General features: G+C 42.2%; 2 protein-coding genes across 5 annotated transcripts; both read left to right on the top strand.

The window, feature by feature from the left end:
- The first annotated feature begins 41,396 nt into the window (after nucleotides 1-41,396).
- zeb2a (zinc finger E-box binding homeobox 2a) lies at nucleotides 41,397-90,928 on the top strand. Of its 3 annotated transcripts, XM_030124188.1 has the most exons (11): nucleotides 41,397-41,616; nucleotides 43,093-43,211; nucleotides 77,124-77,390; nucleotides 78,351-78,407; nucleotides 78,573-78,767; nucleotides 78,912-79,129; nucleotides 80,847-80,955; nucleotides 81,441-81,901; nucleotides 82,705-84,015; nucleotides 84,677-84,857; nucleotides 88,168-90,928. In XM_030124188.1, exons 2-11 carry the CDS (start codon nucleotides 43,139-43,141, stop codon nucleotides 88,740-88,742), a joined length of 3,447 nt encoding a protein of 1,148 aa, XP_029980048.1. In that variant the 5' UTR covers nucleotides 41,397-41,616; nucleotides 43,093-43,138; the 3' UTR covers nucleotides 88,743-90,928. The 3 variants fall into 3 exon arrangements, with proteins under 3 accessions (XP_029980048.1, XP_029980047.1, XP_029980046.1); XM_030124187.1 differs by lacking the exon at nucleotides 41,397-41,616 and having other exon boundaries at nucleotides 42,883-43,211; nucleotides 84,677-84,779; XM_030124186.1 differs by lacking the exon at nucleotides 41,397-41,616 and having other exon boundaries at nucleotides 42,884-43,211; nucleotides 78,351-78,401.
- A 2,323-nt stretch (nucleotides 90,929-93,251) lies between these two features.
- Nucleotides 93,252-119,139, top strand: gtdc1 (glycosyltransferase-like domain containing 1). 2 transcript variants are annotated; one of them, XM_030124189.1, is made up of 11 exons: nucleotides 93,252-93,340; nucleotides 100,345-100,535; nucleotides 102,173-102,340; nucleotides 105,009-105,182; nucleotides 108,530-108,649; nucleotides 108,906-109,010; nucleotides 111,463-111,572; nucleotides 113,362-113,506; nucleotides 114,505-114,575; nucleotides 115,026-115,117; nucleotides 118,294-119,139. In XM_030124189.1, the coding sequence occupies exons 1-11, from the start codon at nucleotides 93,329-93,331 to the stop codon at nucleotides 118,366-118,368; spliced, it is 1,263 nt and encodes a 420-aa protein (XP_029980049.1). In that variant the 5' UTR covers nucleotides 93,252-93,328; the 3' UTR covers nucleotides 118,369-119,139. The 2 variants fall into 2 exon arrangements, with proteins under 2 accessions (XP_029980049.1, XP_029980050.1); XM_030124190.1 differs by lacking the exon at nucleotides 93,252-93,340 and adding an exon at nucleotides 97,668-97,945.
- The last annotated feature ends 25,040 nt before the right edge of the window (nucleotides 119,140-144,179 follow it).

A 144,179-nucleotide genomic window follows, 5' to 3' on the forward strand; every position in this document is an offset into this window, starting at 1 on the left:
TGGATGTTGTGGGGTCTTTTGTGACCTCTTGGATGAGTTGTTGCTGCACTCTTGGGGTAATTTTGGTCGGCCGGCCAGCCACTCCTGGGAAGGTTCACCACTCTTCCATGTTTTCTCCATTTGTGGATAATGGCTCTCACTGTGGTTCGCTTGAGTCCCAAAACTTTAGAAATGGATTTATAACCATGATGTCTTGCTTTTGAGGATCTTTCGGTCTGCTTCACTTTGTCAGGCAGGTCCTATTTAAGTATTTCTCAATTGAGAACAGGTGTGACAGTACTCAGGCCTGGGTATGGACAGAGAAACTGAACTCAGCTTTTCAAAGATGTGATAAACCAGTTAATTTATGTTATAACGGGTAGCAATCACTTTTTCACACCACTGTGTATACAGTCATGTATACAGATAGACATACATACAGTCATGTATACGCATATACATATATACAGTCATGTATACGCATATACATATATACAGTCACATATACATATATACAGTCACATACACACATATACATACATACAGTCACATATACACATATACACACAATACAGTCATGTATGCACATATACACATATACACTCACATATACACATATACAGTCATGTATACACATATACATATACACAGTCACATGTATACATATACATATATACAGTCACGTATACAGATATACGCATACACAGTCATGTATACAGATATACATATATACAGTCACATATATACATATACATATATACAGTCACGTATACAGATATACATATATACAGTCACATATATACAGTCACATACATAGAGTCACATAAATACATATACATATATGGAGTCACATATACACAGATACACATATACAGTCACATATATACATATACATATATACAGTCACATATACACGTATAAACGTATACAGTCTCGTATACAGATATACATATATACAGTCACATATATACATATACATATACACAGTCACGTATACAGAGATACATATATGCAGTCACATATATGCATATACATATATACAGTCACGTATACACGAATACACACATTCAATCACGTATACAGATATACATATATACAGTCACATATATACATATACATATATACAGTCATGTATACACAGATACACATATACAGTCACGTATACAGATATACATATATACATATACATATATACAGTCACATATATACATATACATATATACAGTCACGTATACATGAATACACACATAGTCACGTATACAGATATACATATATACAGTCACGTATACAGATATACATATATGCAGTCACATATATACATATACACATATACAGTCACGTATACACATATACTACACACATACAGTCACCTGTATAGATATACATTTATACAGTCATGTAAATCATGGTGCATCTGACTAAAGCAATAATTTTACTAGTGTTTCTCTGATCTATCATCTGTTTAACCTGTTTTATCTGTAAAACTCTCAACTGTTCATACAACCTGTTTTTGTTTCTGTCATTTTAACACAAAATCATTGGTGTTTTGTGTTAAACTTTGTTCTGAAGGTCAAACCCGTCCAAAGTCATGTTTAATTAAACGTCATAAATCATCAAACGGAGTTACTTTTTTATCAGAAAATGTGTTTGAAATGATGTGGTTATAAATGAACAATGTCCGATAAGAGCACGACTCTGATAACGACGTTTCATTCACAGGCTGAGCTCTCATTGGTCCGTCCACAGCTGATCTGGGAGCAGTTGATTGGCATAAAAGGAAAACATGAGCACAGAGATCAGAGGTCAGAGGTCACAGCAAGTGTGTGCTCGTCACATTAACAGGTAAGACATAGATGTGATGGATCATCATGTCTGTAGATGTTTCTTCCTCCGGGACAGATGGTCATCATGGGTTAAACGGGTTAATTGTGTTAATTAGTTTTAATTAGTTAAGTGATCGCTGTGGATGATGAAGTAAAGACCTGAATCTACAGGTTGGGAAGGTCCATGTCTCGACAAATGAACACAAACATTCATATAATATCCAGTCTATTCATGGACCATCTTATCCGTCAAACTGATGGAAAATATTTTCCACAACGGGACACAGATATGGAACTGGATGGATGGATGGATGGATGGATGGATGGATGGATGGATGGATGGATGGATAGATAGATAGATAGATAGATAGATAGATAGATAGATAGATAGATAGATAGATAGATAGATAGATAGATAGATAGATAGATAGATAGATAGATAGATAGATAGATAGATAGATAGATAGATAGACAGACAGATAGATAGACTTTATTGATCCCAAACTGGGTAATTGTAGTAATGGATGTGGACACAGACATAGATGAGGAAGTGGATGTGAGCGTGGATGTGGACAAGGACTTGGATATGGACGTGGATGAGGATGCCATTCCCTACTGCGGTGGTGCCTTTTGTCAGTGGACGCTGTTCTCTACAGCAGCAGTGTCTTTTGTCCGTGGACGTGGATGCCGTTCCTTATGATGTCTGATAACCTCCTGACCCCAGCCTCATTATTGCAGGTAATTATGTTGTCATTGTGCTTTGAACCAATCAGAGCAGGTCTGCGCTGATATGAGTCACATGATCAAACATCCTCATGCAAACGGTTTCTCCCCCTCCTGGTTTTTATTCTCTATGATTTAGACCACGTCCAACAGGTGTCAGGAATAAGCCAGGTTGAGGAGTAAATGTCTTCATATTTTCTAATGAAGTGACTGAAACTGGGCTGAACCGCAGACGCTGTTAGTGTTGTCATGGTTACCTAATCAGTTGTTTATCCCAGAGAAAGATGAACTGTAACCAGAAGTAAAAAACAACATCAATAAGTAAACTGATGATGTGACATTGAAAAAAATCAAACACTGAAGGTGGCGGAGGGATATGGGCTGTGACACGATCAGATCTCTGATTGGTCAGACAGCTGATAAACATCCCATGATGCATTGTTAGTGTGAGCAGGACGTCTACAGAGGAATTAACGAAGCCTAGATGTTGTGGAGACAACGAAGGCAGACTGATGTTCACGTGTCTCATTATAAGCCGTCGCCCTTAAACGACAGAGAAACCAACAGTAGGTTAGTTCATCAGAACGTCAGCACTGACAAAATAAACAGAACCCCCAAAAAACCAAAAACAAACTGAAAACACAACCAAAAAACAGAAAACAACCAAAAAACACAGAAAACAAAAAACCTCCCACAGAAAACACAACCAAAAAAACAGAAAACACAACCAAAAAGCAGAAAACAACCAAAAAATACAGAAAACATAACTAAAAAAACCCCCTCAGAAAACACAACCAAAAAACAGAAAACAAAACTAAAAAAAAAAACAAAACACAACCAAAAGACACAGAAAACACAATAAAAAAAACAAAACCAAAAACAGAAAACACAACCAAAAAACACAGAAAACTACTGAAAAACCCCACAGAAAACACAACAAAAAACACAAAACACAACTAAAAAACACAGAAAACATAATAAAAAAAACTGAAAACACAACCAAAAAACACAAATCAGAACCAAAAAACAAAGAAAACACAACCAAAAAACAAAACAAAACACAAAAAACACAACCAAAAAAAGAGAAAACAACCCAAAAACACAGAAAACAACAACAAAAAAAACCCCCAGAAAACACAACCAAAAAAACAGAAAACAAAACTAAAAAAAAACCTAAACACAACCAAAAGACACAGAAAACACAATAAAAAAAAAACCAAAAACAGAAAACACAACCAAAAAACACAGAAAACTACTGAAAAACCCCACAGAAAACACAACAAAAAACACAAAACACAACTAAAAAACACAGAATACATAATAAAAAAAACTGAAAACACAACCAAAAAACACAAATCAGAACCAAAAAACAAAGAAAACACAACCAAAAAACAAAACAAAACACAGAAAACACAACCAAAAAAAGAGAAAACAACCCAAAAACACAGAAAACAACAACAAACCCCCCCCCCCAGAAAACACAACCAAAAAAACAGAAAACACAATCAAAAACACAAAACAACCAAAAAACACAGAAAACACAACTAAAAAAACCCCTCATAAAACACAACCAAAAAAACAGGAAACAAAACCAAAAAAACCAAAACAAAACACAACCAAAAAAACCACAGAAAACACAATAAAAAAAAAACAAAACAGAAAACACAACCAAAAAACACAGAAAACTACTAAAAAAAAAAAAAAAAACCCACAGAAAACACAACCAAAGAACACAAATCAGAACCAAAAAACAAAGAAAACACAACCAAAAAAACCCAAAACAAAACACAGAAAACAGGACCAAAAAAAGAGAAAACAACCAAAAAACCCAGAAAACACCCAAAAAGCAAAACAAAACAGAAAACACAATCAAACAACACAGAAAAAAAAAAAAAAAAAAAAAAAAGCAGAAAACGCAATCACAAAACACGGAAAACACAACCAAAAACACAGAAGTGAAAACACAGCTGATGTCTCTGATGCTCTGATACCTATTCAACTAAAATAAAAAAAGCAAACAAAATGACTTAGAACTGTTCAGTTTTTTTGATGCTCATGTGTTTGTTTCTCTGAAAAGGACAAATAATTCACAACAAAAACTAAATAAACAAGTTCAGCATTAGTGTCGGTGCCCAAGTTGGCCCAACGGGTCCATCAGAACCACCCACTGGTTCAACCATAGCTGTTTCCTTTTGTTGGGTTCTGGTAGGAGTCGGGTCATCAGGTCTCAGATCAGCTGATCCTCAGGGACCTGATACCAGAACCCGTCCATCACAGACTCTGCACCAGGGTTTATTAACTGGAGGCTCCGGTTCAGTGTTCAGACCAGTAGGGTTCATCTGCCTCCATCTGTGGGACTGGACCCAGTTGGGCCCAGCTGGTACTGTACTGGACAGGGTCCTGGTCCTGGCCGTGGTCCAGCGGGCTGAATGGACAGCAGGTGGGCTCTGTGGGTCTGTCAGGTCTAACAAGGATAGGAAGTGGACCTGAATGAGGACCGTGTCCTACTGTTGCAGTGTTTGAAGGACCCTCGGGTGCGTTTGTTTTCCATTTGGTGACGATCCAGAGGCCGACGGGGAGGAGAAAGTTCAGAGCCCGACGACAGTCGCTTAGCAACAGGAAATATCCACGGCATGAAAGGACCGGACGGTGGAGACTCAGACCGGCAGGAAAGTGGTCACATTTAATAACACCCCCCAGACTGAGACAGTCCAGCAGTCGGACACTTTCATGGACACATCGTCTCAGTCATTCAATAATGTTAACAATAAAGTTGGGATCAAATATTTGTACCTGTTTTCATGAAGTGACTGTTATCATGTGATTGACTGTTGATAAAGTGTAAGTGGTCTCGGTGTATCATGTTCAGTATCATGTTTGCAGAGTACAGTCTTGTGAACTCGGTGAGTACAGTCTTAGTAAGAACAGTCCCAGAGAATGGACTTCCTCAGAACATTAGTCTCTCTATCATCGGAATGGCTGCGTACTTGTGAACGTTCCTCTCTGCTTCTGCTGTATTTCTGTCATCAGCTCCCTAATGTATTTTCATCAATCAAAACAATGTCACTCGATTTGATTTCAGTACATGTGTACTAGTATGTAAACATCATTTATATATTTTTTTATTTTATTTATTATACACTTTGTATATTTTTCAAAACTGGAACAAAGTTCATTGAATCCCACATGACAATACAGATGTAATGCTCACCATTCTGCCTGTGGCGCATGTTCCAACATTGTATCACATCGTGTCATTACAGTCATTTAGTTCAGTGGTTCCTGACCTTTTTCTCTTGGAGCCCCCCCTGCTTGTGTCCATGCCAGCCCCCCGCGCCCCCCCCCCAGTCGAAATTGTCCTGTCCTTCACTAAAACCAAAGTTAAGGTAACTCAACTTTCTTTTTTGATACTGATGAGTCATCTGCATTTTTCAGACACAGTGTTTTACACATATGATGATACACTGACAACAGGACAAAAAGATGAGTTCAGATGAGTTCGATATCTGACCTGACCAGACTGTTGCTCTGGCTGTGGGGGTCACAAAGTTTCAGAAGGCTTAGAGGGTCTGGCTACTATATAGCTTGATATTTTTAAATGCAGACAAAATGTGTTTTGAGTGGGTTCATACAGATTTTGATTATCTTATTGGGTCGATAAGTATTTTTTCTTTGACATCCAACAGAATTTTCTCAACTCGTAACCTCAATGCAGACACAGGCTTGTGACCCTCCTGGGATCTTCGGCGCCCCCCAGGTTAAGAACCACTGATCTAGTTGGTAAAACATTTCTGAGTTAAGTTATCACAGAAGCTGCCGTTGCACTTGAAAGTAGCACAAAGTGCATCTTGGGATATTTGCGAGCCAAGTCCACATGAGTCACCAACCAGTGCATCCTTGGTTTAAGGTAGTGGACAAGAACAACATCAGGGTGTTCCATGTGTTCTTGGTTTGTGCAAACTTTCAGTTGGAACAGTACTTGGGCTCCGACTGATGACGTTTCACAAGATGGCGAGAACGGAAGAACAGACAACACGTTGAGAAAGGGCCAGTGTGTGATTATTAAAGGTCAAAGGTCATTCAGCAGCAATAAAAGACAATTGTGTGTGAAAACACACTGAATGGTCATCATCAGCTTTAACACGCAGAACCAGATGCTTTCTTTTATCATAGTTCTGTTCATTCTTCACTGTTGTTACTATTGTGAGTCTGTGTTATTTTAATGCATTTTCATGTTGAATGTTTGTAATGTTTTATTGTTGCTTGTTTACTTATAGTGCATTTCCATGTTGTTTGGTTATTGTATGTAGTGCATTTGTTGTGTTAAGTTCAGTTGTTTGTTTGTTGTTTGTTACCTCCGCCAGGAGGTACTGTGATCACTTTGCTTTGTGTGCGTGCGTGCTTGTTTGTTAGCAAGATAACTCAAAAAGTTACGGAGGGATTTTCATGAAATTTTCAGGAAATGTGGATACTGGCACAAGGAAGAAATGATTAAATTTTGGTGGTGGGGAGGTCGGGGGGGCAGATCTGTCTTGGCGGAGGTCTGCGCTCTCCAAGTGCTTTTCTTGTTTGTGTGTGTGTTTGTTTGTTGTATGTTTGTTTATTATGTGTCAGTTGTTGTTTCAGTGTAAATGTTGTGTTAAAGTTCAGTTGTTTGTTTGTTGCATATTTGTTGTTTCAGTGTAATTGTAATAACGTTCAGTTGTTTGTTAGTTGTTTCTTTGTTGTGTGTTTGTTATGTGTAAATTGTTGTTTCAGTGTAATTGTTTTAAAGTTCTGTTGTTTTTTTTTTGTTTTGATGAATTTGTTGTGTCAAAGTTCAGTTGTTTGTTTGTTGTGTGTTTGTTGTTTCAGTGTATTTGTTGTGTTAAACTCCCATTGTTTGTTTGTTGTGTGTTTGTTGTATTAAAGTTCAGTTGCTCCTCTGTGAGCTGCTGCTTTTCTGTTTTTTGGCGCCGTCTGCGTCTGTACTTTAGGGACCGCCTCTAAATATCTAGACTCTGAAAGCATTTGAAGGACGCAGTGTGTGATTGGCTGCTGCCTCAGCTCAGGGTGTTGGGTTTCATCTCCTCTGCGATAACTGTTTCTGAGCATGCTCAGTTGTACGCAAGGCTTTCCCTGTAGATCAGACTAAATAATCTGCTCTACTGTGAGTAAAAGTACAGCCACTCTGAAATAATAATAATAATAATAATAATAATAATAATAATAATAATAATAATAATAATAAGTTTTATTTATGAGCGCCTTTCAGGACACCCAAGGACACTGTACAGCAGAGGATAAAACAGACAATGCATAAAATACAAAGAGGTAAACAAATACATTAAAAAGCAATTACAATACATAGAAATGAAAATGTAAAATAGAGAGTAAAACTTATGCTGAGTAAACTATTCTGAAGAGGTGAGTTTTGAGTCTGGATTTGAATATGGGGAGAGAGTCACTGTTTTGGAGGGATGGTGGGAGGGAGTTCCAGAGCTGGGGAGCAGAGCGACTGAGGGCTGGGCCTCCCATGGTGCTGAGGCGGACAGAGGGCACAGTGAGATGGATGGAGGAGGACGACCTGAGGGACCGGGCTGGAGGAGGAAATACAAATACTGTACTTTGAGTAAAAGTACAAATACAACCAAATGTAAATACTCTACTTTGAATAAAAGTACTGACACAACCAAATACCCTCTATGTCCTGTATGTCCTGTATGTCCCATGTGTCCTGTTCAATCCATCTTCTGACCACCTGCAGTGTTAACCCACATCCCCATGTCCACTGCATCCTCTCAGATAACAATAATAATCCTGACATCTGAATAATCTGTGCCTTTTATCAGATTAACACAGATTTGATGTCACTTTGCTTTTACACCACACTGAGTCTTAAACCTTCAGCAGCAGGTTGACTTTAGTTTAATGGACGAATAAAAACACTCGGCTTTTAAGGTTTTAATGTTCAGTCTGTTAAATCTGCTCCACACGCAGGTACTACACAACACAGGTCACATGATCACCCTGTAAAACGCTGGCAGTCCCATGTTATTGACCATGTCTTGGAGGTCTGGACATAGTCCATGTCCTGGTCCGTCTCATGATCCCCGTCCTGGTCTGTCTCATGGACCCGTCCTGGTACATTAAAATAAATGGTACTTTACAGTGTTTATGTTTAAATAAACTGTACTTTACTGTGTTTTTGTTTAAACCATACTTTTTCTGTCTTTTTGTTTAAATAAACGATACTATTTTAGAACGATACGATACTATTTGTGTTTAAATAAATGATACTGTACTGTGTTTTTGTTAAAATAAAGGGTACTTTACTATGTTTATTTTAAAATAAACGGTTCTGTCTTTATGCAGTACTTTACCATCTTTTTACTTCTCCAGGGTCAGTCAGTTTGCTGTTGGGCTGAGGTTGTTTCCATCAGGTTTTTACTGGATCAGACTTTTCACATAATTTCACTCACTTCAGACTCTTTCCCAGCTCATCCATTGGTGTTGTCGTGGTGATGATGCTGATGTTCCAGTTCTTGTCCAGACTGAACCTGTCTGATGTGTGGGTGTTTACATCTGATCTGATCTGATCTGATCTGATCTGATCTGATCTGTGTGTGGGTTTGATCTGTGAATCCTCCACATTGTGTGTTTTTGTGTTCATGCTTTTATTGTGGAGGTTTTTGGCTGCAGAGTACTGCGCTGCTGTTTTGTGATGCCCCCGTTCTTCTTTGTTGGTGTTTATTGTGTCTGTGGTTTTGGTTTTGTGATGCTCCTGTTTCATCAGCTGCTGTTGGTCTGTTCTTCTTTGTTGGTGTTTATTGGTGTAACCTCCACCCTCCTCCTCCTCGTCGTTTCTTCATCACCTCAGGCGTAAACAGTCGCAGACAAAGCTCTGCTCATATTGTCTGTCAGGTTTAGACTAAACCACACCAGGGGTCTCCTTTAGAATCAGGACTCACTTCCATCAGCACCTTCAAAACACAAAAGCAGCTCAAATCCCAGCCTTCAGTAACATATTCTATCACTGCTCTGTTAAAACACTGCATTATCTCTGTAGTTGTTCATGGAAGTAGGTCCATCCCCTCTGGTCTGGAAACGTAGAAATGGGATAGAAAAGGTCGACAATAGTGAGGTTTACATCCAAAACACTGAACAGTAATCTCAAATACCCAGTGTGTTTCCATCCACTGCTGTTGTGTGAACATCACTTCACTGGTTCACGGAGGTCAGCGGATCCAGGGTTAGATCAGAACTAGCTTCACAACCAGTTGGCAGATTTCATCCAAGATGGCCACGCACACACCTCAGCGTTTGTCCACTCTGTCATTAACTACTTCCTCATATCCGTTTTATTCGTTTTTAGTTGTTGTTTTTCATAACAGGCACTACATTTACATGTGTTTTTAGATTAGTCTTTTAAACAGCTCTTCCAATACTTTTAAACAGTTTTTCAAACTGGCATGAGCCATAACTCCCTGTGAATCATTCTTGATCCAAGTAAGGGGTTTTTACAACTTCACCCCGGACACACTCATAATTTTGACTTCGATTAAATTAAACTTGTAAATGAAAATGTATCTTTATTTGCCACAGGTTTCATTAAAGAGCATTTCTATTCTATCTTATAAAAGGGAAGTGGACTCTGTGTGTCTTGGGCATCACACAAAATTGGAAAGAGCTGACTGCTGCAGTTTGGCATACTTATATATTTTTGGCCAAGGAGGAGACTAGTGAAAACAGCGAGTTGATAGGACCAATATTTTGGAAGATATTAGTAATATTGAATACAATGGCCTTCCAATGGCCAATCACATTGCTATGCCCAGAATCATAGAATCATCATTAAAGTGGGTTACCTAGCAAGACATAAACAATAGGGCCACGTTTCCATGGAGTCAAATTTCATGTGCAGAAACAGACATGCCAGCTGAGAGGTTATTCAACTCAAAATGCCAGTGGAATTTACCAGGAAAGTAAAGGAATGAAATGTATCAGAGTATCTAGATCCCATAGTTCTCCACAAGTCAGCACGCTAGTTATAATAGAAAAACAATGAGAAGTAGAGTCCTACTTTTTTGAACTTGGTATCAAGTTAAATGGCATATAATTGAAAATACATTTCTAAGCCTTTACAACAGCAGTAAATACCACTGAATAATACTGGTAGTGACAGCGCAACATAGTTTACAATGCATCTTTTTGGTCTCAGTATCAAAAGTAAAATGTTCCCATATATCTGCTGTTCTCTTTCTACCAGCGACAACATTTTTTGGTTTCCATGTGCAGCTTTACTGTTGACTTGACACACTCTGCCAGCGATTGGATCAAAACAAATGTAAGCGCCTTCCACATCACTCATAAAGTTGAGTTTTGATTGGTGCTCTTCTCAACTCGTGCAGCCTCCTCTGCCTTCCAGTTGGGTGATGATGATGATGATGATGATGACATGTCTGTCTGTATACGATGCAGGTGTACAACGGCGTCCGACACCCTACCTGACCAATGACAAGCCTCCTCAGTCTGCCCCCCCATCCAGCCCCACCCCCTGCTGTCTGACCATCACAAACAAGGCATTGTGGGAAAGCAGAGAGGCCGACAGTGTTGAGCGGCCGCTGGTCACAGCTGCAGAAACACAAATAGAGCCACGCTGTGAAGAGGAAAGTCCAACAAAAAGAAAGTCAGTGTGTGATTGGACCAGCAGCAGCACGTTTACATGTGACATGGATGAACATGCATGTATGTATGTATGTATGTATGTATGTATGTATGAACATACATGTATGTATGTATGTTCATTCATTCATACATAAGTGTTCTTAATTTCATAATTATGACTTTTCATATCATAATTATGACTTTTTATTTTAATTATGACTTACCATGGGGATATCTTTTCACTGGTGGAAACGGGCTTCCATACATAGGAAAAAAAAATATTCCCAAGTCCTGAGTGTGGTGGCTATTTTGAAGAGCTGGGTGCAGGTTTTGGGGGGTGCTGATGATGGGTGGAGGAATCAGATGGGTTCCAGACAAACCAGCACAGGACAGACTCTGGAGACCGGTCCTGGGTGGGACTGAAGACCACATAGAAACCCAGGTAGGTATTCAGGTGGACTTCAACACAGGAAGGTTCATCTGGATTTCCTGAATCTCTGAAGGGGTCTGATCAGTGGATGCACCTGGTCAGGCCCGGGTCACCTGACAGAGTGGGCCAATCAGAGAGAGGCTGCAGGGAGAGGAGGGCATGGCCTGCAATCCCCAACTGAATGTCTTTATGAGTGGGCGTGGCTGATGAGCTACACCTGTGTGTGAGTGGGCGTGGCTGATGAGCTACACCTGTCTCCAGTCCTCGTCCTCCACTTCAGTGTTTCAGGTCAGTCAGTCTCTGCTCTGACAGAATGTTGACAGGTGTTCCTCACCCTTGTGAACACCACCTGCTGTTCTCTCTGCTCTTTGGGTTTTCTGGGTTCTTTGGGTCTCCACCACCTGTAGTTTTGGTTTTTTGTGTAAATCCTCTGTTGAACTCTGCTTCAAACTTTGCTTTTGGGTCCCTTTGTATTAAACACAGGCTCAGGCCATAACAGAACCATGGTTCAGTTGGACCTGGGCTGGACCCTGGCTGAGCCTGAGGACTCTGTGTCATCCATCTGTAGATCATCTGTTGGACATGTTCACGTCTTTACCTGAGAGTCTTTTTCAGATTTGATGATGAGGATTCTACCACAGTGTACAGTGGCTCAATCCTGGCCCAAGTTCAGGTCCTAGTCCTGGTTCAGGTCCTGGTTCAGGTTCAGGTCCTAGGTCAGATCCTGGTCCTAGTTCAGGTCCTGGTCCTAGTTCAAGACCAGGTTCTAGTTCAGGTACTGGTCCTGGTTCTAGTTCAGATCGTGGTCCTGGTTCTGGTTCAGGTCCTGGTCCTGGCCCTAACACAGGTCCTGGTCCTGGTTCTGGTTCAGGTCCTGGTCCTAGTTCAGGTACTGGTCCTGGTCCTAGCACAGGTCCTGGTCCTGGTTCTGGTTCATATCCTGGTCCTTCAGGTCCTGGTCCAGGCTCTGGGGTCTTTCCCTCCCTCAGGGCTGTGGATCAGGGCCCTTCAGTGTCCATCAGTGAACAGGGTCTCATTGAGGCTGCGTCACATCTGGACGACGCTCAACAAACAGCTCCCTGTGGTCCTTGTGGTCCTGATGCCCCCACCCCCCTCGTTTTATGAAATCAAATGCACATTCATAATGGCCGCTCTGCCGCTCTGTCCCCGAGGACGAGACCAGTCCTCAGGCCGCTGGCATCAGAGAGTTATCTGTTAGAGCTGAAAACACAGAGGGTCGACTCATCTGGACAAAAGTCAGAGTAAAAGGACAAGGAGGCTGTTGAAGACCACAGTGGCCTGGGGGATACGTGGGGGGGGGACTGATGTTGATGTATATATATGTTTATAAACACACCAACATACAGTATAATACAGTATAAACACATATAAACATTTGTTAACTCATTTTCCTAACCATTTAATCCCTGGACGTGTTGCCAGAACAATGTATAGAGATGGACAACCAATCACACCTATGGGTGATTAGACCAGTTAAGCCGGAGAACCTGGAGAACCTGGAAAACCCACACAGACATGGGGATGTCATTTCACAAAAAAAGCATCCATTGCCCAGAGGCAGGTGACAAAAATACAACACAATTACAAGAAATACAATAAAAGAATAACAAAAATAGACAAGAAAAAAGTTAAAGGTTAAATGTATTTCTTTCTCAGGTTTTTATTACTTCCACCAGGAGGTACTGTGATCACTTCGCTTTGTGTGTTTGTGTGTTTGCGTGTTTGTTTGTTAGCAAGATAATTCAAAAAGTTATGGATGGATTTTCATGAAATTTTCAGGAAATGTTGATACTGGCACAGGGAAGAAATGATTAAATTTTGGTGGTGATCCGTTTTGGGGGGGGGGGGGGGGGGGGGGGGTGCAGATCTGTCTTGGTGGAGGTCTGTGCTCTCCGAGCGCTTTTCTTGTTTATTTTTGTATTCAAATTCCAAAACTATGAAGGTTTCCTGAGTGTCATCCATTAAAACTGATGCAGATTTATTGTTGTGTTTGTGTGTCATCAGCGCTCTTTTATTGTCTTATGATGCTGGAATAGATCAGTTTATTTTCAGTTTGGATCATGAATCTGAGGAAATGTACATGAAAGCACAATCAGTCACCTTCTCTCAAAGTTTATTCACATAGAAAACACGTCTGATCTGAGAAATCTTAAGGAAAAAAAAATGTAATGTTGAAAATGTCTCAAAAAGTTGTAATGGGAAGAAAAAAAGATCTGAAAAATTTGTGGACCTAAAAAGAAACAAATGGACGAACATTTTACAATCAGTGAGGTTCGTGATAAACAGATGAGTACATATGGGCAGAGGTTCACCGATCTGAGGACCAAAAGAAGAAGAATGTTCCTTTAATAAACACCTCTTCATCTACAGAACACAATAGAACCAACAGATTCAGTGAATGTGTGTAAAACTCTGTCACATGGACGAGGCTGGTCTTCAGGTCCTCAGGCTGCACTGCATTAAAACAGACATGAGTCTATGGTTAAACCAGTGCACGAGCTGAGGAAGACTTCCACAAACCACCATCTGAACATAGCCCACCCTAACCCGAGCCACGCCCACTCACACATATAGTTCATCAGCCACGCCCACTCACACGCGTAGCTCATCAGCCACGCCCACTCACACACAGGTGTAGCTCATCAGCCACGCCCACTCACACATGTAGTTCATCAGCCACGCCCACTCACACACAAGTGTAGCTCATCAGCCACGCCCACTCACACATGTAGTTCATCAGCCACGCCCACTCACACACAGGTGTAGCTCATCAGCCACGCCCACTCATATACCTGCAGGGAGAGAAACACAAAAGGACAGCAAACAGCAACACATTACAGCCTTTCAGAACACCACATGTGCTGTATATTGTTGTGTGTTGTATCTTGTTTTGTGTTGTATGTTGTTGTGTGTTGTTGTGTGTTGTGCCATTGTGTGTTGTTGTATCATGTATGTTATGTATTGTTGTATCTTGTATGTTGTTGTATCATGTATGTTGTGTGTTGTTGTATCATGTATGTTGTGTCTTGTTGTACCATGTATGTTGTGTGTTGCTGTGTGTTGTTGTGTCATGCATGTTTTGTGTTGTTGTACCATGTATGTTGTGTGTTGTTGTATCATATATGTTGTGTATTGTTGTGTCTTGTATGTTGTTGTATCATGTATGTTGTGTGTTGTTGTATCATGTATGTTGTGTATTGTTGTGTCTTGTATGTTGTTGTATCATGTATGTTGTGTGTTGTTGTATCATGTATGTTGTGTGTTGCTGTGTGTTGTTGTGTCATGTATGTTGTGTGTTGCTGTGTGTTGTTCTGTCATGTATGTAGTGTGTTGTTGTGTGTTGTATCTTGTATGTTGTGTGTTGTTGTGTGTTGCTGTATCTTGTATGTTGTTGCGTGTTGTTTTGTGTTGTATCATGTATGTTCTGTGTTGTATCTTGTATGTTGTGTGTTGTCATTTTGTTGTATCTTGTATGTTGTGTGTTGTTATGTTGTTGTATCTTGTATGTTGTGTGTTGTTATGTTGTTGTATCATGTATGTTGTGTGTTGTGTGTGTGACATGTGCATTAATGTCCTGTCTGATAATCTTAGTTCTAATACACAAACACCTGTCACACAAACGGAGCAGAGTGCACTCGGTCCATAATGTCACATAAGAAGATTACATCTGGATGTGGACGCACAAACAGGTACAGACACACTTTATTACACACAGTGATACACACACATGCGCGCGCACACACACACACACACACACACACACACACACACACACACACACACACATTAATACACACATTAACACACATATTCATTCAGGTCAGATTATATAACACTTCAGCCTTTATGTTCAGTCTTCATCCTCTGAGGAGACACAACACGATAGACACAATAAGACGCAACACGACACAATACAATACGACACAATACGACATGACACAATCAAACACAATGCGATACGATACAACACAATACAACAAGAGACGATACGACATGACACAGTGCAGCACAATACAATATGACACGACACAAAACAAGACACGATACACAGTAGTGCAAATGTTTTTATTGTGAAGAAACATTTTATCATCAAATATCACATGGAAACACTGGATCTGTGTTTCATTTATCATCCTGAACCCGGTCCACGTACCTGAACCCCGTCCATGTACCTGAACCTGCTCCATCTACCTGAACCCTGTCCACATACCTGAACCCTGTCCACGTACCTAAACCCAGCCCACGTACCTGAACCTGGTCCACGTACCTGAACCCGGTCCATGTATATGAACCTGGTTCTGAAGCTTCTGCAGTAAAACACCATCTAGCTGTGTAAATAAAAAATCCTTCATTCTGTGACATTTCCAACTTGACGCTGATTGACAGGTTCAACCGTCCATGTCCTCTTGCAGGAAAAGATAACGGGAACGTGATCCACAGCCACGTCCTAGTCCTGGTCCTGGTCCACGACAGGAACCTGATGTTTATGGACATTATCTGTTCAGAAACAACAGTTTGGTCTAAATTTAGCCTGAGTATCAGTGACTGAACTGAATGGTGGTAAAAATAACAATAATAATCAGTTAAAATAATAAAATTACGAAACATTGATATGTTAAAATAATGAACATCAGTTTATGACAATGAAAAGTAAAAACAAGATAGAAGTGAAAAATTAGAAAACAAACAGAATATGATGATGATAAATTATCTACATGTAAATTAACACAATTTAAACCAGATATGACCTAAATGTGGCCCCGCCCCCTTGTTGGTGACCTTATTAAGACCCGCCTCTTCTTGGTGTTTCCTGTCGGTTCAACAAGCGTCACCATCTAACACCATGTGTTACAATAGTACCTCCTGTCTCTCAAATTTAAAAGTAAAATGCTTTCTATTCTTTCATAAAACCAGTGACAAAGTAGAAGATATACATTATGTCGTATTAAATAAAGAAAGAAAGAAAGAAATGACTGAAAATGTCTGATATATGTATTGATCTGGACAGAACATCAGACATATTCTCTATTAATTTAACTTTATTGTCTCAAATTGCAGAACTATCACAACAAGTGCCATAAAAGAAGTAATAAGAGAGAGGATAAAAACAGTACCAAAAAAAATACGATATTAATAAAATTAGAATAAATAAAAGCACTGATATGATGTAAGCACTTGACAGAAATAATAAAATGAATGAACCGGAGCTATGGCTGTTAAATTGTACTTGTAGTGAATATTCATGGGGATCTATTTCCATAGATCACATTTAATCCTAGTGGTTCTGTTGGTAACTTATGTTATATCCTGTTGTGAAGTACACGCTGTCGAGTACTAGAATAGAGTAGAATAGAATGTCTTTATTGTTATTGTACAGATACAACAAAATTGAAGGTGCAATCCTCTGTAGGTGCCATAAAAGTATAAATAATATGAAAGAGTATAAAAAGTGAAAATATAAAAGAAAAAAAACCCTGACAACATAAATATCTAAAAAAAAAAAAAAAAAAAAAAGCAGCATAGAAAAGTGTCACTGTAAGTATAAAAGACACATAAAACATCATATACACCTGCACAACATTCAGCATTTCTACCCTTATATTAGTGACCGGCACTGTTCAGTGCAATTATGGCCCATGGATAAAAGCTGTTTTTTGGATGGTTTGTGCTGGCCTTTAGTGTCCGGAAACGTCTGCCAGAGGGTAAAAGTTAAAAAAATGGAAAACCAGGGTGGGTTGAATCCCTGATAATACTCTGCACCTTCTTGTAGAGTTCCCACTAAGTCACTGCTTGGTCAGTCAGACATGGTCAGAGACATGTTTCCTCCTTCATGGGCTGTTCCAGCACTGGTACTGACCCAGACTGGTTGATTACCTGGGCTGAGATGGGCTGGTCACTGACCCGTGCAGCAGACACCAGTCTACAAAGACTATATTCAGACAGCAGGTCTTAATGCACAATTCAAATTTTTGGGTGAAATCCCACTTTTTGTGTGTTCGTTCATATTACGCATTAAATGCGACTTCTATCAGTTTTGAGTATGAACTGAATGCGACCCTGAAGTGACCTTTCTATAGATGGCATTTATGGTTCTTTGAAGGGAGCCAGATCTTGAGGAGCTGTTCCTTTAAAAGCACCGTTCAAAAGACTGTCTTGTTATATTTATTTATTTTTTGAAGTCAAACAGAGGTTTTTATCATGGAAACAATCACTGGTAGCAGTTAGAAGATAAGATGTGGATCAGAATAATTCAAACTTACACTTCTCACTAATATATACTCGATTGGTCAGAATTATTTTGAAATATGAATTATAATTTCATTTTGCTTGTGTTTTCATCGTAAATGTTCCATAAGGTGGTACTATATCCCCACACTTTGACAGTGAGATCACTATTTTGAATTTTCCCCCCAAAAACAACTACGGAGGCTACAGATGACTTCCGTGTAGAACAACTTTACAGTGAAATTTTACACACAAGAACATTTGAACAGTACAGAAAAAAAATACAGAAATAATAAATAAGAACATGGACACATGGACACATGGACCGTGAACACATGTCCCAGACCAGCTGGTCCTGGTCCCGGTCTCTGGGATTGACGCTGACTCTGTGTTTATGTCACCGTCTGTCAGAGCTGTGTAACCTCTGACCTCTGACCTCTGACCCCCACTGTCACTGTCAGATGAACGTGAAGCTGATCCAACAGTTTCCACACATTTATGCATCAGCTGATTCTTCTTCACTGTTTCATCACAGAGAGAGGTCACACGAAGAAAAAGAATAATAATAAATAAATCACCTCAAAACGTACAAATAAAGCCTCGTATTTATGTTCAAATGTACAAGTGAACACTGAACGCCGGTGTATGAGTCACATAAACAACCAACGGTTGGCAGCGACCGACCCACCCACCCACCAACTGACCGACCCACCGACTGACTGACCGACCGACCCACCAACTGACCAACCGACCGACCGACTGGCCAGCCAGCCCTTAATAAATGCAGATACATATTATAAAAACTATACTGAAACAATATTAGGTTTGTTTCATTTTATTCTGTTTGTGTTTTTTCTGACGTTCACTTCGGTCTTTAAACATCTCATCTTTGGTTTTGGTTCTGACTTTAAGATCAGGGGTCAAAGGTTAAAATCATTAAATGACCATTAAACCATGGAGGTTTTCAGGTGGTAAAATGTCTGTTTTTTTGGGATTAGGATGTATGATGAATGACTGATAATCTGAAATAATCTGGACTCAAATCCTGCTCAGGTACCAGGGACCCAGAGATGATGACGATGATGACAATGATGACCAGGGCAACGATGGCGACAATGGTGACGATGATGACGATGATGACGATAGCGACGATGATGACGATGGCAATGATGATGACGATAGCGACGATGATGACGATGGCAATGATGATGACGATTGCGACGATGATGACGATGGCGACGATGTCAAATGATGATGACGATGATGAAGATGGCAACGATGGCAACGATGATGACGATGGCGCCGATGGCAACGATGATGACGGTGGCAATGATGATGATGATGGCAACAATGATGAAGATGGCAATGATGATGACGATGGCAACGATGATGACGATGGCGACAATGATGACGTTGGCGATGATGATGATGATGATGGAAGCCATCCTGTTTTCCACGTTTGGTGGTTTCATGTGTCCTGAAATAGACCAATCCCGTGAGACGGATGGACAGACGGACGTATCCAACAGCAGGTCGTGGTGAGAGGTGAGCAGATTATGGCATAAATCCTCTGAGAGGGCCGTTGGTTCCACCGTGTGGGTCGGCGCCGGCGCCGGCGCCGGCGCCGGTTCATCCATCAGGTATAAATAAAGCCGCTGCAGCTTTAATCCACATTAAGGCAGATAAACCACAGACAGATGTGTTTGTGTGTTCACATTGTTTGGATTTGTCTGATGGATCAAAATGTTTCACTAATAGGCTTTGGGTTTTGTACATTTTGGATTTAACCCCCTCAACCACCCCCCCACCCCCTCAACCACCCCAACCCCCCCAACCCTGGACCCAGAACATCCACCACAGACCCAGAACATAAACCCCAGACCCAGAACATCCACCACAGACCCAGAACATAAACCCCAGACCCAGAACATCCACCACAGACCCAGAACTTAAACCCCAGACCCAGAACATCAACCCCAGACCCAGAACATCCACCACAGACCCAGAACATAAACCCCAGACCTAGAACATCAACCCCAGACCCAGAACATCCACCACAGACCCAGAACATCCATCCCAGACCCAGAACATCCACCACAGACCCAGAACATCCATCCCAGACCTAGAACATCAACCCCACACCCAGAACATCCACCACAGACCCAGAACATCTACCACAGACCAAGAACATCAACCCCAGTACCAAAATAAACAGGGGGAAAGTAAACCTCATTTCTGTGATGACAGCACTGATGTTCCATATGTCATGCTGTTTTAAAACTCAGGTTTAGTCTTAGTTTAGTGTAAATAACTCTGTACGTCTTTGTGTTTCTTCAAACTATATTCAATATCTGTCAAGTTCTGACAAAGATGTTGAAGTATTGGACTGAACAGATATGAAGTGAAGTTATTTCCATTGTTGGGCTGGGTGATTTATGTGACTACTAGAGGGAGTAGTGAGTCACTCAAGGCCGAGTTGAAGATGAGAACTATAAAGAAACAACTGTCAGAGTCATCGAGCAGAAGTGATAAAACTAGAGTCATTGATTTCTCCACTGGATACAGCTGTAAATGTAAAGAATGGAGTTGGATGCTGAAATGTCAGTGTTTCTTCTACACAGGTCAGTTTGATTCTGAGGCTTATGAAGGTATAAAGTTATTATGGGGTGTTTTTATTGTTGCTAAATTGGTGTTTGTTGATCCACAGTTCAGACTAATCTACGACAGTTCTGACCTTGTTTGTTGGATTCCAAACAGATCTTTAGTTCAGCTACTGACTACACAAATCCAACAAAAAACAGAGGTGATTTGTGGTTTTAATGTGGCTGTTTTCTGTCTAAAAACAGAGCTAAGCTAACGGAGCTAAGCTAACAGAGCTATAATGTAAACTATCAGCTAATGCAACACATCAACATTTTAAGACACAGTGTTATTTTATCCATTGTTAAAATAAGCATCTATGAGTTTTAGTTTAATTAAACTTGATGACTCCAGAATACAGATGTGGAAACTACGAGGTTTATCCTTTTTTCAGTGACTGATCCAGTATGTGGATACATAGGATTGGTTCTATGGTGGTTCTGGTTCTGAGTGTGTTCTGGTACCAGGCTGACCCCTGCTGGTCAATGTCTGGAACACCAAAACGACATATGACTATAAAATAAGACTTTTCATAGGTTGTGTTTTGAATCTTCATGAAAACCTCCTGATGTGTCTTAGGGTAAAAAAAAAATGAACCGTTTCAACTTACTGTTGGGTTAACCAGTGGAATATTTATACTCAAAATATTTCATCCATTTCAGCTGAAATCAGATGCACAAGGATGTAAAATAAAACTAATGATAATTCACCTCAGATGCATTAAAACCAAATTACAGATATTTATGTTCAAATTTTGAGTAAATGAAATAGTGAAGTAATACTGAAGTATTTGTTCTGCAGTACGTCCTGTTTATTTTCATCCTGGATGAACTTTAAATATGTGGATGCTCTTCATGTTTTATGGCAGGGCTATTCTATTATTTTTCCCTGGGGCCAAACTGTCACAAAGCCTATGGACTGTGGGCCAGACCCCTGTAGTATTACTCTGATACTGGATGTACAGTTGACATGTATCACCATCGTATTTTCAGTGTTTTTAAATGTTAACCTTTTGTGTTAAATTTTAACATAACATACCATCACAGTCACTGCTGGCTTTCAGTGCAAGTAAGAAATGTAAACATTACATTTAAAGCAGTTTATGACCATCAATATTGCTTTGGTCTCTGACCAAGACAAATCAAACTTTGTTGAATTTTCTGTTTTCACCGTCAACTTTGCGTCTCTTCTCTGTTGAATGCGGCATATTATCGAATTGTAGCCGGTCTCTCTGGCCCTCCCTAAACAGTGGCAGTGCTGCAAAATGACACAAAGTGTTGCAAAATGGGGTTAAGTGTCGCTAATAGCCATATGTACTGTTATATGTAGCACAGGGGTCTCCAACCTTTTATCTTCTGAGCTACTTTTACATAATGAAGTTGCCGGAGAGCTACCCAAATTTAGCAACATTTATTTAAATAGGTATTTTTCATACATACACATATTTTGTATAAGGATCAAAACACAGTAATGTCCCGTTAGAGAGCAAACTTTAATTGATTGCCATTCCAACATATATTTCAATATGAAGTAGCTCCTTGTTTTGGATAATCCCTTACGGTCCAACTAAAGCAAAAATGAATTTAAGAGTAAAAATGTGTGTCATTTAGCAACACTAATGTGTCAAATTGTCACTAAAATGTCCCATCACAGAGATTTTGAATCCCATGTTTTGACCCATAATACATTTGTATCATTGTATTATTAATCAATTAATTTTATTTATTTGTATTTCTTTGTTTTAACATTTGCAATGCTTAAAAAGTACTGATATGAATTTTTTTTTTTTTTTACGAAAATCAAAAATAAAAGTAAACAATTAAAAAATGCAAGCATTTACATACTATATTCCCAAACACTTTAATAATATTAAAAAAAAATTATGAAATGGAACAAACCTGCATATTTTTATATAATTAATTAATTATTTAAAAAAACAAAAACAAAAAAACACACACCTGTATGTGCATTTTTAATACTTCAAAATTGTGAAAAGGAATGTTCTCACTCACTCAGTAAAACTTCACCAGCACGTGCATGTTGTATTTCTGAAGGATTTGACCTTTTGATTTGACATTGTTGTGGGGCTAATCCACTACCTCCCCGGCTGGACACCCTGCTCCCCCTGGGCCCCGCCCTTCTCCACTGACAGACAGCAAACCAGTGCAAAAGTTTGATTGACAGCTAGTTGACCGTTTCATCTTGGGAGGGGGCAGGACACTTGTAACTTTGACTGGGTGGAAATTTAGACCAGTTCTATCAAGTGACGAGTCAACTTTGTGTTGTTATATTATTGACCCCTTGGTGAGTGACTGGAACGGGTCTTGTGAACTAGCGGTAGCTCATGAGCGATGTGTTGGAGACACCTGGTTTAACAACAGTTAAACTACTTATTTACTATTTGTGGGTAGAGGGACTACGCTCCAATTTGATTGATGGGCTGGTTCTGGGCCACAGGCCGCCTGTTGAATAGTACTGTTCTATGGTTCCAGTTTCATTTGGATCTGTTGACCGTGTGACCTTTAACCCCTCAGAATAAACACCTGTTGACAGAATTCAGTCCACAGATGATCTTACATTAATCCATCTTCAAATGTGTGGGTTTGTACCATTAAACCAGGACAAATGGGTCAGACTGAGTGGAACCGGATCACAGAACTAAACCTGGTACAGTCCGTGTTGCAGTCCATGTTCCACATGTTCCAGTCCATGTTCCACATGTTCCAGTCTGTGCTCCACATGTTCCAGTCCGTGTTCCATGTGTTAAGGCCTTTATGATCTGTTGAACCATGGATTAACCAACATGTAAAGAGTGAAATTAGGACAATAAGCGTCTGAAGGACCTGAACCCACTGTTGATGTGGAAACAGATGATCTGGGATCAGATTTATTTAACTCTACACAAACAGGAAGGATTGAGTTGTTTACTTTTCATGTTAGTTTGGGTTTTAATTGGTTTATAGACGTAAGATATTAATGAAACCTTCATCCACATGTTTTATTGTGGATTTGAGCTGATGAAGCTGCTTTTCTCATCTGTTCTTAATCTACATTCAAAGTGCAGACAATCACACGTTTCCCCAGTGATTAGAACCCGACCTAGAATCAAATGCAACACAAACACAAATGGAAAACAGACACAGAACCGTCCCAGTGGAACCTGGTTAATTGGAATATCTGAATGTTTGAGGTCTGTCGGAACATGAAGATGAAGAATAAACCTGACGCCGACAAAACAAAAGGAAACTGATGAGTTTAACAAAGTGAGAAAACAGCAGAGTTCAGAGTATTTTAGTTTAATTAAAGACAACGTTTGATTGAATGTCAGGAAGAAGAAGAATCTGAACCAGAAAAAATACATTTACATGAAGAAAAACAAGGAAATTATCTATTAACACAAAACATCCACAGTATTTTATTTATTCAAAGAAATTAGGATTGAACTATTTCATAAAATGAAACTAAATGGACATTTGAAACTGTTTTAAAGTAAAAAAAAAAAGAAAAAAAAAAGAAAAAAAAAAAAAAAAAAAAAAAAAAAAAAGAAAAAACATAACTGAAGGTTTTTAAGAAGTAATGAATATAAAACTGAAGAAGAAGAAGAAGAAGAAGAAGAAGAAGAAGAAGAAGAAGAAGAAGAAGAAGAAGAAGAAGAAGAAGAAGAGACAAACCTGGTACTGTTTACAGAGGAGGAGGATGTCCTCTGGAGGAGGACTGGTCTGGTGGACGGTGGACTGTCCTTTAACTGGTGGACTGTCCTTTAGCTGGTGGACGGTGGACTGTCCTTTAACTGGTGGACTGTCCTCTAACTGGTGGACTGTCCTTTAACTGGTAGACAGTGGGCTGTCCTTTAACTGGTGGACGGTGGACTGTCTTTTAACTGGTGGATGGTGGACTGTCCTTTAACTGGTAGACAGTGGACTGTCCTTTAACTGGTGGACAGTGGACTGTCCTTTAACTGGTAGACAGTGGACTGTCCTTTAACTGGTAGACAGTGGACTGTCCTTTAACTGGTGGACAGTGGACTGTCCTTCAACTGGTGGTACGGTGGACTGTCCTTTAACTAGTGGACTGTCCTTTAACTGGTAGACAGTGGACTGTCCTTTAACTGGTAGACGGTGGACTGTCCTTTAACTGGTGGACTGTCCTTTAACTGGTAGACAGTGGACTATCCTTTAACTGGTGGACGGTGGACTGTCCTTTAACTGGTGGACGGTGGACTGTCCTTTAACTGGTGGACGGTGGACTGTCCTTTAACTGGTAGACAGTGGACTGTCCTTTAACTGGTAGACAGTGGACTGTCCTTTAACTGGTAGACAGTGGACTGTCCTTTAACTGGTGGACAGTGGACTGTCCTTCAACTGGTGGACGGTGGACTGTCCTTTAACTAGTGGACTGTCCTTTAACTGGTAGACAGTGGACTGTCCTTTAACTGGTAGACGGTGGACTGTCCTTTAACTGGTGGACTGTCCTTTAACTGGTAGACAGTGGACTATCCTTTAACTGGTGGACGGTGGACTGTCCTTTAACTGGTGGACGGTGGACTGTCCTTTAACTGGTGGACGGTGAACTGTCCTTTAACTGGTGGACTGTCCTTTAACTGGTGGACGGTGGACTGTCCTTTAACTGGTGGACTGTCCTCTAACTGGTGGACTGTCCTTTAACTGGTGGACGGTGGACTGTCTTTTAACTGGTGGACGGTGGACTGTCTTTTAACTGGTGGACGGTGGACTGTCTTTTAACTGGTGGACGGTGGACTGTCCTTTAACTGGTAGACAGTGGACTGTCCTTTAACTGGTAGACAGTGGACTGTCCTTTAACTAGTGGGCTGTCCTTTAACTGGTAGACAGTGGACTGTCCTTTAACTGGTAGACGGTGGACTGTCCTTTAACTGGTGGACGGTGGACTGTCCTTTAACTGGTGGACGGTGAACTGTCCTTTAACTGGTGGACTGTCCTTTAACTGGTAGACAGTGGACTATCCTTTAACTGGTGGACGGTGGACTGTCCTTTAACTGGTGGACGGTGGACTGTCCTTTAACTGGTGGACGGTGAACTGTCCTTTAACTGGTAGACAGTGGACTGTCCTTTAACTGGTAGACAGTGGACTGTCCTTTAACTGGTGGACAGTGGACTGTCCTTCAACTGGTGGACAGTGGACTGTCCTTTAACTAGTGGGCTGTCCTTTAACTGGTAGACAGTGGACTATCCTTTAACTGGTGGACAGTGGACTATCCTTTAACTGGTGGACGGTGGACTGTCCTTTAACTGGTGGACTGTCCTTTAACTGGTAGACAGTGGACTATCCTTTAACTGGTGGACGGTGGACTGTCCTTTAACTGGTGGACGGTGGACTGTCCTTTAACTGGTGGACGGTGAACTGTCCTTTAACTGGTGGACTGTCCTTTAACTGGTGGACGGTGGACTGTCCTTTAACTGGTGGACTGTCCTCTAACTGGTGGACTGTCCTTTAACTGGTAGACAGTGGGCTGTCCTTTAACTGGTGGACGGTGGACTGTCTTTTAACTGGTGGACGGTGGACTGTCTTTTAACTGGTGGACGGTGGACTGTCCTTTAACTGGTAGACAGTGGACTGTCCTTTAACTGGTAGACAGTGGACTATCCTTTAACTGGTGGACAGTGGACTGTCCTTCAACTGGTGGACGGTGGACTGTCCTTTAACTAGTGGGCTGTCCTTTAACTGGTAGACAGTGGACTATCCTTTAACTGGTGGACAGTGGACTGTCCTTCAACTGGTAGACAGTGGACTGTCCTTTAACTGGTAGATGGTGGACTGTCCTTTAACTGGTGGACGGTGGACTGTCCTTTAACTGGTAGACAGTGGACTGTCCTTTAACTGGTAGACAGTGGACTATCCTTTAACTGGTGGACGGTGGACTATCCTTTAACTGGTGGACGGTGAACTGTCCTTTAACTGGTGGGCTGTCCTTTAACTGGTAGACAGTGGACTATCCTTTAACTGGTGGACGGTGGACTATCCTTTAACTGGTGGACGGTGGACTGTCCTTTAACCCTAATCCCGTGTGAATATTCCCACAGTCATGTCCGCCCGTTGCCGTGGCGTCCTGGTGGACGTTTCCTGTGCGATATGAAGCGTGTCAGCGTCTTTGTGTCCTTGTTGACAAACGGCGGTCTTTTACACAAACCGGTGGTTGTATTGGTCTGCGGGACACTTCCCCGTCTTCACGGGTCCATGAAAGGACGTAGCGTTAATGTAAATGTAATGAGCGGTTGGACGCCTGGCGGACACTGAAAGACACCACGAGACAATGAACCAATGCCAGAGGACAGGAAGTCACATGGGACAGCACGAATATTAATAAGGAACGAGACGCTGCTGCCAAGACTCACACTGGGGACAGACACACAACACACACACAGGGGACAGACACACAACACACACACAGGGGACAGACACACAACACACTCACAGGGGACAGACACACCACACACACGTAGGGTTAAGAATAGATACAAATATACAGTAAAACAACACATACCTAAAATACACAACACACACACACACACACACACCAGGTGTGTTGTTGTATGTCAGGAGATTATTTTAGTTTTTGAGTTTATTTTTGTTTTTGATATGTACACTATTACTGCTACAAAAAGGACAGAGTTTACTTTAATGTGAAATACTTCTGTAGAATGGACAATCTGTCCTTGATATGTACAGCAATTTTGTGTTTTGTGCAGGAATTTAGGGTAGGATGGGGTAAGGGGGAGGGAGATTATAAATTAAACTTCATCCTCCTTTTCGAATGTTGGACTTTTTTATATAATCCTTTTGTTGTTTGGTTGTTATGCAAATTCAAAACAAACAAACAAACAAGGTGTGCGTTGTTGTATCTCGTGTGTGTGTGTGGTTGTATCTCAGGTGTGTTCTTGTATCTCAGGTGTGTGTTGTTGTATCTCAAGTGTGTTGTTGTATCTCAGGTGTGTTGTTGTATCTCAGGTGTGTTGTTGTATCTCAGGTGTGTGTTATTGTATCTCAGGTGTGTTTATCTCAGTGTGGGCGTCGGCCTCAGTGTGTCCCAGTTTCCTGTGTTGTCATCTTTCGACCCATAATCCCGTGTTTTCTGTTTTCATACAGATTGTGCTGTTAATCCTTGAGAGGGGGCGGGGCTGAACTCAGATTAACATCCAATAAAAAGATTAGCACTTCACCCAAACACTGACACAGGAACTGCCATCACCACTGTGCTCCCATCATGCATCAGTGCAGGACGGCGGGTACATCAGCTGCTCTGTGGTGGTCTGTGTGGACATGGATGTCCTCATGGACCTGGACTTCTGAGTGATGTTTGTTTCATTTTCCAATCGTGTGTTGGGTAGATCCAACATGGTTCTGTCCCACTGGTTCCGCAGCCATCCTGTTATTGGTCTTGGTCTGGTGTCAGTGGTCTGTCGTCTTCTTCTTCATGTCCTCCTTCATGGCAGTGGTGGTAAACAACAAGCTTTATGAGTTGTTGTATCTTCTCTCAATCACATTAAGTTAAAATGAATCAGCACGTGTCCATGATTCAGTCAGAGCTAATGGGACATTTATCCTCTGATGTGATCGACTCCATGATATCGCCACGATTTTTACACTGTCGATTTACACTGTCTGAAATTATTGAGCAAAACATGAACAGGTAGTAACAGGAACTAAAAACTGATAGTCTTGGTGTAATCGCAGCTGTTAATCTCATGTGTTAATCTTTGATTTTAATCTCAGGTGTAAATCTAACGTTAATCTCAGGTTTAAATCTGGTGTTGGTCTCAGGTGTAAATCTAATGTTTGTCTCAGGTGTAAATCTGGCATTAATCTCAGGAGCAAAAACTGGTGTAAATCTCAGGTGTTACTATCAGGTCTAAATCTGGTGTTAGTCTCAGGTGTTAATCTCAAATGTTAATCTGGTGTTAGTCTCAGGTGTAACTCTAAAGTTAATGTCAGGTGTAAATCTGGTGTTAATCTCTAGTGTTAATATCAGGTGTTAATCTCAGGTGTAAATCTGGCGTTAATCTAAAGTGTTAATGTCAGGTGTAAATCTGGTGTTACTCTAAAGCGTTAATCTCAGGTGTAAATCTGGTGTTAATCTCAGGTGTTAATCTCTGATGTTTATATCTGTTTTTTCTCTGATTTTGGGGTTGTAGTATGGTCCATGTGGGGGGGGCGTTGGAGCGGGTCCAGCTTCATCCCAAACCTTCATCGGAACATCTCCATCTTGATCTTCACGTTGGAAAGTCCCCATTTGATTCCCAAATAAAATGCTTTTGTATTTCCCAGAAAACAACACGTCATGTGGTTTTATTTTGGGATTTTTCACTCAAAGATCAAACAGGGAACTGAAATATGTCTCTGCTTTGATTAACGTTAATTAAACACAATCAACTGTTGGACTCTGATTTAATTATGTCCAGAGAATGAAGGGGAATTCTGCAAATAGAAAATAGAACAACGAAATATGAAGGAAAGAAGAAATACCACTAAATCAGATCAGTCAATCACTCACGCACTAAATAAAAAATAAGTAAATAATAATTTATATATATATATATATACACACACACACACACACACACACATATATATATATATATATATATATATATATATATATATATATGATCTCCTAAAATTTGCTTAGAGCTCTTATTTCTGTCTTTGTGCATAAGAAATCAATATAAGTGAATCCCCAAACGAACTTTGTGTTGGTAAATGCAAGTTATGCAAATTTACAGGATTTCAGTTCTGTTGCAACATGTTCATGGTCATATGAACTATGTTTTCAGGTCAAAAATGTCCAATTTCATCACAATTAATGCTATATTTTCATGTCACAAATGGCCAAGTTATATTTTAACTGAATTTACCTGAAAAACAAATATTCTATTCTTTTAGATTCCCCATTTTTTCTTACAAGATTATATACTACATATCACATGTTTTATTTTTACAGGTTCAATATGGAGTATGGTGCTGATCCATCCTGCTTATGTTACGCCAATACATACATTAGGAATGTCTCACGTCACTTTTTAAATTTTTAAAAGCATTTTTATAAAGAAATAACAATTCTATATTGTTATTTACTCTTTAGTATGATGATAAACTATGCAATAAATAATTCTGATCCTAGTGTTTGCACAGGGATCATTAGTGTAAACGGTGACATGGCTGCCGAGCATCAGTATGATGGGATCCATAACAACCATGTCACATCCGTCCACTGCCACATTTTGTGTTTTTGTTCAGCTGTTATTGTTTTAGATGCACAATACTAACATTTATGAACAAGAGGAGAATTAGCAATAGTAAGTCTATAAGTTTATTACTAATAAAGTACTGGTACTGACCAGATCATCATTGGTAATGTCACGTCTGTCCACCGTCATGTCCGTCCACCAGCAAAAGTTTTCACATACACATGCTATTCAAAATCCAATATTTCTGAAAATATAGATTCCACTGTCAAATAATATCAGTAGTCCGTGCACAAATGTATTAGCATTATTTCAACACAGTTCTATGCATTTCTTACAACTTTAATTTTTTTTGACAAAATGGCCACTCATTTGACTCCCTAATACACACACACACACACACACACACACACACACACACACACACACACACACACACACACACGTATATATAAATATATATATATATAAAATGAAATGGTTTTAAAGTTCACTACATCCTACAGTCTGGACCCCACCCATCATCAATATGTACCCGTTAACAGGAAGATATACAGAAAATACAACAGAATTAAACTGCATTCACTCTGATGAATATCAAATAAAATAGAAACCAGTAGAAACCAGCATCAGACTCAGAGTACGACACGCACACGACACATGAAAAAACACGACACAACAACACAACAACACAATGACATAAAGACAAAAACATCATAGAAGACGTAACACAAAATAAATGTAAATGCATCAAATCAAAGAATAAGAAATTAGATTATGACGTCAGACATGTAAGATCCAGGACATGATCCAGGACCTGATCCGGTATCTGATCCAGGACCTGATCCAGGATTCTGCACACAGGTCCTCCAGCCGTTGTGTTCAGTGTCTGTCTGAAATCAGCTTTGCATCTGCTCATCGCTTCACCTGCCGCATGTTTCACCTCTTTCTCTGGAGACACACACAGGAAATGTTTCACAACGCAACGTTTGACAAACCGGCACTTCTCACAGGTGACGATCCACAAAGAGGAACTTCATCTGACAACTGCATCATGACACAATGCCGCAAAGTGACACAACGACCGCAGACACCCAACAACGGCAAGGACAAGTCCATCTGCACAACAACACAACAACACAACACAATGACACAACACAACAATGCAATTATACAGCACAATACAACACAACAATATGACAGGATGACACAATGACACAACACAACATGACACTGAGGAACAGTACAATAAGGATTAATCTGAACAACAACACAAACACTGACAGACTCAATACAAACCAAAACATGTGGACATTTCAGATCCATTCTGGAGTCACTGTTCTACTGTCGTGTTCTCATATCTGGTCACAGACTGGTGCTCACATGTTCTGATGTTGTGGTTCTCTTCTGCAGCAGACCTCAAGGCCTCCAACAACTCAGAAGAGGTTTTGCGACTTTCTATTGTTCGTTTGTTCTAATGTTCTTTTGTTTTGACATTCCATTGTTGTGGTTCTCATTTGCAGACCTCAGGCCTCTAATGGCTCTAGATGAGTTTTTTTCACTTTATAAAATTCTATTGATCTAGTGTTTCCCTGTTCCATTATTGTGATATTTATTTGTTCTGATGTTCAAATGTTGTTCTGTTCTGTAGTTGTGATGTTCCGCTGTTGTTGTTACAACAACGTCACTAATACACCCAGCAGTTGTTGGCATATTGATGATGGGTGGTGATCTGTTGGCGTATTGATGATGGGTGGTGATCTGTTGGCGTATTGATGATGGGTGGTGATCTGTCGGTCACATTGATGATGGGTGGTGATCTGTTGGCATATTGATGATGGGTGGTGATCTGTCGGTCACATTGATGATGGGTGGTGATCTGTTGGCATATTGATGATGGGTGGTGATCTGTTGGCATATTGATGATGGGTGGTGATCTGTTGGCGTATTGATGATGGGTGGTGATCTGTTGGCATATTGATGATGGGTGGTGATCTGTCGGTCACATTGATGATGGGTGGTGATCTGTTGGCATATTGATGATGGATGGTGATCTGTTGGCGTATTGATGATGGGTGGTGATCTGTTGGCATATTGATGATGGATGGTGATCTGTTGGCATATTGATGATGGATGGTGATCTGTTGGCGTATTGATGATGGGTGGTGATCTGTTGGCATATTGATGATAGGTGGTGATCTGTTGGCATATTGATGATGGATGGTGATCTGTTGGGTGTATTGATGATGGGTGGTGATCTGTTGGTCGTATTGATGATAGGTGGTGATCTGTTGGTCGTATTGATGATAGATGGTGATCTGTTGGTCATATTAATGATGCATGGGCTGATAGTGATCTATAAAGGCCTTATTGACGAGCTGCTGGATTGTGCAGCGCCCTGATCAGATCTCAGGGTGTTTGAGGTCAGATGTGTTGAACAGAGGTTGGTTTCTCTCTGTTCTCGTCTTTATTTATCACTCCTCTCAGCGTCATGGCCTGAGGCGTCTGAATTATCTGAGTTATGAGCAGATCTGTGTGTTTTTCGCAGTGCAGAGCACCAGACGCCGCCCGTCCTGAGGGTGCAGAGTTTCAGTGGTGGACGACAAAAGGCCCGTCTGTGTCCTCACATTCAGCCCCAGGCCTTCACATCAGTAGTACTCGTCTCCATTAGCATATCCACTTGGACTCAGGGTCTTTCAGTCAAAGTGTAAACACAGTTTCCAGCAGAACCGCTCATAAAGCCTCCACTGTATGAGAACACGGAACAATGTGGAGCAGCGTAAAGGAATTTATGACGATGTTGCATCCACAAAAGGCTGCTTTTCAGACGTATTTTTAACCCAATGCAGTGTTAGGTATGAACACATACGCTGTGTTCCAAACAGACACAGAGTTCACACGTTTGACTTTGACTCCATCAAATCCCATCCGAGGTTATGGACCAACGCTGCCGTTAATATCCGTCTATTCCCATCAGTTTCACTCCATGTTCCAGGCAGAGAAAGTAGAGGGGAACATATTTTAATAACAGTACAACTCATTCTTTACAGTAAAAAGGACAAAGTCTGAAGTGTAAAAGTCTCAAGTCAACATTTGAAGGACATTTATATGGAACTGAACCTTCTGTCAATGTTCAGATGATTAAGCCATTTTAACTACAGATCAAATCAGAAACAACAGGCTGAAAATAATTAGCATTAACGCCACTCTGATGTGTGAATCAGTTTTCAATGTTAACCATTTCTTTTACATTGTTTTCATCTGGTTTTTGTCATTGGATGGATTAAACCTTTGTGTTAGTATTTCATCCATTTATGTCGAAACAGACATGTAATGATGTCAAAAGAATGGATATTTCACCTCACATGCAAAACTAAACCAGTTTGGAAACTTTAGGGTCAGAAAGTCCAGTCACTCAACTGCACTGAGATCAGAGTGTTTGTCTTGGGTCATTGGTGATGTGTTGTAATGTCTGAATATTTTATCTTTTATCTCCATCCTGTTCCAGTTTCTTCATTCGTCCTTTTCTGAAATTTCTGTTCATCCTCGTAGTCTATGACTGAATTTCAGTGTTGATGACCATGTTTTCATGCTTCTCCCGTCGTCTTGAATAGAGGCGGTGTCATGTGACTGGGTTGCATTTACTCACATTTGTTAGTTGTCATCTGTGCTTGCGTTGTGTGTCTGAGGAGTTTGGACCATAAAACATCTCTGCAAAATGCTTCAACGTGCTCAAAAAAGCCTGGAATATAATGAAAGAATTTACAGATTTTACTGGGCTTAACTTTACTGTTCAGTATGAGGTGTGTATTTGTTTGTTTGTGCGTGTGTTTGTTTTCTGAGATGCATAAAGTGGAGTTGAACATGTGACCTTGTCCTTTGTTTCCACAGCTCTAATGATAATACTGATGTTTGATGTGATGTAAAACAGAGGCTCATCTGACTGGTCCTGTGACACTTCATCACATTACGCTCATTAGCGGTGGTGGAATGTAACAAAGTATTTGTACTTTGTTACTGTACTTAGGTAAATTTTAACGTATCTGTACTTCGCTTAAGTAAAAATAATAATGCACACTTGATTTTACTCTGTTACATTTTGCGGCAATTATCTGTACTTTCTATTTTTCAAGATTTCTACAATTTATGCCGGTACTCATTACATTTTGCGAACACAATTTTCTCAAATTCTTGCATGTAAAAATAGTTATCCTACTGATTGCATTGTGGCGTTGTTTGCCATTGCATGAGGTGGCTCTATTAGCTCCAGTGATGGCAGAGCACATGTTTGGTAGCCGAATCTCCGTTTCAATTTGTGTGGAAAGTGCAGATGTCAAACTAATACTGTGAAGTCAATCATGTTGAAAGGACAAGTAAAACCAAACTTATGAGACACAATAAAAATCAAATTTTTCAGCAATAGTGTCATTACGTTTGGTGCGCGTTCGGTGCAGGGGGAGACGGTAAAAACGAGCTTCTAAGGGAATTTCTTGCAAGCAGGACAGGCTTGCATGACAGAAAACATATCACTGTGTTTCTGTTGTTGGAAAAGGGCATCACATGGACCAATCAGAGAAGTCCATACTCCACTCCGAGTAATGTGGTTGCTGTGTGACCAGGAAAGTTGTGGAGGTAACAGTGACGGAAAAGAGACAGCAATAGGATTAGCAAACTTTAAGATTTCAGAGATTTGTGCATATTTAGCATTTTTTGAGTGTATAATTGGCCTGTATTGTGGTGTGAGTCTGTAGTATAGTTGGGTTTTGTTTTGAGCGTCTGAAACTCTTAACAGAGCACAATGTTTTGAATAGTTTTGCAAGTAAATAAATGATTTAAAGATATATCATGTCTTAATAGGTTTAACTCAATGGTAAATTAGTGAGTATTAGTAGATAACTTGTCTTCTGCAGAATTATGTGTTAGAGTACAACCCATTGAGTTAATACTTTTACTTAAAAAAAACAAGCAAAAAAACTTTAAAGTAAATTTAAAAGTAAGTACTCAGGACTTTTACTTAAGTAAGATTGTTAATGTGGTACTTCTACTTTTACTAAAGTATATATTTTTGCAGGATATTTGTACTTTTACTTAAGTACTAAGCTTCAGTACTTCCTCCACCACTCCTCATTAGTGGTTTTACTGAGTGAACATGAAGACATGAAGACCAGAGGGCAAAGGTCACACAGGTCACACAGGACAGACACACAGACAGACAGACAGAGAGAACAGTTATTGTGTCATGTATTTCAAATACTGACTTTGTGGTTGTTTGGTCATTGAATTTGTCAGTGTTAGTTGTTGGCTATATTTGCATTGTTTATCGGTGTTAGTTCTAGACTATATTTGCGTTGTTTGTCGTGTTAGTTGTAGACTATATATGTGTTGTTTGTCGTGTTAGTTCTAGACTATATTTGCGTTGTTTGTCGTGTTAGTTGTAGGCTATATTTGCGTTGTTTGTCGTGTTAGTTGTAGACTATATATGTGTAGTTTGTCGTGTTAGTTCTAGACTATATTTGCGTTGTCGTTTTAGTTGTAGGCTATATTTGCATTGATGGTTGAGTTAGTTGTAGGCTATATTTGCATTGTTTGTCGTGTTAGTTCTAGACAATATTTGCGTTGTTTGTCAGTGTTAACTCAAGACTATATTTGCGTTGTTTGTCGTGTTAGTTGTAGGCAATATTTGCGTTGTTTGTCGTGTTAGTTGTAGACTATATTTGTGTTGTTTGTTGTGTTAGTTGTAGACTATATTTGCATTGTTTGTCACTGTTAGTTGTAGACTATATTTGCATTGTTTGTCACCGTTAGTTGTAGACTATATTTGCGTTGTTTGTCGTGTTAGTTGTAGGCTGATTTGCGTTGTTTGTCGTGTTCGTTGTAGGCTATATTTGCGTTGTTTGTCGTGTTCGTTGTAGGCTATATTTGCGTTGTTTGTCGTGTTCGTTGTAGGCTATATTTGCGTTGTTTGTTGTGTTAGTTGTAGGCTATATATTAGCATTGCTTATCAGTGTTAGTGGTGGTGTTGTGCTGTTTGTTGGTTGCTTGTGTGTCTTGGAGAACTGCCTGGTCGGTTGTTTGGTCATTGAGTTGCTGGTTAATGATCTCCTCCTCCTCCTCCTCCTCCTCGTCTGATGAGCCTCAGGCAGATAACTGTGTGGAACTAAATAAAGCCCAGTGGCTGCTGGGATGCCGTTGTTGGGGGTGTGGGGGATGTAAATGTCCCAGAATTCCACCCTGAGCTGTGGACGCATGAAGCCCAACATTGTGCAGTGGCTACAATGGACACACTGTGGACACGATCCGTCTAATTCAATTAGCCGAGAGATGGTGCATAAATTCCCCAGAATTCCTCTGATGAGATGCTGTGCCCCCCGGTTAGGAGCTCACTGAGCACGCTCAGTAACCTGCCATGCGAGTAGACCAGCCAGTCAGAACATGGGAGGTCAGAGGTCACAGAGAAAGCATGAAATTTGGGACTGGAGTTAAGATATAGATAATAAATATAAAACACACACACACACACACACTTATATATATATATATATATATATATATATATATATATATATATATACATAAAGAGAGAGAGAAAGAGGAGGAGGAGGACAAAGAGGAGAGGAGGAAGACGAGAAGGAGGAAGAGGAAGAGGAAGAGAAAGGAGGATGAGGAGAGGGAGGAGAAAGAGGAGGAGGATGAAGAGTACACATAGGTTCAGGAGAACTTAAAGGGGTACAATGCTCATCTGAACTTTCTGCACTCCTTGTGTTTTCATCATATTTTCTCATGTTTTTTTTTTTTTTAACTGTATTTTCATTTATATATGAACAGACACAGATACAAACAAACAAACAAACAAACAAACAAACTGTCGTACATAAAAATAGATAAATAAAGGCACTGACAGACCTGGATTCACACAAAGATGAAATGGAAGCAGAACCAGGACAGATTTATAGATAGATAATCTATAGATCAATATAAACACAGATCAGTAGTTTCAGATAAATGCAGATCACAGTCTGGTTTTATTCTCATCCTCGTCTCGTTTCCATCACATTTTCTTTTGGTTTATTACTTTAGTTTTCTTTGACTTCATTTAATTTTTTTCATTTTATCTAATCAACAGATTAATGAATATCATCTGGTTTTGAAATGTTCATGTGGTTTTGGACCTGGATCCTGGTCTGGACCTTGTCCCTGATCTGGACCTGGACCCTGGTTAGACCTGGTCTCTGTGTCTGAACCTGGTCTCTGTGTCGGGACCTGGACCCTGGTTAGACCTGGTCTCTGTGTCTGAACCTGGTCTCTGTGTTGGGACCTGGCCCTTGGTCTGGACCTGATCTCATCTGGTTTTAACAACGGCGTTGTTCATGTGGTTTTGACCTGGACTCTGGTCTGGACCTAGGTCCTTGGTCTGGACCTGGTCCCTGGTCTGAACCTGATGCTTGGTGTGGACCTGGTCTCCGTGTCTGGTCCTGGTCTGGCCCTGGTCTTGTCAGATCCAGCCTTCCTGTTCATCAGGTTAACTGTGAAACTCTCAGATCTACTCAGTCCTTGGGGAGTTGAGTCATAAGAGGCTTAAAAATTATCCAGAATCCTCAGGTTGAAGTGCACCAAAGCAAAGAGGTGAGTGTTGAGTGGGAGGGGCCCCGAGCATTTCTGTGGTGTTTCCATGGTGTTTCTGTGGTGTTTCCATATTTTTTTCGTGGTGTTTCTGCAGCGTTCAGGGCCGTAGGTGGACATCTTTGGGCCATTTGTCTTCACAGATGGCGGTGCAGCGTTGCTGCTCCTCCAGTCCACGTCGACTCTTCACTGTAGATGGTATATTTGGGGGGTTTCTGTCTCAGAGTCCTGGACTCTTCACTGTTGATGGTATGGCATGGTAATGGTTTCCTGCAGGCGGATTAAAGGCAGAGGAGGTTTCCTTCACTCCTCCGCTCTCCTCCCACCTCCTCTCATCAGTTCTTCTGTTGAATCCACCTAACAGCCTTTTCACAGGTACAAACTAATCCGTGCCTCAGGACAAACCTTCATGTAGGTTTTAATCCGCATCCTCTGCGTTTGCAGCATTTGTGCAGATAAAAGATGGCGGCGGTTTGTCTGTCAGCCTCAAACAGCCACAGAATCCATCTACCCACTGAAAGGAAGGTCGGAGGTCACGGAGTGGACAGCAGGTCTGCTTCATCAGGTTAAACGCTTCAGTCCACACAAGGATATTCTGAAATCTGAAATTAACAACATCCAGGACAAAACACACTCAAAGCCTCTGAACGGCCAATCACAGCCTCTGAATCCACCTGTAGGAGGAGCTTAGGTCCAGATCTCAACTGTGACCTGTCAAAACATCTGGACATGATGGAGATCTGAGTTTTTCTCAGAACCCCAAGACCAGAACACACGGTCTATGTTAAGACCAGAAACAAAGAGTCAGTTTTCATTTTTTCATTGTTTTTGCTGTTTTCATTGTTTTTACTGTTGTGCTATTTTTACTGTTTATACGGTTTTCAATGTTTTTTACTATTTTCATTGTTTTCACTTTTTTTTTTTTGCTGGGTCTACTTCCGGTCCAGAGTCTGACCCGGGTCCTGGGTACTGATGTAGTCATATCTGTCAGTTGCTGGTGGTTTGGTCCTGGGTCTAATCCAGATCCTATGTCCTGGGTTTAACCTGGGTCCTAGATCTAACCTGGCTCCTGGGTCCTGACGTGGTCGTATCTGTTAGTTGCTGGTGGTTTGGTCCTGAGTCTAACCCTGGTCATGGGTGTAACCGGGGTCTCAACTCTAACCCGGGTCTTGGGCCTTACTCCAGTTCTAAGTCCTGGGTCTAACCCAAGTCCTGGGTCTAACCCGGGTCCTGGGTCTAAACCGTGTCCTGGATCCTTTGTCTAACCTGGGTCCTGGGTCCTGATGTGGTCTGTTGGTTGCTGGTGGTTTGGTCCTGGGGCTAACCCCAGTCCTGGGTCCTGGTCTAACCTGGGTCCTGGTGGTTTGTGTGTTGTTCTCAGGTCTTTGTAAACTCTGTTCTTCTGTGTTGGTCTTAGATGTTTCCTCCTCAGTCCTCGTGAGTCTCTATCAGTTCCAACCTCCACTTCCTCCTTGGTCCGGCGCTGACAGACTGACTGACAGCTGATTGGACCGTCAGTCCATCCAACCTCCACTTCCTCCTCAGTCCGGTGCTGTATCAGACTGTACCAGGCTGAGCCGGTTTCCTCCTCAGGTATCTGCTCACCACTTCCTCCTGTGTGGACCAGGACTGGGAGGATCCAGGTTCATCAGGACTGTCACGGCGTCATCCTGTCATCTTTATTATCAGGAGACGACACTTCAACCAGTCAGGAATGGGTGGAACGTGGAGCTTCAGGACAATGGGACTTTTAACCCTGATCAGTTGAACCTGTAAAAACACAGTTTATTCAAATGGATGGAACCACCTCATATTCATACACCATCAGTTTACAACAATAAAGTCCCATCAGTGGAGGCTTCATTCACAAAGAAAACCTCATGTCAAACATTTTAATAACAGTAGTTATTGAAGTGTTTAATTTATTATATTTAAGGTAAGTTAAAAAAAAAAAGAAAGATTAAAAAAAAAACTCATTTAACTTCACAAACACATATTTTCATGTTTCAAGAAAAGTTCAAGAACAGTTTGTTTGGATCATGTTTTAAAAATGTATTATCCCGTAGTTTGACCTGTCTTTTGTGTGTATATTGTTGTGTACGTAGCAAATATAATGTAAAGTAGTTTGTGTATATTTTAACCTGTAGTTTGTGTGTAACCTAACATGTAATTTTTTAAACAATGTTTTTTTTTTTTTTATTTTCAATAGAAAAACATACATAACACATCAACACATGCCATGCTAATTGTACAATAAAATGCAAGCTGACCCCACTGTGCGCACGCACACACACACACACACACACACACACACACACACACACACACACACACAAAACTGTGTAGGAGAAAAATAAAATAAAAAATCCCCCCCCACACACAAAATAATAGTAATAATGGCACACACACACACACAGACACACACACACACACACAGACACACACACACACACACACACCAGAAGTTGTCACACTCAATAACCTTACAGATAAGTAGAATCTATTGTTGTTTTAGAAAGTCCATTAAAGGTGCACTGGACACACCTCCTCAAATTCTTGGGCTTTACCCCTAATTACATAGGGTTAGCTTTTCTAATGTAGCAGACATTGCCATCTCTCTAAACCAGTGGTTCTCGAATCCGGTCCTCGAGGGCCGGTACCCTGCGTGTTTTAGATATTTCCCTCTTCCAGCACATGTGGTTCAATTAATGATCAGCTCATCATCCAGCTCTGCAGAAGCCTGATAACGATGTAATGGATTCCAGGTGTGATGGAAGAGGGAAATATCTAAAACATGCAGGATACCGGACCTAAAGGACTGGATTTGAGAACAACTGCTGTTGTGTTTGCTTGTAAATTTGCAGGTATTTTAACCTGTGGTTTATGTGTATTTTAACCTGTGGTTTATGTGTGATTTAATGTGTATTTTGTGTGTATTTTAACCTGTAGTTTGTGTTTATTTTAACGTGTATTTTGTATGTATTTAACGTGTATTTCAACATGTATTTTGTGTGTATTTTGTGTGTATTTTAACCTGTAGTTTGTGTATATTTTAACGTGTAGTTTGTTTATTTTAACGTGTATTTTGTGTATTTAACGTTTATTTTGTTTGTATTTTAACCTGTAATTTGTGTGTATTTTAACATGTATTTTGTATTTTAACATGAATTTTGTGTGTATTTTAACGTGTAGTTTAGATTTTAATCTGTGTTTTGTGTGTATTTTAACCTGTATTTTGTGTGTATTTTAACCTGTAGTTTGTGCGCATTTTAACATGTATTTTAACCTGTATTTTGTGTATTTTAACCTGTAGATTGTGTGTATTTTAACTTGTAGTTTTTGTATTTTAACCTGTAGTTTGTGTATTTTAACGTGTATTTTATGTATTTTAACCTGTAGTTTGTGTGTATTTTAACCTGTAGCTTGTGTATTTTATCCTGTAGTTTGTGTATTTTGTGTGTATTGTTAAGATGTATTGTGTGTGTATTTTTAACCTGTATTGTGTGTGTATTTTAACCTGTATTGGGTGTATTTTATCCTGTAGTTTGTGTATTTTAACCTGTACTTTGTGTATATTGTAACTTGTATATTGTGTGTATATTATCATGAACTTTTTGTGTATATTGTGTGTAGTTTGTGTGTATATTGTCCCAGTGTAGCTAACCTTTATTACTATTTTTTTTTGGGTTTGTTTTTACATGTTCCATATCTGTTCCTCCTCTTCCTCCTTTTCCTTAGGTGTCTCTTCACCTGTTTCTTCATCTCTCACTGCGGAGCCGCTCTCTATCCTGCGCATGCTCCTTCTCTCTCTCTCTCTCTCTCCCTCTCTCTCTCTCTCTCTCTCTCTCCCTCTCCCTCCCTGCAGCTGTGCGCGCGCTGCTCTTCACCTGTTCAGGTAACACCTGTGAGCCAATCAGGATGAGGCTGAATCGGCCCGAGCCTCATGTCCGTTAAACCCGGACCTAGTGGTCTCAGTCTGATCCGGATCATATCGGGTCCGGGTCTCTGAGGGGGGAGGGGGGCTCAATTATCCCACAGTGTGAAGATAGGTGGCGCGTGCTGCTCGGAGGTCTCGCGCCTGCTTGTGTTGCAGTGACAGGAGGCTCGCGGGGAGGTGTCACGTAAACGGCTCTGAACCCCGACCCGAACCTGGACCAGGACCTTCAGACCCGGACCCTCAGATCCGGACCCGGATCAGGAGTTCGAGGCCGGTTATTTGCTGTGAATGTGAGGGAGGACACGCGCAGCCGCCCGTTGCCGTCCGGTTCTCCGGAGCCTGCCGCGGATCCCGGTACGTATGTCCGTCCGTCTCCTCTGCTCCACGAGCCAATCACAGCGCGCGCACCTGAGCCGCATCCACCTGAGCGACAGGTGAGAGTGGCGCAGACAGGTGCGCGCTCCCGCCGCCCGCTCCCGCTGCATTAGATAGAGGTTTAGAGTCAGCGGAGGAGCGGAGGGACTGTCCTCCTCCTCCCCGGCCTCCCTGCTCCGTCAGCGGCCGAACCGGCAGAAGAGGCCGCGGAAGAGCAGGTCTGTCCCCGCGTCCTGCACCGCCACTCCCAGCAGTCAGATCCAGAAGCCCCTGCTGAAACCTCTGGTTTGGTCCAGGTAGACGGGACCAAGCCTGTCTGCTGGTGGGGACCCCCCCCACACACCCACCCACCCACCCCCAGCCCCCTGGTTCCGCGGGCGGACGGAGCAGGCAGGTCGGAGGGGAGGAGGTCTGTCCCCGCGTCCTGTGCCACCGCTGGAGCATCCAGAGACAAGCAAAGGAATTCGGTCCCAGGATGAACTGAGCGGGTGCTTCATACTGAGCCCCGTCTTCCTCCCCCTGTAACCCGGGTCAGTCTGGGTTCAGTCCGGGTTCAGGTCTGCTGTTAAATTTGTCAGAATAAACGGCGGATGTTTGACCTGACGCACATTATACAACTACAGGCCGAGTCTAAGGCTTATGTAACCCCTGCTCCGCTCCTCTGCACTGGGATCCACCGGGCCGACGGATCCGGACCCGGCAGAGCAGGGTGAGGCCTGGCGGGTGACCCGGCAGGTGACCCGGCAGGTGAGGCGTGAAGAAATACGCAAACTGGAGCAGCAACACACCGACAAAACACTAAGAATAAGGCACCAAAGAATAAAAAAGAAAGAGAAAATCTGTCAATCAAACAATAAATAAATAAACGAATAAATAAACACACACTTTAGTCTATTTATTTATTTATTCGTGTATTTATTAGAAACAGTTAAAGACGGAACAAATGAAAGTGTTCTGTGCGTTCGGCGGATGCGCCAAAAAACAAAAACAAAACAAAACAAAAAAACTACAAATAAACAACAAATAAACACAAACAAAATTAACAACAAATAAATAAACAAAAAGCAGCGGAGGATGGAGATCAACAGGTCCAGGGTTAATGTGGGACCAGATGAGGAAGACCGGCCGTGGTGTGCGTGTGTGTGTGTGTGTGTGTGTGTGTGTGTGTGTGTGTGTGTGTGTGTGTGTCGTCTCCTCCTCCTCCTCCTCCTCCTCCTCCTCCTCCTCCTCCTCCTCCTGTCAGACCACAGTCTCTCCTCATCTCAGATCGGTCGGACGGGGACGCGGCGCGTCTGTCTCCAAAAACAACCCACAAACAAACCCCAAAGTCCCGCAGAGCAGAGCCGGGTCCGCCGGGCCCGGAGTTCCGCTCCAACTTCATCAAGTGTTGACAAAGTGCAGTCCGGGTCGAGGACCGGGTCCTGGATTTACTTTGTGGTCTGTGCTGGTTGTCAGGGAGCGGGAGGAGGAGGAGCAGCGGATCCGGATCAGACGGACCCCCATGCGGACTGACATGATGGCGGAGGGTCCGCGCGGCAAGAGGCGAAAGCAGGCCAACCCCCGGCGGAAGAACGGTACGAGCCCGCACACACACGCACACAACACCCGCACAAAGTCCCGCAGAGTCCCGTAGACTGCCCCGGCTCCGCCCGAGCCGGTCCGCGGGGGTTTGGGGACAGGGACCGAGACCCGCCAGGTTCAGGTCTTAACTCCGGCAGGGAGAACCGTTATCCAGACAAGAGGACCCCGGGCACCGGGTCCGTTTCCGGGTCCACATAGTCTGCTGCGTTCTGCAAACTCATTTGCACAAATTTCCACACTTTGTTGAACTTTTTTTTAATCACCGAGATCCGCGAAAACCAGGAACCAGAGTCTGATGAAAACACTTCATTTATTTCACCGTTCATTTGTTCCAGTCCGTTGATCTTCGGTCATTTTCTTCTTCTTTTTTCTTCTATTTCTATTTTTACTCCTATTTTAAAATCCGGTATATATATATATATATATATATATATATATATATATATATATATATATATATATATATTTTTTTTTTTTTTTTTTTTTTTTTTTTTTTCTTCCGTTTTTAGTTTTTATTAAAACTCGTCACTGTTTCTTCAGTTTTATTCGTTTGTAGCAGCAGATGAATCTTTTTTTTTTTTTCTTTTAACTGAACCGAAAAAAAAAAAACAACAACAACAATAAAAGCTGATGAAAATAATTCGTCATTTAATGCAAACGAAAAGGAAGGAACTGAACAGCAATTTACTGATTAAATTTATTTTTTGTGAAAAGTGCAGGAAAAACAGTGAAAATAAATGTATTTTTTCCGCTGGTTTTATTTTAACGCATTCGGTTTTTTTTTTTTTTTTTTTTTTAAGGGTCAAAGTTTAACAGTTAATTTAACTCTGAGCCTGAGTCCCGGTCTGAGTCCCGGTCTGAGTCCTGGTCTGAGGGTCTGAATCCCGGTCCTGGTCCTGGTCTCGGGGGGGTTTGATGGCTCAGGAGGAGGGGGTCCCAGTGAAACTGGATCCAGGCCCTGGGTCTTTGTGTGCTGGAGTCCAGCTGTGTGTTCAGCTGTTTCTGGGTCCAGTCCACATCGATCCGCTTCACACCATAGATCTGGGTCTGGACCCTCCATGTTGATGGGAGTGTTTTGGTTGAAATGAGGGACTGGACTTTGATGTTTGTGGTCATGGTGCTGATGTGGATTCGAGTGGATCCAGATCTGGGTTCAGGTTTTATCTGGACTGTGATGAATCCACGTCTTTTCTCTGTCGATGCTGAACGTGTGTCTGCAGTTTGTGTTTTATGTTGATGAAAAATGAGAAGTTTTAGTGGAGAATAAAAGAGTTTAGTGTCATTATTTGGTTTCAGTTTGTGGATTTAAACTGTTTTAACATTTTTTTAAAAAAGACTTTATTTATGTGTGTGGATTGGAGACATTTTCTGAAGCTGAATGTGTCTAAGGTTTTGGGGAAGTCTTCTGTTTGTCTGTGAATTCAGGTTCTATTGTTCTATCATCGGTTCCGTGTAGATTTAACTCCTGTTAATGTCGAGGTTGTTGGTTTATTTTCAGTTTTTCTAGAATTGTTTCCATCTTCTTCTTCTCCTTTTTCTTTTTCTCTCTTTGTGGACATTTGTGCTTTTGGGTAAATATGTAAAAGTGTAAATGTGTCCTTTTAGTTTAGTCCCAGTTTAAGTTTTTTGTGTCGTCTTTAATTCCAACCCTGTGGACCGTCTGCTGGTCCTGATGTGGACGTGGGCGTCTTTTGCTTTAAGATCTTGACAACATGTTTATGGTTCTGCAGTGTTTCCTCGGATGCCACATTGTCTGTTTTCCATGTCCACGCCTTTTCACAGCGGCATCCTGGTCTTCCTCTGGACACCCTGTCCGTGTCCTGGTCTTCCTCTGGACACCCTGTCTGTGTCCTGGTCTTCCTCTGGACACCCTGTCCATGTCCTGGTCTACCTCTGGACACTGGGTCCGTGTCCTGGTCTACCTCTGGACACCGGGTCCGTGTCCTGGTCTACCTCTGGACACCGTGTCCGTGTCCTGGTCTACCTCTGGACACCGTGTCCGTGTCTGTGTCCGTGCCCGTGTCCTCGGCGGTGGCTTTTCCGGAGCTGTGTCAGCCTCCTGTTGGACCATTCATGCCACATGTCTCACAGACGTGTCATTGTCCCACTGTCCGTCCACTCTGCTGCTGTTTACTGCATAAACCTGCTCACACTGAACCCAGCTGGACCTGGATCTAGACCTGGATCCCAGACCCGGACCTGGATCCCAGAACCCATCCAGGAAGTGACAGGAAACACTTTAACATGTGTTAAATAAAAGTCACAAAGTCTCTTTGAGCTTTGTCCTTAAAGCTAAGGAGAGACATGAGGACAAAATGTGTCCAAGGTCGAACATGATGAGGATTTATAAACCACCAGGGCTAGGGCCAGGATCAGGACCAGGATTCTTTATCAGGACCAGGACTGAAGGAAAAGACAAAGACAGTAGAGATGGGACCTTATGATCCACGATCTGACAAATGTGTTTGTTTCACATGTGACATGGAAGACACATACAAATAGACACGCAAGACAGACATGAAAAGACACGCAAAGATAGAAAAGTAAAGACAGACAAAAAAAATACATACAGACAAGTAAAGACAGACATGAAAAGACAAATACAGATAGACACATAAAGACAGACACAAAAAGACACACAAAGATAGACATTTAAAGACAGACAAAAAAAAGATACATACAGACACGTAAAGACAGACACAAAAAGACATGCAAAAACAATAAGACAGACATGAGAAGACACGCAAAGATAGAAACGTTAAGACACATGAAAAGATACGTACAAATAGAGATGTAAAGACATTATCGAAAAGAAACGTACAAATAGACATGTAAAGACAAACACGAAAAGATATATACAAATAGACATATCAAGACAGACACGCAAAGATAGACACATACAGACACTTAAAGACACAAAAGAAAAGAAACTTACAAATAGACATGTAAAGACAAACATGAAAAAATACGTACAGTCCATCCTTCTATCCATCGTCTTCCGCTTTATCAGGGTCTGGGTCGCAGGGGCATCAGCCTGAGTAGAGGCTAAAGCTGTGGCCCGCTTAGCCTGCTGGTTCCTGTCAGCTGCCTCAGGAGTCCCAAGTGCCAGCCAGGCCCTATAGGACTCCTTCAGCTTGATGGCACCCCTTACCGCTGGTTTCTGCTTGCGGGTTTGGGGCTTGCCACCACAACAAGCACCGGCAACCTAGTGGCCACAACTCCGCACAGCTGCATTAGCAATGGAGGTGCTGAACAGGGTCCATTCAGACTCTATGTCCCCAGCCTCCCTCGGGATGTGGTCGAAGCTCTGTTGGAGATAGGAGTTGAAGATATCCTGGATAGAGGGTTCTGCCAGGTGTTCCTGGCACACCCTCACTGTACGTTTGGGTCTGCCAGGTGTGACCGGTATCCTTCCCCACCATTGGATTCAACTCGCCACCAGATATTGATCAGTTGACAGCTCTGCAGCTTTTCTTCACTCTAGTGTCCAAAACATACAGCGGCAGGTCTGAAGAAATGACTACAAAGTCAATCATCAACCTATGGCCCAGGGCGTCCTGGTGCCATGTGCACTTATGGACATCCTTGTGATTGAACAAAGTGTTTGTTATGGACAAACTGTGTTTTGCACGGAAGTGCAATAACGGAACATCACTTGGGTTCAGATCAGGCAGGCCGTTCCTCCTAATCACACTGTCATTGCCCACATGAGCGTTGAAGTTCCCCAGTAGAGCAATGGAGTCCCCACATGGAGCACCTTCCAGTACACCATCTAAAGACCCCAAGAAGGCTGGGTACTCTGAACTACTGTTTGCTGCATAAGTACAGACAACAGTCAGAGCGCATTCCCCAACCCAAAGGCTTAGGGAAGCAATCCTCTCATTCACCAACGTAAACTCCAATGTGCATGCGCTGAGCTGGAGGGTTCCAAGTAACCCCACACCTGCTCTGCGCCTCTCACCTTGGGCAACTCCAGAGTGGAAAAGAGCCCAACCCCCGTGAGGAGATTGGTTTGAACCCTCAAAACATACAGATAAAGAGGAAAAGACACGCACAGATCGACACATAAAGACAGACACAAAAAGACATGAACAAATAGACACATAAAGATGAGTAAAGAAAGACAAAGACAGAAGTAAATGTGAAGTGTCATCAAATAACGTTTGTTATGATGTGCTATATAAACGGCTGGGCGATAAAATGCTAACGATATACAGTACAGGCCAAAAGTTTGGACACACCTTCTCATTCTTTGCATTTTCTTTATTTTCATGACTATTTACATTGTAGATTCTCACTGAAGGCATCAAAACTATGAATGAACACGTGTGGAATTATGTACTTAACAAAAAAGTGTGAAATAACTGAAAACATATCTTATATTCTAGTTTCTTCAAAGTAGCCACCCTTAGCTCTGATGACTGCTTTGCACACTCTTGCCATTCTCTTGATGAGCATCAAGAGGTAGTCACCTGAAATGGTTTCCTAACAGTCTTGAAGAAGTTCCCAGAGATGCTTAGCACTTGTTGGCCCTTTTGCCTTCACTCTGCGGTCCAGCTCACCCTAAACCATCTCGATTGGGTTCAGGTCCGGTGACTGTGGAGGCCAGGTCATCTGGCGCAGCACTCCATCACTCTCCTTCTTGGTCAAATATCCCTCACACAGCCTGGAGGTGTGTTTGGGGTCATTGTCCTGTTGAAACATAAATGATGGTCCAACTAAACGCAGACCGGATGGAATGGCATGTCACTTCAGGATGCTGTGGTAGCCATGCTGATTCAGGTTGCCTTCAATCTTGAATAAATCCCCAACAGCGTCACCAGCAAAGCACCCCCACACCATCACACCTCCCCCTCCATGCTTGACGGTGGGAACCAGGCATGTAGCATCCATCCGCTCACCTTTTCTGCGTCGCACAAAGACACGGCGGTTGGATCCAAAGATCTCAAATTTGGACTCATCAGACCAAAGCACAGATTTCCACTGGTCTAATGTCCATTCCTTGGGTTTCTTGGCCCAAATAAATCTCTTCTGTTTGTTGCCTCTCCTGAGCAGTGGTTTCCTAGCAGCTATTTGACCATGAAGGCCTGATTCACGCAGTCTCCTCTTAACAGTTGTTGTAGAGATGTGTCTGCTGCTAGAGCTCTGTGTGGCATTCATCTGGTTATCTGTTAATTCATCTGTTAATTTGCGATTTCTGAGGCTGGTGACTCAGATGAACTTATCTTCAGCATCAGAGGTGACTCTTGGTCTTCCTTTCCTGGGGCGGTCCTCATGTGAGCCAGTTTCGTTGGAGCGCTTGATGGATTTTGCGACTGCACTTGGGGACACATTCAAAATTTTTGAAATTTTCTAGACTGACTGACCTTCATTTCTTAAAGTAATGATGGCCACTCGTTTGTCTTTACTTAGCTGATTGGTTCTCGCCATAATATGCATTCTAACAGTTGTCCAATAGGGCTGTCAGCTGTGCATCAACCTGACTTCTGCACAACACAACTGATGGTCCCAACCCCATCAATAAGGCAAGAAATTCCACTAAGTAACCCTGACAAGGCACAGCTATGAAGTGAAAACCATTTCAGGTGACTACCTCTTGATGCTCATCAAGAGAATGCCAAGGGTGTGCAAGGCAGTCATCAGAGCTAAGGGTGGCTACTTTGAAGAAACTAGAATATAAGATATGTTTTCAGTTATTTCACACTTTTTTGTTAAGTACATAATTCCACATGTGTTCATTCATAGTTTTGATGCCTTCAGTGAGAATCTACAATGTAAATAGTCATGAAAATAAAGAAAATGCGAAGAATGAGAAGGTGTGTCCAAACTTTTGGCCTGTACTGTATATCACAATATAACTTTTCCTGGATAGAAATATGAGACATGCTTGATACACTTGTAATAGAATTTGTTCATTCGTGTTTATGAAATAGCGCTGCACCAAACCAGTCACACCAGACCTACGTCAAGTTAGGTTGACGCACACAGCACAGGCTGAAGAGCAGCTGCAGCACACATGCTAATGTTTGGGCTGCAGCGGGAGATAATGAGTGTTCTCTTGGGAGAAAAATTGACCAAGAACTCGGGAGACCGGGTTACTGAAAAGTAGGGTGTGGACTGTTTTGGTTCTGGCGAACAGCAGAGGCATAGAAGCCGGAAGTGGGATGTTCAAGGCATGTGGCTTCACTTTCGGTTTATGCCAGTTACAGACCTGAATTCAGAGGTATGCACGGATTGACAGACAGGGGGGAGGGGGCAAACCATATGGCCTGTAAAACTGAAAATGAAACTTAAGATGCTTATAAGATGGGGGTTAATACATCTTAACATGGGGGGCTGGGGGGAGACGAGTATAACGGGGAATAATACATAACAGCGAAGGGTGGGTTAATTGTAAGAGCAGAGGGAGGGACTTCTCCATAAGTACCACAACCTCTCTTTCTCCTTCCCTCCCCCTCATCTTCACAGCTAACTTATGAGAAACAGAAAATTTAAGCTTGACAAAAACAGTGATTTGATGTATATCGTGATACATATCGATATCGTCTGATATGAAAAAATTATCGTGATAGGATTTCTTTCTATTTCGCCCAGCCTGATTTGAATTAAATTTGACCCATAATTTGACCTGAAGTAGGTTTAATGGAACCCTGAACCAGGTTTAGTCCAATCCCGAACCAGGTTTAGTAAAACCCTGAACCAGGTTTAGTCCAATCCTGAACCAGGTTCAGCGGAACCCTGAACCAGGTTTAGTCCAACCCTGAACCAGGTTTTGTCCAACCAGGTCCAGGTGCATGAAGAACCCTAAGTTCAGCCCAAACTAGACTGGTCTGAAGATGTGAGTTTGAGTTTGACTCAGTTACTGTTTTTGACACAGTATGTGATGTTTAACTCAACCTTTTCTGTCGTTTACTTATTACTTTTGACTTATTAACTTTTTTAAGTTGGCACAGTTTTTATTTATACATCTTTTTCTCATAAAACCTGACGTCATCTTGTCTTCTATACTGTCATCGGTTTTAATTAATACAGTCTCACTGGTGTACAACATTAGATTTGTGTCCATATACTTTTGGGGGTGTGTCCATATATATTTGGGGATGTGTTTATATACTTTTCTGGGTGTGTCCATTTATTTTAGGTGTGTCTCCATCCCATAGTATGTCCTTGTGTCTCCCCAACACAGTGCACTGTGTTGTTGTTGTTGGAGGAGGAGGAGGAAGAGCAAAAAGAGGAGGAAGAGGAGGAGGAGCAAAAGAGGAGGAAGAGGAGGAGAAGGAGCAACTAAATATAATAAACTGGGAAAAAACTGAAACTTGGCCTCCTCCTCTTTGTCCTCCATCCTCAGAACTTGACCATGTGGAGTTTCAGACGTGACCTCTGGGTCTCATTCATCTATAAATCTATAGATTTTGCAGACCCCCCCAGGTCACTGTTGGCCAGAATAACCCCCCCCCCCCAAACTCCTACGTCTAACCCTTCTAACCCTTGTTGTTGTTGTTGTTGTTCTTCTTCTTCTTCTTCTTCTTCGCCATCTCCTGGGCCTCCCATGATGCCTCTGTGCGGTGGTATGGTGGTGTGTGGATGTGTCTGAACTTTGCGATCTGTGTATTTCAAGGTGACTGACATATACACATCATAAGCCCCTCCCCCTTAACCATGTGCACATTTTCTTCATGAGTGAATTCTGGTGACATTATGTCGCCGTTAGCCTAAACAGGCCGATTCACCACCAAGGTCACAACACAACAGAGGAACGCCACAGACACGCAACCACAGTGAGGTGATGGAGGAGGAGGAGGAGGAGGAGGAAGAGGAGCAGGAGGAGGAGAAGGATGAGCAGGAGGAGGAGGAAGAAAAGCAGGAGCAGGAGTTGGAGTGATAACTGAAAAATCTGCAGTTTTTACTTGGTTTAGTTTAGTGGGATTTTCACCACAAACTCAAACTGCCAAACAGCCAACAACTGTGTAACGACTAAGGGTGTAATGGTGCACTTGTATGCTGGGACGCCATTAAGGGGGGGTAAATTAAAATTCATGGGGCCCAGCTTTTGTGGGGGGGCCCATAGAGAAGTGGAGGGGTTCCAGTGGTTACAGGTTAGAAGTTGTGAAAATTTTGTGCCAGATCCGCTGTATAATAGAGGCATAAAAGTCTGGAATCGGACATTGAAAGCATGTTAAGTTTCAATTTCGGTTCATACCAACGTAAGTTATGTTAGTTATGGACCCCCCCTCCCCAGTCCAACAGATCGACAAGAAAGTGAATTTTATGACGGATCTACAACGTTTACCTTTCATGGGTTCCACAATTGGTAGCTCGTTTGTACCAAACCGTTTGGGACCTTCGATACAATATAAAGGTGTACCGAAGGAATACCTGTAGCCTATCTGAGGAATGCAAACACCCAGGAAGCAGGGTGGCGGCAAGCAGAACCCATGTGCAGGGTTTCCCCTATAGACATTCTGCAGTGGCGCCACACTGCTGCTGAATTCTCAGCGTTGCTGCAAAAAAACTCCAGAACACTTTATTTTGAGGCTGGGGCGGCGACAAGGGGGAGTAAACATGACAACAGAAAGTATAACAGAAGCACAGAAGCCGGGTCAGACATTCAATGTGGGTTTCCGGTAGTTACATAGTGCACCCCCCCCCCCCCCACACACACACACACACACACACACTCCCACTGGTCTCTTTCACTGTACCGAAAATGTATCGATAACGTACTGAACCAAAATTTTTCTGTACTGTTACACCCCTAGTAACGACACAACTCTCAGGGTTCACAGGGTTCAGGGTTACAGGGCTCAGAGTTCTCAGGGTTCACAGCGTTCAGGGTTCACAGGGCTCTGGGTTCACAGGGTTCTCAGGATTCACAGGGTTCAGGGTTCTCAGGGTTCAAAGTTCTCAGGGCTCAGGGTTCACAGGGTTCAGGGTTCACAGGGCTCAGGGTTCACAGGGCTCTGGGCTCACAGGGTTCTCAGGGTTTAGGGTTCATAGGGTTCAGGGTTCACAGGGTTTATAGTTCACAGGGGTCAGGGTTTAGGGTTCTCAGGGTTCATCACGTTCAGGGTTCACAGGGCTCAGGGCTCTCGGGGTTCAGGGATCAGGATTCAAAGCCCTGCAGATGTTTATAACGTCCTGTTTGTAGAAGAGCCAGAGGTCTGGATCTCAGCTGAGACCTGGACCATCAGTCAATACTGTAGTTCATTCAACCTGTCCAGACCCCCACCCCCCACCCCCTTCATTGGTCCCTCCCTCTCAGGGATGAGTCTGTTTGATTGGCCAAACTCCTGCGGCAAGGTCACACACATGGAACAATCAATAACGGATGGTTGGGTGGAGTCACATGACATGTGAGTCCAGACTGGCAGTGTTCAGCCAACGGATGAATGAACGGATACATACAAGCCCCACCCACTCTGTCTGCCCTGGTCTCATCTGGTCTTAGATATTCTCACCTGGGCTCACCTGGTCTCATCTAGTCTTAGATCTGTCTGTCTTTGAGTTCTTCTCTGTTCTGATTCAGGGCCAGTTTGTGTTTAGACTGTTTCAGTTTCCAGACTTTTGTTTGTAAATCAACTTATTTCAGGTTCATGTTGGACTGTGTTCACATTCTGTTTTTCATGGGTTTATGTCACATTTTTTATTTATTTCTTTTTTAATTTAACCTTTATTTAACTGGTTGAGTTAGTTGAGAACTGATTCTCATTTCCAATAATGACCTTGATGTATTTCAGTCTGTCTTTATTTATTTACTTATTTATTTATTTATTTTTTACATAGTTTGAACCTTCTGGTTCTGTTTTTGTTGGAATAGTGTCATATTATAGACCTCAGTGTTCCTTGTTGGTTCTTCAGACAGATCTATGTTCTGACCTGCAGAACCCTCCTCGTCCCGTCTCTTTGAGTTCTTGTCTTGTGGACGGGTTCACCTCCTCGGATCAGGAGGACTCCTCCGTCCTCTCAGCCTAAACCTCCTCAGGCCACATCAGGTCAGCAGGACTCACAGATCCACCAATTAAAGTAATGAGGCTGAGTAACGCCGAGTGCGATCCGGCCTCGGGGGAGTCCTACTCCACCGGGTTCGACTTCACCGGGTCCATGACATGACCTTGGACGTATCGGACATGACACTGTGTCAAAACTGCTTCAGACTGGACTCATGAAAGAAACCTCTGCACCTCTGCAGGCTGCCACGCAGTCCAGAGGGTCCAGCAAGTCCAGCAAGTCTACAGAACTGGAAGAGATGAGATGTCCAGGGCATCAGGACTGTTCCAGGTGGTCCAGGTGAGACCATGAGGACCAGATATTTGACGTTCAGGTCTGACCATGTCCTGAATGCCGCACATTTAACAACAACCTGAAAAGCACAAGACATCAAGTTTTATTGGGATAGGTAGGGGTGGAACTTGGAGCAGTTTTTGTGAGGTGATATTCAGGATGCAGTGTTTCGTTGGTGTTCTTTCAGACCTCGTTATGACATGTTTTTATCTGGTAATAATACTAACATCAGAGATGAATTAATGTCATTAAATTAAATGTTCTGTGGTTTAAGAGGTTAAACTAATTTAAAAAAACTAATAAATTTAATGTGCACAAAATTTTACAAGTAGTCACATGTGATTTTCAAGTTTGATTCCTTCAACATATGATGAAGACGGTGATAATGACTATGATCATAATGATCACTCAATCAATCAAATTTTATCTATATAGCATCACATTATAGCAAAAGTTATCTGATGGGGAGGTCAGACAGGAGGAGGAGCAGAGAGGAGGGCAGACAAGAGGGAGAGGAGGACAGACAGGAGGAGGAGCAGAGAAGAGAACAGGCGGGAGGAGTAGCAGAAAGGAGGTCAGACAGGAGGAGGAGCAGAGAGGAGGTCAGACAGGAGGAGGAGGAGAGAGGAGGACAGACAGGAGGAGGAGCAGAGAGGAGGTCAGACAGGAGGGGGAGGAGAGAGGAGGACAGACAGGAGGAGGAGCAGAGAGGAGGTCAGAAAGGAGGAGGAGGAGAGAGGAGGTCAGACAAGAGGAGGAGCAGAGAAGAGGTCAGATAGGAGGAGGAGGAGCAGAGAGGAGGGCAGACATAATAAAGAAGCTTGATAGCTGAAGGCTCTAGCTCTCATCCTACTTTTGGAGATTCTAGGAACCACCAGCACACCTGCATGCTGACAGTGTAGTGCTCTAGATGGATTGTATGGAACTAAGAGCTCTTTCAGATAAGTTGGTGCCTGGACATGAAGGGCTTTGTAAGTGAGGAGGAGTATTTTAAAGTCTATCTTGGCTTAAACAGGGAGCTAGTGCAGAGAAGCCAACACAGGAGAAATATGGTCCTTAATACTGGCTCTGGTCAGTATATGGGCAGCAGCATTCTGGATTAACTAAAGGGTCTTTAAAGACTTTTTGGGACAGCCTCGGAAAAGTGAATTACAGTAATCTAACCTGGATGTAATAATAGCATGGATACATTTTCTGCATCATTCTGTGTTAAAATATGCCTGATTTTAGCAACATTACACAGATAATGAAAAAAAGGCAGTTCTAGAAATTAGTGTAATGTGTAAGTTAAATGATAAATCCTGATCTAAAATATTGCCTAGATTCTTCATAGTGGTTTTGGGCTTCAGAGTAACGACATCCATGGTGACCACTTCACTAGACACTGTCTGAGTTTAACAGCAGAAAGAGTTTGGTCATCCAGTGTTTAATCTCTTTAATGCCCTCTTGTAGTTTAGTCAGCTGACTGGCTTCATTAGGTTTAATAGATAAATATAATTGATAAATGGATAGATAGATCATTATTATATTATAGATAAATATTAATATAATATAAGCAGTGGAACAATGAAATTTGGAGTGTTTCCTTATTAAGTTACCTAAAGGAAGCGTGTATAAGATAAACAGTATTAGTCCAAGAACCAAGCCTTGAGGACCTCCATGACTAACTGTGGTGCACTGAGAAGATTCATTATTAACAATTAGAATTCAGATCAATAACTGATTGGAGTAACATGTGTTTTCTTCCCACGCCGTCCTCCTTGTCAGCAAAGCATCTCTGTTGTCCTGTTTGTCCTGGTCTGAGGGATTATTGGGCTGTGGTGGGTGTGTGGGGTGGGGTGGGTTAGACCAGGTCTCCATGGGGAGGACTCCCTGTGGTCTGGAATCCACCAGGTCATGAGGGAGGGGGGACACTGTGGGACGGGGCAGGTGGCTTTGTGAGTCCTGACAGATCATCAAAGACCAGCAGAGAACAACCCCCACCCCACCCCCACCCGCCCCCCCAGACCTAAACCAAACTCCACAGACCACAGACACTGAACGGATCCCATTGGTTTCTGATCGATCACATGATCCATGGAAACCATGATGAGGAGGCGGCCTTTTATTTTGAAGAAGCGACTTCCTGTGTTGACATGGACACGTGTGGCCTCATTGGTGTGTTTGGGTGGAGGTGGGTGGGGTCACTCCTCTGAGAGGGGGGTCCAGGTTACGTCATGTGACCCGAGGTGTCCCCTTTTGTGCGACCTGTCAAACGTGGTTAACATGCAGCCATTTATCTCCTACCAGGCCCAGGACCCCCGGTGGGCTTCGATGGGTCTGGGGGTGCCTGGGGGGGTCGGTTCAGTCTGTCCTGGCCTTTACTCACTCACTCTTTTCTTTTCTGTCCAGGTTGTTTTTTCTGACTCAGTCAAAAACACAATGAAGAGACCAAATATGAGATAAAACTGAACATGAAGAAAACGGCGCTGACGTCAAATTCACACTTTGATTGTGTTGATGGTTTTGTTTGGTTTGTTGTTATTTATTCTGTTGATGGTTTTGTTCTGTGTGTTGTGATTTGGTTCAGACTGAACTACATCAGTCTTGGTTTTTATTGAAAATCATACATCATCAGGTTTCATTGGTTGTCTGGTCCCTGAACGCCTCGTGTCCTTAAACAGTCGCCGTTCGTTCGCTTCACTGGTTGTTTTTCTGCTTCAGAAAGTCGTCCTTCGCTGTCAGACGCGTTGGACCTTGTGAATGTGTCAGACTGAGCGTGCCCAGGAGCGCCGAAACAATGAGGGGGATTGTTGGTTCCCACCGCCCCCCTTGAACCCCCCCGGACCCCCTTAAACCCCCTCCTCCAGCTCCCCTCAGCTGCTCCCAGGCCTCCAACAGAAACAGATCAACTGGACGCTGAAGGGTTAACGGCGGCTTATCCACGTCCTCATCCTCGTCCACATCCTCATCTTTATCCTCATCCATGTCCTCATCTTTGTCCACATCCTCATCTTCGTCCTCATCCTTGTCCTCGTTCTCATCTTCGTCCTCATCCACGTCCTCATCTTTGTCCATGTCCTCATCCTTGTCCACATCCTCATCTTCGTCCTCATCCTCGTCCTCATCCATGTCCTCATTCATATCCACATCCTCATTCTCATCCACATCCTCATCCACGTAGAGGTGTAACAATTAGAGATTTTGGTGCTACGATTATTATCAGAGAAACAATCACGGTTTCACGATTACTACAATTATTTTACACAAATTCATTTCACAACAGTACTTATTAGGGCTGTCACTTTTTATTCGAACTTCGAACATTTGTTCAAGCATGAGGTGAAAAGTTTGAATTTGAACTGTAGTTATTTGTTTGAATGCTGGCTGCAGTTTCTACAGGTGCATCAGACTATTTTATGCAGTTTGCCTTGTGATCAGACAGAGCATTTTTACTGCATCAATTCACAAGTTAACCCTGCCGACGCTTTTATGACAGTCTGAACTGCTAGAGAAGAATGGCCTTACTCTACCAAAGCTATGCAGCCAGATTGTTGTGAATGGGTTGCGAAGCTGTGTAGATGACGGTAGCGAAAACATGAACTTTATGGAAATGAATGTGAGGATTTTACCCACTTTCTAGGTGGCTATAGATTGTGTTCTTTAAAAGTGGATAGAGACAGATGGTCAACTTCTTCCTTCCCTGCCATTTTCCCTCATGGAATGTTGAATGCAGCTTGTGTAACCTTGCTTTTGTTCCGTTTGGGAAGTGCATTTTAGCGTGTCTTTGGTTCCTCTCTTAATCTACGGTACTTTATGAGATGGTTTTTGGCAGCCTTGACGATTAATTAACCGTGACGTTGAAAATCGCGAATAATCATAACACTATGACATTGTTACAACCTTACATCCATGTCCTCATCCTTGTCCTCGTCTACCTCCTCATTCTCATTATCATCCACATCCTCGTTTTCATCTACATCCTCGTCCTCATCCACGTCCTCATCCTCATTTTCATCCACGTCTTCATCCAAGTCCCCGTCCAGAGAACCTGAACTAACCGTGAACTTGATGATATAATCGTAAGAAATTCTATGAATAACTGATAATAAGTCACAGTCATCATGTTTCCTAAGAGTCGACACTTTATTTGGGATGAAGAACATTTATGATCAACCGGTAATTTTTTATTTTTACTATTCATTTCTTCTATTCAATTCTTATTCATTAAATGGAGACATGTTAACGATGACATCACGACTTATTGATTTAAAGCGTCCGGATCATTGGACTCTATATTCTAATGCTTTGATGGCCAGTCAATAAAACGATGCATCCAGGTACCTCAACCAAGGAAAAGTTGAAATCGGGACGAACCTGGGAGGGAGGAGGTGCTGGATGAATAATAATCTCCTTAATCCTGTTTTTCACATCCTTCTGAACAGACTTGGTTGATTCTCCTCATGTTTTCTGGTGGATTTTTACAGCAGCTTCATGTCAAACACCATCAAATATCATTAAGTGTTTTTTTTTCACTGAAACATCAGTGCAGTGTAGTTTTCTGTATTTTCTAATTTTAATAATTCTATATCGTCTCTGAGGAATGATCTGAGCTGATCATTATTTATTCTCGGATTCCGTCAGTGGTCACCGAGTTTCCATGGAAACCGATTCCGTGACAGATGCGGTTGACGACCGCGTGGAGGCGGTGTTGAAGCGAACTGTCGACGTTTGCGGCGTTGGAGGTGAATCCGGTGGGTTTATGGCGTTCTAATGTGGCAGATAAAACCCCGGCTTTGATAAGGCCTGCTCCCATAAGCCCCCTCTGCACCTGCCAACGGGGAGCACTGCATTCAGGGCCTCTAACAGGATTATCTGCTCTGTAATTGATTCATTTGCGGTGAGGGGAGGTTTAGGTAACAGCCGCCCCAGAATCCACCGACTCCATGTGTCAATTTTATTACATCAGTCCACATGAACTTGAAAGGGCGGCTTTGTGTCGCATTCACAGGCCTGGCGTTCAATAGGACTCATTGATGTGGATGTGTGGTGTTTCTAAGAACGACCACGTCTCCGCCACATGAACGCATCACTGGAATTTACCATTTATTTACCATGATACACAACATGTAAATGTCACTGATTAAATGAATAACGGTTAAATCTGTGGAATTAAATCATCATTATATCAGGTAAAAACTGTTAAATTGCTCAGTATTTTTTCTGCTGAAAGTAAAAATAAAAGATTGAACACACTGAGCTGATTCATTCAAAATAAGAACGAAATGAACCAAATGGATCAAAATGAATGAAATACTGATGTTGGATGAACGGGGACACCTGGTGGTCGATGAACTCATCAAGTCAGAGACACGTAAACAGGTCAGTCAATGGATGAGGACGCCAAACCCAGTCAGTCAAAGTCACAGCGTCCACCTACTGTCCAACATAGATCCACTGTCCAACATCCACTCACCCACCAATCAATCAACCAACCAATCAATCAATGACACGTTATTAGTGCATCAGCTTCTATCAGAGCGAAAGATGATCAGACAATAACGAGACAAATATTAAGAACAGATGCCACATCAATATATAAGAACATGACCACGTTCCATCGACATTAATCCCAAGTAAATACAAATATTATAAATAATATACACTGCCAAAAAAAATTGTCGCACATGCAGTATTTCACTGCACCACCTTTGGTTTTGATTACAGGAGATCTTCACTGGATTTAACCAAGCAAATAGTTCAGATCCTTCCATGGATAAGAACTGCAGTGGTTAATAATGTTTCAACTGTAGTAAGTTATTTAACTGATGCAGTAAGTGTCCTCTCATGTCTCTAATGTCAAAAAGATTGGACAATGCCAGGATTGACCAGGATCATCAGGCTTCTGACAGAATGGTTCAGGGAGAATGAGACATCATTTACACTCATGGATTAGCCTCCATAAAGTTCAGATTCTAAGTTAAGATGTGATGAAGACTTGATGTAGCGGTCAAATTATTCATCATCAATAATCAAAAATTAATGCAACTGTGGTTGGAAAAAAATATTATGAACCTTATTGTGACATTGTGTAAGAATTATGTGGCAAAAAAGATGCCACCGTGAATGTCTCCTGTAATTAAAACCAAAGGTGGTGCAGTCAAATATTGCATGTGCGACTTTTTTTGGGGGGGGGTGAGCAGTGTATTATTATAAACACATATTGGGTCACTCAAATGACATTTTTCTTTGTTAAATAAACACATGATCTGGGGTCTTTTAGGTTTTAGAGTTGACTGTAGGTCATCAGGTTTACATGATTAAACATGATTATCTTTCATGTTGACTCAGTTTGAGGTAAATATACATTGAGTCTCAGATGTGAACGTTTGTTTGTATCTTTAAAACCCTGGTCTGTTTCCAGATGTTGTGAACTGATTCATTCACAGCATTAAAGCTAAGGTTATGTGGCCTGACTGTGATCATGTTCAAGGCTAATGGCTAACTGCTAACAGCTAACTGATGTGGGACCAGTTTCCCTTTGTTTCCAGTGTGGATGTTAAGCCAGGCTGAGACTCTGTTTTGATGTAGACTGGGATTAGACTGTAGACCAGTGTAAACCAGTTCACCTGACACTAATAGTCCCTGCAGAACCCCCACCCCCACCCCCACCCCCACCCCCCCAACCGGGGGTCTAATGAGTCTGGGAACAGAGCCCCCCCTGCGGCGGCAGGACGAGGTGACCCAGCGGATGGTCGGCGGCCGGTCGGTCCTGCCCTGGGGCTAAGGGGGGGTCATTCAGGATCCCCTTTGTCCCATCCATCTGAACGCAGACACGTCCATGTAAAGCTATGAATGAAGACGTTTGTTCACGGGTCTGAAGACAGTGGGTCACATGACTTCCTGTCCTCGTTTGGGCTTCGATGCCTCAATCCTCTTTGGTCCAAAATCTGGGTTAAATGCAAATCGAACCCAGTGACAGACAAGCGTCAGCGAACAGCCAATGGGAGGGCAGCAGAGTGGAAGGACCACCCCCACCAAACCAAAACACAACTAGAATGCAACACAACAGTAACGCAATGCAACAATGACACAAGAACAACAACAACACAACACAGCGATAACACAACAGTAATGCAACACAACGATGACACAACAATACCACAACACCATGATAACACAACAGTAACACAATGCAATGATGACGCAACAACACAACAACAACACAACACAGCGACAACACAACAGTAATGAAACGCAAGGATGACACAACGGCAACACAAAAACAACAACACAGCGACAACACAACAGTAATACAATTCAACAATGACACAACAACAACAGAGTACAGCAATAACAAAACAGTAACACAACGCACCAGTGAAACAACATCACAACACAGCGATAATACAACAGTAGCGCAACACAGCGACAACACAACAGTAACACAACGTAACGATCACACAACAACACAATACAGCAATAACACAACAGTAACACAACACAGTGACAACACAGCAGTAGTACAACACAGCAATAACACAACAGTAACGCAACATAACAATGACACAACAACACAGCGACAACAATAGTAATGCAATGCAATGATGACACGACAACACAACACAGCGGTAACACAACAGTAATGCAACGCAGCGACAATACAACAGTAACGCAATGCAACGATCACATAACAAGCACAACAACACAATACAGTGATAATGTATGTTTTGCATACATACATGTTTTATATACATGTTTTCCGTGTACATACATATTTCATAAACATACGTGTTTCACATACATACATGTTTTGTAAAAGTACATATTTTGCATGCATACATGTTCCATATATGTACATGTTTCATTTACATACATGTTTTGTAAACATATATGTTTTGCGTACATACATGTTTCATTCATGTACGTGTTTCGCCTAAATACATGTTTCGCATACATATGTGTTTTGCGTACATATATGTTTTGTAAACATACGTGCTTCGCATGCATACATGTTTTGTAAATGTACATGTTTCATGTATATACATACAGTATTTCATATATGTACATCTTCCGTTTACATACATGTTTCATTTACATACATATTTGCATACATACATGTTTTGTAGATGTACATGTTTCAAATACGTACCTGTTTTGTGTACATACGTGTGATGTGTTGTTGGTTGTTCCAGTTCTTGTATTTCTACTTGATAAACTTTTACTTGCCATAAACTTGAACATAATCTGAGCATTTTGCTTGTTTCCTTCAACAGTTTGTAGATGAAGGTTCCATAACTTTAGAAGTAAATTCAACAGTAATAATCAGAAACTAGACATGCACACATTTCCTTCAGGAAATGTAATCTGTGCTTGCCTCTTGCCAGATTTGTGATCTTATGGCGAGGTGCAATGTAAAAGCAAGAAATATTATCAAAGAAGGACTGTTTATAACTAAAGTTAAGCAACAAAACAAACTACACAAAAACCATGAAAAGGGGTCAAACCAATAAAGGATCCTTTTAGGGGTTCTAAAAGGGGACTGAAAATACAATTTACATTCACCCACTGAGTCTAACACAGAGACAGATCAAAAAAAGATGGGCCTCAAACAGTATTTAAAATGGGAGTCAGTGGTCAGGATGGGGGTGGGGCAAACTGAGGTGGGAGGGACAATCTCCTTTTAGAGACTTCAACTGACCAATTACAGCCAGTTGAGGAGAAACATGGCAGGTGCACCTGATAACCACTAACAACCTGTGGACAAGATCCAACCTAAAAAGAAAACAACTGTGGGATCTGTGTCTGGAACCAATGACACTGGAAAGATGGGAATTCACTAAATCCATATATATCAATAATAATAGCTGACAATAAGTCTATATTTTGTCCACCCCTCTACCATGTGAAAAGATAAAACACACAGTCAATGAAAACCTGTTTATAAACATTTCTCCTTATGGAGGAGACATGGGTGTCCATGTTAAATTCACTAAGAAACCACCTCTCAAACAAACTACTGTCAGTCTATAACCATACATCCTATCTCAAAACTTCTTGCAGGTGAGTCCTGTGGTGAGTCTAGTGAACGTATCAATGTATAATATGTGGAAAAAAGTCAGATGTGAATGAGCAGTGACTGAGGGAACATAGAGTTAGTCAAACATGTCAGTGATAGAAATTTAACATGGGTGTGAATGAGAGAAAAATCAGCACTCTGTGCGCTTAGAGGCCTGTAGATCAAAAACGAAACATTTTAACATAAACATGTGAATAGTCTTTGAAAGAAAAGTGTTTTTCCAACATTTTGTATAATTTGTTGCTGAATTATCAGTAATGTGACCGTTATGAAGAGTTGTTTGGAAATTTTGTGTCTTAATTCTCAGAGGCAGACTGCAGCTACAGTGAGACCATTTCAGCCAATCAGCTGTCAGCATTCTGTACCCTGCATGTGTATGTGGCTTGGTTGATCGCGGTTTGTGCGAAGACTGTACATGATATCGTTAACACGTGTCACATATTTATTCTTTGGGCTGGGCTGCACCTTTGTTGTATAGCAGAATAATTATAGGATCAATTGTGTGGGAATGGTAGCCATTTGAAAATGGCCCAGTTCATTTTGGATTGATAAATTCAGATGTTTTTTTTCAATCTTAACAAAATCCATGGATTGGATCTTTAACCCGAATCATAGCAGATCTTTCGAGTGCAGGCTGCACGTTTTTGCAATAATATATTTGGGTCTATTTCCAACGCTCTGGACCACTTTTTTTTTCAAAGTTTTTGTATAATAATAATTCATAATAGATAGTACATATAACAAACAATAGTTCCTTGTGCCCTACATTACATGCAAGTAAACAGTAATAATCAGATTCTACATGTTTTTAGTCTAATCTGATTTGACTATTTTTTTTCTGGCTTTAAGATGTGTTTCTACAGGTTGTCTATTTTTCTGATCAGATCCAGACTCAGTTCTTGTCATGTCTCTGGTTTCTCTGTTAATAAATCACAGTTTTTTTAGTTGAAACTTGAATTAAATAGCATTTGAAGTTTAGGAAGCTGTTTATGCTGTTTCTTATAGTTATGATGTTAAATATAATTAAAACTAATTTAGTCCCTCATCCAGATCCTCTTTCATGTCTTTTTCTGTCTTTGTTGGATTATCAGTCTGGTGTAAACACTGTTTCAGTTTCAGCTCATGTTTTTAATCTGAATCTGTCAGATTTGTGTCATTTTGACTTGAATTCATTAGTTGAAGTTTCACTGCTGACACTCTGAAGAAGAAGAAGACAGTTTTTCTTCTTGTTTTGTGTCTTTTTTATTCTTGTCTTTTAATTCAGGTGTTTTCAGTCGGTTTCTGGACTCATTGAATCCTTTTTGTGTTTCATTGGATCCTGTTTAAGTTTCATTATATCCTGTTTGTGTACATGTTTCCATAGTTTGAGGATCTGCTCATTTCTTTGTGTTGTCATGTTTCCTGTTGGATTTGAATCAGTTTTGTCATGTTTAGTTTATTCTTTTATTCTTTTCTTCCTTCTTCATGTCATTGTTTCTCTGCATTCGGAATGTGGATTCTATCCCGGTCCTGGGCTGTCCTGGTCTCTCTTGGTCCTGGTTTTTACTGGTCTCTCGTGGTTCTGGTCTGTCCTGGTGTCTCTTGGTCCTGGTCTGTCCTGGTCTCTCTTGTTCCTGGTCTTGGTCTGTCCTGGTCTCTCTTGGTCTGTTCTGGTCTCCCTTGGTCCTAGTTTGTCCTAGTCTCTCTCTCCTGGTTTTGGTCTTGGTCCTGGTTTTAGTCCTTCTTGAACCTCAGGTAAGGACCATTGCTGTCTGTGGGTTGTGGTTTCCTCTTTCGTTGCCTTCACTTCCCTTTGTGTTGCTCTAATTTGCTGACTCTGCTTCTGGTTTTGTTGACGTCGTCGCTGCCGTTTCTTCTTCTTGTGCTTCTCAGAACACACACCTAAACACACACACACGTATGCAGGAGGCATGTTCCCGTCTGCCACACTCACACTCCTCTGTTTCCTTTTCATCTTCTTCCTCATTCTTCAGCCCCACCACCACCGCCGCCATGTTTCAACACGGTGCCACAAAGTCCAGAGAACAAGTTCAAAGTGGGTGGAGTCTTAGTGGGTTATTATAGGATGACTGAGTCATTTATCGTTTCCAACATGAACATTCACGAAACCAGAAAGAAGCACACATTGATGGATTTATCAAGATGATTAAACCTTGTGTTAATTATTGTGGTTATTAACAAAGACATGATGCATTTTTCACATTTATTCCTAATGTAAACAGGAAGTGTTTGTTATAATTTTTAGGGAGGTCATGTGAATTGTCATGTGACTGTATGATAAGCTGCCTTTCATATGAAGGCCACTTTTAATGTTTGTTTGTCGAGGTCTGTGGTAGAGGGAGGAGGTCAGTGGACTGTGATGGAGGTTGATGGAGGTTGGTGGACTGTGGTGGACAGTGGTGGAGGTGGGTGGATTTAGTTTGGACTCTGGTGAAGTTGATGGTTGACTGTGCTTCGGTCAAAGTAGGTGGACTGTGGTGGATGTTGGTGGACTGTGGTGGATGTTGATAGGGGCTGGTGGACTGTGATGGAGATTGGTGGACTGTGATGGAGGTTGATAGAGGTTGGCGGACTGTGGTGGAGGTAGGTGGATGTAGTTTGGACTCTGGTGAAGTTGATGGTTGACTGTACTTCGGTCAAATTAGGTGGACTGTGGTGGATGTTGGTGGACTGTGGTGGATTTGTTGTGTTTGTTGATGGTTGGATGTAGTTTGGTGATGTTGCTGCTGCTGATGTTGATGATTGGATGGTTGGTGCCAATGCTGATGTTCATGACGTTGATGCTGATGTTGACACTGATGTTGACGCTGATGATGATGTTGATACTGACATTGATGCTGAAATTAAGACTGATGTTAATGCTGAAGTTGACACTGATGTTGATGCATTATGTTGATGCTGACGTTGATGTTGACGTTGATGCTGAAGTTGACGCTGACATTAATGTTGATATAGACGTTGATGCTGAAGCTGACGTTGATGTTGACGCTGAAGTTGATGCTGATATTGATGTTGACATTGATGTTGACATTGATGGTAATGTTGATGCTGATATTGAAGCAGACATTGATGCTGAAGTTTACATTGATGTTGATGTAGATGTTCTGATGGTCCAGAGGTCAGAGGTGAAGTTGAAGGCAATGACTGTAAGTTGAAACTGATCTCAAACTGAGGAAGTTGAATCCTTTTATTAGTTTTATTGTTTTATTATTACAGCTCGACATTAGCTTCTGTGTCGAGTTCAATTATGAACTTAAATAAGAACAAATTATTTTAGATATATATTTATGTATTTTATGTTCGATTTTTATGAGTTAAAAAAGAAAAACCAAAATGTAAAAAATACTGACTCAGATGACGGCAATGTTTGTTAAAGTATTGAAATGTTTTATTTATTTATTTTCACACCAGGATGGGAATCGGGTTTTACAGTTTCAGATTTAGTTAATGTCGTTAAAATGTCTGATTAACCAAACCAGAGTCAACTGAACCTAGAACCAGAACTTGGATCCAGTTTCCAGTTTGTTCTGGTTCATTTTTAACTGAATTTCATCTTTATAAAGAGTTGATGTGTAAAAGTTGAGAATGAATGTTTTCTGTTTTTATTTGGTCACATTTTTCAACTAATTTATCAAATAAAATGCAATGAAATACAACTGTCATGCCCCACCTCCATGGCCACACAGCAAAGGATCATGGTCATTGTGGTGTTAAGAGTCGCAGGTCTAGTCCGAGTCTGGTCTCGGTCCTGGTCTAGTCCTGGTCCTGGTCTGGTCTTGCTCCAGGTATAGTCCTGGTCCCGGTCTGGTCTTAGTCCAGGTTTAGTCCTCATCCCAGTCTATGCCTGGTCCTGGTCTAGTCCTGATCCAGATCTAGTCTCAATCCTGGTCTGGTCTTGGTCCTGGTCTAGTACCGGTCCTGGTCGGTTTTTGTGTCATGTTTTGATGTTTGGCCATAAAAGTTATGAACAGAACCGGTGACAAAGGGCAGCTTCGGCGGAGTCCAGACCTGACCAGGAAAAAGGTCCAAGTTATTACCGGCTCTGCAGACCAGGGTCGCACTCCTTCGGTACAGGCCCTGAATGGCTGCTAGCAAGGGTTTTGACCCTCATCTACGGTCATGAGCTCTGGGTAATGGCTGAAAGAATGAGTTCATGAGTACAAGCGGCTGAAATGAGCTTCTCAGCCTTAGAGATAGGGGGAGGAGCTCAGACATCAGGGAGGGACTCAGAGTAGAGCCACTGCTCCGCCACTTTGAGAGGAGCCAGTTGAGGTGGTTTGGGCATCTAGTGAGGATGCCGCACAGATGCTGCCCTGTGGAGGTGTTTTGGGCATGTCCATCTGGGAGGAGACCTCAGGGCCGACCCACGACACGCTGGAGGGATTATATCTCTCGGCTGACCTTGGAACACCTCGGGATTCCCCTGGAAGAGCTGGTGGAAGTGGCTGGGGGGAGGGTTGTCTGGGCTTCTTTGCTGAGGCTGCTGCCCCCACGACCCAGACCCGGATAATCAGATGAAGACTGCGGTTTTGATGTTTGGTTACTGGAAGCTGGATGTAACCATATTTGGAAAAAGGGCGGGGCTAAAGCCAAATGCTGGATGTGGGATCAGGTGCCTAGATCAGGGTTGTCCAAACCAGCCAATGGGACCCACGGTGTTTACGGAGCAGCATCTAGTGGCCATTGTTGGTATTACGGGTTTTAGACCGTCAAGTGTTGGACTGAGTGACACGTGTGTTGTTGACATGTTTTGGGTCAAATCTAAAGGCCAGAGTCCAGCTTACAGTGGTCTAGACATATTTGATCAAGTAAAACCACCCAGTTTAGACCAGATGAAACCACATAATAATGATTCAGTTTGGTTGGGTCTCAACTTCATTTTCTAAGACAAATGGAGTGTTTCCATCAGGACATGGTCCTGTCATGTTGGTTCCACCTCTGCGAATCACCATGTTCAACTGCCATCATTTGTAGCTGTCTCAGTGGAATCATCCAATCAGGCGTCTCCATCAGTGTGTTGTTGCATAGATTCATCCCGTCTTCAAAGGCGGCAGTGTTTTTGGTGTGAGGAGGATGTTCAGTCACGAGGACGTTGTTTGAACATCTGAACGCACATTAATACAATCACAGAGCAGCCAAGTGTGGACAAATGCTGTGGAGAAGTGTGTTAGGGTCTGCTGACCCACCACTGGACACACATATGACACAAATTGTACACACATCCACCGCTGGAAATACACCCACATCATCCTACAAGTACACCATCCCTATGTTTGGGGTTAGAGTTAGGGTTGTGGTTGGGGTCATGTACAGCTGATTATGGGTTTGACTTGGTCCACGTCCAGGTCCATTCTGTGGTGAAGACCCAGGTGTTTCCATGGGACAGTTGGACTCACCTTCAGTGTGCTGGTCCATTAAACTCCATTGTCACTGGTTCACCCTTAGAACCGTGTGCATCCTGGCATAAGCATCCTGTTCAATTCAGTTCAAGTTTATTCATATAGCACATTTAAAAACCACTTCTGTTGACCAAACTGCTTACCAGAAATGCATCAATGCAATGGTGTTAACCCATGGCGATGTTCTGTCATGTGTCAGTTTGTGATTGGCTGCTGAAGGTGGAGTCACAGACATCTGTTCATCAGACGGTGAAGGACAGAGGGACTGAGGTGTTCCTGACGTCATGACTGGTCCTTGTGTGCCTCATGTTCCTGGTGTCGGTGCGTCAGCTGCTCGCGGTCTCACCTTTAGACTGACCATGTGCACATCAGTCATGTGACCGTAGCCCTGCGGCCTTATGGGTAATGTGGTGAGGTTAGGAGATGTGACATGTCTACCCCTGAGGCGGATGTTCACCTTGACAACAGCTCATAAAACACAGAAACCTTCTGATTGTAGTCATTTGTTCATAGATCAGTCATTCGATAAACAATTGATCATTAATCATTGAATCATTAAAACAATGGTTCATTGAATCAGTCTGATGCTGAATAAACCCACAGATAAAGTAAAAACCATCCACATGTCGACTGAACCCACTGATCTGAATCCAGTTCATCATGAACCATCAAACTGTTTCTGTTGGTTTCTGTCAAACAGAACAGATGAAGGTTAGGGTTCCATGTTCATGACAAGATCTACATCCAACAGGTCCAAGTTCATTTTAATTCCACAGAGAACCTCCAGGAACCAGAATCCAGGAACCACCTCCGGCAACCAGAACCCAGGAACCAGAACAGGAAGCTCCTTTTATTTAGAAGATTGGGATCAGTTTCAGTTGACAGAATGGGCGTGGGCTATCTTTGAACCATGTGACCATCCTCCAGTGTCCTCATCCATCCTCTTCTTGTCTTCAGTTGTCGTCATCTGTCCTCCAGTGTCCTCCTCTTATTCTCATCTTGTCCTGAGTTGTCCTCATCCATCCTCCGGTGTCCCCTTCTTTTTCTTATCCATTCTCGGTTGTCTTCATCCGTTGTTTGGTCCTGTTGGTCCTGCGTCAGGGTCTCTGCGTCCTCGTCCTCATTCATATTTCATATGTCCGTCCTCAGCCTCAGACCACTAATGGCTGCCGTTCTGCTCTAAAAGCCTGGTCTGGTTTATTCAGGATGTTAACATGTGGTCACAGATGTTTTACTGGAACCTGGTAAAACCTGCTTCAGTCTGTTTATGGACATGGAATCTGTGAAGACGCTTCAGAGACAGACATGTCCCGGAGAGGACAGTCGATTGACGTCCACCTGGACTGGTCCAGATTGTCCACTATGTTCTGTTTTATTGGGGATTTAGGGTTAGAGGGTTAGTGTTAGGTGTTAGGGTTGGGGTTGGGTTAGGGAAACGGTTGGACTGATCACGGTTTACATCCTAACTCTCCTCCACCACCTCCATTTCCCAGCAGTCTTCACTCATAAACGCTGGGCCTTTTGTTCTGCAGTTGGCATGACAACCAGAAATAATACAGCTCCCATAAGGCACTGGGCCTCTGAGGAGGACGAATGAATGAAAAGGATGACAGGAACAACAGGTTGACCAATTAAACTGTGGACATTAAAATGATTACAGCATCAACAAATGCAACAAAACTATCACAAAAATACAACAAAACTACAATGAAAACATGACAAAATACAAATATAACTAATAAATTATCAGTAATAAAAAAAATACCCATCAAATGGAAAAAGAGAAAAGAAATGACACTAAAGTAAGAAGTAAATTAGATCAATAATAGAAATGAATGATTATTGATAAGAATCAAGAAGAAGAATCAAACTAATGATGAAATGACAGATGAATATTTGGTTCCTCTTCAGTTTATAATGTTTGAAATAGTTTGAAGGAGTTTTCGATTGTTTCGTCGTTTTCCAGTGACACATTGGTTTGTTATTGATCATCTTTGATTGTGATTGATTACCAGATTTTTGATATATTATCGATTATCAGTTGAATCCGTTACAGGTTTGAGTTTGTGTCAAAGTGATGATGGTGTTTTTTCTTCTGTGGTTTTAGTCGACGCTGAACGGACAGGTCAGCACTTTCACTACTGCAAACACTTCCAGGAACACACACGCAACACCAAAAAGACTACACAACACACACACACACACACACACACACACACAGACGCACATCAACTCACACACACACGGCAATGTCAAAAATACTACATAACGCACACACACACATACACACACGCACACACACGTACAGACTCACACAGACACTCATGCCTCAGCTCCCTCTGATTGGACAGAACAGCAGCTCTTGGTCCAATCAAATGGCTGCTGTCTCCTGATTGGTCAGTTCCTGTGAACAAGGTTCTGTAGCACCTGATGATCTGACCTGGGCCAGGATCTGGACCTGGACCTGGACCTGACTTTTACATCAGGTCATTTGGTCCACATCAGGTTCAGGTTTTCAATCATTGTGAATGTCTATGACTTGGTTCTGGTACGGTTCTGTCTGTGAGTCAGTTCTGGTGCGGTTCTAAAAGTAAGTTGGTTCTGGTACGGTTCTGTCTGTGAGTCGGTTCTGGTGTGGTTCTGTCTGTGAGTCAGTTCTGGTGCGATTCTGAATGTGAGTTGGTTCTGGTGCAGTTTTGTCTGTGAGTCTGTCCTGGTGCAGTTCTGAATGTGAGTCGGTTCTGGTGTGGTTCTGTCTGTGAGTTGGTTCTGGTGCAGTTTTGTCTGTGAGTCAGTTCTGGTGCAGTTCTGTCTGTGAGTCAGTTCTGGTGCGGTTCTGTCTGTGAGTCAGTTAAGGTATGGTTCTGTCTGTGAGTTGGTTCTGGTGTGCTTCTAAATGTGAGTTGGTTCTGGTGCAGTTCTGTCTGTCCATGAGTTGGTTCTGGTGCGGTTCTGTCTTTGAGTTGGTTCTGGTGCAGTTCTGTCTGTCCATGAGTTGGTTCTGGTGCGGTTCTGTCCGTGAGTTGGTTCTGGTGCGGTTCTGTCTGTGAGTTGGTTCTGGTGCAGTTCTGTGTGCGAGTCGGTTCTAGTGTGGTTCTGTCTGTGAGTCAGTTCTGGTGCGGTTCCATCTGTGAGTCGATTTGGGTGTGGTTCTGAATGTGGGTTGGTTCTGGTGTGCTTCTGAGTGTGAGTTGATTCCAGTGCGGTTCTGTCTGTGAGTCGGTTCTGATCCGCTGTAGTCTTTTCTCTGAGTTTGCCTGTTTTTCTTCTTTGGTTAGAGTTAAAACTCTTGTGCATTTGAATTATTTCAGTTTTTCATGTTTCAGTCTCATCTGTGGGATTTGTAACTGGCGCTCCGGTCCGGTCCGATCCGTTCAGTTCCGGTCCAGTCTCCTCTCAGACTCGTGCTCCACCTGGGAGGTGAATAATGCAGGCGTGTTGAGCCTCTCCTGGTTCTCGCCCACAGTCGAACACCGTGGATCCATTATTGATCGGATCGACGCCGGCGCCTCCACATGATCATTAATTCAGTTCTAACACAGACGCGATCCGTTTGATGGAGTCCTGAACCCGTGTAGAACCACATCCACGTTCTCAACACTACAATGTTAGGACCGTTTTACATCAGCAGACACATTCTCTATTTATATACTTCAACACATACTCTAAGTACTGCAGTATCTGGAGGACAGTATCTAGAGGAGAGTATCTGGAGGACAATACTGCAGTATCTGGAGGACAATACTGCAGTATCTGGAGGACAGTATCTGGAGGATAGTACCTGGAGGACAGCGCTGCAGTATCTGTACTTTACATCAGGGTTCAAGTTTGTACTATCATTTGCACAGCAGATGGAAAAGACACAAAAGATTGAAATAACATAAAATATCAAGACAAAAGTGGCTACTGACCCAAAACATCAGTTTGTCTATTACCACAGAGCCAATCAGTGCCCTTGTTATATCATGTCTAGACTGGTAACCTGTTACAGCCTCAAAAGTACCAAGGCAATCAGATAGCAAATAGGTCAGCCTTAGAGTCAACAGAGATTTAGCTCACTTGGTAATGTATCTGACTGCAAAGCGGAGGACTGGGATTCAATTCCCAGTTGAAGAAGTGTTTTGTTTGTTTTCTGAAGATTTTCAAACGGGGGGGGGTGGCGGCACACGGTGCCAAGGGCACCAGTCGGTAAATCCAGCATTGATATAAATCAGCCACTGGGACAACGTTCAGAGTGCAGAATTCGGACCACAGCACCCAATACACAACTGACACTGAACTGAAAAGTCACACAGCACACTGTCACATCTAACATGTAGCTCCGCCCACCTTCTCCAGCCTCACTGACTGCACAGAGCAGAAAACACCATAAAACAACATATAGAGTATTTAGAACAATATTTCCTATTCTATACTATAAATTATCACTAATTTGTCGTTTCTTCCATCAATTGCCACAGTACTGTGGTAGAAAAATGCACAAAAGAATGCACTGAAGTATACTCCATATATCATCACAGTACTGTGGCAACAAGAGACTAGTGAGTTCATGGAACAGTATCTGTGATTGGCTCTAGTACAAATTGCTAACTTTTGATTGGCTCTGTAGCAATAGACTAATCGATATTTTGTGCCACAGTACTGTGGCAGTAGCCATTGCCAAATAAAAATGATGAACATAAAACAAAAAAAACAGGAAAAGTGAAAATAACAATTATAAATAATATTAAAATATGAAAATGTGTTTTGTGTTGAGTTCATGAATGTTGTGTTTTATGTTGAACTGGTGGATGTTTTGTGTGGTGTGTGAGCGTTGTGCTCTTATCTCTGTGCTGCAGGAGCTCAGTCTAATCAGTAGGTGAAGGTGCGGCTTCAACTGTCGCCCTGATACAAACTAACGGTAACTCAGGTCAAAAAACATCCCATGAGAAACAAACCACACCAGGCAGACGCACACAGGCAAAACAAACAAAAAAAAAAAAAAAAAAAAAAAAAAAAAACAGATGAAAAATGGGAAAAACGAAACCAGATAAATCAGACCTTGATTCAAATGAACTTTATAAAAAACCTGAAAAAAAGAAAATAAAGATCAGTTAAAAACACCTGAACTCAGAGTTAATCACATGTTAATAAGGTGTATTTTTGCACTGTTGTGTTGTGTCTGAGTTTTTATATTGTTGTGTTTGTGTTGTCCTGTTGTCATGATGTTGTTTTGTGCCTGTAATGTTGTGGTATTGTCATGTTGTTGTGTTGTTGTTGTTGTGTTGTTACAATGTTGTTGTGTTTCACATTAAGTTGTGTTGCTGTTGTGTTGTGTTTGTGTTGTCATCATTGCCGTTGTTGTCTTTGTCATTGTCCTTGTTGTGTTATTACCTCCGCCAAGGAGGTTATGTTTTTGCCAGGGTTTGTTTGTTTGTCTGTCCGTTAGTGTGCAACATAACTCAAAAATTTATGGACAGATTTGGATGAAATTTTCAGGGTTTGTTGGAAATGGGATAAGGAAGAAATGATTAAATTTTGGTGGTGATCGGGGGTGGGGGGGCCCACGGGGGGGGGCACTGATCAGCCTTGGCGGAGGTCTGCGCTCTCCGAGTGCTTCTAGTTTGTTTGTTTGTTTGTTTGTTTGTTTGTCTGTCTGTCTGTCTGTCTGTCTGTCCGTTAGTGTGCAACATAACTCAAAAAGTTATGGACAGATTTTGATGAAATTTTCAGGGTTTGTTGGAAATGGGATAAGGAAGAAATGATTAAATTTTGGTGGTGATCGGGGGTGGGGGGGCCCACGGGGGGGCCCATTTCCAACAAACCCTGAAAATTTCATCAAAATCTGTCCATAACTTTTTGAGTTATGTTGCACACTAACGGACAGACAAACAGACAGACAGACAGACAAACAAACAAACAAACCCTGGCAAAAACATAACCTCCTTGGCATGGGGGGGCCCACGGGGGGGGGCACTGATCAGCCTTGGCAGAGGTCTGCGCTCTCCGAGTGCTTCTAGTTGTCATTGCTGTCATTGTAGTTGTGGTTTCAGTTGTCTTATTGTCATCTTAGTCATTATTGTTGTCTTTGTTGCAGTCTTTTCATTTTATTTGTTGGTGTGTTGTCATTTCTCTTTTTGCAGTTGTCATTGTTGTCGTTGTTGTCATCACCGTTGTTGTAGTTGTCATTGTTGCAGTTGTCATTGTTATTATCCTTGTAGGTGTAATTGTTGTTATTGTCCTTGTTGTCACTGTTGTTCTCATTGTCATTGTTGTCCTTGTCACTGTTGTTGTCATTGTAGTTGTCATTGTTGTTATTGTCCTTGTTGTCGCTGTTGTCATTGTTGTAGTTGTCGCTGTTATTGTCCTTGTTGTAGTTGTTGTAGTTGTCAGTGTTATTGTCCTTGTTATTGCTGTTGTTGTCATTGTTGTTATTGTCCTTGTTGTTGCTGTTGTTGTCATTGTTGTAGTTGTCATTGTTATTGTCCTTGTTGTCGCTGTTGTTGTCATTGTAGTTGTCATTGTTGTTATTGTCCTTGTTGTTGCTGCTGTTGTCATTGTTGTAGTTGTCATTGTTGTTATTGTCCTTGTTGTCGGTGTCATCGTCCTTGTTGTAGTTGTCGTTGTTGTTATTGTCCTTGTTGTCGGTGTCGTCGTCCTTGTTGTAGTTGTCGTTGTTCTTATTGTCCTTGTTGTCGGTGTCGTTGTCATTGTTGTAGTTGTCGTTGTTGTTATTGTCCTTGTTGTCGCTGTTGTTGTCATTGTTGTAGTTGTTGCGTTAGGAGGCTCATTAAGATGCAAGGGGGCATTTGTTGAAAAAACATAGAGAAACACTGATTTACATCATGGTTACTCTGACCCAGTCGTGTGTGCTATTGTGTGTCAATATGTGTTAGTGTGTGACAAATGGTCACACACTAACAACAACAATAATAAAAACAACAACAATAATAATCATAATAATGCTTCTGTGTTACAGTGGTCTGATGTGAATGAGGTAAAGTGCACACTCTGTCGACCACAGGTGTAACTACACAATGGTGTGTGTGTGTGTGTGTGTGTGTGTGTGTGTGTGTGTGCCGGCCCCTCCCCCACTGTGGTGTTCAGGTGATCCTGTCTCTTCTTCTCTCATTCCCTTCCCGGCGGCTGAACACTGTGGACGTATGTGGATACTGTTATTATTGCTTATCATCCGTGTATTCTGGATCTATACCGTTATTATTGATTATCATCTGTGTATTCTGGATCTATACCGTTATTATTGATTATCATCTGTGTATACTGGATCTATACCGTTATTATTGATAATCATCTGTGTATTCTGGATCTATACCGTTATTATTGATTATCATCCGTGTATTCTGGATCTATACCGTTATTATTGATTATCATCCGTGTATTCTGGATCTATACCGTTATTATTGATTATCATGTGTGTATTCTGGATCTATACCGTTATTATTGATTATCATCCATGTATTCTGGATCTATACCGTTATTATTGATTATCATCCGTGTATTCTGGATCTATACCGTTATTATTGATAATCATCTGTGTATTCTGGATCTATACCGTTATTATTGATATCATCCGTGTATTCTGGATCTATACCGTTATTATTGATAATCATCTGTGTATTCTGGATCTATACCGTTATTATTGATATCATCCGTGTATTCTGGATCTATACCGTTATTATTGATTATCATCTGTGTATTCTGGATCTATACCGTTATTACTGATAATCATCTGTGTATTCTGGATCTATACTGTTATTATTGATTATCATCTGCGTATTCTGGATCTATACCGTTATTATTGATAATCATCTGTGTATTCTGGATCTATACCGTTATTATTGATAATCATCTGTGTATTCTGGATCTATACCGTTATTATTGATTATCATCTGCGTATTCTGGATCTATACCGTTATTATTGATTATCATCTGTGTATTCTGGATTTTCAAACAAACACATTCTGTCTGAAGTGGCAGGTTTTGTTCTGATAATATTTGTTCGTAGTTTTATCTGAACCTTGTATTTACTCGTGTGTGTGAATGTTGTCGGGGTTTCCACTTCTTTTGGTTTTTGTTTATCTTGTTTTTGTGATACTGTTGTCAGCAGTGATCAAGTTTTATCTTGGATCATTTTTGTGTTTGTTGGCATTTTGTCAGTTTTTATTTGTGTTTCGTGTATTGTTGTTTTTGTCATTTTTGTTTACTTTTTTCAGTTTGTAATTTCAGGTTTATTCTTCATCAGTTTGTCAACGTTTCCTCTTGTTCTTCATGTTCTGCTGCAGTCAGACATGCTTTCAGTCAAAAGGCAAAAACCCACAATAGGACCCAGTGTGGGGGTCTGGAGTCTGGGGGACCGGGAGGGTCTGGGGGTTCTGGGGGTCCGGGGGGGCCTAAGTCTGTCAGTTGGATGCTGTTCTATGTGAACATATACCTTAGACCACACACGTCTGCATGTCTCACTTTCAGCTTTATCTTTTCTTTTCTTTTCTTTTCTCTCTGATCACACAGGGTCTTACCCCCCCCACCCCCCACCCCCCCCCCCCCGCTGAAAAAAAACAAATCCCGCTGGTCACACCTCTTATTAAAGCTGGCTTTGTCCCACGCCCTCCCCCCCCACACCCCCTCTTGGTATTCAGCCCAGGTCAGCAGATTTCACCCCCCCCAATAACCCCAACCCTAGCCCCCCCCCCCCCCCCCCCCCCGTCGTTTCATTTGCACCTGTTGTGCAGTTGTTCCGGGAGGCGACAAAGATCATATTATTCTCAGATCTGATGTGGATAATCTGTGTGTAGGAGACGCACACATAACACACACACACACACGAAAAACACATAACACACACACACACACACACACACACACACACACATTACACACATAGACACACACACACAACACATACATACACGTCACCAAGAGGGGTCTCGGTCCTCAGTCCGTCCCATGACGTTGTCCCTGAAATAAATGGGACATTTTTACCAGTTACTTGTTTGAAACACAGTGATGAACATGTACATGTTCTGAACCACAGTTTGCTTTAGTTTCCTCTTCCTGTGATTGGTTGAATATTAAATGTCCTACTTACATGTTCACACGAGTGTGAATTTACTTTAGTTTCTAGTGTTGTGTAAAACTGGTCTTAATGTCTTCATATGTGTTTGTTTCAGTGTTGAACTATGACAGCGTCTTAGAGGCGGGGTCAGAGACCGATGATGATGATAGGCCGAACGGAGGGAGCGGAGCCGACGACGATGAGGAGGCGAGCGGTCCCGCTGGTGTTCCTGCTCCGGAGGCATCACCACGGGTGGGACACGCTTTGTTGTCGTACTGCGACCTGGAGGGGTCCGAGGTCAGGGACGGATGCCAAAACCGCCACCATTACCATCAGGGGTGGAGCCTGGGAGACGAGTCAACAGGACACCTGAACGGGACAGGTAAGACCCGCCCACAATGCCAAAAATGCCAACAACACACCAACAACCACACAACTGACCCTTTGACCTTTGACCTCTACGGCTGCATTAGGATCAGGATCCACCACAGCAGGTTGAATGTTGACATTCCAGTCGTTCAGCTTAAACGTTCTCTGACGTTCCAATTGTTCTCTGACATTCCAGTCGTTCACGTCTGAACATTTTCAGCTGTTGCAAAATGGACAAAATGGAGTCTATCCTTGATATGTGTAGCACTTCTGTGTTTTGTGCTTAGTCAGAATTTAGTCTGATATGTGTAGGATTTTGAGTTACTTATGGGATCTGACATGAATTTAGCATAGGTAGAAGGATGGGGTAAGGGGGCGGGAGATTATAAATTAAACTTCATCCTGCTCAAATACAGTGCAGATGAAACGGCTGCTTTCTGAACACCCTGGTTTTAACCTTCATGTGCAGACGGCATCGTCTTCACTAGAACAAATGAAAAATAACAAACTGTTACTATGAACATCTACAAAAATATCAAACACCAGAAAGACTGAAACAGTAGGAAAAAGATGAACATCAAAGATCAATAGAAAGAAATAAAGAAATATGGGCAAAGAGGAGAAAAGAAAGAATGAAAAGGAAAATATGTAGAGGTTTATTTATATAAAAAAAATAAATAAATAAATAAAATAAATAAATAAATAAATATATATATATATATATATATATATATATATATATATATATATATATATATATATATATATTTATATACACACACACACACACATATATAAATGTGTGTGTGTATCAGACAATACTGAACAAACCACAAAAAAACTATAATAACAGAAGAAAATGATAATAGTGATGATGCAGATGATGATGATGATGATGGTGATGATAACAAAATGCGGTGATAGAAAAATTTTGCATAGATTAAAATGAGAGTAAATGTGTTGTATTTTTCAGATGACAGGAAGGACTTTGAGCCTTTGGGTCCAGAAACAGGAAACGCTTCAGGTCAGACTGAGTAATAACTAATGATAACTAATATAAAAATAGGTTTATGGAGTCCCACAGGGCTCCGTTGTGATGTTCCAGACATTAATAATACATTGTTTTCATATGATGTTTGTCTTATAATGACTTGAACTCGATAAAAGTCATTAACGTATTCTTTTCTTTCTCCAGTGAAAAGACTCGATGGCGTCTCAGAGCTCGAGGAGTATTTTCTGAAGCGTAAACTGGAGGAAGGTGATGGCCACGCAGTGACCATTGCAGAGTACCTACAACGTACTGACACAGCCATCATTTACCCAGAAGCCCCAGAGGAGGTGACGCGACTGGGCACGCCCGAAGCCATCGGACAGGACGATAATGAACACGGTAAGAGGCTAAACCATGAACAGTCAGGGAACACAGGAAGGAACAGGAATGGTTTTATAAACGGTAAATCTGAAACAGCTCCAGCAGAAACACTGGGTTTGTCAATCTTAAGGGAAAATCTGACCTTTAACCTGTGTTGTTCAGAACTTCCTCCTGGCACACCTGATGACTTCGCTCAGCTGCTCACCTGCCCGTTCTGTGACCGTGGATACAAACGGCTGACGTCTCTGAAGGAACACATCAAGTACCGCCATGAGAAGAATGACAGCGACAACTTCACCTGTCCACTGTGTAACGACACCTTCAGCCACCGCACACACCTGGAGCGTCACATGACCACGCACAAGCCAACCAGAGAACAGGTACAACCTATGTGTGTGTGTGTGTGTGTATATATATATATATATATATATATATATATATATATATATATATATATATATATATATATATATATATATATATATATATATATGAACTGATTAGTTCATGGTTCCCAAAGATGAGGTCACAAAACACACAACTAAAAATACAATAACAATTAACAATGAAACTTGTTGTACTTTTCACATCTACATTTCAACATGAGTGGACTGAGGATGAATCCCTGAGGAACTCCATGTGTTGTGTTAATTAGTTTATGTTTTATACTCACTCTAAACCATGTGATGTGGATTGGAACCAGTGAAACACCATTAAGGGTTCCATCAGGATGTTTGGAAGATAGGTAGTGAAAGTAGTAGGTAGTAGGATGGTAGTGGTTCTATTGGACCTTTTGATGCCCTCTGCTGGTCCCCAGTGTGACCAGTAAAACCTTTTCTATCTGTACTGGTTCACCCCTTTTGTCAGCTTTATTTCCATGTTCCACGCCTCCAGTTGTTGAAGTGTGAACAAATGAACATGTTTGTTTCAGAACATGTGACTTTACATCAGCTGATTCTGGATCAGATTCAAAGAACAGAACAGATTAAAACCACGTCTTTGCATCATAGACATGTAGGATTATTTCAGAACCTTTAACGTAAAATTGTCCATTTTTTTCTGTCCTAAATACAGTCCAGAATGCTGAAGCGTCCACATCTGTCTGTAAATAAGCAGAGAATCCTCTATTTCCAGATTCCACTGTGTTTCTAATGAGATTCCCTGAGTTAAGTCATTAGATCTGCAGTAAATAGAGCAGATGGTTTAAACAATCATAATCCCTAATGACTTTAAACGTCTTTTTATTTGTGAATTAAACTGTTAAAGGAACACTACTGTGAAACAGATCTAACCTGAGGTCCTTGAATGCCTCACACCCCGATGACAGTGAAAGCCTATTGGTACAAAGATCATCATGACTGAAACTAATATGAACAGCGTTAAATCAGATGAGAATCATTCATTTATTAAACGTTCTGTAAATTATGTTAATCTCAATAAAGCTTGAAATACTAACACATGAAGAGATGGAACCATTTTGATTATTTTATTTATGGTTTTCGTATTTCATATTTTCAATTTTCAAAATTGATAATCCTCTCCTGTTGAAGACTTGTTTATTTTTTTAATAAATCCCACATCTTTAAATATTTTGATGCTACAAGGATTGATGAAGGGAAGAATCCTCACCAAAAACCTTGAAGTTCTTACTGTGTGTCAGTAAAAACATGTTGAGTATTTTTTCATTGAATATTGTCTTGTTGGTATTAGATAAATAAGGTCCAGTTTCAGTTGGTTCTGGTTCTGAACTAACTCTTTTACCTGTTTTACATGAGTCTTATTGTGGTATTTAACTTGAGTGGAAGGTAAACGGTGCATGTCTGTTTGGTGGATGCTGGTGACTTTCCAGATCCAGCGTGGAGTTGTTCAGAGGATTTTATCTCCCACTCTGGGCTTCACCTCGTTCCATTGGCTGTTTGTATTTGTTTATCTGTATTTGCATTTCCACTGGTGGGGATGCACCTTCAGCCCACACTGTTCTCACAAACACATGAAAACCCTGCTGCTGCTTCCATCAGATCTGCTTTAAATACTATTAAATTCCCCCGGTAGCGTCTCCTCTCACTCCTACTCGGTTTCTTCTTCTTCTTTTTGCAGCCGCAGCTTCTCAACGAAGGAGCTGGAAACCGCAAGTTCAAATGCAGCGAATGTGGAAAAGCCTTCAAATACAAGCATCACCTGAAGGAGCATCTACGCATTCACAGCGGTGGGTTTCAGTCCAAGTCCTGGTCCAGGACTTAGTCAAGCTCTTTAGATCTGAGTCATGATCAGAAGACAAACAGAACAAAGACCATCTGAGTGGGTTCAACCTTTCAGTTTCATGTCGAGTCATTGTTCATCGTCAAACATGAAAATGAGCTCATTCAGACAAAAAAAACCCTCATATTCTATATCTGTAGATCATTGATGACATGACATCCACGTCTGTTTACAGATAATATTGTCTATGTATCTGTCAAACACGGTACCGAACAGTTTTGTATTAGGATTTAAATCATTCAGTGTTTATATTCTTGTAGATCTGTCATTTTTCAGTATAACAGGGGAACATCTTTAAATAGAACAAAGTAGAAAAATAACATCTGATTGGTTGATCGGTTCATGTGCAGTTGTGGGTGTAGTTCTGATTGTGGCTTTAACCTAATGCTAAAATGTGCAGGTGAATAAATATGTGTTTTTGTGTTTTTCCAGGTGAGAAACCATACGAATGCTCCAACTGTAAGAAGCGTTTCTCCCACTCCGGCTCCTACAGCTCTCACATCAGCAGTAAGAAATGCATTGGTCTGATCGCTGCCAACGGACGCATGCGCCATGGGAGCAAACCCGGCTCCTCCCCCAACTCCACCACCTCGTCACCTGGAAGCCCCGCCCTGGCCCAGCTCCGCCACAAACTGGAAAATGCCCGCCCGCCGGGCCTCCAGGACCAGCAGCTGGACATCAACGCTGAGCCTGTGGACTTCAACGAGTACCGGCTGCTGATGGCGGCACAGCGCGGCTTCGGAGGAACGGGCATGTATGCCAACGGACGAGGAGAAACCAGCCCACTAAGCTCGTCCCACAGCCCTCTGCAACACCTCGGGGGGGTGGGGCTGGACATGCCCCTGCTGAGCTACGGTGGACCACTGGGAAACAACCTGAGCGAGGTGCAGAAGGTCAGTTTACCAGGTTTATCACAAACACATAGTAGAAGAAGAAATACTGGGACCAAAACACAAAAGAAAAAAGAGACTAAGTCCAGGATCTGAAATGTTCTCAAAGGATAAAGAACAGACTCTCATGTCTTAACGATATAATGTTCAGATCATTAAATTTGTCCAACTCGAAAGCATCCAACATTAACTCCATGTGTGAATCAGTTTTCAACTGAAGTCACAGAACAGAAATTTTATGACGCCTTTTTGTTTTGATCCAGATTCCATTTGTTGTTGGTTTTCATGAAAAATTACTAAACTGCAAATGCATGTTTGTTTTTTATGCGTGAACTTCTACAGTTTTTTTTTTTTTACATACAGCTTCATTGAAGGAAAAGTATTTTAGAATGATGTTTTATCTTCATTTCATGTGACCAGAAAATGTTTAAAACAATAAATTGTCCATAACCACGAAAAAAATCTAGATTTAATGTTTTGCTAACACTAGCTCTTATTGGTTTCATCTGGTATGAGTTTTACATCATTTTCATCTCATATTTATCATCTGTGAGTTTTACTGTTGGATTCATTCATTGGATCATTTTTTTGTTTGTGTTAATGTTTCATCCTCTTAGGTTGAAATCAGACAAGCGATGATATAAAATTAAACAAATGGTTAATTACAGTCAGGTTTATTAAAACTAAAACCTGTAGTACAGACAGTTGCATTCAAATGTAAGAGCAAAAAGGAGGAAGAAAATATTCAACTACCAATACCTGAAAACGCTAAAGTTTTTCTTATCTTTGTTTTCTGTTTTCCTCAGGTGCTTCAGATTGTTGACAACACCGTGTGTCGTCAGAAGATTGACGAGAATCCAGAGGAGATCTCCAAACTCCGGGCCTACATGAAGGAGCTGGGAGACCAGATGGAGGACCAGAAGCTGAGTGGGTTTCATAACAGTCCCACCAAGAGCATCATTGACTACACTCTGGAGAAAGTCAACGAGGCCAAGACACTCATTGATGACTCCAAAAGGCCTGTGGACATCAAGAAGGAGAACCCCAACCACTCAGATCTTGAGGAGAAATCTCTGGAATCACAGCAGTTCCTGCCCTTCTCCTGCCAGTACTGCAAGGACACGTTTAATGGGCCGATCCCGCTGCATCAACATGAACGCTACCTGTGCAAGATGAATGAGGAGATCAAAGCCGTCCTGCAGCCGCCTGACAGCAGTCCGACAGGTCGCAGGGAACCAGTGGCGGCCAATGAGCGAGGAACAAGTCCCGTCAACCCCTTCAAGGACCATGTGTCGGTGCTCAAAGCCTACTTTGCCATGAACACCGAGCCGAACTCAGAGGAGCTGCTCAAGATCTCCATTGCAGTGGGTCTTCCACAGGACTTTGTCAAGGAGTGGTTTGCTCAGTGGAAGACCCAAAACAACCGCGGGGGCCGCAGGAAGTCACCACCTCCACATATGAGCCACTTGCCAATGTCGCTTCCAGATTCACACAGTGGTTTCACAAACGGACTCACCAAGGCCAACCAGTTTACAGCGAACCAGCAGGGAGACAAACCACTAGACTCTTCGGACCATTTGAGGAGTAACACATCGTCGCCCCTGAACCTATCGTCAACTTCCTCAAAAAACTCCCAGAGTAGCTCATACACTCCAAACAGCCTGGCCTCTGAGGATGCCCATGGGGACACACCACTAGACCTGTCCCTACCCAAACACCTGGCCCAAAAGGCTGAGAAGCGACTCCGACCCAACGGGTTTTTCCTCGACCGAAATGGGGAACTGGCAGCCCTAGACCTGGCCAGTATTAAGAAGGAGGTCCTGTCACCAGATGTTGGAGGGAACTCAGTCCACCAGCTGGAGAAAAGCACCAGTCCCATTTTTGGGATTAACCCATTCGCTGGTGGTCCGGTGTACACTTCGCTGTCACCTCATGGAGCATTTCCACCAACCACTTTTATGTCTCCAGCCCAGGCATCCATTCCAGGTCTCAGGCCTTACCCAGGCCTTGACCCCATGAGCTTCCTGCCCCACATGGCCTACACCTACGCCACCGGGGCTGCCACGTTTGCCGAAATGCAGCAGAGGAGGAAGTACCAGCGGAAAACAGGTTTCCAGGTAAAAATCTCTACAGGTCCTCAAATATAAACATGTTTTAATGACTGATGCAAAAGCCTTTGTGGATCTTTAAGGATTATTGTTCTTATCCCAGAGGGCTTCAGGGTTAGGAGAATACAGATTTTCCCAAACTCACAAAGTCAGAATTCTCAGAAAAGTATATTTATGTTTCCTGGACATGGAAAAATAATTAATCGGAAGCACATCCAAGAATATTAAAAAATAAACTGGAATATAGTTTTACTTATACCAATTATTATTATTATTTTTTAAATATTTTACCTGTTCTTACCTTTTTATCAGTTTGTCCACTGATCATACCCACCCCCATCCCATAATGCCCCTCTCCCCCTCTTGCTACCCAGTGGATCAAGGGTCTTACCTTTAAGCTCTGTCCAGACGTGGGATAAGGTTGGCAGTGGGGGGTTCAGGTTGATGGGGGAGGTTCAGGATGATGGGGAAGGTTCAGGATGATGACAGGAGTTCAGGTTGATGGTTCAGGTTGATGGTGGAAGTTCAGGTTGCAGGCAGATTTTTGGTTTAGTAGTGGAGGCTCGGGTTGATGGTGGGGTTCAGATTGATGGGACAGTTTCAGGTTCGGTGTTCAGTTGACTCAGGTGCACTTTACTGACCTACTGTTTGTTGGTCTTGTCCATTTCAGGGGGACCTACTGGACGGGACGGCGGACTATCTGTCAGGCCTGGACGACCTGACAGACAGCGATTCGCTGTTCTCCAGGAAGAAGATTAAGAAGACTGAAAGTGGTATGTACGCCTGTGACTTGTGCGACAAAACATTCCAGAAGACCAGTTCCCTCCTAAGACACAAATATGAGCACACAGGTATATATCACATCTGGACACTCGTCTTCACTGTCCCACCCCCGATGCTTTGTTCCTCTATGTTCTGCTTCTGTTCTGCTTTTAGAACCAACCCTAGTTGTTCTACTCCAGTTTCTGTTTGTTCTGTTCTCTGTGAACCATGGCCTTTAACATGTTCCTTTTTTTCAGCGGGGGGTAGGGATCAGGATCATAGAAAACATCAACAGAACATGTAAACAGAACATGATAACAGAACACGTTAATAGAACACGTCAACAGAACACAATAATAGAACACATCAACAGAACATGTAAACAGAACACATTAACAGAACATGTCAACAGAACACAATAACCAAACACGTTAAAAGAAAAAACACATCAACCAAACACAACAATAAAGCTGATATTTTGTTGTTAAAGCTGAAACATTGAGAATAATGTTACGATGTCATCATTCAAGTCAAAAAATCAAAACAATAGTTTAAACATCAACAATAAGGTTGAAACATTGAGAATAAAGTTGAAGCCTCGACAAAATGTAAATTTTACCAATAAAGTTGAAATCTGGAGAGTAAAGTTGAAATTTTGACAGTAACATTGGAAAATTGAGTGAATGTCAATAATGAACTTGAAACGTCAAGAATAAAGTTTTAGAATTTATAAAAGTTTTGACATTAAAGTTGAAACGTTTACAATGTTTGAATGTCAACAAATCTGTTTTTGGTTTGATTCAGTTTTGCTGTTTTTTCATTTCGTCACTTTTTCTAACTTTAAGTCACCTGAGCCGTGTCGCTGTCAACCTGTTCTACCTCGGTGGTTTCACTCCGTTGCATCATGTCGTCCACCTCCGCCCCCCGTCGCTCCAGCGAGAATCTGCCGTCATGGTTATTTCTGCCGCCGCTGTGTGTGTGTGTGTGTGTTACTGTAAACGGTGTCAGCGATGGCGGATGTTTCAGCCATTCCAGGGATATTTGTGGCTACAATCCACTGAGTGTGTGTGTGACGAGGAGAGCATGTGTGTTGGTATATGTGTGCGTGTGGTCTGCATGTGTGCAAATCACTGTGCAGCGTATAGTGTGTGTGAGTATGTGTGTGTGTGTGAGTGGTGTGCGTGTGTGCATGTCACTGCAGTGTGTGGTGTGCATGTGTGTGTGGTGTGTGTGCGTCACTGTGCAGCGTGTGGTGTGTGTGTGCATGTCACTGCAGTGTGTGGTGTGCATGTGTGTGTGTGTCTCTGTGCAGAGTATGTGTGTGTGTGTGTGTGTGTGTGTGTGTGTGTGCGGGGGCTGTGCTTTGGACTGTGCCCAGCGCTGTGGACCCCCAGGCCCCGTCAGTCAGAGTCAGTGGTAGTGAATCCTCCCAGTGTGAACCTCTGTGTTATGGCTCAATCTCATCAGGTTTATTCAGGTCGATGACGTCACTTCGCCGCCTGCTCGCTCGCCGCTCACCGTCGCAGGTTCATGTTGCTTAGCGGCTCGTCAGGTATGTCGTCTTGCTGCCTGTCGCCATGGCGGCAGACGGACACACCGAGACGCGTGTGAGCGTTCAGGGCTCAGGTGAAACTAAAGTTCACAGTCAAACTGTTCTGTCAGAGTCTAATCCCGTTTTCCACCTGGAAACGCTTCAGCAGGATTCTGTCAGCTTCAGCTGTTTGAGCTGCACACGCACACGTATGATCTGTTGAAGACATTCATGTTTCAACCACAGATACACACGATTAAATGACCCAACACAACGACCACATCACAACTTGTACACTCAACTTCTACTGCAGAGGGACATCACACTTTTAAGGATGTCTGTGCAATGATGCATTTAGTCTCTTTAGACCAGACTCTGCTTTTAGAGTCAATGTGGACTCAGGTTTATGTTTAGACTGAAATTGAACCAGACTCACAGTCGAACCTGTAACTGATTCCGACCAAAACAAACTCATCTGAACACAGTCACTGGTCCAAGAAACATTTGAGCCTCATTCAAACAAGTAAAAACTATAACAGATAAAACCAGGTCCTAAACAGGTCCTGTTCAGGTTCAGTTTAGGACCAGTTCTAGACCAGATCTGTTGTTCATTGTAGTCTTCCTTCTTCTTTGTGTTCTATTTAATTAAATCACTTCTTCACTGCTAGATTTAGCTGCAGATATCCATGGCAGCAGCAGCAGCTGAGGCTCATGGGTAATGCAGTCTTTAGAAGCAGTATTTTAGAGCTAAAGTGAAACCAGATCATCCAGGTTTAGGATCTTAACGACCCAGAAATTAGTCTGTTTCACTTTGTTGGAGTTATATGCTTTAATGTTTAAAGTCGTGGATGTTTGCCATGTTGTGCGTTTGTGTGTTTTTTGTCATGTGTTTGCTGTGTGTTTGCGTGTTTTTGCTGTGTATTTGTGTGTTTTTGCCATGTGTTTTTGCCGTGTTTGTGTGTGTTCGCGTGTTTTTGCTGTGTGTTTGTGTGTTAGTGTGTTTGCGAGTTTGCCACGTGTTTGCTGTGTGTTTGCATGTTTAGTATGTTTTTGCCGTGTGTTTGTGTGTGTTTGCCTGTTTTTTGCCATGTGTTTGTGTGTTAGTGTGTTTGCGAGTTTGCCACATGTGTTTGCTGTGTGTTTGCGTGTTTAGTATGTTTTTGCCGTGTGTTTGTGTGTTTTTGCTATGTATTTGCCGTGTAGTTGCATGTTTTTTCTGTGTGTTTGCGTGTCTGGTGTGTTTGCCATGTATTTGCGTGTTTGGTGTTTTTTTTCTGTGTGTTTGTGTGTTTTTTCCAGCTTGTGTTTGCATGTTTAGTGTGTTTTTGCCGTGTGTTTGCGTGTTTTTGCTATGTATTTGCATGTTTTTGCTATGTAGTTGCATGTTTTTGCTGTGTGTTTGTGTGTTTGGTGTGTGTTTGTCATGTATTTGTGTGTTTTTGCTGTGTGTTTGCATGTGTGGTGTGTTTTTTGTATGTGTTTGCGTGTTTGTTACGAGTGTTTGCTGTGTGTTTGCATGTTTAGCGTTTTTTTGCCATGTGTTTGCGTGGTTTTGCTGTGTGTTCGTTTGTTTTTGCTGTGTGTTTGGTGTGTTTTTGCATGTTTTTGCCCTGTAGTTGTGTATGTTTACTGTGTGTTTGGTGTGTTTTTGCATGTTTTTGCCCTGTAGTTGTGTATGTTTACTGTGTGTTTGGTGTGTTTTTGCATGTTTTTGCCCTGTAGTTGTGTATGTTTACTGTGTGTTTGGTGTGTTTTTGCATGTTTTTGCCCTGTAGTTGTGTATGTTTACTGTGTGTTTGGTGTGTTTTTGCCATGTGTTTGCGGCCGGTGCGTGACCGCTGTCCTCCTGTCTGTCTGTGTTTCTGCAGGTAAACGTCCTCATCAGTGTCAGATCTGTAAAAAGGCCTTCAAACACAAACACCACCTGATCGAACACTCGCGCCTCCACTCCGGAGAGAAGCCTTACCAATGCGACAAATGTGGAAAACGCTTCTCACACTCAGGTTCGTACTCGCAGCACATGAACCACCGCTACTCCTACTGCAAGAGGGAGGCGGAGGAACGCGAGGCGGCCGAGAGAGAGGCCCGGGACAAAGGAGGAGGAGGAGGAGGAGGAGGAGGAGGACCGGAGCTGCTGATGAGGACCGCCTACCTGCAGGGTCTCGGACCTCTTGAGTACCCGGACCCTGAGGACCGGCGGGAGGACGGGACCGGGACTGGAGCGGGAGATGAGGAGGCCATGGGACGAACCGAGGTCAGGGACAAAACAGTGTACGAGGAGGTGACGGATGGACAGGAGGCAAGTTTCAGGGAAAGGGAGGAGGAAGAGGAGGACGAGGAGGGGAAGGATGATGAAGAGGAGGACGAAAGCAAAGACACCACACTTATGATGGACGAGGGCTCAGAAGGAAAAACGGACGGCAAGTCGGACCAGGAGGACTGATGGGAAAAGACAGAGGGTGGGCAGGGCTGTAATGACAGAGGGCGGGGCTGTAATGACAGAGGGTGGGGCTGTAACGACGCATCATGGAACAACTGGACCAAACCAAACACATGTTCACCTCAACACGGAACAATATGCATTTTCCAACAATTCACAACACGAAGTGATAAAATTCCCCTCGTGAAATAAATCAGGAAATGTTGACTGATCAGAACATCAGGTTCATTATTCAGCTCAGCTCCATATATCAACCATCCCATTCATAGGAAAATGTCATAAAAACGACCAAACCCTGAGCTCTGCCTCATTCTTTTATCAAACGTTAACGTCAGTATGTGGAGGTTGAACCCAATATTTATCAAATCACAGCTGAAACCTGATGCTTTTTTGCATCTGATTTTATAATGGGTACCTGTTGAACTACTGTAAGGGGTAAGAATCACCATAGCAACCTGTTATTATAATTAGAATAACTACCACTCAGTAATGAACATTTAGTGCTTTAAGGTGGGAATCTACATCTACATTCAGCATCTGATGCTGAAGTTTTCCAGTTATTGGTTTTAGGTTCGAGTTTCCCTTTTAACAGCTGCATTTGAAGAAGAGTTATTTATTGTCCTTAACACACACACACACACACACACACACACACACACAAACATGTAATGGAAAAAATAGATTTATTTTCCTTTTAAGCTTTGAAAACAAGCTGAACAAACTGGACATAAATAAGTGAAACCTGTTGAAATGTGCAGATAAATAAACCTGAGGTGGAGAAGAGCTGTGACATGTCTGTGTTCAGGTCAGTCAATGCCTTTAACTGGTTTAATCTGGAATAATTGCAATAACGTGGTTGAGTAATGACCTAATTGTAACAGGCCTCATTTAAATACAAACTCAGTGAGTTTTATTATGAATATGATAAAAATTGAACTGAGTCGACTCTGGTGACTCCATCTGGTTCATCTGCATTAAAGCTCCTGCAGGTTTTGGAAGAATTCAAAAGGTTCAGGACTGATGACCGAAAGCCGGTCACTAAAGTATTTATCATTAAATCCAGAATTTAAATGAGATTCACTGAAGCTGCGTTTTATAAATGTGACTTTTCTGCCATGTTGAAGTGATGTGTGCGATGTTTTGTGGTATTTCCACATGATGCGTTGTCACAGGGACTGTTGAAACATCCACTTTATGCAAAAAAAGAAGTAATAATGTCTATTCTCCTGCAGTGAAGCTGTGTTTGTGTACAGTATTATTCTAAACGCTGTGTCCCCGTCCATTTCCCGCCGTCTTTGAAATCTGCTTTAACCCCGAATCACTACGAAATAAAACAAAAAGATGTAAAAAGAGGGACGGCGTGGAGCAGGCGGCGGCGGCAGTGGCGTCCTGTCAGTGTTGACGTGCTTGTGTCTCTTTTACTGTGACGTTTTGATCCTTTCTGTTTTTGGAAACACCAACTAACCACATGACTTGGGCCTCCAATGTCTTCTATCTGTTTATGTGAAGGAACATTTAAACCTGTGTCTGATCTGAATCCATCGACCATGTGACTCTTAAAGGAGGACAAGTGGGATCTGAAAGGGCTCAGGTCCACTCAGAACCTGGATCCAGCCTGGGTCAGGTTCTTTCCTCCAGAGAAAGCCTTATATATGCAAACCTGTGGAGTGCCATCCCTGTGTCAGTGTTATCGTAGACTTTAGTTTACACGTCTGTGCAGTTCTGTCAGTGTTAACTTCATGTTGTTTCTGTTGCTACACAAACATCATTTCTGTTTTTATTTGAGAATGACCGTTTTATTTATGTGATTCATTTTATATTTCCTAATTTTATTTATTTCATACTGTAGTGTACAGTATTGGAGTTCCTCACACATAGATATATTTTAGTAAAATGATGCTTGTGTCGTTCTGATTCAACATCAATAGTCTGGTGTTTGGAAATATTCACTCTGTCTTTTTGTTTCTCTTTGTTTTAACTACTGGAAATTCTAAATTTGGGGAACTTTTGATACAATGATTATTGTGAAAACACTGTATTTTTAAGATTTAAAAAATCCACTTTATTCATCCCACTGTAGAGGTGAAGATGGACTGATGAAGATGAAGAAGATGAAATGAATTCCTGAAATGTCTGAAGTATTATTATTGAATTTCTCTTCAAATGCTCGAATAAATGTAGCCAAAATTAAATTTTAATAAAGTTGTGTTATTCTTCTTGTAAAATGTTGTCTGTTTGACACACGATAAACACAGTTCAGGAAGTAGATTTAGGTGGTGTGTGGGTCATGGCCTACTTAAAGATCCACATGCTGAAGGTACACCTGCTGAAGGTCCACATGATGAAGGTCTACCTGCTGAAAGTCCAACTGCTGAAGGTCCACCTGCTGAAGGTCTACCTGCTGAAAGTCCAACTGCTGAAGGTCCACCTGCTGAATGTCCACATGATGAAGGTCTACCTGCTGAAGGTCCACCTGCTGAATGTCCACATGATGAAGGTCCACCTGCTGAAGGTCCACATGATGAAGGTCTACCTGCTGAAAGTCCAACTGCTGAAGGTCCACCTGCTGAAGGTCTACCTGCTGAAAGTCCAACTGCTGAAGGTCCACCTGCTGAATGTCCACATGATGAAGGTCTACCTGCTGAAGGTCCACCTGCTGAATGTCCACATGATGAAGGTCTACCTGCTGAAGGTCCACCTGCTGAAGGTCCACCTGCTGAAGGTCCACATGATGAAGGTCCACCTGCTGAAGGTCCACTTGCTGAAGGTCCACCTGTTGAAGGCCCACCTGCTGAAGGTCCACCTGCTGAAGGTCTACCTGTGACCTGTATGGTAGACCTTCTGTATAGATCAACATGTTGGCTGTGGAAACACGTCCATTTGTTGGATCCAGTTGCTATAATCACACACTCGTCTGTTTTTAGCTTCCTCGTGTTACTGTTACATTTCTCCTCACTCACATCATCGTCGCTCTGCTCAGAACAGACTTGGCCTCTTCCACTTCTACACCAACATGCATTTAATATTTGATTTACTTAGATCATCCTTCTAAAGGTAGAATACAGTATACACAATCTCATGTTTATACATGAAGTTAGGTTAGTCTTTACTTTATTTTTTCCAAGATGAACACACCTGACTATTTTTACTATAATTTTTTTTATGTAACCATGACATCATACATCAGCTGTTCTGTGTTTTCATGTTCAGTTTGATATGAAATAAAATTATCCCAAACTCTACAAACTGTCAATATGTAAAATAAATAAATAAATGGTATTAGTATTATAATAGTATTTTTGTCTTTACATGCTAACATGTTGATTTCATAAGTCTTTAAATACACTGAACAAAAACATAAAAGCAACACTTGTTTTTGCACCCATTTTTCATGAGCTGAACTCTAAGATCTAAAAGGCCTATTTCTCTCAAATACAGTTCAGAAATGTGTCTAAATCTGTGTTAGTGAGTTCCTTTGCTGACATAATCCATCCACCTCACAGGTGCGGCATATCAAGATGCTGATTAGACAGTATGATTAATGCACAGGTGTGCCTTTGGTTGGCCACAATAAAAGGCCACTCTAAAATGTGCAGTTTATCACACAGCACAGTGCCACAAGTTTGGAGGGAATATGCAATTGGCATGCTGACAGCAGGAATGTCCACCAGAGCTGTTGTTTGTGAATTGAGTGTTCACTTCTCTACCATAAGCTGTCTCCAAAGGCGTTTCAGAGAATTTGGCAGTACAACTGGCCTCACAACCGCAGACCACATGTAACCACCCTAGCCCAGGACCTCCCCATCCAGCATCTTCACCTCTAAGATCTAAAACCAGCCACCGGGACAGCTGCTGGAACAATCAGTTTGCATAACCAAAGAATTTCTGCACAAACTGTTAGAAACCGTGCCAGGGAAGCTCATCTGCATGCTCGTCGTCCTCATGGGGGGTCTCGACGTGACTGCAGTTTGACATCGTAACCTACTTGAGTGGGCAAATGCTTTGGAAAGGTGTTCTCTTCACAGATGAATCCTGGTTTTCTCTGTACAGGACAGATGGCAGACAGCATGTATGCCAGGCCTTGTGTTAATTTTAGTACTGTTAGCTATTGCTACTAATGCTAATGCTAACTGTAACGTTGCAGCTACACTTTAATATTAGCACTGCTAGCTATTACTGTAACCTCTGCTGCCAAAGCTAACGCTAACAGCCATGGCTTTAACTAAGATATGCAGACAGAAGATGCATCTTTTATCTAAAACCACTGCTTTAGGTAAAATAAAACAACAGTTCCTGGTCCTTATTAAAACCGTTCCTACTGGTGGTACATGTACTACTGTACTTATGTTGTATTATTATTATATTCTACTACTGGTACATGTATGTACTATTGTTATATTAGTTAAGTTATATTAGGCCTATATAATTATATTCTATTGCTGCTGTATGGACAGAACGATATATTTTTTATTTATGTACCATTTAAAGGCAGATTATTGACATCTGCTATAGTTTTTCCATCCACTTCCTGAAGAAAAGCGGGACTGGCCTTAATAGGACGTGATGACGTAGGACGTCAACGCGGACGGATGCAGGAAGAGGTGAGTGAGCCGGTGTTTGTTAACGGACTGTCCATGTGTGAGACCTCGGGCCGCAGTTTGAGCTCAGTGTTTCGACTCTATGAAGTCACGGAGCGTGGTTAGAACCGAGACAGCTGGTCAGAGTGCTCCGGTGCTCTGTGGGGGTGTTCGCCTTCGGAGAACCGGGAGGAGAGGGCCGTTTATGACCGGAGACTTAGCCGTTAGCTGCTAGCCTTTAGCCTGTCCCATAAAGTGCAGTTTGAAGTGAAATACAGTCCCTGTTTGACGGTTATTGTGTTTGTAAAGAGAAGAAGAATTGTATTTAAAGTTAAATAAATATACAGTGCCGTGTAATATATCCTCAGAGATGGCCAGTATGTTCCTACAATATAAAATGATATTAAGTTGAATCCTAAACCACGTGTAATTGATCGTTAGACACATTTTCATGTGTCTAACTATTGTATGTAATCTAAGGACTAATGTAAAGCAAATGTGTGCTTCTGTTGTGGGTCTCAGGTGTCTGTACAAATATTTTTTCAGTTTAAAAGGTTGTATAAGGAAAGAATAGAGAAGCTTTATAAAAGCATGAAATAATTTTACTTATGGATTTTGGATTTGTTTCATTTGCTTTGACTGTCATGTAAATTGTTTATTGTAATAGCTGTAATGGCAACGTATCTGATGTAAGCAAATGTTTGAAGACAGGGGCAGGTATAATAAGTTTTCTTCTTTCTGCTCCTTTCCAATCATTTAGGTTGGAATGAATAAATAAAATGAAATGAAAAAATGAAATTTTATCATTTTATTGAACGTTGTGGTTTCAGATGTTTGGATCCATGTCTGAATATTATGTCCTTTAATTGTATAACATTTATGTAACGTTACCACAGAATCTGTAGAATTAACTATCACTGAAATGAAGACATGTTATGAGTTAACTTTATTCAAATTACAGAATAATGATGTAAAATTGGCCTGACCCAGCAATTTGTGCGATTTCACATTCAGAACCAAATGACTTGAAATGAGTCAAAATGAAACTGTCACAGTATGAGGTGACAGATTTTGACTAAGATTTTGACTCTCATCTAGAGTCAGAAATAAAACTACCTGAAAGCGACAAAAACACTTCTCAGATGTAATAAACAAACACAGAGTTCAAGGTTTAGGTCAAACAGACGTCTTCTGCTTTGACTTCAACTCATTAAGGCTCTTAACTAGTCGGTTTATTCTGGAATATTCTGTGTTTCTGTTATTGGTGTGATATGGAATCAATTGAATGATGAATTGAAATTGTGTAGCTCGTTGTTTAGTTTTAAAAAATCTTTAATTTTTCAAATTCCAAGAGCTATAAAGGTAAAGTGATCCGTTAGAGACTTAAGAAATTGAATGAAGATTAATTTGTGTTAGTGTTGTTTTTGCCGAAATTTCAGGTATTTCAAAGGATGGGAGTAGGAGAAGCATAAATAAGCCTCTGGCATCAGCTTCTTTCTTTTTCAGTCACTAATTGTGTCAATTCTGTGTTCTATATATGCATGTGTTTTATACTTAACTGAAATAAAAAAAAATATTCATTCAGTTAGTTCTGTTTGGTTTGTTGTTCCATATATATTTTAGTTTTCAGTTTGTTCTTGTGTTCAGTTATGTATTGTAACTGTTATTTACCAGTTACTGGTGGATAGTTAATATTCGGGTATGGTTGGTTAGGTATTGTAACTGTTATTTACTAGTTACTGGTTGGTAGTTAATATTCAGTTATGGCTGGTTATGTAACTGTTATTTACCAGTTACTAGTTGGTAGTTAATATTCAGTTATGGTTGGTTAGGCATCGTAACTGTTATTTACCAGTTATTGGTAGGTAGTTAATATTCAGGAATGGATGGTTAGGTACTATTCATTGTACAATTATTTTATCATTAAGTTATGGTTGGATAGTTATTCAGTTATTGTCAGTTAATTTTTAATTAGCTATTATTTAGTTAGTTATCACCCACTCATGGATTAGGGGCTGCGCAATATTGGAAAAAACTGACATTGTGATTTTTTTTTTTTTTTTTAACCGTGTGATATATATTGCGATATGAAAAAAATACTCAGGAGGATATAATAGCTGTGTGGTGCAGACATAAATGGTCAAACAAATTAGCTGTGTTTCCTCTTGTTGTGTTGACAGGTGGAAGGCACTGTCGATACAGAACACGTGTTTCAGTATCATCCTTGGAGCTGAAATAATTCCAGATAACTGACATTGCTTTTCTTTTCGGCACCAAGTCTTTGTTTTCTGTGATTTTCTCCTGTTCGTTGCTCATTTTTCAATGTTGTTACTAGCAACTCACTCCATGTGAAGGGGCGTGGTCTGCTTCGGCAAACTGATTAAGAACGATTGTGATTGGTGGATGCCTGCGCCCAGTGGGTCTCAGGTACCCAGGTTGAAATTAGATGAGAACATGTTGAGTTCATTTGCCTCCTACATTGCAGGACCTGCGATGTAACTATTGCGCACACATACATTGCAATGACGATGCTCAAACGATATATTGTGCTGCTCTATCATGGATGTTTAGTTATTTATTTATTATCAGTTAATTAATAATTAGTTTGAATTGGTTAGACATTATGTAATTATGATTGGTCAGTTATTTATTTCATTATTCATGATGTTTTTATTGGTTAGTTATTGGGTTATGGCTGGTTATTATTTAGTTATCGTTCAGTTAGTTATTATTTAGTTATGATTTATTTATTAGTATTTATCTATGGTAAGATATGTTTTTAGTTGCTGTTTAATTAGGTATTATTGGCTAGTTATTCAGTTATTCTCAGTCATTATTTATGGTTGGTTTTTTTGGTGTGTGTGTGTGTGTGTGTGGGGGGGGGGGGGGGGGTTGAGTTATTGTTGGTTGAGTTCCACTCAGTTATTATTTAGTTATAGGTGGTTATTTATTGATCAGATCGTTGTTAATTAGTTACTGAGTAATGCTTAGTTATTATTGACTTATGGTTAGTCGCATACAGTAATTAAGTCATTGTGCGATGGTTATGGTTGATTAGTTATTGTCGGTTAGTTATTGAGTTCTTCTCTATTATTTAGTTATGGTTAGTTAGCTGTGTTTTAGTTATAGTTTTGGTTGATTAGTTATTGTTGGTTAATTGTTGAATTCTCAGTTATTATTTAGGTACAATTGATTAGTTATAATTTAGTTATTGTTCAGATAGTTGTGGTGTAGTTATAGTTCTGGTTGATTTAATTATGTTTTTGTCATAGTTCTGCTTGATAAGTCATCATTCAGTCATTGATGGTTAGCTGAGTTTTTCTCAGTCATTTAGTTCTGGTTAATTAGTTATGTTTTTGTTGTGGTTGATTAGTTGTTTTAGTTATAGTTGTGGTTAATTAGTGGTGGTTTAGTTATAGTTTTAGTTGATTAGTGGTGGTTTAGTTATAGTTTTGTTTGATTAACAGTGGTTTAGTTATAATTTTAGTTGATTAGTGGTGGTTTAGTTATAGTTTTGGATGATTAGCAGTGGTTTAGTTATAGTTGTGATTGATTTGTGGTGGTTTAGTTATAGTTTTAGTTGATTAGTGGTGGTTTAGTTATAGCTTTTTTGATTAGTGGTGGTTTAGTTATAGTTGTGGTTGATTAGTGGTGGTTTAGTTATAGTTTTAGTTGATTAGTGGTGGTTTAGTTATAGCTTTTTTGATTAGTGGTGGTTTAGTTATAGTTTTAGTTGATTAGTGGTGGTTTAGTTATAGTTTTAGTTGATTAGTGGTGGTTTAGTTATAGTTGTGGTTGATTAGTGGTGGTTTAGTTATAGTTTTAGTTGATTAGTGGTGGTTTAGTTGTAGTTGATTAGTGGTGGTTTAGTTGTAGTTAATTAGCGGTGGTTTAGTTATACAGGGGTTGGACAAAATAATGGAAACACCTTAAAAAATGAACAAAATATAATTTAATATGGTGTAGGTCCGCCTTTTGCGGCAATTACAGCCTCAATTCTCCGAGGTATTGATTCATACAACTTGTGAATTGTTTCCAAAGGAATTTTAAGCCATTCTTCAGTTAGAATACCCTCCAACTCTTTTAGAGACGATGGCGGTGGAAATCGACGTCTTACTTGAATCTCTAAAACTGACCATAAATGCTCAATAATGTTGAGGTCTGGGGACTGTGCCGGCCATACGAGATGCTCAACTTCATTAGAATGTTCCTCATGCCATTCTTTAACAATTCTAGCTGAATGGATTGGGGCATTATCATCTTGAGGTGAAGGTGTTTCCATTATTTTGTCCAACCCCTGTAGTTGTAGTTAATTAGTGGTGGTTTAGTTATAGTTGTAGTTGATTAGTGGTGGTTTAATTGTAGTTGTAGTTGATTAGTGGTGGTTTAGTTATAGTTCTGGTTGATTCATCATCATTCAGTTGTTGGTTAATTGCTGAGGTGTTCTCGGTTATTATTTAGAAGAGTTTCCTGCTGACTCATCCTCCTTCTCATTAATCCCTGAGCGTCGTCTGCCAGGCGGGGGATTCCCTGAGCATCTGATGGCGTGGCTGACATTAACCCTTTGTTTCATGTTCTGGTGGAACAAAGAGCAGCGTCCTCCATGTTCACGGCAGTGGGCGACTAAAGGTGAGATGCACTGGAATCCCCCGAGGTTCAACATAAGGCTCTGTGGCGCTTCACAGACGAGGACACTGTGCTTCAGGTGGAAGGACTGAACTCACTCAGTTTTATTTATCTGTTCACTCATCTGTGTGTTCGTGAGGACTGAAGTCAGCGGGTTAGGGTCCAGATCTGAGGTCCACCAAGTCCATCAGTATCAGCAGGACTCCAATTTCACAGCGACCGGAAACTGAAATCAGGATCAAATTAAGATGAAATACATAAAACTCACACTTACATTTACTAGAGTTCATCTGAAGTCCAGCCCTGGAGTGATGTATAAAAAAACAGTGATGCAGGTTCATTAATATTTCAGTATTTATTACTTTGACTTGTTCATTTCAGCAGTTTATGAGAAAACAGTCAAAGGTCACTGAAGTTTGACAAGAGAAAACATCTCATGAATCAGATACTCTATAAAAATCCACCATTATTCATCCACAGAAATAGAAGAGAATAAACTGAACTATTTATCACATCTTCAGTCCATCGTCACTTCCTTATTTAGGCCTAATAAATTATGGTTAGAGGAAAAACAGAAACCTGAAGGTTTCTATAAAACATCCCAACTCCTCACATTGATTACATCAACTCTGACATTTAATTAGTTTGTAAATTAATTGAGTGAATGTTTTAAACTTAACGAAGAAGCTGAAATGTACTGAAAACATCCATTAAAGCAACAATGAACAGTAACTTTAGAGGAAAACGATGGAGTTTCATGTTTATCATTAAATTGGTTGATTATTTGATCATTTTTGGTCATGTGGTTGATTTAGTATTGTTCATTTTTATTAAACTGAATCAGTTCAGTCTTCATTCTTCTTGAATGTTCATCTTTTTCTTTTCAGCAGCAGGAAAAACAATATAGACAAAATACGTGCAAAGACATGGATGAGATACATGATCAGAACCTCACATGCACAGGTTCAGTCATTTATTAATGAATGCAGAACATGTAGTTTTCTTAGATGGACATTATGACTGAAGTTCAGTCCACGTGGTTTCAGCCCCATGTTGGTTTTGGTCTTTGACCCCGAGTCCTAAACCCTAGTCCTGAACCTGAACGGACGTGGTCTGAAGACTGTGCTTTTAATCTGTGGATCTCCTTGGTTCTCCTGGACCTGATTGGCTCTGGGTTCACTAATCGACTGGCCGGCGTGCGACACAATGGCGTCCATTGTGCTGCCGGTGGTTCAATCAGCGGCGTATTTTGGCGGCCGTCCTCTGAATGCGTCGTATGCTGCAGCAGTAGCGTCCTATCTGCTCATTTCCTTTCCTGATATGAGTCGTGTTCGTTGCTCACTGCATTATGAGTCGGTGTGGGCGACGCTGAGTGATGTACATTAGTCCCTTTGTGGGCAGTAAATGGAGGAGGAACTGGAAATCACAAATCACTGGGAGGGAATTCACTGGAACGACGCAAAACGACCGTAGACAGAGCGGACGGTGGACAGATGGGTCTTAATGCTGCTAATGGACACAATGGTCTGCATATTACTGCACAACAATAGACTGGATTTACTGACAGTCAGCAGGAAACGCCCAGACACACCACATCTATACACCAGCGTTTATGGGGAAAACGGGCCTAAAGAGGGTTTATTTGGGTTTATGTGGGGTCCAAACCAGAAAACCACACAAAAGCACTGGGGTTATCCAGTCCACAGCAGATCCACAACGACACAAAGGAATGAATGAAATAGTAAATGAGTGTGAGATTAATGATCACAGCCTCTGTCCAAAACCAGGACACACAAGGAGGAAAATGTCCCAAAAGTCAAAGAATAAAAAACAGCCAAAGATGTTCTAGGAAATGGTTAAAGTTCAGCTCCATCCAGCACCAAAACAGAACTAATAAGGATAATAAACAGACACTCAAATCGCTATAGTTTGTTAATGTCTTTGTTTTCTTTGAATGTAATTGTGTTTCATTTTACGGTGAAGGTCTTTATGAACGAATGAATATGGGGGGGCGGGGGGGCTCAGCAGAAGTCTCTCACATTCACTCATCATAACATGACATTCAACACAAACAGGATATGGACGTCAGAGTATTGATTTGTTCAGATCAGAACCATTGATCATCATTAGAGAAGACACAACTTTAAATAAACTGGGGTTTTCTTTGGTCATATGAGATGGATTTGATGTGATTTGACTGAAATCTGAAATTCATAAACAGGTAGTAACATCACATTATTAAACACAAGAAACATGATAGTGAATACAATAAGAATTGACTAAAGGTTCTGACTTACCTTTGAACTGATGAATTTACACTCTTATTCACTGTTTTTGTGTCAACTTTGACTTAAATGTGTGATAAAATATACAACAGTCTGTCTGTCGAATCTGTCCTCCAGGCGGATCGTTCTCCCAGCGTCCTGCTGGTTGAGGCCTTTTACGGCGGATCCCACAAACAGCTGATCGACCTGCTGAAGGAAAACATCGACATCTGCTGCACCTTCACACTGCCCGCCAAGAAATGGCACTGGAGGGCAAGGACGGCAGCGCTGCACTTTATGGAGGCCATTCCCCCCCGCCCGTCATACAGGTAACTACAGGGACACCCCCCCCTCCATACAGGTAACTAGTGGCATTTCTCAGACTCTTTTTAACTGTGTCTTTTTAGCCTGGGTTGGGGGTTAAGGATTAATGTTAGGGGTTAGAATTAGGGGTCAGGGTTAGGGTTTAGGGGTTAATGATAGGAGGCAGGGTTAGGGGTTAATGTTAGAGTAAGAGGCCAGTAAGAGGCAAAAAACGTATTATTTGTCACGAACAATGAGACACGGACTTCTGTTTGACAAATGTGAAAGAGAGTGTGTGGGTTAGGGTTAGAATTTTCACTGTGGTTTTGCCAAACTACACCATCGAGCCCAATCACCATTAACGTGATGCTGACTCTCAGGAATATAATCTGTTGTATTTCATCCTTTGCCCTATGGGCAGGGCGCTCCACCACTGTATGGGTGAACACAGCTCACAGTGCTGTTCCCCTCACCAGCTCCCCCTGCAGGTCGCATCAATTACCACCACACCCGGAGTCTCTTCTGGTACAGCCTGTAGTCTCCACTGGTCAGCATCTGCCTGTTCACATTACAAACAGACATCATCATTACCACCACTCTCTCTCCACTGGAGTAAATTCTCACCGCTACAAGTGTTTGTTGTCAGCCAGCTGATCTGTCAGCACTGATCCGGATGGCATTACTGAACGCTTGTTCCATCTCCAACAAATCCCTCTCTTTTAATTAAGTTTTTATGAGTGAGAAAATGGGTTTTATGTTCCTGGTTGAAATCTGGAAGAGGGATAAGGAGTGTTTCCACTTAAAGGAGCTCTGGCCCCCTGGCTGCTCTGTTATCCTAACCCTGACCCTAACTCTAACCCTAACCCTCGTGCTGAACATGGTATATATGAATATGTCATATTCATTATCATATTTAACACTATCATCTCTCTGGTCTCACCTGTTCCCCAGATTCCAGTATACTATAAAACAGACAGAAATAAATTCCTTTTTTTCTTTGTGGATAAAATCAGAGACATCAGGGCAAACATTTCACTGTTGTCCTCTAACTCTGTCGGTTGACCCATCACTTCTCTGCTGCAGAAGATGAACCTGTCCTCATCTCTTACTGATGTCCTCCCAACCAATCTGCTTAAATCTGTCTTTAATTCAACTGGCTCCTCTCTTGTGAATATGATAAATCTGTCACTTTTGACTGGTGCAGTTCTGAGCTTTTTTAAACGTACAGTTGTTGAACCTGCACTTAAAAAGCCAACTCTGGACCCATCACAGCCTAAAACTATAGACCAATTTCTAAATTTCCTTTCTTGTCCAAAATATTAGAAAAAATACTGGTAGTGAAACTTTGTTTTCTGCAGAAATCACTCCACTGAAACCACTTTGATTTGAGTTCATAGTGACATTATGATGTCAGCTGACTCTTGTGAACACAGTTCTGGTTCTATTGGACCTTTCTTCTGCCTTTGATACTGTTGATCACAGTATTATTATTGTCTTTGGTTATAATCATCAGTTGTCTTTGGTTTTGTTGTCAGTTGTCTTTGGTTTTAATTGTCAGTTGTCTTTGGTTTTAGACCTCAGTTGTCTTTGGTTTTAGTCATCAGTTGTCTTTGGGTTCAGTCGTTCATCCTGTATTCATGTACCCTTTGGTCTTTCCATGCAGAGTCCTCTTCTGCAGTTCTGTCCTGAACCTGTGTGAGCTGGTGGCACTCAGACCTGACTTGTCTCACCTCAAGAAGATCCTGTACTTCCACGAAAACCAGCTGGTGTATCCTGTTCGTAAGGACCAGGAGAGGGACTTCCAGTATGGATACAACCAGATCCTGTCATGGTAAACAGTGCACTTGTTACCTCTGCCAAGGAACGGAGGAGGTTATGTTTTCATCTGGGTTTATCTGTTCGTCTGTTTGTTTGTCTGTTAGCAAGATAACTCAAAAAGTTATGGATGGATTTGGATGAAATTTTCAGGAAATGTTGATACTGGCACAAGGAACAAATTATTAAATTTTAGTGGTGATCGGGGGGGTGTGGAGGTCTGCGCTCTGAGTGCTTTTCTAGTTTGATTATGGGTCTGTGATTGGACAGTTAGCCAGGTGAAATGAGCTACAGTTACAGGTGTGGCTCTTTTAGTGTCTTCTGTAATAAATCCATAATAATGAAGGTAGTGATCTGAAGATGCAGGCTCTGTAAATGGCTGGTATTACCGAGCGTCAGGCTGCACATGATTGGTTAATTAGCTAAGCTGTGGGCCTAATTGAAGGCCGTCTTCTTGTCATTAATCAGTGAGGAGAAGTGATTGTTGTTGATCTGCAGGGCAGCCTGTCAATAAGTCAGATCCACTCCATCTGCACTAATGAAATCACACACAGCAGATCATTAGCAGAGCTGCGACCAGACCAGCCTGATGGATTCACTAATTACAACAAAAACGAACAGAGGCAGAGCTAATGGCACCACGCTTTAGTTCACTGCTACCATCCAAAGGTAGAAGACGGCACATCAGCTGATAGACAGATATTCATTATCTATAGAAGTGAAACGTAACAATGTGACGTAAACATCTCCATTTACCATCCTCTGCCTTAGTAATGGTTTGTAAACTGTGGTCCAAAACCTCTCCTGATCTCCTGGTCACATCAGCCAATAGGAAACAAGAACACGCAAAGTAACATGACTAGGAATTTGGCTCTTGGTGACATCATGTCATTGTGATCTTTTGTAGTGAGACACTGATCAGAGGACTCTGGATAACACCGGTCCTGAATACGATCATAAAATAACCTTGAATCACTCACATTCATTCATTACTTTGAGTTTGATTTTCAGTGATCCACATGTATGGGCTCATGTAGTTTAGTATTTATCACTTGGATACAGATGTTCATTTTAAAAGGGTTTCAAAAATGACCTTTTGGCGTTTTATTCATATTAATATTTAATCCTCTGTCATTGGAGATCTTGTATAGACACGATAAACCACCTCCACTTCATTGTGAAATCTAGTCAGTTGTGACGAAACGCTAAAAGTCTCATCAGTCCAGGTTGAGTTTAGTTTTTTTTTTATTAGTTTATTTTTCAGGGACTATGTACAGTGAACAGAACATTAAACACAGTAGAGATGCTCTGGATCAGGTTATAACATTTATGTTGACTTCCATCTGTCATCGCTGTAGCAGGAAAGAAGGAAATGAAAATGAAAACAGTACAAGAGAATTAAAAAGAAAAACAACACACTTAAAACAAGTCCCATCCAGTCTAGGTGTAGAATACAGTTGATGGGAAGAGTCAATGCAGGCTTGGTTTATTAAATCCATGTTTTTAGTCTTGGTGGATAAATCTGTAACATTTGTCGTGTCCTTCAGTTCAGTGGGAGTTTGTTTCATTCTGTTCTGACTTTGTATGAGCAAAGCTGATCGTCTAAAAGCAGTTTTCCATGAGCGGGTGTAACACTATCATTTAGAGGAAGTCCTGGTTATTCAGTTTGTTCAGATTCAGGTGAATAAATGACTGAACAGGTGGAGGTACAGAACAATCAACAGTTATAAAACCCAACCACTCATTTGCACAGGATCATATTTACAAAGCTTAAAATCTTCTGTTTAGTGAGTAAACGACAGCAGTGATACTGATGTGTCTTATCCAGGATTTTAATGTGTGGTTTATACAGATTCAACAGGTTTCAGAGTCTGCTGTTGGTTTGTGACCAATGTGAAATGAAACAGGACAAATGTGACAAAATCATAGCGCTCAGTAAAGGGTTAGATCCTTCTAGTGTGAGTGAGTTCCCTGATGCATCTGAAATGAAGTAGGCTATATTTCAGAGTGAGGGATCTAGTGGAACGTCAACATACTTGAATTCTCTCACATTGTCTAGATTTTCTCCAGTATCAGTTATGTTTGGATAGTCTCTAGGTTTTTGTGGGTGAAATACATAGTTGCTGTTTTCTCTACATTTCGAATAATTGATTAAGCCATTCTGACACTTTCTTTATTGCAACTGAATTGAAAGGTGAAGTTTGTCACAGACTTGAAGACAGTCTGTCCAGTTGTTAGTGGCCTGCTGAAGGTCATGTGACAACATTAGGACATGTTTTAAAGTCTTTATTCAACATGCTATTTCTGTAAGATTGGTGGGTTCAGTTCTTAAGGCTCTATAGACTCTACAGATAGATTTCATCAAATTTTTACTTGTTTTGTTTAGTTTTACAGCACAGAAAGTGATTTATGTTGTAATAATGTTGTGAGCGTTCTGAAGGATGTGGAATCCTGATGGTTTGTCTTGAAACTTAAATGGAGTAGAACATCAGCTAGAACATGAAGATGGAACAGGAACATGGTTTACACAGACCGTTTAGGTTAAACACATTTAGGTGATTTTCTCCTCATTAGATTCAGAAAAATACGCATGATAAGAAGTGTTGGACAGTATGTGGATGGAAGGTTCAGGATGTAGACTCTGTGTAAAGTCTGGGTTCTGGATTTGTGTTGTGTCATTGCAGCCTCGTGGCAGATGTAGTGGCATTTAACTCTGCCTTCAACATGGAGTCCTTCCTGTCCTCCATCTCCTCCTTCATGAAGAAGATCCCAGACCACCGTCCCAAAGGCCTGGACCAACTGATCCGCAAGAAGAGTGTGGTCCTGTACTTCCCTCTGCAACTGCCAGATGTTAGTCGGTCAGTGGACAGACAGTCAAATACAGACAGATACATACAAACAGATACAGTGTGCCTGCTGGTCGGATTAACCAGGTTCAAGGACCTGTTCCCTGTGGAGACTCTCATACTGTGAACATGATGACGGGTTCATCTGTCGCAGATTAGTTCAGATTTAACGCTGTTCACAACATCAGGATGATTCATCACTGAACAACAGAAAACTGAGTTCCAGTCAGAGGTCAACACAGTTAACCCACACAAACTTGAGCTCCAGTTAGTGGTCAACACAAAAAACACACAAACCTGAGCATGATATTGGAGTCACCCAGTTTAAAATAGATATTTTAAATATCTTCTCTAATAACCATTTGTCTCTGTCATTGTGGACATGGCCTGTGGAGGTCCAACTCTTCCTCTTCTCTGTTGTTATGGACGTGGCCTGTGGAGGTCCAACTCTTCTTCTTCTCTGTTGTTATGGACGTTGCCCATGGTGGTCCAACTCTTCTTCTTCTCTGTTGTTGTGAACGTGACCTGTGGAGGTCCATCTTTTCTTCTTCTCTGTTGTTATGGCCGTGGCCTGTGGAGGTCCAACTCTTCTTCTTCTCTGTTGTTATGGACGTGGCCTGTGGAGGTCCAACTCTTCTTCTTCTCTGTTGTTGTGGACGTGTCCTGTGGAGGTCCAACTCTTCCTCCTCTCTGTTGTTATGGACGTGGCCTGTGGAGGTCCAACTCTTCTTCTTCTCTGTTGTTATGGACGTTGCCCATGGTGGTCCAACTCTTCTTCTTCTCTGTTGTTGTGGACGTGACCTGTGGAGGTCCATCTTTTCTTCTTCTCTGTTGTTATGGCCGTGGCCTGTGGAGGTCCATCTTTTTTTCTTCTCTGTTGTTATGGCCGTGGCCTGTGGAGGTCCAACTCTTCTTCTTCTCTGTTGTTATGGACATGGCCTGTGGAGGTCCAGCTCTTCTTCTTCTTCTCTGTTGTTGTGGACGTGGCCTGTGGAGGTCCAGCTCTTCTTCTTCTTCTCTGTTGTTGTGGACGTGGCCTGTGGAGGTCCAGCTCTTCTTCTTCTTCTCAGTTGTTGTGGATATGGCTTGTGGAGGTCCAACTCTTCCTCTTCTCTGTTGTTGTAGATGTGACATGTGGAGGTCCAGCTCTTCTTCTTCTTCTCTGTTGTTATGGACATGGCCTATGGAGGTCCAGCTCTTCTTCTTCTCTGTTGTTATGGACATGGCCTGTGGAGGTCCAACTCTTCTTCTTCTCTGTTGTTATGGACGTGGCCTGTGGAGGTCCAAGTCTTCTTCTTCTTCTCTGTTGTTATGGACGTGGCTTGTTGAGGTCCAACTCTTCTTCTTCTCTGTTGTTATGGACGTGGCCTGTGGAGGTTCAACTCTTCTTCTTCTCCTCTGTTGTTATAGACGTGTCCTGTGGAGGTCCATCTTTTCTTCTTCTCTGTTGTTATGGACGTGGCCTGTGGAGGTCCAGCTCTTCTTCTTCTCTGTTGTTATGGACGTGTCCTGTGGAGGTCCATCTTTTCTTCTTCTCTGTTGTTATGGACATGGCCTGTGGAGGTCAAACTCTTCTTCTTCTCTGTTGTTATGGACGTGGCCTGTGGAGGTCCACCTCTTCTTCTTCTTCTCTGTTGTTGTGGACATGGCCTGTGGAGCTCCAACTCTTCTTCTTCTCTGTTGTTGTGGATATGGCCTGTGGAAGTCCAACTCTTCTTCTTCTCTGTTGTTATGGATGTGGCCTGTGGAGGTCCAGCTTTTCTTCTTCTCTAGTAAACATTCAGGTGTTTTTCTGCATCCACCACTGTTTGCAGTCGCCGTTTTTGTGGTCTACATCCATCACTTGTATTTGAGCGCTGGAATTCAGTAATTGAATAGAGATTGACCTGAGATGGCAGAAACCAGTCATGGGTTCAAAGGCTCCGCATTCATCACACTGGTGTGAGCGTCGGATCTGAGTTGAATAATCCAATCAGAGCAGATCCATGTGACCAACAGGTGTCACATCCTCCATCACTGCTCAGTCCAGTCAGGGTTGAAACCATAATCTGGACACAGATGTCAGATGAAACTCTGATCATACAACAAATATGTGCACGCTAAGTCAATCAGTCTTTTCACAGAACATTCAACTGATGAGATTTTCACTCAAACTCTGAAAATAAAAACCAGGAACCCTGACTGACACCCACTGAAATCAGAGAATGTAGAAAACATGTCTAACCCTAACCCACCACAGAACATTAAATCTACCACTGACAACATGGTAAACCCTAACTCCAACTGCTAATTCTAACCTGGTCAACCCCTAACCCTGATTCATAACCCTAACCTGGTCAACCTTAACTCAAACCCTTTTCCAACTCGACTGTGGCTGTGACAGGTGACCACTGTGTTTATGTGGTCCTGTTCTACTTTGCTGGTTCTCAGTGGGTTCCATCCCAGTGGAATGAAGCACCTGATAAGTTCATTCCTTAAATTCACAGATGAAAAAGAGCTGAACATCATCTTTATCCTACAGTTTATTAAACTCAGACACAACGTGACAACACTTACTGAGCCTTTAAGGACAAATCAGTGATGCAGCTTTAATTCAGTTTCTGTCACTTCAAACACACATCTGGAGATGATTATGGTCCTAAGAACCTCCTCCCCCTCCTCCTCCTTGGTCTAACCCGGTGTAATCCACCAGGAGGAGGATGGAGGTGCAGCAGCTGTTTTCATGTTTGATGAGGAGGCTGCCATAATCACAGCAGATTTATCAGATTAAAGTCAGCTGATTGCTGAACTGGGCACAGATTACCAGGTAGGAGAACTCATCACAACCAGAGGATTAGCAGGTGGAGGAGGATCAAGATCAGACCGGTGGGTGGACCGGTCTGGTCCTGATCCTCAACCACTGGGTTGGTCACTGCAGACTCTGGGGTCTTCTGTACTGTCTGATACTTTGGAAATGTAACATCTGAAGTTTGTTCCTACTGTCCTTGGATAAGGGTCTTAGATGTGACTCCCCTGCAGAACCCTGTTGTTCTGACTGGTGAAAACCGATCTGATCCTGAAGTGCCTCCTTGTGTCCAGCCGAGCCATTTCTTCTCCAGTCATTGCGATCAGAGATGTCCAGATCTGATGTTCACGCTGAAAATGCTGTTAAATGAGTCCACATGTTGAAGTTGTCCTGAGGTGTGGTTTACCCAAACCCCAACCCTAAACCATGATGCTGAAGGTCATGTACCTGACGCAGCGACCCCTCCCATTGGCTGACCCTAACCCTCCTGTTCCTGGATCAGGTTCTAACATGTACCAGGGTTCTTCTGTATCTGATCAGTATCAACATCTCTGATTCTTCTGTTTGTTTTCAGGTTTCTCCCTGAACATAAACTCCAGCGCAGACCTGCAGAGATGTCACATGTTGATGACATCAGTGTACTGCGGGCCAACCAGCAGCTGCCAGTCAGTGCAGACGGCGGAGACCTGAAGAGGTGAACCTGTCCTTTATTTGACGATCATTTTCAATCGTGCATGGTTGACCTGATGACTAATCAGAATTACATCTGCTCAATGTAAGATCTTTCACTGACTTATGAACCCTTAGTCCAGTTTAAAGACCTGAACCCTGAGTCGGGTTTAAAGACTTGTAGACGGAATACTTTGACTTTTTAGTTTTGTCTCGTGTTTCTGTAGGTGATGGTTCCTAAATGTCTCTATGATGAGCTTTAACCAGACTGAACCCTACAGGTGTGAAGAACAGGATCCACATGGGTCCAGTCCTGATCCCAGAGTGGACCTCAGACTGGCTGAAGACCAGGTCAGACCTCTGCACATCGTCTGGCCTCACAGGTGGTAAGTCCTCATCAGAGGAGAAGTTAGATATTTAGTCTGAAAATTAGCAACAATAATGAGGCAGTCTGTAAAAACAGTAAATGTCATTTTCTGCCAGAGAACAGTTTAGAGGAAATCTGACGACAAGTTAAAGATGCAACTGAAACAATACGATAAACTGTCGACTGACAACAAAATGAAAATAAAATAAATACACCATAAAAATGTGTAAAAGAAACACTAACCTGCTGTTTCACATTGATTTCACCAAATGTCTGACAATCATTAAAGACACTAATATTAAAGTGATCGACTGCAGTGTGGTTACCATGGTGATTCCCCCTTTTGTACATGGTTACCATGGTGATTCCCACCACTTGTCAGTGAAGCTAGGACCCTAATAAACTAAGACTTACCTTTTTATAGTTCAGTTTTTTTTCTTGCCATGGTTTGAGGTAACCATGGTAATCACTAAGAAACATCTGTTTTTGTGGTTGAGAATCAAAACAGGATGTGACAAGAAATTAAATCCAACCAAAGCTTTACTATGTTGAGTAGATTTCATCAGTTTTCTAGGTTTTTCATTAGTTTCTGTTTTCTAGGTTGTGTATTAGTGCTTAGGGTATTTTATTAGTTTTCTGGGTCATTTCTTACTTTTTGGGGTTGCTTATTAGTTTTCAGAATCGTTTATTACTTTTTGGGGTCTTTTATTACTTTTCTGGGTCGTTAATTATTTTTTGGGGTCTTTTTTTAGTTTTTGGGGTGTTTTATTAGTTTTCAGGGCCGTTTATTAGTTTTTGGGGTTGTTGATTAGTTTTCAGGGTTGTTGATTAGTTTTTGGGTTGTTTTATTAGTTTTCCGGGTCTTTTATTAGTATTTGTGGTCGTTTATTAGTTTTTGGGGTCGTTTATTAGGTTTTTGGGGTCTTTAATTAGTTTTCAGGGTCATTGATTAGTTTTCGGGGTTGTTGGTTAGTTTTTGGGGTCATTTATTAAGTTAGTTTTACAGGTGTTTTATTCATGTTCAGGGTGGTTTATTCGTGTTCAGGGTCATTTTTTTAGTTTTCAGGGTCATTTCTTTACACTGGTTTGTCTTAAATCCTCCTGGACTCTGGTTTCTTCCAGTGTTTGCTGCTGTTTTCAGTTTCTGTTGCTCGTGTTGTTTTTTGCTCTAAACATGTTTGTAAATCAGATTAGAGCTCCACAGTGCAGCGGTGTGATGGTGTTTTTCACCTTCTCTTATATCAGTGACAACAGCAGTCGTGCTGTAATCTGCTGTGAACTGGATTAATGCGCTGGATTGTGGAATAAATGAGGATTTCCACAGAGACGCCGCTAATCTCTCTGATTGAAGCTCCTCTGCTCCATCTCATCTCTAGTTTTTGGCTTTAATCTGTGTATGGCCTGGATCCTCAGATTATAGGACGTCTTATTGCAGGCCGGTAGACGTGGACAGGCTTGGGGGGGGGGGGGGGGGGGGGGCAGCTGTTTCCAGGTGAAGGAGGAGCTGCAGCACCAGGTTTCGATCCAGCTTTAGGATTAAAGTGTGTAAGAGGTTTGGATCAACAACAGGATCCTGATCAGGATCAGTTCACCTCCGATCTGTGACAGGATGAAAAATCAGAACAAACAGCAGCAGAAGAACGACCACGACCCCATCAGTATGACAACATCCACTGACACCGTCCAGTAACAGTGTACACTAACAACGTCCACTAACCCAAATAAATCCATGACTCTGCTGTACCATCATATTCAATATTTTCTGGATCTGCATGTTGGATTTTACTGCTTTACAAACCAAGTGGACTTATATCAGGTATTAAAGACATGAGTAAATACTGGACAGGTCTATGGAAATCACAACTTTATACCTAATACTACTATTACTCCTACTACCCGGTCCTGGTCCTCCTCAGACTCGGTGTTGGTCCTCCTAACTCTAATACTACTACTACTAATAATAATAATAATAATAATGATAATAGTAAGAATTTTTCATCCTGGTTTTATTCAAACAGAAAACTGGAACCAATAATCAGTATTTATCAACAGACATCATGAATAGTTTTTTTCTTTAAATGAATGAGGAATTGAACTGATGAACAGAATCAGTTAATGAGTAAAATCTGATCATTGGTTGCTAGGAAGATTTAGTGGAGGTTGGCCAATCAGAGATGTTTAAACATTGAATCATGAAGAGAATGAGTTTATTTAAAATCTACTGATTCTGGATCAGTTTGGTTTTATTATTCTCACTGTATCAGTACCATGCCTCCAACACCTCGCCCAGATCCGGACCTGGACGCGGTCCTGGTCCTCCTCTGAATCGGTCCTGGTCCTCCTCAGACCTGGTCCTCCTCAGACTTGGTCCTGGTCCTACTATGTCCTGGTCCTCCTAAGACCCGATCCTGGTCCTCCTAAGACCTGGTCCTGGTCCTCCTCAGACCTGGTCTGTATCTGTGTTTTTACAGGGAACATGATAAGAACCCGGAGCTGCTGTTCTCAACTCTGCTGAAGCTGAAGGACCGAGGACTGGACTTCAGGTTGTCTGTCCTTGGAGAAACATTCACGGACGTTCCAGGTACAAGTACACACATCAACTACATACAGGAAATATGTGAAGTATGTGCTGAGTACCCCCGCCCCCCTCAATTGAGAACCTCGGCCTTAAACAGTTCATCATCTTAAATGGTTTACCTTAAACAGTTGATGTTAAACTGTTCACCTTAAACGATTCCCCTTAAATGGTTCACCTTAAATGGTTCACCTTAAACGGTTCACCTTAAATGGTTGACGTTAAATGGTTGACCGTAAACAGCTCATCTTAAACAATTCACCTTAAACAGCTGACGTTAAACTCTCCTTTTTCCTTCAGACTGAACCAACGGTTTGTGAGTAATATTTTCTCTCATCCCAAAAGCAGCTTCTGTAAAGTAATGAAACCAACTCATATAGTTGTGGAGACTTAGTTTAATTAGTCTGAAAACTCTGCAGAATAATAAAGATAATAAATAGATTGTGCGTCTACAGCCCTGAGTCGTATATCGTGGTGTTTTTATTTGTCTGGTCGTCCAGCCTCTCTGTTCATGGCTGACTTTCACTCGTCCTGGAGCCAAATCAGAATCATATCCACCCGGTGTGTTATGAGATTAGCGGAGGTCAGAGGTCACAGCCCATGGTTTTAATTGCTAAACATCATCAGCTGATGATGCTCTAATGATATAATGTGTGTTTTAGCCTAATGAACACACTCTGTGATATTGAGACGTTGTGGTTTTTATGAGAGGTTGTAAATTCAGCCTCATATTCAGCTTTATGTCAGAGGAATTCAATCCCATTAGGACGACTTTAATCTGCTCTGATTGGTTCAGAGGTTGAACTCATCGATTCCCTTCACCTGTTCGTCTTCCTGCTGCCGCCGTAAACGTCCACATAAACCCATGTGCAGATGCTTTTTTTAAAATTCGTTGAGTCTCATTTATTTGATTTTTGCTCAGACGACACAAACCTCTGAACTTGTGACTTTGGACAAATCGATGAGTTTTGATTTAACTGAAAGTTTGTGTTTAGTAAAAACTGCGCCTGGCTTATGTTCTTTAGCATTACATGATGAGACTGACCTGTTTTATGAAAGGAATATAATGACACATGTCAACCTCTAAAGCAGGTCTTCATCATCTGAATGTGAATCTGATATTCATTAATACAGATCTGAGGTTATCAAACGAATAAATATCACTGATATGGAATCAATCCAGTCAGTCACAGAAGAGTTAAATCAGGCAGAAATCAATTCACGTTCAGTGGAAAAAGTAGATTTTATCAACATGCATTATGGTTTCTACAGACTCGTAAAATTAAAGAAACATGTGGTTGAATCGATGGTTGATGGTTTAAGATCTTCAGTTTTTTCAGAGATGTTCTACTTGGTCTAGATGTGTAAAATTACTGGAAGTTCTGCATTGGCCCATCACTGGTATGGTGTCATGTCTTGTGCCAAACTGCTTTATTTGAACTGGAAATACTTTGGTCTGCTGAGTTTTATCAGTTTACACGTTGGTGGTAGATGATTCCACTGATATAAACCAGAGTCTAATCCTCATAAAAGACAGTAATGGACCTGCTGAACATCTCAGCCGTCTATCAACAGGATCCACATGGATTTGTTTCTGATGGATGTTGGATCATTGCTGTGGATCTGAGAAACCACAACAGTTCCAGTTCCACAGATATGGTGGCGCTACAACTACTCAGAAAGATTATTCTGCTCGATGTGAATGAATGAAGCTAATAGTTGAAGGTGTCCTGTTGAAGGTTTGGATCTTAATCTTTGGCTGCTGTCACATGTTTCTTCTTCTGTGGTTTTTCAGCCGTCTTCTCTGAGGCTCGTCAGCAGCTGGACTCACACATCGAACATTGGGGTTTCCTTGAGAGTAAAGACCAGTATCTGAGAACTCTGAGCCAGGCTGACGTCGTCATCTCCACTGCCAAACACGAGTTCTTTGGTGTCGCCATGTGAGTCTGGATGCATTTTTATTACAGATCTATTATTTTGAACATTTACAATGTAGGGGGAAAAAAAAATCAAATGAAATGAGCAGCAACACAAAGCAATAAGCTGACTGACGTATTTACATCAAATGAGTCAACCGTGAAGAAGACAATGACAAACTCAAACAATCAAGCAAAAAACAATAAAAACCAACTTAATGACACATAAAAGTGATGATATGTGAATCTCTGCTTCACCTGCTCTGGCCCCAGTGGTTTGTGGGTAACAGCCTTTGATGAGGTGGTCTCTGAGGTCCAGAGGACCATCCCAGACCCTGGGGTCCTGGTCCTCCTCTGGTCGGGCTTTGATCTCTGGTCCAGTCAGGTGGATCTGAGCCCTGGCCAATCAAACGTTGCTGTTGCTGCTGCTGCTGCGTCTCATCTGCACCTGATTCATGTTGAGGTGTTTATAGCTGCAGGTTTCACTTTGTTCTGACCAGAGATGCTGCAGCAGAACTTCACCAGGAACCGAAAAGTAGGGCTCTGCCGTGCAAAAGGATCTATAATATGTACAAGTAAAACCACCTAAACCCATAAAAACCGATGACATGTACAGGCAACAAAGTCAAAACCAGAAGGATATACAAATAAATCAAAACAAAACACAACATACACAAATAAATCCGGTAAAAATCTATAAATATACAAATAAAACCAGTGAAAAACTATAAATACAGAAATAAAACCAGTAAAAAACTATAAATACAGAAATAAAATCAGCAAAAAACTATAAATATACAAATAAAACCAGCAAAAAACGATAAATATACAAATAAAACCAGCAAAAAACTATAAATACGAAATAAAACCAGCAAAAAACTATAAATATACAAATAAAACCAGCAAAAAACTATGAATACATAAATAAAACCAGCAAAAAACTATAAAAATACAAATTCTGTATAACACTGTGTGTTCTGTGTGCATTTCATGTGTGTTCTATGTGTGTTCCATGTCTACAGGCTGGAGGCCGTTCACTGCGGATGTTACCCTCTGTGTCCCAACGCTCTGGTCTATCCTGAGATTTTCCCAGGTACTTGAACATTTCATGGAGAACTTGGACTCATGGGTTCTAATGGTGTCTTCCAAAGTGCTGGGAGGTGGGAAGTTTCCGACATCCAACTAGGTAAACTGCATTGGAATGCTCGTTGAAGCCGGAGGTCTTAGTTGCAAAGTGGGGCCAGAAAAAAACTTCACAATGTACAAGTAGTTCATCTACCATTTTGCGTCTTCCATCTCATTTGTGTATGTGAGAACACTGTACTGTCGACAGTTAAAATGCCTCCTCAGTAAGAAAGCAAATAGGAGCCCCGATCTGTGGTCCTCCATATTTGTTGTTTATGTTCAACATGGATTGTTTGGAATGCTTTGAGGTAGATGTAGTTAACTCCAGGTGGAAAATATTCTACCTCCCAGTACTTTGGAACACGCCATAATTCACCTCAGGTCACATGACATTTGTTCTTCGCTGGTCCAAATACAGCTCAGTACCTGTACTCCACACCTGAGCAGCTCTGTAAGAAACTACAGGGACTCTGCAGGAGGCCGGACATCGCACGCAGACATGTCGTCAAGGTAATGGCCCGCTCCCCTAACACACCTGTTTATAGTTCAGAGGGAGTGCTGTTTATAGTCTGTAGGCGGGGAGGCTGTTTATAGTCTGTAGGGGGTGCTGTTTATAGTTTGTAGGGGGTGCTGTGTATAGTCTGTAGGGGGTGCTGTTTATAGTCTGTAGGGGGCGCTGTTTATAGTCTGTAGGGGGTGCTGTGTATAGTCTGTAGGGGGTGCTGTTTATAGTCTGTAGGGGGCTGTTTATAGTCTGTAGGCGGGGCTGTGTATAGTCTGTAGGGTGTGCTGTGTATAGTCTGTAGGGGGTGCTGTGTATAGTCTGTAGGGGGTGCTGTGTATAGTCTGTAGGGGGTGCTGTTTATAGTCCGTAGGGGGTGCTATTTATAGTCTGTAGGCGGGGCTGTGTATAGTCTGTAGGGGGTGCTGTGTATAGTCTGTAGGGGGTGCTGTTTATAGTCTGTAGGGGGTGCTGTTTATAGTCTGTAGGGGGTGCTGTATATAGTCTGTAGGCGGGGCTGTTTATAGTCTGTAGGGGGGGTTGTGTATAGTCTGTAGAGGGTGCTGTGTATAGTCTGTAGGGTGTGCTGTGTATAGTCTGTAGGGGGTGCTGTGTGTAGTCTGTAGAGGGTGCTGTGTATAGTCTGTAGGGGGTGCTGTGTATAGTCTGTAGGGGGTGCTGTGTATAGTCTGTTGGGGGTGCTGTTTATAGTCTGTAGGCGGGGCTGTGTATAGTCTGTAGGGGGTGCTGTGTATAGTCTGTAGGGGGTGCTGTTTATAGTCTGTAGGCGGGGCTGTGTTTAGTCTGTAGGGGGTGCTGTTTATAGTCTGTAGGCGGGGCTGTGTTTAGTCTGTAGGGGGTGCTGTATATAGTCTGTAGGCGGGGCTGTTCATAGTCTGTAGGGGGCTGTCTATTCATAGATGTCATGTGATGTCACAGAGCAATACCGCCGCCACCTTTAGGACCGCACAGGGACTGTACCCTAAGCTACACAACATGCCTTCTATCTGCTGTGCTGTGACCTGTAGCAACAGCAAGTCAAAGAAAACGGGCCACAAATTTTACAACATCCCAAAAAAACGCAGTCAGAAGAGAGAAGAGGCTGGAGGCCATCAGGAGAGACCACTGGATACAAACACAACACTCCAGACTGGGCATTGACAGACTGATCGCAATAAATGGCGTTGTATATCCCGTCAGTGTTTATAGCATTTGGCATGCTATATCTACACATTTTCGACCTTGCGCATGTTATTCAACTCCATTTGATCGCACGATTGACACAAAGATCACATAACCGTAACCCTCAGTGCGTGGTATTTGAGCGTCGATTCAGGTTGGACAGGGGGCTAATAACGGGGTGAACATACACATGGAGAGCTTATAATGCATACAAATAACACACCATTTAAAAGTGGCGTGTATATTTTTGCAAGTCATGATATCATGTTGCCGAGATCAATCCCAGCTATTTCATCACCAACCCCTTAAAAATCTTATGTCCCGGGAAGTAGACATTATTATTTTAAACACCCATGTACACAGCTCCCTCATTAATGTACCTTCACTTGTTGCATATCAAATGAAAGCTAACAAAGTTGTCTTTCTGGATATATAAACTATTCCGAAGTGCAACAGCAAAAACCACATACATAAAAGGTTGTTTTCCAGAAAAGCATGTGAGATATTTGGCTTTTCTTACTTTTGAAGGCTTTCTGCAGATCAAACATCCATCCATCCCAATAAATATGGTCTGGTTTTCCTCATAACAGTCCAGCGAATATAATCCAGTAAAGTATTTAGATCCAAAACACACGCAAAATCCCCAAAGACACAGAAACAGCAGGCATATTTGTCCAACCTGAGATCAATTTTGGTGATTTTTTTACATTTTCCTCGAAGATATCCTCCGTAATTAAATTTTTCTACCAGTGATACCTGTAAAGATACTAACAGACTAATTTGCTGCCTTTGGATTGACACCCAACTTAGCCAACCGAAGTGTCCCAGAGGTGACGGATAGAAGGGATATCCAACCAAGTGTCAGAGACAGGTAGCTGGTCACGCCCAGCTCACCCCGCTGCTGTTCGTCAGCAGAGAGATGAGCGACTTTATAAATACAGCTTTAGCCTACTCCATGAAAGTCTGACTGTACAAATTAATGATTTACTTAGTGAAGTTTGTATTGTAAATTTTGGTTTTCGTGGAGTGATTTGATGGATCTATGGACTGGATAGGCCTGTGGATTGTGTTTGTCTGACTAGCCATTCCCCCTGTGCGTTATTCCCTAAAGATGGCGCCAACAACAGAAAAGTCACGTGGCTGACCCCCATGAACAGTCTGTAGGGGGAGCTGTTTATAGTCTGTAGGGGGCGCTGTTGAGCCTCTGGGACACCAATAAGAACCTTGAACAACTGGGACCTGTTCCCAGAATGAAGACCATCACTAGCTGGGTTTCCACTACAGTTTTCCGCAAAATAAAAATAATATTTCTACAAATTTGAGAAAGTATAATTGCTACTTGTAGTGCTTCCGTTGAAGAGTGTTTGGCTTCTGATGCGTGATTCTAGTAAAGTCCCGTCTACCCGTCTCACGATATGTCGTAGTCCTCGCAGAGAGAGAGGTGGGCTGGTGCAGTCCATACATACCTCACAGTTTCACCCTGCAGGCGTACCTGATCGTCCCAAGGCAAAGTGGTTATTTATGGCAGTGGCCACTCATAATGGATTTCTGGGAGAGAATTGTACAGAATTCACCAATGAGCTGTGGATCCAGAATTTCTGAATGACCCCGGCAACATTTAATGAACTGCTGTTATTGAACCTCTCATGGCACCAGACTTGTCATGCCTGTGAGTAATGAAAATGCGCAAAATATCTTTCCATTACACTTTTACACAATACTTCTATATCGAAACGTCTCAAAAACCACTTAACGAGAGCGTAAAAACTTTTTTGTGTTCTTTGACAATTTTTGTGACATTTCTGTTTCCATTACCAGTTTTCTATTGCGCAATTTACATTTTGTGCATTTCTGTGGTTGATGGAAACCCAGCTACTGACCCAGATGAACCCGGTTCCAGCTGCAGGGGCACCGTGTCGACTGACCATAGAACACAGTGTGATGTCATAGGCTCTTGTGGCATCCGTGGGCAGAACCTGACAGCTGGTGTTTGCCTCCACAGGTGGACCTGTCCTCCTTCTCCTGGTCCAGGCTGAGGCCCCGGTTCCAGGCCCTGTTGGCGGTCGGAGGTCCCTGAACGCCTCGCCTCCTGCCTCCGTCACTCCCGATGAATCTGTGGCAATGTCTTGGTACCTTGGCGTCCAAATCAAAGGCAGGCTGTCGCCGTGGAGACACAGAGTCTGGGCCTGTAAACATGGCATATTTCCTTCACATGCAGCTGTTTTATGTGTGTGGTTCAGGGGGTTCCGTTTCCACAGACGCTGCCACTTCATACATGCACCAGCCCTTCACCCGGGACCATCTGCTGTTGGTTCTGTTTTCTCTACACTTACTCCACTGACAGACTGCCCCCACCCATATGCCCACCCTTAACCGCCCCCACCTGAGCTGCCAGGTCTGGACTAGGATGGGACAGAAAACATGGCTCCAGAACCAGAAGAATCGTGGATGTGCTCAGTCTGATGTTTATGTAGATCAACAGTTTTACTTTTTAGTGTTAAACAACAGAAGGTTCATATCTAATAACTACAGTTCCCAAGATGCATTTCAGCAGTGAGAGACAGTCCAGTGAGTCCTCCTGACAGTAAACAATGCATAAGGACATGATGATCTGGTGATTCACATGTGTTGAAAACAAACATAAAAACAGATTTTATACAGGTGTAGAACACTTGGTTTTACTTATCAATGTGTTAAATAATGTGATGAAATTCACTAAATCCATTTTTTGTTCTGATCTGAAGTTTTCAGTTGTAGAGACTGTAGACCAGAATGAGAATGATTCTTTAACAACATTTAAAGTTGAATATCAAAAATAAGAATAAACAATGTGATACTGAACTTTAAATGTGTTGAAAAGAAAATATCTGAAAGAAAGATATAAACATCACTGTTGTCATGGTAACCAGATGTGATCATGTTAAAAACGTGTGGGACCAGAGCATCTGGTCCTGTTTGGTCTGAAGGTTTTTGATTTAACACGTTCTTCATTAAATCGACGACATCTCATAAATGTGACAATTAATATGCGTTTGGTCACTGCAGCGTCCCCCAGTGGTTCCATGGAGAAGGACTCACTTGGGTTCTCTGTGGGTTTTCTCTGAGTTTTCTCTGGGTTCTCTGTGGGTTTTCTCTGGGTTGTTTTATGGGTTTTCTCTTTGTTCTTTGTGGATTTTCTCAGGGTTCAGTGTGGGTTTTCTGTGGGTTCTCTGTGGGTTTTCTCTGGGTTCTCTGAGAGTTTTCTCTGAGTTTTCTCTTGAGTTCTCTGTGGGTTTTCTTAGGGTTCTTTGTGGGTTTTCTCTGGGTTCTTTGTGGGTTTTTTCAGGGTTCTCTGAGAGTTTTCTCTGAGTTCTCTGTGGGTTTTCTCTGGGTTCTCTGTGGTCGTAGAGTTGGCGCTTAACTCATTAATATTAATGACGATAAGACACGACTCCTTCATAAACATCAAATAACAACCAGGCGCTGTTAGGCGTCTCCATGGAAACAGGCCAGAGGTTGGATGTGGACTAATTTAATTCGACAGCAGAGGCTGCGAGGTGCTTTGGTTTGAGGCTTGGTTCTAACTCTTGGATTATCACCAAACTGCAGAAACTTCAATTTCACGCATCAGGAACAAGGCTCTGCTGAGTCTGATTGGTCCAGAACCACAGAACCTGCAACAATGCACCGAAGGAACCAACAAACAAGTTCAAGTTAGGACAGAACTATGAGAACTGACAAATGAGTAAAGATGGAACCCACAGATGAGTAAATATGGAACCTACCAACAAATGATAGGACTAAGGAGAGAAGATGGAACCAACAAATAAGATAGAACCTACAAATGGAACTGCCATAGGCAGTGTGCTTGCTGGAGGCCTTTGAAAGAGAACTTTGGCCTTTATTTTCACGCTTTAAAATCTGATACTAGTCGTTTTTCCTCTGTAAAATTGAGGGAGTTACGGTCAAATTATTTTGAAGTATTTTGAAAACCATGACCTTGAGTTTGACCTTTCAAGGTCATCGAAGGTCAACAAAATTGGTACCAAATGAAAGGCCACATATGACTTCCGATTAGGGATGTCTGGCAATGCCTGATATTACCATAATTATGTAATATCTGTTGTTATCGGTTTTTCCTCCAGTGATGAAAACCCGATAACATAATGCCTGGATTTCGCTAAATGTGCTGGAAAAAATGCTTGTGAGGTCCTGAAATGTTTACCGGCGTGTGATTGATGACCCCATCAAACCGCGCCAAGAGGCAAAACAACAAGTGTGGCTAGCAACCTTGCTCACCTGCTGCAACACATGTCCATGGTTTGGAATTTTTTAGAAGTTTACCTGTGGATACAAAATTTGCAATTTGCAATGATTGCAAGGCGCTTGTCATGTGAGGGGGGACTGAGATTTTGTCCTTCAACACCTCAAATTTAACCTCTCACCTCATGAAGAATCACTTTGAGGTACACGCAGTAATGGAAAGCAACTAGAAAAGGACAAATGCAAAATGCAACTATCGCTTTCTACAGAAGCTGTTTTTATTTTTGTGCCTTTTTTTGTTTGCATATTTTTTGTTACTCATATAAAAGAGAAGCCAGAATGAGCCCAGTTTATATTTCAATGATTATATTAGCCCAGGTAATGGGCTAAGGACTGAGGCTGTCTAATATCTGTGCACTTTTGTTTGCTTTGCACTTCACCTTATTCCAAAAGTGTTGTTTATACCTATAGAAATGAACAGTTTTCAGTGCAGGAGGCTGTCCTACACTGCACATTCTTTACTATTTACATAGTTTACTTTAAATGCTGCACAGTTGTCCAGGACAGGTACAATGTGTTTTGCAATTTGTGAAGAAGTCGCATTTGTCCTCATGCTAACCTGCTAACATTAGCTCTGTTCCCTCATGTTCTATCCTGCTTACATTAGCTTTGTGTCCTCATGCTAACGTGATAACATTAGTACTGTTCATTCATTTGCTAACCTGCTAATATTAGCTCCATTCCCTCATATGCTAATCTGCTAACATTAACTTGGTTCCCTCATGCTAAACTGATAACATTAGCTCTGTTCCCTCATTTGCTATCCTGCAAACATTAGCTCTGTGCTCTCATGCTAACTCAGTAACATTAGTACTGTTCAGTCATTTGCTACCCTGCTATCATTAGCTCTGTTCCCTAATGCTATCCTGCTAACATTTGGTCTGTTCCCTCATTTGCTATCCTGCAAACATTAGCTCTGTGCTCTCATGGTAACTCAGTAACATTAGTACTGTTCACTCATTTGCTACCCTGCTATCATTAGCTCTGTTCCCTAATGCTATCCTGCTAACATTTGGTCTGTTCCCTCATTTGCTATCCCGCTAACATTAACTCTGTGCCTTCATGACAACCTGCTAATGTTAGCTGTGTTGACATTAGCTGGAATCACTGATATGTTAGCCTGTTAACAGGTCTTTACCATCAGACTGACACTAGTTTAAGGTGACACTGGTGATAAAACGTACCGCCCTCAGCCTCGTCCCACATTTCCCTCATCTTTGATCAGGTAATCAGGAAACATCTCCTCTAACTGCTCGCACTGAACTGTGTTTTTGAAGTGCAAATTTCATCTATGTAGTTTTGTGAAGTGTGGAGCAGAAATAAGAGCAGGTTTTAGTGTGCAGTGGAGGATGGTCATGTTCTTCAAAGCATCATGGTGTCTTCATTTCACAGTTGAAGCTGTTCTCTTAAATGAAGGCCAGCCTCAGTTTTCCATGAAGCTTCAGAAGAAGACGCCGTCCCTGGAGATGCTCTGCATTAGAGATGGTGGAATTAGCCCAGCGAGCTGCCAGCGCCACATTAGCTTTTTAGCACTGCCATATGGGCGGAGCTGCCGCCGGTGTGTTGGTAGGGGTAGGGGCTGGGGGAGGTGCCGTCCTCATATGCCTTCAGTATGGGGTCTGTGGTTAGAACAAGGCCTTCCAGAAACACCACAGTCATCACAGGGATCCACTTGAGACAGGAACACCAGGACAGACCCACGCCTCAGTTTGACCCACAGCTGGACCCGTCAGATGTTTGAAGATCATTAAAGACAAAGGGAGACCCCGATCCCGGCAGCGCTGAAGGCTTTGGTGGGTGTCAGCCTGTGTCAGCCCACCTTCCTCCACTTTGACCACAAAAGCTGTGTAATGTCACTTTCCCATCCTTCCCAACGCTGTCACCAAGTATGAGACATGTGATGTGGGGACAATAAAATAGAAAATGGTTTTTCCATAATGAGTTTTATCTGTTCATTCCTTTAAACGGACAATGAACGTGTTCAACAGCTGCTTTAATCCACACAATACACAGTTAATGAGCACAGACCCACTACGCTAATCTGATCAGTACTAGAACGGTTCTGCAGGAACAGACCTGCACAACACCCCTATAATCACCACAGAACCACTGCCACTGACGATCATGGTTCTGGTTCTGTCAGTTACTGGACTTCGGTCCAAACACCATCTGAAAGAGAACAAAAGCCGCTGGTGTGGTAAATATGGACAAACTGGACAGAACCGGACCCAGAGCAACAGCAGAACCGGACCCAGAACAACAGCAGAACCGGATCTAGAACGACAGCAGAACCAGACCCAGAGGGACAGCAGAACCAGACCCAGAACAACAACAGAACCGGACTCAGACCAACAGCAAAACTGGACCCAGAAGAACAGCAGAACCTGACACAGAGGGACAGTGGAACCGGACCCAGACCGACAGCAGAACCTGACTCAGAGGGACAGCTGAACCAGACCCAGAACCACAGCAGGATCGGAGTCAGACCAACAGCAGAACCGGACTTAGAATGACAGTAGACCTGGACCCAGAACAACAGCGGGACCGGACTCACGGTGACAGCAGAACTGGACCCAGAACAACAGCAGGATGAGGAGGAAACTGTTCAGAACATCATCCAATGACCAACCTTTATAAAACCAGATGCAAAAAAGCATCAGTCTAATTATGGTTTGATAAATACTGGACTAGACCCATATACTGATCCACAACACAGAAGTCTGGGGTCTAGAGACAAAGTCCAAGTCTGAACCAGGTTTGTACCGTAGCGCCTGGAGTCTGGATACACAGCCCTGAAGGTCTAGGTTAAGGTCTAGTCCTGGAGGTTCGGTTCTGCAGATTCGGTCCTGGAGGTCCAGTCCTGCGGGGCTGGTCTGGAGGGTGGGGGTGGGGGGTGGGGGGTGGTTCTGGATGTGGATGTAAGCAGTAAGGCGCAGCGCAGGGCAGAGCTTCAGGATGGAGGCTCTATCTCTGGGTTAGGGGTCTTTATTGGGGTTAGGAGTCTTTGGGTTAGGGGCTTGGGTGTGTCCTCTGGTAGGAGGTGGTGGGTGTGTCCTGTGGTTGAAGGTGGTGGGTGTGTCCTCTGGTTGGAGATGATGGGTGTGTCCTGTGGTGGATGTGTCCTGTGGTTGCAGGTGGTGGGTGTGTCCTGTGGTTGGAGGTGGTGGGTGTGTCCTGTGGTTGTGGTTGGAGGTGGTGGGTGTGTCCTGTGGTTGGAGGTGGTGGGTGTGTTCTCTGGTTGGAGGTGGTGGGTGTGTCCTGGAGGAGGTGGACCTCCTCCTTTAACCTCTCCTCCTCAGATGGGCTGTTTGGTTGGTTCCTCCATCGCCATGGAGACCCCAGCTGTTAAACAGTTAATCTGTTGTGACGACTGACATCTTGTCCTGCCATATGCCATCACACCGCAGAGCGGCCGTGGCGGCGGTGGTTGCCGTGGCAGCGTGCCCTGCATATTCCTCCAGCTCATTAACGAGCCTCGTCCTGACGATCATCCTCTCTGACATTATCGTTATGAATAATTATCATCTCGCCTCAGTTTGAGCTCACATTTAACTTTAAGAATTACTTCTATCTCCATCGTTGGCGTCAATGTGCAGCAGGAAGCGCCCTGAGGATGCAGCATCAGTAAACGCCTCATTCTACTCCGACATTAAACGCCTCATTTGACCCAGACCTGGGCTTACATTCAACACATCATAATAAAGTGAACCTCCAGTCTGTGTGTGTAGGCCCTGAACGCCTCATATGACCAGTGTGCATTATATTTTATCAGGTTCATTGTATGTTTTGTTGGCGTATGCGTTGTATTTTATTGTGGCGTGTTTGATAAGATAAGACTTTATTCATCCCACCATGGAGAAATTTCACAGTTAACTGCAGCAAAATACAACAAACAAGTGCAGAGAAAAAAATAGAGGGAAAAGCCTCAAATGAGTGAGGAATGAAATATGAGAAAAATAAGAAATTTGGTATTTTTATAAATATTTCTATAAATAAAGAATCAGATTTGAAAATAAATCCTTGTATGTGTTTGTTGGCATGTGTTGCATGTTTTTGTTTGCATGTTTGATGTATTTTTTTTGTTGGTGTGTGTGTTGTATGTTTTGTTGCGGTGTTTTTGAATGTTTTGTCTGTTTTTTGAATGTTTTGTCAGTGTTCCTGACCACAGCCTCTTCGTGTAAACTGATGATCTCCATGAGCTAAAGCGTGTGGCAGAAGGTGCCAATGCTAATTAATTAGCATCTCATTTCCTGAGTGAGGGGCATGATGGGAGCTGGACCATGATGCCCCCCTCCTCGCCCCGAAGCCTCTCACTAATTGGGTCAGGATCAGTGAGTTGAGGAGGATTGGGGGACAGATCATACACAACAGAGGAGGAGGAGGAGGGAGATGAAGAGGTGGAGGAGGAGGAGGAGGAGGAGATGGATGTTGAGGAGGTGGAGGGAGATGAGGAGGAGGTGAAGGAGGTAGGTCGAGGAGGTGGGTGAGGAGGAGGTGGATGATGAGGAGGTGGAGGAGGTGGGTGAGGAGGAGGAGGTAGATGATGATGAGGAGGAGGTGGAGGGAGATGAGGAGGAGGTGGATAAGGAAGAGGAGGTGGATGAGGAGGAGTGAATGACAATGAGGAGGAGGTGAAGTAGGAGGAGGTAGATGATGAGGAGGTGGAGGATAAGGAGGAGGAGGTAGATGAGGAGGTTGATGATGATGAAGAGGAGGTAGATGAGAAGGTGGATGAGGAGGAAAGGAGGTGGATGATGATGAGTTGAAGGAGGAGGAGGCAGTAGATGATGAGGAGGAGGTGAAGGAGGAGGAGGTAGGTGATGATGAGGAGGAGGAGGTGGAGGATGAAGAGGAGGTAGCTGAGAAGGTGGAGAAGGAGGAGGCAGATGAGGAGGAGGTGAAGGAGGAGGAAGATGTGGAGGAAGAGGCAGATGAGGTGAAAGAGAAGGAGATAGATGAGGAGGAGGGTAATGTGGATGAGGAGGTGAAGGAGGAGGAGGCAGATGATGATGTAGAGGAGGAGGAAGAGGAGGTGGAGGAAGAGGAGGTGGATGATGAGGTGAAGGGGGAGGATGAGGAGGAAGTAGCTGAGAAGGTGGAGGATGAGGTGGATGAGGTAGATGATGAGAAGGAGGAGGAGGAGCTAGATGAGGAGAAAGAGGTGGATGAGGAGGTGAAGGAGGAGAAGGTAGATGGAGAGGTGGAGGAGGAGGAAGAGGAGGTGGATGATGATTATGAGGAGGAGGATGAGATGGAGGTTCATGAGAAGGAGGAGGAGGTGAATAAGGAGGAGGTAGAAGAGGAGGTGGATGATGATGATGAAGAGGAGCCGGATGAGGAGGAGGCAGATAAGGAGGAGGTGGATGACGAGGTGAAGGGGGAGGATGAGGAGGAGGGAGATGAGGAGGAGGAGGTGGATGAGGTAGATAAGGAGGTGAAGGAGGAAGAGGTTGATGAGGAGGAGGTGAATGAGAAGGACGAGGTAGATGATGAGAAGGAGGTGAAGGAGGAGGATGATGATTATGAGGAGGTGGATGAGAAGGAGGAGATAAATGAGGAGGAGGTGGAGGAGTGCCACCCTCTGGTGAGTGTGACTGTTCGTCTTAATGCCGTTCAGATTAAAATGGAATTACAACATAATCTGTTCTAATCCGAGCCTGGACTCGACAGCGTTTATTTGGAGTCTGACGATGCTGTCAATCAACACCCGGATTACACCTAAAATTAGCAGCAGGCCGTCCTCACTCCCATCATCATTAATGTGTGCTCAGATAACCAGAGCCCAGAGGATGCTGGGTAACGCCACATCCACCAGCAGAAGTCAGAGAATGTGAACAGGGTCACCGATCGGATCCTGAAACCCAAACCCGCTCAGAACTCTGGGTGGAAACAGAACAGCCTGGTTCATCACAACTGGACCCTCATCATGGATCAGCTGGATCTGGTCTGGACGGAACTGATCAGCCAGGCCGCTTCCAGCTTTATCAAATCAAGTTCGGGTCCAGTTTCATGAAATCCAGTCCAGTTTCGTCCGGACCAGTTCCAGTTTTATCTAATCCAGTCTGGGTCCAATTTTATGAAATCCAGTCCAGTTCCAGTTTTATCAAATCCAGTCCGGTTTCATTTTAATCAAATCCAGTCCAGTTCCAGTTTGATTAAATCCAATATTGTTAATTATTTAATCCGGCCCTCGTCTCAACCCTGATAAGAGGAGGTTCTCGTCTGAATCCAAATGTCCAGAGTTCAACAGCAGCACCTCATCAGGGGCTGATGGGAAATTGAGTCTTTACTCAGCTGACATCTGCCCTTCATCTGCTGGACCTGGACCTGGACTTGGATCAGGAACTGGACCTGGATCAGACTTCAGGAACGCCACCGCCTCTGTCAGAGCTCAGTGACTCCGCCCACTTCCACTGAAGCACCTGTAGCATCCACGGGTGGTAAAAAGCCTGATGGGAAGTGTGTCTGGGTGAGTGTGTGGTGACCTTTGACCTGTGACTGTAGATGTGTTTGTCTGGAATACTCTCTTCACTTCAATAGTTAAATCTGATCCCATTGCTGACGTTTGAATAGTTTAATGTATGATCATAATCTTAATTAATTCTGTTTTTACTGATTATTATTATTTTTACAAGAACTGGTTTATTCCTATTGGTCACAGCATTTAATGACCGACTTTTCTAACTGGAAAATATCGATGTAACATATAAACTTAATGTGTATTGATAATAAGTAAAACTATTATCATGTATGTACGTATAAAGTACTAAGGGTAAAAGTACTCTATTACAGTAGAAGTTCCACTACTTTAGTGTAAAACTCGTCATCACACTCTGATAAAATTTGGCCTTTGTCGTTGAAATAATGAGAGAAGAAGAAGAGCCTCGTGAATATTTCATGCTCATCAGCGTCGTCTTTGAGTTTAGTTTTAAGTAAATATGTCTGACCCTCGTCCTCGCACTGGAAACTAAGTGATGCTCAGGCTGTATCTGTTGCCATGGCAATTGCGTTACACAGGGCTCTCATCATTAATTGATTCTTATACTGCAAACAATCTTTTAAACAGATTCACAACAACAACAGAAGCAGAAACATGATGAAATAAGCCGCAGGCCACGAAATAATGAGAAGACTGACCCGACCAATCACAGCTCAGACTGAGGCCACACCTGGGACCATGCACAGGTCACATGATCTGAGTTGGTCCTGACCTCAATACAACCATGGGCCTTTGGAGGCTGGAAACCTTCTTCTTCTTCAACATCTGAACCAAGAGGAACTACAGAGGACCAGAAGGAACCGTAGAGAACCAAGCAGAAACACAGGGAATCAGGAGGAATCATGAAGAACCAGAAGGAAACACTTAGAACCAGTAGGAACCACGGAGGACCAAGACAAACTGTTTGGAACCAGGAGGAACCATGGAGAACCTTGAGGAACTACAGAAGACCAGGAGGAAACTCAGGGAACCAGGATGAACAGCTGAGAACCAGGAAGAACCACGGAGAACCAAGAGGAACTGCAGGGAACAAGAAGGAATGGTAGGGAACCAGGAGGAACCACAGAGACCCAGGAATAAACACAGGGAACTAGGAGGAACCAAAGAGAACCAGGAGGAAACAAAGGGAGCCAAGAGGAACCATGGAAAACCAGGAGGAAACAGAGAACCAGGAGGAACGACGGAGAACCAAGAGGAAATGCAGGGAACTAGGAGGAATGGTAGGGAACCAGGAAGAACCACAGAGAAACCATGGAGAACCAAGACAGACTGCAGGGAATGACAATGAACAACAGGGAACCATGAGGAACTATGGAGAAAAAGGAGGAACAGCAGTGAACCGGGAAAAAACCAGGAGGAATAACCGAGAACCAGGAGGAACTACAGGGATCCAGGTGTAACTGCAGGGAACAAGGAGGAACCAAGTAGAAACACAGGGATCCGTATCGATCCTTACTGATCTGAATTGACCCGTATTAATTTGTGACCCAGTATCTCATGGTGTTTGGTTTGAATGACGTTCTTTGTGCCAGTTTTTTTCCCGTTTGTTCCCAGTTTTTTTGTGGGAAAGTTCAAAGTTGTCATTAGATGTACGTGAACCAGGTTGACCTAACCCTAACCCAGGTTGGCCTAACCCCATGTGAACAGAACTGACCTAACCCTAACCCCTAACCCTGGCTGACCTAACCCTAACTATGGTGATAAATCTGTGTTTCTGTGAAACTGTCCTGACATCAACTCATTGTGTCATTAAATGATTTGGAAAGGACTGGAGTAACTCCGCCTATTGGAGTGACTCCACCCACTGGTCAGAGGTCTGTGCTCATAGGCTCCGCCTTCTGTCCTAAACATCTTTGTGTTTGACAGATCTTCTGGTGAACATCTGTGAGCGTTTGTCAGGCCGTCACCTTTCCGACGCCCAGATGAGATTAAAGCCTCCAACAGGAAGTTAATCTGCATCGGATCGGAGGCCGAGCAGAGAAAAGGTATTTGTGCTTCACTCTTCAAAGCTGCTTACTGACTGAAGTGACTTTAATTTGGTGGTGGAGTGAAACAGTCAACGGTGCTGGACGGATTAACGCTCAGATTGAGTCCCAGATTAAAATCCAACTTCTTGGGCCAGTCTTTTATTCTGATGGTTGATCCACTTCCGTGTGCTGCTGGACACATGCTCATCAGAACACGTCATTTAGCAACAGTAGAGTTTTATTTGTCTCACATCTGGACATTTGACTTTGAGTTTGAATGTATTTGAAGTGAATTATCCATTAGTTTTATTTTACATCATTTTTAGACTAATCGTAATGTAAATGTATGAAACAATAATACATGGAAAAGACGATTAAAGGAGAAAATCACATGACAAACACTCAATGAAAATGACTTAAAAAATATAAAAGTGAAAAACCAGAGGAATCACACAGTAAAAAGCATCATTACGTTGGACTTTGGAGTCTGAACATTCTGTTGATAGGACGTGAGGTCCAATTCTTCAGACTTTGAGGACCTTTCAGATCTTTTTTTTTCTCAGTAAAGCCTCACGTCTTCAGCAGAACAGACGTCAATTTGTTTTGTTCTGGAGGAAAACCTGTCACCTTGATGTGGTCATTAAGGGTTAACCCTAACCCTTTAACTGGATTCAGGACCAACTCTGGGTTCAACGTGGACTCAGGACCTGATGAAACGTCTGTCTTCACACTCTGACACTTTCACACATATTTTGTTGTAAATTGGAAATAATGAACTTAGTGGAGACAGAATGCTTCAGCTGTTATTGTTCCTTTATGAAGAACTGTAATTAATGTTTAATTTAAGAGTTGAATGCAAATGTGTAAAAGGCACAAATGGTAGCGTGCTCTGTAGTGCAGAACCTTCTGAAATATTAATGACTTCAGTCAAAATAAGACACTCAGCCTCTTTATGAGCAAAAAGTCATTTATTTCTTATTCTTTTTCATTTTCCAAATGAAAAACACTGAAGCTTTGCTTGATGTTCTCAGACCGAGTCTGTTTCCTCCTGATCGGCTTCTTTCAGTCCGGAAAGACCCCATGTGATCTGGATTCAGGTGGATCTCCTGGTACTGATAGGGTTTAGTCGGAGTTATTCAGCCTCTTTCAGCTCGTCAGCATCACTTCATCATCACTGTTATAATTTAGCTTCTTCAGCTCAATAAATTAACCAGTGTGGTGTTATTAATCAGTTCAACAGTAATGTCTAATCTGTGTCCACAGTAAAGGACAACACAAAATCCACCAGTTTGGGTCCATATTGGATTTTTGGCCCAGTTCAGCCAGTCTGAATGTTTAGGAATGAGGATATATTGATCCTGAACATACAACGTCCTGCATAAATACGGGCAGGAGGATTTCCACTTATTCACACAATGTGTCAGGGTTAGTGTCAAGTCTGACTGTATGAACCTAGAACACTAACATTTAGACTGCGTTGGTTTAGGAACAAAAACCACTTGGTTCCTGTTTAGAAAAGAAGGAACCCTGGTCGGTGGACCCTAACCCAACCCTAACCCTGGTTGGTGAACCCTAACCCTGGGTTATTTAACCCTCAGATTTTGTCTCCTATGGTATTTTAAAATACACTGAAGCAGACTGCTCTTCTTCATCAGGAGGATGATGATGATTGTGAGGGGACACTGTCTGCTGCCTCAGAGGGAACCAGAGGCCGACAGAGGTCAGAGAAGTTCTTTTTTTTTTAGCTTTTTATGTATAGCTAAGAGTAAATCTCTACCCATTCACATTGCATTCTTTGTAGCATTTTGATTTTGACGTGACAAGTCGTGAGAATAAATGACTGGATAAATAGCTTGTGCATTCTTATCCTTTTTAACAGAGCACAGCCTGCCAATAGCATGAGGAGGGTCCATCAAGTTCCACAGCAGCAGCAGGTCAAAGGTCAAAGGGAGATTTACAATAAATGCCAGGGTAAGTCTTCATGTACAACTGTGGATTTGAAATGTCATCAGTTATCATGTTATCAGTTAAAGAGCTGCATAGGAGGCCGAGCGCATGGACGGGGGGAGGGGGTGAATGGGGAGTATGGTCCGCGCCGTACCTAAAAACAAGTACACACAGACCATATGACCGTAAAAGTGAAAGTGAAAGTGAAAGACACTTTACTACATGCTCTAAGAATCGTAAATGGGGGAGATGAACAAAACGGAAAAATAATTTGTAAGAGCAGGGGGAGGGAGTTCCCATAAGTACCGCAATGGACCTCTCTCTCTCTCTCAAATTTCTCTCTGTACGTATGAGGTACGCACAAGCCGTATGGACGTGCACCTGCAGGCGCCAATGTAGGAGGCATTCCTAAAGAAGATGCAAAAAATGGACAAAGACATGTTGTATTTGGATGTGCAAATTCGGAAGGTCAACCTAGGAATTCAATTAGTGGAACACCAGTTGAGGGGGTGCATTGTCACAGGTGATAGGTGCTAATTGTATCAATAATATTACAGATCCTTGTTGTATTTTTACTGTTAGGGAATAAAGAAGAACAACAAAATATGAATTCTTTGTCTTTATTTGACAGTGATTATTGTGGTAGTGACTTAATTTGAAAAGTAATTCCTGCAAATTAAATCTGACGCCCTTCCATCCTGGACATCTGTAGGGTCAATAGGATGGTCATCCTCAGGGTCAGTCATCTGTAGGTCAATAGGATGGTCATCCTCAGGGTCATTCACCTGCCCTCTCTGGGGTCACCCTGAGTTTACACAGTCATTGGAACTAGGATTTGAGCGTGCTTATGGTCATCTGAACCCAGGTCTAGTCCTGCAGTGGACCACATTAAAACACTTTTGGGGCCCCAGCTCAGGGCCAGGGTCAGGGGTCAGCAGAGAGGGCTGGCATGGATATCTGGTAGGTACCCATCAGTGGATGCATGTTGGCGTGTTTATATCAGGGAGACAAAAATGATAATTGCACAAAGCGTTCAGTTTCTTACCACGTACAGATCTGTGGCTCAGGCTACACTCTGGATATATGTGGAGTCATGTACAGAACCAGGACACTTGGCTTCTACATTTGTAATGATGTGTGCCAGATCACAAATGAACTTGATAGTGCAGAGAATGGCATTATTATTATTATTATAATTATTAGCTGACGTATACTGTCATTCTCAACATATTAGTGAGGTTACGTGGATGTTGATGCTGTGGAAGGACTTCCTGTTAACATAGTCTGCTTGGCTTTGTGCAGCAGCAGTAATAGGAATGTGTTCCATCTACACGTCCATCACACTCCATCTTTCTCTGAAATGGAAAACCTTAAGTTTCCCTCATCTCAGGGTTAACATCCTTGAGTTTTCACATAACCCACTGTTAGGAACACTCCTCGGATGTCAGTGAGGAGTTTAAAGCATCATATGGATCAGACCAGATGGAATCCAAAGGAGTTCAACATACGTTCATGTGATATACGTCTTATTGAACCCACAGAGTTGGAACTGACCATCGAACCCATGTCTTGTTGCGGTTCATCCACCATCTCCACTGTTTGAATCGTAGACTTTCCTTTTCCTCCTTCAGCAGAACCCGACATCTGAGCGACGTCGACTCTCACATGTTCCAGCTGATCAAGACCATCCATAGATTCCGGTTGGCCTGTTAACGTTAGCCTCCTGCTAATTACAGCAGCGCTGCAGTGGTCGGCAGCATGCGTGTGGCGTGTTGAACTGTACCTTTGTACATGATGGGATTAGGTCATGAGGCTGTAGAACAGCTTATCTATGTTTTCATTAAGGCCTGAATGGAGGAGCAGAGTGAGCGTTTGTTAATCTTTAATACATCTTTGAGGAGGAAGCGTCTTTCTGCATATTTCTGATTAAACTGCAGATGTTTGTGAAAAGACGACGTTAAAGCCCCAAGGATGAGACGTTTGACTTTTCTTCACATTTAAGAGGATTTACATGAATGTGAAGTGAACATCGCTGCTGCTGTGCTTCATGTTTCCTTTGTTCATCTGATCCAGTCAGATCTGAGGCGTTGGGATAATCCAACACTGATTATCAAACATCACATGGAAACGCATGGGAACATGGAAAAAACTAGCAAAGGACACAAAAATACATAAAACACTTAAAAATACACCAAAACACATTACAAAGCTCATAAAACACATTGAAAAAAAACATTTAAAAACATAAAAACATGCAGCTCCTCTTTATGAACTGATGATGACCTTTAATTTAACATGTTCTAATGGTTCACCTTTTCCTCCATTAAACACATATGTTTAAACACACTTCAGTCACATGACAGCACTGAGGCATAGATGTTTAAGTCCTGTATGAAACAAACCCTGAGACACATCGGTTTTAGTTTAGATTAATCAGACTTTATCTGGTTCATTAACCTCGACTGCACCAGGAAAACCACCATCTTTGATCAGGATCAATCACAGCCACTGATTTGTGGTCTAGATGTGGTCTGAGATGGTCCTAATGTGGTCTGAGACGGTCCTAATGTGGTCTGAGGTGATCTAGATGTGCTGGATATGGTCTGAGGTGGTCTGACATGGTGACCGGCTGAAACCTGTGACTCTGGTCCAGCTTTTGTTCATAAAGGGAAGACGGACGAGTCCCTGAATGCAACACAAACCATTTTTTTTTTGTATCAGACTGATCTGATCCAGGACCAGAGTCATTACCTGAACTTTTGCTGTCGGCTCATGGCTCAGTTTACATGGCTGCAGATCTGAGATCAGTTCATGGTTAGTTGATGGGATGGGGCTGTTCTCATCATAAACAGACGTTCTTGTTCTTCTGTTTATATAAGTTGATCTAAACCATCTTTGAGACCCAGGTCCACCAGGTCCAGTTGGATATTGACTGGAACCATCCTGGTGTTTTGGAGACATGGGAGAACAGTGAGCTGGGAGCTGTTCTCTGATCAGATCCTACCAAGGCCCCCTGGCTCCCAGAAGCCCCCGGGGCTGATGAACCTGCTCCTGTTCAGCGGAAACCCAGAAAGTCTGCATTCAGACCTTAGAAAACGCAGATGGACAACTAACAATTCATGACACACAGGAACAACACACAGCGCCACCATGAGGAGAAAACATGTCAAAGACAAACACTGTGAGATGCTGATGTGATGTTTATTGACACCTGTCGGTGTTAGGAAGTCACAGAGTATCTGAGATCCAGATCCAAATCTGACCTGGTTCTGTTGCTGGTCCTTCAGGATTGAGGTTTGTCTACTGAAAAGTTGAAATGTCTTCTTCTACTGATCTCCTCCGCCATCAGCTGGGCTGACAGCGAGGCGTTCAGGGTCGCAGTGCTGAAGAGATGTGACATGATGGATATCCTTTGATTTTTCAGGCACTTCCTCCGTTTCTCAGAAAATGGCCCAAAACATGCGACGAATGTTGATTTCAATTATTCATCTGGTGCGAGGAGCATGACACGAGAAGATGCTAATTAGAATTATGTCAGCACATGTCAGGCAGCAATTATGGAAATGTTTCTCAGTGGTTCAAATCAATCCCGTCACCTTGGGCTCGGAGCGAGGAATATCCCACTGCTGGATGATCACATTAAAATCCTAATTAGAGCCGAGGGACACGAGGGGACACTGCTCGCTCTGCTTCACATTCACCTTCGACCTCCTCCAACAAACACAACACTGCAGAGCCTCACCGGGTTAGAGTTAGGGTTAGGGTGAATGTACAACGCAGATAACGTGGCAATAATGGGACAGTCGCATGGTGATAATGTGGTGATAACACAGAGATAACTTGGAAATACAACGGCGAAAACACAGAAATAAAGAGATAAGACGTAAATAACATGGAGATAACATGTAAATAACAGGTACATAACATGTAAATAACATGGAGAGAAGATGTAAATGACATGGAGATAACATGTACATAACACGTAAATAACATGGAGATAAGACGATGCTCAGTGTGTGAACATGTGGAACCACGTTCAGCTTCAAGTTGAGAAACAGTCACAACACGTTAATGTAATGAGATGAATTTAACAGTGAATATAGCAGTTGAAATAACTAAAACTGACATGACTAGTATTTATTAATGAACCTTATGTTTAAAGAGGATCTGAAACAATTAATACCATTATTGTGATTTATTTTCTAAGCTTGATAAAAAGATTTAATTTCAGGCTGATAACCGGATAAAACACATATTATAAGAAGTATTCACTGTCATTAGGTTTGGATCAAGGAGAAACAAAACCCACACATAAACCAAACAGGACATGTGGTTTGTACAGTCAACACATATTTACACATTTACAGCTATGAAAACTCATGTTTTAACAGGATCAAATGAGTTCTACTGGTCTGTACTGGTCCATACTGGTCTGTACAGGTTTGTTCTCATCTGTTCTGGTCCATACTGGTCTGTTCTCATCTGTACTAGTTTGTCCTAATCTACACTGGTCTGTACTGGTCTGTTCTGGACCATATTGGTCCATACTGATCTGTTCTGGTCCATACCGGTCTTTTCTGGTCTGTACAAGTTTGTTATAGTCCATAGTGGTCTGTACTGGTCTGTGCCAGTCAGTACAGGTTTGTTCTGGTCCGAGCTGGTCTGTACTGGTTTGTTCTGGTCTGTACTGGTTTGTACTGGTCTGTACAGGTTTTTACCATCTGTGCTGGTTTGTACTGGTCTGTGCTGGTCTGTACTGGTGTGAGCTTGTCTGTACTGGTTTGTACCGTCTGTGCTGGTTTGTACTGGTCTGTGCTAGTCTGTACTGGTTTGTACTGTCTGTGCTGGTTTGTACTGGTCCATACTGGTCTGTACTGCGGCTATTGAAGGCAACTCCTGTCATGGCTGATGAGTGTCTGTGGATTTTAGTGTTTTTATTGTTTGTTTCTAGTGAATTTTAATTTAATCTGTGTGATTTTACGTGATGTGGACGACAGCAGCGCTTCCACTGGCCTTCATGTGGCTCATAATCACGGGTCTATGGCCTCGTAAACGCACTTTGTTTGGAACCAGGGCGTCCATCTACTGCCAGGCCAGGTGGGCTCACCTACACCTGGGACTAACCTGATGGAGCTGAGCGGCCTCTCCTCAGACCCACTGGAGGTTCTCCTCTGTGGCACCAACATACTGCCAGAGTTACTTCAAGGAGGGTCCAGAGGAGGGGTATGCCACCGGCTGAGGAGGAGAGGACCCTTACCTGCCATCACGCTGACAAATGCCTGATCACTACAGAACAAGACCGAGGAACTCTCTGATCCAGATTATCAACGGACCAGTCTCCTTTGTTTCACCAAATCTCTGGAGATGTGGACTTTCAGCTGGATGGATGTGACATCATTCGCTATGACTGAAATCCAACCCAAACACGAGAATCGATTGGGGGCGGGGTCTGCATGGCTGTAAATGGAAACTGGGCAACCAACCACATGCTGAGGGAGACGGACTGTTGTAAACACTAGGAACTAATGACTGTGTCTTTCAGAACACATTATTTAGCACGAGAATTCACACAGATCACCCTAACCCAGTGTTTTTCAACCTTGGGGTCGGGACCACACGTGGGATCGCCTGGAATTCAAATGGGGTCGCCTGAAATTTCTAGTAATTGATAAAAATAAAAAGAAACTTACTAATAAAAAATATATGGTGAGTTGAGAGACAGTCACATCAGGCAGACACTGCAGAACCAGAACCACTGCCTCGAAAAAAACATCTACATAAGCTGTTTCATCCCTCACTTCAACCCTCTGTACTGGTCTGTACTGGTCTGTACCGGTCTGTTCTGGTTTGCACTGGTCTGTACTTGTTTGTGTTGGTCCATATTCGCCCCTGTTGTTCTTAACAATTCTGTACAAACAGTATTCCACGTAAACTGTGTTCTGTGTGGACAGTGTTCTGTGTGGACAGTGTTCTTTTAAAGCACCTCTCTTCTGTCTTCTTCAACTGCAGAACAACAGCAGCTGATAAACTCTCCTCTCCTCGTCGTCCAATCAGAAGCTGCGAGTGCCGAGGCCGTTCCTCAAAGGGGAACTAATGTATGTAGCTGCAGGTCTTTGATAAATGCACCATTAAAGGTTAGATTTAAGCCCATTTCCATCCGTAGAAGGAGGTTCTGCTGTTTGGAGGTTCCCTCAGGACGCCTTCTTTAATGTTGTGTCCACGGGACAAACGCACATCAAAGCCCGGGACGTTCCCGCTGCACCACTAATCCGACGGAGGGGCAGGTGGCCCCCAAACCGGCCCGTCTGGGGGGGCCCCGGGGCCCTCGCTCCACCGAGCACGCTCCAATCACAGCCCCGCCCCCCCCGCCACCGTGCTATCGCTCCCAGAATGCAAATTAAATCCAGGAAACGGCCGCTGATTTGAATTCCTTCAGGAGGCTCATCTTCCTCCTCCTCCTCTTCCTTCTTGTTCTCATCCTTCTTTTCCTCCTTCTCATCCTCCTCCTCCTCGCTGTGCTCTTCCCCCTTCTCCTTCTCATCCTCCTCCTCCTCCTTTTCCTCCTTCTCTTCCTCTGCCTCCTCTTGCTTCTCATCCTCTTCCTCCTCCTCCTCGTGTTCTTCCTCCTTCTTATCCTCCTTCTCCTCTTCCTCCTTCTCGTCCTCCACCTCCTCCTCTTGCTTCTCATTCTCTTCCTCATCCTCCTTCTTGTGCTCTTCCTCCTTCTCTTCTTCCTTCTCATTCTCTTCCTCCTCCACCTCCTCCTCCTCTTGCTTCTCAACCTCTTCCTCCTCCTCCTCCTCCTCCTCCCCCTCCTCCTTCTCATCCTCTTCCTCCTCCTTGTCCTCTTCCTCATCCTTCTCCTCCTCCTCCTCCTTCTCATCCTCTTCCCAGGTATGAGACCAGGTCTGAGGTGACGTGCTGCATTTTTAGTTTTAATTTTTAGACTTTAGTTTTTACTTTTATTTTTAGTTTTTAATTTTACTTTTAGTTTTAGTTTTTAATTTTAGTTTTTATTCTCTACTTTTACTTTTGCTTTTTCCATTTGCTTTTTAATATGTTGTGTCTTTTGTTTTTACAGACCAAGACATTAGTCTCTCTATGTGGTCTTACCTCACTGTTAATCTCTGGTCTTCTAGTTTTTTCTTTTCATTTGTTTTTAGTTTTTGTTTTAGTTTGGTCTTTCCTCACTGTTCATCTCTGGTCTGTCTTTGGTCTGGTTCAGTTTTCAGTGACTTTTCTCTGGCCAGATGTCAGGTTAGTCGAGTGTCCTGGCATCTCCTCACCTGCTTTGGTTCTTGGCGGTGTTGCAGAGGTTCTTGTGGGGTTTCATGTGCTGGATGCAGTTCCTTGTGAACGGCCGGTGGTTAAACTGTGACTTCACTCAGACATTTTCAGGATGCCGGTCATTGTGTTTGGACGGACACACTGCTGCTTCTGTCCGTCCACAGCTCCTTGTTGTGTTGGCTCAGACTGGAAGGTCATTGTCCCTGCCGTGGATCCGTTTACAACGCTGGGGTCATTTCCATACTGTAGGCCGAAGGAGTCCCGCTCTGTAATGTGATGAACGTGGGATTGAAGCCAACACACATTCCTCAGGACCTCAGCCAGAAAACAACGAGATCCAGTCACCTCCGAGTGAACAGAGGCCAGAACCCACCAGAGGAAACAGACTTGTCCACTGACCCAATGGATGCAGAATGTGTCAACAGGTCCAGTTTCATGACCAGACTAGAAACACACCACTTATAATCAAGACAAATATCTGCTCTTCAGGTGTTGGCCACATGAAGAAGCTCTAAACCATGCAAATACATAAACAGTCCCAAAAAGGTGATATGTCATCTAGGAATCGACAAACCAAATGATTCAAACACACCCCAAAAAAACTTCTGAAATTCAACCCCTCGACACATGTATCAGGTTCAGATGAACCAAAAAGCCTGTAAAGCTGAACCCTTAAACCACCGGTAAGGCCACCCAACAGGAAGTCCATCATACTGGAAGTTATTTTTACCATCTTTACATTTATTTTTTAATATTGAGAAATAAATTAAATGATTTCACATTAAAAATGCAGCCTTTTTTTCCTCTTTTTTTTTTTTTTTTTTTACCCACAAACCAGCCCCATGACACCATGTGATGACATCTGGTCCCTGTACACCATCTGGACCTGATCAGACCTGTCATTTGTGATCAAATTTACTTGTAATCAGAGTGATACTGTCATTGTGTTTTACTTTTATATAATTAGAATTATGAATGAGGGGTTTCCTTCAACATTTATAGCTTCTATAAATCAACCTGAGGAACTAAAGAAAAACTCAACAAAACCTCCTCAATTCATCCAAGTAAAGCTAAAATAAAGTCACTCATAAAAATACAGTCCAAACTGATAGGAAAAACAAATGCTGAACATTTGTTTTGTGTCTGTTCCAGATTTCAGATAAACCAGCAGCCTGGTCCTCCACCACTGGGCTCAATGTGTGGTATTTTCCCATGATGCCCTCTGCTCCAGCAGTTGGAGGTCGGTTGTCTCAGCTCTATTAACGTGGATGGATGTGGACCAATGCTCCGGGCTGCTCTCTGCTCAGAGCAGGTAAACATTAGCATAGTAATTAGCCTTGGTTAATTGTGCCAATTACAGCGGTGTTGTTGAGTGAGTCCCTGGAGAAGCAGCTGGACCTGGACCTGAGCCAGCCCGAGGAAGTCCTGATCCTCCGGCAGCCGTCACCTCCTCAGATCCTCCATTGTTCCACAGAGTTGGTTTGTTTTTCCTGAAAATGAGGAGTGGAGCCGAAATCCAGCCAGGAAACAGATCGTCCACGTGGACTTCGAGGCCCCGCAGTGAGTTCAAGCTAATCCTGTTTACACTCAGGCGGGTTTGTAACCTGAGGCGGATCGCTGATCTGAGATCAGAGACCAGTTTGGCATTCAGCATCATGTAGACCCGATTTTTCACCTCAGAGGAAAACGCTCAACTGAACCACAAAAACAACGTCCTCAGTCTGGTTCAGTTGAACGGGGAATGGACCAGCTCTATGTTGAGGATTTCTACGCCAATGTGATCCACGCATGTTTACGCTGTGTGAGTAAATTCACTCACCCATACCAGCAGAACCGGGCTGTGGAACACCTGGTCCACACAGTGGACCACCTGGTCTGGGCTGTTTCAGTAAAAACATTGAATCAAGGCTTCAGTTCTTCTGGAATGTTGGAGGGTTCTTCTCCATGGAGACAGCAGCAGAGGCTCATGGGTGTTCAGAGTCAGAAGTCATGGCCTTCATTTCATTGTTGACATGTGGTCACTGGTTGTAAATCCCATTATGCCTCTCATCATGATGAGATTAAACATGAATTCTATCTCCTTCGGTGGATGGTGTTTTCATAGTCGGGCGAAAACCTGTGATGGACACCTGTGGTGACCAGTCACTGATCCGATTCAGCTGGACTTGGTAGATCCACAGGAAGACATGTCCTCAGGTTCAGGGTTCTAACCCTGCATTCATAGGTCTCGGTTTTCATGTTCTAATCTCAGCTCCTGAAACCTGTGGGCTGGTTTCTCTTCAGGTCCATCAGGTCTTTTCTTTCATCTTTAATTCGATCAGCTTTGATCAGCTTTCTGGAGCTCAGTGATCCTCACGTTCACTTATCGACCCCAACCTTCACTGTTGTCATTATACTGAAATGAGGGAGCTCCACCCCCTTACCTCTGACATCATATATATATATATATATATATATATATATATATATATATATATATATATATATATATATATATATATATATGTGTGTGTGTGTGTGTGTGTGTGTATATATATGTATGTATGTATACAGGGTGGGGAAGCAAAATTTACAATATTTTGAGGCAGGGATTGAAAGACAGTGTATGACCAATTAGTTTATTGAAAGTCATGAGAATTTATTTGCCACAAGAAAATTTACATAATAGAAAATGTTTTTATTCTATGTGTCCTCCTTCTTTCTCAATAACTGCCTTCACACGCTTCCTGAAACTTGCGCAAGTGTTCCTCAAATATTCAGGTGACAACTTCTCCCATTCTTCTTGAATAGTATCTTCCAGACTTTCTCGTAATAGTTTTGCTCATAGTCATTCTCTTCTTTACATTATAAACACTCTTTATGGACACTCCAACTATTTTTGAAATCTCCTTTGGTGTGACGAGTGCATTCAGCAAATCACACACTCATTAACGTTTGCTTTCGTGATTACTCATATGGGCAAAAGTTTCTGAAAAGGTATGGATAATAGTGTTAGGTATGATTATGACATCAATGACATCAATCTATGTTTGGTTTCAAAACAATTGACGTAGTGCCTGCTGAGAAAAAACAACTAAATGTTCATTGTAAATTTTGCTTCCCCACCCTGTATATATATATATATATATATATATATATATAGAGAGAGAGAGAGAGAGAGAGAGAGATAGATAGATAGATAGATAGATAGATAGATAGATAGATAGATAGATAGATATGATCCACCACCAGATGTTTAATCATACAGACAGATCATTATATAGGTATAGTTTATAATGGTTTATATAGATGATGTAGTATAAATTGTTTAAGATGCTTTCATTAATATCAGTATTGTTTGATAATTAATGTTATACATTTTTTTTATTCTTTGTTTCTGTATATTTTTGATACGTTTTATTTGGCTGTACTGTGTTCTCTTCTCTCTCCGGTTGTACTTTCAGAGGAGGAGTCCTCTTCAGGTTTCTCCACCTCTCTGAGCCGTTGGCAGCAGATTGTTGGTCCCAGGGCGGAGCTTTAATTTGACAATAAATATTTACACGGCGGAGATGTGTATAGGCCAGAATCCCAGAATCCCCGGCAGCACTCCAGGTGATTACAGCCACTTAATCAGATCAGCGTTTAGCAGATAATTAGCAGAGGAGGAGGATAATTAGACCAACCTGCTGGATGTTACACTTCAAACGTCTGGGTGAGGATTCATTTCACAGCAGAGGAGGAGGCATTCAAGGTGCGGGTAAACGTGGGACTCCTCAGCGCTGATGGCAACCTCAGTCTGTATAGGTTTATCAAAGTGTTGTGGTTTAACAATCCATCACAGAGCAACAGCAAGAAACAATGTCCTATTTATGCAAATAGCCATTATTCTCTGACTGTAGCAGCAGAGGCTGGACAAAGGTCACATGACACATTAACCGCAACTGAGACTTATGGGTATTGTAGTATCAGAGTCAGTATTTGTAGACTGGAAACCTGAGATTTATGCAGAGATCCTAAGTGAACATTTTAACCAATAAACAAATGCATATGGTTAACCCAAACTCTAACCCTAACCCTCAGGGTCAGCCCTTACCCTGACCCACAGGGTTAACCTATGACTATGATGCTTGATGAACAATATCGACCTTTGATTTTAACATCAATGGATGGAAATGGACCTCATTAACTAGAGGTACAAGGAACAGGACTGAGGCCAGAGAACTGGACTCTGGGGATCCTGGAAAGTTCATCACCTTAGGAATGTCCAAAGCCAATGGAAGGAGCTACATCCATGTACAGGTCACCAGGCTGGGTCATCGGACCCAGGTGGACCAGGTCATCAGACCCAGGTGGACCGGCTCCGAACCTTGGTTAGCTAGTTAATGTCATGTGTTTGTTGGTTGTGTGTTATGTTTTGTTGTGTAGTATCATCTGTGTTTACAGGCCTCGGTCGGTCCTGGCACTCATCACAGTGAGCGCGCTCACATCTATTATTCATGTGGAAGGGTGGGGGTTGGGGGGTGGAAGCATGATCAGCCACTTGTCACACACACACACACACACACACACACACACACACTCATTAACTCATGGCATCCCATCAGCCCCTTTTTCTCCATGAACACAATCAAACTGACTCTGTTGTGTTTGTATTTATCACTGACACTAGATCTGATCTTTATGTGACACAGTGTCCTCACACACACACACACACACGCACACACACACACACACACACACACACACACAAACCCTACCCCTGACTCTGATCACTCCAACATGATCATTAGTGAAAAAATAACAGCCATGTTTTCCCCGGATGTTTGGTGTCCTCGGTTGTCATGGAGATGCAGTCATGTGAGTTTGTAAGTGGGCCACGAGGTGCTGAAGACTCAGCAACATCACGGCAACCGGATGAAGACAATGGTGGACAACAGAGAGGACACACCACGTCCAAATAGACACCATGTCCTGGTTCTACACCCTGTAACCTATTGAACTTCGTAACGTGCTCTACAGCGCCACCGTCTGTCGATGTGGTGCAGCTGAGTTCATGTAGTTTCACTGACTGGGTGAAATCCTTCAGGATCTAAAATCTGTGATGAATGAATTTCACTGCATTTTCAATAGGAATATGAAAGACACAATGAGATGTGAATGCGGTCCATGTTTTGTGTCAGATGTTGTAAATGTTGGACAGACTTCAGAGTGTGTTTGTGTTGGAGGAGCTGAGTAATAAAAGCTGAAAAATGAAGAAATTGGACAAATGTCTCCAAAAGAAGGAAGAAGTTAAAGACTTGTGTGTGTACGTTATCATTTCATTAGTGAGATGTTTGTGTTGCTCCTCTGGTTTCGTCATTCACATCCTTCATCCTTCAGGGTTGGGGTTAACCCTAACCCATCCTTCATGCCAGAGGAGTCGATAAAACAGAGGTTTGTGTTGATGTGTTTCTGCAGGTTTGGAGACACTGATGCTGTAAATCTGAAGACCAGACTGTCCACATACTTCTGTCCTCATGAGCTGAAGAAACAAATGTGTTTCTGTCTCAGCTGAATCTAACCCACCCCCACCCCCATCCCCACCCCTACCACATAGGCAAATATTAGCAGAAAGCAAATAATTCTGCAGGTTGTGATTAAGATTTTAAATGGATCCCAATTGTGTGGTTTTTGGTTAATGAATAACAAAGTCTTAGAGGACGGCATCTGTAATTTATTAAACATGAAAAGCTCCTTGATGAAATATAGAAACTGGATGTGTTTTTGCATTTCAAACGATTTGCATGGGCAGCTCGGCCGAATGCTAATGAGCCACGAGTTTCAAAGAGTTATAAAAAGAAATGAGTTCGGCTGCGAATTCCCCAGTTTGTTGGAAAAAAGGTGAAAAAAGAGACTGAGCTCAATGGA

The sequence above is a fragment of the Sphaeramia orbicularis genome, chromosome 21 (genome assembly GCF_902148855.1).
Source record: "Sphaeramia orbicularis chromosome 21, fSphaOr1.1, whole genome shotgun sequence".
NCBI classification, from domain to species: Eukaryota; Metazoa; Chordata; class Actinopteri; order Kurtiformes; family Apogonidae; genus Sphaeramia; species Sphaeramia orbicularis.

Bases quoted from the DNA above. Each gene is read 5' to 3' on its own strand.
- zeb2a (XM_030124188.1), top strand. From the start codon at position 43,139: ATGCGGACTGACATGATGGCGGAGGGTCCGCGCGGCAAGAGGCGAAAG. The intron at 78,768-78,911 runs GTAAGAGGCTAA...TGTGTTGTTCAG, and splicing joins ACAGGACGATAATGAACACG to AACTTCCTCCTGGCACACCT. The intron at 84,858-88,167 runs GTATATATCACA...GTGTTTCTGCAG, and splicing joins ACACAAATATGAGCACACAG to GTAAACGTCCTCATCAGTGT.
- gtdc1 (XM_030124189.1), top strand. The intron at 111,573-113,361 runs GTACAAGTACAC...GTGGTTTTTCAG, and splicing joins AACATTCACGGACGTTCCAG to CCGTCTTCTCTGAGGCTCGT. The intron at 114,576-115,025 runs GTACTTGAACAT...GTCCAAATACAG, and splicing joins CTATCCTGAGATTTTCCCAG to CTCAGTACCTGTACTCCACA.